The sequence below is a fragment of the Calonectris borealis genome, chromosome 6, assembly GCF_964195595.1.
Source record: "Calonectris borealis chromosome 6, bCalBor7.hap1.2, whole genome shotgun sequence".
Taxonomy (NCBI): Eukaryota; Metazoa; Chordata; class Aves; order Procellariiformes; family Procellariidae; genus Calonectris; species Calonectris borealis.
Genome location: NC_134317.1, coordinates 27,807,539 through 27,921,295, shown reverse-complemented (window position 1 = coordinate 27,921,295; position 113,757 = coordinate 27,807,539). Strand labels below are relative to the sequence as shown.

Sequence of the window (113,757 nt, the reverse complement as noted above, 5' to 3'; positions counted from 1 at the left end):
GTCCTTTGCTTATAGCCCTTTTGTGAAGAACTGTTGGAGAACTTTCCATTAGCTGAGCTTGGATAGATAATATCTTAACTAAATATGCTTTGCTAACAAATTACATAATGTATGAACTTCAAAGCTGATGAGTTTTATGCATTTGTAACATCCTGTAGAGATCATTATTACAAACTTGAAATAATATAAAATTATACATAAATAAGGTGGTCAAAATCAAAATGGTAGGTACAATCTGGGCCTTGAGCTGGAACACGGTTAAGCAGAATAGATGTTTCTTCACGTTTGTTTGGACTGTAGTTGTAAAGCTATCTCATCGTCACATGGGGCCTAATGCTGATGCACTTACAAGCAACACTGCTGAACCTGCAAGAAGGACTTTCATGACAGTAAGACTTTGGGACTTGTATCATAATACCACGAGCAAACATCAAATAACATGAAAGTACTTGCTATTTATTTGTATAAAGCCTGATATGATTATCTTCATCCAAATTCAATGAGCCAAAGGGTCAAATTTACCTATGATGCAATTCCATGAAAGCCAAGACAGCCGGTGTCGTTATACCGGGAATTAATTTGATAATTGGATAGTAATCGGTTGTCTCTTGCTTCCTCTGTATTCAGCTGGTTTACTGGCCATTTTTTGCAGTGGAGGGTACTCTGAGGGTCTAATGACTGTACAAAACACCACTCAACTTTAGGCCATCTTAAATTCTTGCATTGAAATTTTGCTTCTTTTTCATTGAGACCTCTCTCCTTTGAGAGAGAACTGTGTTTTTCTTTCCAGTCAGAAATGAACATTCGCCTTTATTGTTCGGGGTACTCCAGTAGTTCACAACTGGAATGAATGGCAGCATATTTGTGTCAAGCATTGTAATATGATGCACGATGCATCTTTATTTTAGCATTCCTGTCCATGAAAGACCCCTATTCTGTTAGTCTCAAGGTGGTTTGTGGTAGGGCAGAACTATGACTACAGCCAGAGTAGTTCTGAGGGACATATGTGTGTTCTCAAGTAAACAGTAGGTACAGGAGCAGGGCTACCGAGTTGATATTTCCAGTAAATTAGACAATAAAAATGGCATGAGCAATTTAAATATTATTTATAATTGACCTTCATGTCTGTTTTTAATATTCAATCTGCTGAGTGTTTAAAAAAGCAATTAAAAGTCCCATATAATGTTAAAACCCTTGATAAATGTAATAAACAAATGACATATTCGAAAGAGAGAATCTATGTCCCATTAGGAGAGAAAAAGAAAGATGAGAGCAACATATGGCAGTATAATTAGCATGATTAGGGAAGCACATCAACAGAATTTATGCTGCAGGGAAAATGTAATAAGAAACCAACACACTTTCCTCACTGCCTTGAAAACTGCAAATATCGCTCTGAAAAGGAGAAGATGCAGAAAGGCTCTCTGGCATTTAAAGCTGTAACTTGTGTTCTTCTGTCGTTATTAAAGATGCACACAGCCATCTGCAAACCATTTATTTTTTGCAGAGTTCACATTGTCCCATTGCTTTGATTAATAAGGAGCAATATTACACCTCAGCTGCTTTTCAGAAAGATGCTATTTTGGAAATCTAATTAATACTCGTTCCACAGTTAGCTTGAGGTGTTCGTTAGTGCCAGATACTGAGTTCTTATTTGTTTCTCATTATGTGGAGAGTACTGCTTCTCAATGCCAACGTTTTTGTTTTGCATTTTGGAATAACCTTTCGACACCCCCGCTTCCCACAGCCCTTCAGAAGAGCTAATAACACCTGTCATCATTATTTTAACATGCCTATTATGTCTGTTGAAGACAATGTGGGCTATTTACATAGATAGACTATCCTGATGCACAGCAAATATTCCTGCCATTTTCTGAACAGTTGGACCAGAGAGAAAGGCAAAATTTAGAAACTCGGCAATACAAGTCAAATCTCAGCTTACCACTAAGGGTCAGTATATACTAAGCAAATGAATCATTGCAAAATTGAAACAGAGTGTTTGGCCTAGCAATAGACCAAAATATTCTTTCTGCCCTAAAAAGCCCAGATTATTTAATAAACAAAACAAAACAAAACTGAAAAAAACTATAGCAGAAATACCCCTTCTATAGATATTTGACTTGTATAAACTCCATCAGCCAACTTTGCTGCAAATGGAGATTAGTAACGAGTTACCAAGTGAGGTTTAGTAGAGGGTGCACAAATACCTTGCTTGAGATTTGCCCAAAGTGCAAATCCTCGCTGGAGGGTAAGGGAGAGAATACAGCAAAGCATAGAAGACATTTAGCATCTACTTTCTTGCCAAGTGTAACGCTCTGCATGAAAAGGTCAAATGTAATTGCACATGTCAGGCACCAACAGAACAACAGAAACTCTTACTGCCACTCACCATTGCACTGAACTGCTAAAGGAAAAAAAAAAAGAAACAGAGAACAGCTGTGGGCCTGAGCACCAGCGTGGATGCCATAGGAGAGGAAGAAAGGAGAGCTTTAGGGACAGCATGTTTTAAATATGCCCTTACATTGTACCCCCAGGGCTAGGGGATAGATGACGCCTCATGTACTGCAGGAATAAGGTCCCTCATAAAACACCTTGTGTCTCAATCTGTAAGAGAGAGAAAATGGGGGGGACACCGTGCACTGAGCTAGGGACATTTCATTGTATGGTGCCAGCTGCTAGGCTCGTACAAAAGCAGCCCCGCAGCCTGCAGGAGCCCCGCTTAGGTCCCTCCCCAACCACCCACAGCGCTGCAGCCTGCCCAGACCAGCTCTGGAGAGAGCTTGGGCAGCCACCCAAGGGTTTGCCTTGTGGAATACAATAAATACACTTTTTAAAGAGCAAAAGCTGCCACTGACCTGGCCTTTGGTGTTGTAGTCTGTTAGAGGAAGTGCAGGTGGACGGGAAGTCCCTTCCTTACTGGCCTGGACCCTGGACACCGTGGGAGTCATAGAATCATAGAATCATAGAATCATACAGGTTGGAAAAGACCTCTAAGATCATCGTGTCCAACCGTCAACCCAACACACCATGCCCACTACACCATGTCCCTAAGCGCCTCATCTACACGTCTTTTAAATACCTCCAGGGATGGTGACTCAACCACTTCCCTGGGCAGCCTGTTCCAAGGCCTGACCACTCTTTCAGTAAAGAAATTTCTCCCAATGTCCAGTCTAAACCTCCTTTGGCGCAACTTGAGGCCATTTCCTCTCGTCCTATCACTAGTTACTTGGCAGAAGAGACCAACACCCACCTCGCTACAACCTCCTTCCAGGTAGTTGTAGAGCGCGATGAGGTCTCCCCTCAGCCTCCTCTTCTCCAGGCTAAACAGTCCCAGTTCCCTCAGCCGCTCCTCATAAGACTTGTGCTCCAGGCCCTTCACCAGCTTCGTTGCCCTTCTCTGGACACGCTCCAGCACCTCCATGTCCTTCTTGTAGTGAGGGGCCCAAAACTGAACACAGGATTCGAGGTGTGGCCTCACCAGTGCCGAGTACAGGGGCACGATCACCTCCCTGCTCCTGCTGGCCACACTATTTCTGATACAGGCCAGGATGCTGTTGGCCTTCTTGGCCACCTGGGCACACTGCCGGCTCATGTTCAGCCGGCTGTCGACCAACACCCCCAGGTCCTTTTCCTCTGGGCAGCTTCCCAGCCACTCTTCCCCAAGCCTGTAGCGTTGCCTGGGGTTGTTGTGGCCGAAGTGCAGGACCCGGCACTTGGCCTTGTTGAACCTCATACAGTTGGCCTCGGCTCATCGATCCAGCCTGTCCAGGTCCCTCTGCAGAGCCTTCCTACCCTCCAGCAGATCAACACTCCCGCCCAACTTGGTGTCATCTGCAAATTTACTGAGGGAGCACTCGATCCCCTCGTCCAGATCGTTGATAAAGATATTGAACAAGACCGGCCCCAAAACTGAGCCCTGGGGAACACCGCTCGTGACCGGCCGCCAACTGGATTTAACTCCGTTCACCACAACTCTCTGGGCTCGGCCGTCCAGCCAGTTTTTTACCCAGCAAAGAGTGCACCTGTCTAGGCCGTGAGCCACCAGCTTCTCTAGGAGTCCCTGGCCCAAGCGCGGGCAGCAGGACCTCTGCCTGCAGCCCTGCCATGGAGTCGGCCCAATAGTGTTGGAGGCGATAGTTTTGCTTCAAAGGTGCAAGAACCGATGGTGATTTTTCAGTTTACATTACTGGGGACAAATAATGACATTACGAGAAGCCAGTGGGGTAGTCTTTGAACACTTCAACAGCATTTATGGCAATCTTAAAAAAATGCAAGAAATTCAGTAATAAAATTGATGATAGCAGGATAAGAGGAGCTTTCCTGTACATTACACACCATGCTTCCCCAAAAGAAAGCATGCTGTTGGCCAAAACCTGCGGCCATTCTCAAGCGAAAATCCTCTGACTTCAGTTGGAAATTATGCTTTAGAAAAGACTTTTAAATCTTGGTTCTTTGTATCTATTTAAGTATTATCTGGTTTTGCACCTGGAGAATAGAAAACATACACCATCCCGTAAGTCAAGCCATGGAATTTTTCCAAATAACTTATTAGCGCAATGTCTCAATAAATCTCTCTGAAGGGAAGAACCTGTCACGGAATAACAAGTATAGCATAAGAAAAAGTAACAAGGCTGTAAAATGCAATAACAAAACGCCTTTAAACTGCTGTACCTTAATGAGTTAAGGGATACTGGGAGAAGACTGAGATCAGTCCGAGGAGACAGCTTCCTTTCAATTCTGCAAATAACATTTCCTGCAATACCTTGAAAGCCAGAACAACAGCAACTGTACCACAGCATGGAAAGGTGGTAGAACATGGAGGAGGGAAGGGGAAAAAGACACAAATCAGAGTTGCTTATTAGGGAAGAACTATGTTCATTACTTGCCTGGGTGGGTTTTCTCTGCTTCCTTTTTCCATCAGCCTGTTTGTGGAAAATGAACTAATACAATCCATCTCTGAAAATCCTGGTCCCACCAAACCTGTAAGTACTCCCCAGCAGGAGCAGCTATTGTGAGAGGAGACAGCTCAAACAGGGAACATGTCAGCTTTAAGGACAGCATGTCATCGCAAATTTCCTTTGAGGTATTTTCATATTGGCATTTTTTTGAGACACTTGGTATTCACTAACTTTTTATCTGCTTTCTCAATCCCCTACCGATTCATTTACACTAAAACAAAAGACAAAATTCCTGGATTTTTTTGTTTACTTTAATCCATGCTTTGGTGATATAAACATATTGGGCAACAATGACCGACCACTGACTCCTACAAAGAGATCTACATCGTTCAGGTGTACCTCTGTGGAGCGCAGCATGCTGTGAGACAACCAGAGCTTTCAATTGCACGCCAAAGCATATGAGCAGCTCTCTATCTAGGGCTGCTGTTTTCGAATGCCAGAGGTTGTGCAAACCCCAGAAAAGACCTAGTTTAGTAAGCAGACTGCTCCTCCTGACCTTCCTTTCCGATTTCCCCACACCCAGACATTTCTATCATGGGGTTCACCGACAATCCACTGCAGTGTTTCAGCTCTGCTTCACGTCCAGCACTTTCTTCCTGGGCTCTGTTGTGCTGATTCTTTCCTTATAGCTCCACGTGCTGTACGCCTCACAAGTGGAAGATCAGACAAACAGAGTTTGCATATCTTTTTAAGCTAAAAATGTCTGATGTATAACAAAAATGTGCATCCTGACTTGGTCCTTCAGATGAGTCCCACCAGCAAATGATGTCAGGGTGGATCTATAGTAAAATCTCTGCAACAAGTCCCATCCCTTTGCCAGAAAGGAGCAGTCTATTCCTATACTCAGACATGCTGCTTGCATAACCTTGGTTCAAGAAAGAGAGAAACAGGCTTTTAAAATTATAAAACACAGCTGGAGTATTTAGAGATGGGAGATGATAAGACCTGGATTTAGAGACACATCTAATTACTGGCGTAGCTATCTGAGGCTCTTATCGGACCTTGATGTTTCATCCAGATCACGGCTGTAAAACAGAATTGTTGTCCTCTCGTTACTGCAGTAACAATCCTGGAAATACTCAGATCCAGTTCAAACTAAATCTATTTTTTATTTTTTCTATTATTTATAAAGTATAATCATCCTTGAGTCCAACAGTCATCCTGAAACAGGGTGTTCAATGATGAATTCTCCAAGCTCTTATCAGGTGTTTTGCTGAGATTTGTTGAAACGTTGAGATTCCAAAGTGTTCGATACCTTGTCTTGGTATCAAGTATTATAATTCACGCACATTTTTTCATTTGCCCATAAGTCCTAGACAGTCCTCATCTGAAGCCTATGGGTACTAATAACCAGCAAAAAGCCATTAATATCAAAAGCACCTTATTAGCTAGCAACACAGAGTGATGGGGCGAGGTTAAACACCGATGGCTGTTTTACGAGTAGGAGTACTGTGGCAACGAGTGACTACGTGAAGAGCCTGGTGCTGTGCGAAAGCAAAGCCGTGGCAAAGCTGGGACCAGAGCCGAGCTCACCTTGCTACCGTTCCAGTCTTTGGTCCATTCAAGTGTTTTCTGAAGGGTCACTTCCTTCTCTTTGTTGGTTGTGGCATAAAAAGCCCTCAGTCCCTAAGTCCCGAAGCTGCTTCTGTACAGCTGAAGAGTCCTTCTTTTAGTCGATCTTGCACACCCATGCTGAGCTGGAGTCATGGATCCTGTTTGCAGTGTTTCTACAGAAAATGGCAACAAAGAGGACAGATACAGAGATACAGATGGAGGGCAAAAAGATGGCTCCCAAATATAAAGAGACACTTGTTGACAGATCCTGTTCTCAGCAGGTCTTCATGGAAGAGCTCGGAGTGAGAATGAAACCACCATGCAAGGCATAGACAAAAGGCTCTGTGTTTTCATCTCCTTTTTTTTAAATTTTGCTAGCTTGGCTCTTTAAAAGAAGCTTAAAGCAGTGGAAAGCTAAACCGAGGGTAAAACTTTCTGTCAAAGGCAAACAGTTAACACAAAACGACAGTGAATTTGTTTAAAAATTAGCCATTGATAAAAAAGGAAATGATCTGTCACACGTGACTTTGAAGAAACATGGTTTTCCTTCTCCACTTTATTTAATTTTATGCCATAGAGTTTGTGTGGTCTAACAAACAAAAATGTTGGTACGAACCATGCCAAACTTGAACCAAAAACCCTAGGGCTCAGACACATGCTAAATCACCGCAGCTTGATATACTGCCATTTACCGGCTGAAACTGTGACAAACGCAGAATAATCTGTCCCTTTTTCTCAGAGAAGGCTGTACCCTGTACTTGCTGCAGGCAACAAAGGTGAATACTGGCATTTCTCGTGGCTCAGCTGGTGCGTGGGACCCTGCCCACGGGTCTCCCACACTCCCGTGTTTCCTCTGATTCCCAAATCCAAACTTTTTCTAATGCCTCCAGACAACAATGATCTTGTGTAAAGAGAAATCATTTTGGCTGGTGCGACTAGGCAGCCTCAGACCAAAAGCAAGACAGGTACTTTACGCGTTGCATGTCCAGGGAACACAGGGAAGAATGTCTTTGCATCCTTCTTCTCTAGACTAAGAGTCATCTCTGCTTATTTTGTTTCTGTCTACATCACTGCAAGTAACTGTAACAACCCTGGTAAAAGCTGCCCTTAACTGTTAGGATCATTTTCTGTGAACTGCATGTTAGACAAACCCACTGTACAATATATAATCTTGTCTAAATGAACATATTATTTATTTTGTAGCTTTTAAATCAGTTTTATATACAACAGGTCTTAGAGTACAGCTCACACACAGTAGTTAAGCTCTGGCAGTATTGATGTCAGGTCACTAACGCATTTGCAAATTACATTTCTAGAATACGAAAGAAAACAATGACTTTAAAATAATTGTTTTATCTTCGGGTATAAGGATCACAGAACAAATTTGCAGGTGGCTGTAAAACCCAGCCGAGGGTGCTCCCCAGGGAGCCCCGGCGCCGCCAGCACGCCGAGCGCTGCGGTGCGGGGGCGCAAGCGGTGGCGAATGGTCTGACGCACGCACGGCTGCGCGGTTCAGTTACTCTCTGTGACGGGGCTCGAGGCAGCTCCGCGCTCTTTAATGGTCCCATTCCTCTTCCCTTTCACTAACTCCCTCTTCTTCCTCTGGAAACGCTGAATCACTCTGACTCTTCAGATGCTTAATCCCTGAAAATACAGGAGTCATGGTTAAAGTTGTGTTAGCTCGTGCCAGAAGCTAGAAAAAGCTTTCTAGCTCCTGAAGCTAGAAAAAGCACAAAAACCCAAGCTCATGAAATGGGTTTTTTAATACCCATACTGACTCCCGTTTTCACAAACCTCTTAGTTCAAACAATACTACGGCGTATTGCCAACAGAAATATTCTCTTCCTTGAATATAGGCTCTTAGGAAATTTATCACATTTTGTTGGAAATACTGCTGAAGTAGTGCCTTGTAGAACAGAACAGTATTTTACTTCTCTTTTTTCCTCGGTGATCTTTGATCAGGTTAGTATTGCCCATCTCAGATAGGTTAAAACTTTTCAAGGCTCAGACAGTAGATGTGGGAATTATTCTACCAGAATTTCAACTTGAGCCTCTTTCTGAGACTGATCTGCTGAAGGTCATTCAGCCACGTGCCCCACGGCCACAGCTTCCCATGTGCACCAGAGGTGTTCTCCAGTGCGTGTCCCCATCGTCTGAACACGACCTACAGAGCAAAGAGAGCATCGCACCCAACAGAGAGGGAGCTGCTGGAGCCAAAGCGGTGACAAAGCTGAATCATCTCTCACATGGAGAGTGTATTCTGTTCACCTTTAAATACCACGTAGAGCTGGATAAAAAGGGTAAATACCTATCACAGGATATTTGGAAGTTTAGGTTTGAAGAAACTTGTGAAGCCCCTGCTGCCGGCTGGTTTCAGCCAGCAAGTGAAGTAGGCTCTATGAAAATTAATCAAATTGCAAAGTTATTTTCCCTGTCCCATCTTCAGTACAAGCAAACAGGCCTCAATGAATGGGCTTAATCCCATCTTCTCAGCTCCACCTTGGTGTGATAGAAGAACTCAAACTAAAAAAGGAGGCAAAATCAAGCTAAAAAGATGACAGAGAAGAGAGACCAGAGAGCAAGTGTTGTTATTTTCAAAAAATCTAAATAGCTAATGCACAAGGTTAGTTTCTGAGTCCCCTAGTTTTTAACAAAAACAGTCATAGTGGGAACATAACTGTTAGTCAAAAATGTGTGATTTCAACAAAACGTAAGCCTAAATTAAGTTTTATGGTGTCATCACTGTCATAACATGAAAATATTTTTGGTTTCATTACAGATCACACATAGATCTACTCACTGTTTCTAACTGTCAGGAAAAAAGCTTCCCTTAGGCATCGGTTCCTCTGTTTATTGAGGAGAAATTGCACCTCAGTTGCTTTAGATAACCACAGCTGGATAATCACACACCCCACCGTCATAGCACTTGCAGAGGCACAATTTTCAAATCGAGGTGCACCCTCAAGGCACCCATACAGGGCCAGATCCAGATTACCTCAAATTGTGAGGAAGAGGAATTGCTGGTGTATGTCCAAGAGTCGTGGCCCCAGCACCACTTAACCTGGTTCCTACATTTCACTGTTTATGTCCACACCACTCCAAAATATGGGATAGTTCTTTTCCAAATACACTACTCAAAAAAAATTTCAACGTAAGTTATTCCAGTTCAACAAAGTTACAAATAGCTGAAAACAGGATCTTAGAATGGGTCTTACAACAGGAGCGCAGCCTGCTCCACTCCCAACAGGAGCCCATCACTGCTCTGTGCTGGGCTCTGGCCTCCTCCCTTTTCTTTTTCTCCACACAGGACTTGGTTCCCTGGGAAACGGTTTTCCAGACATAAAACAAGCAAATAAACTAACGCTCCCAAGCCACAGTACTTGTAAGCGTGCCCTGCAATAATCAAACCATTTCCAATTAAGTAACTGTGATACATGAAGAAACACTCAGGGTGCTCCGCTACCGCCAAGCTGGCCTCTTTCACAACGCTCTTTAGTAAGACAAACACGTTAAATAGGATTTCACCTAACTATAGGTTAATGGACATTCATTTCAAAATGATATTGTGTTTGTAGGGCAAATTTGTCTCCTGTTGTTTATCTCTGGACTTACAGAGCCATTTCTTTCACGTTCACAGTACCCGTCTAACAGCTACTATTCAGTACTTCAGACAGGAATTTCTAAGAGCCAGAATGTATCATTTTTTAGGGAGTTTTTCAAAGATGAAAGAGGGAAAGCTATGGACAGAAAAGAGGATGTGATATACAGTTAGTATGGCAAAGCTTCCTGGAATGGTATTTTTGGTAGGAGTGAAGACTTTTGGCTATGTGGTTTGATCTTATTTAATGATCTTTTCCACAACCTCCGTTCTACAGCCTGCCTTCACCTCTGCCAGTCATTTAATGCCACGGGGTCATTTGGAAGTAAAGACTCACAGGGCTTTCTGCACTGGCCAATAAGTGCACAACAGTTGCTGGCCTTACTCATAAGCCTCTAGATGTTCTGACAACATGAGGTTGTCAGAATTAACTGGCCCTATATGTGGCATTATGAAATAAGACGCTCAGCTACATACTCAAAGGGGGCTTACAAGAAGGATGGGGACAGACTTTTTAGCAGGGCCTGTTGTGACAGGACGAGGAGGAATGGTTTTAAACTAAAAGAGGGTAGATTTAGACTAGATATAAGGAAGAAATTTTTTACAATGAGGGTGGTGAAACACTGGAACAGTTGCCCAGAGAGGTGGTAGATGCCCCATCCCTGGAAACATTCAAGGTCAGGTTGGACGGGGCTCTGAGCAACCTGATCTAGTTGAAGATGTCCCTGCCCATGGCAGGGGGGTTGGAGTAGATGACCTTTAAAGGTCCCTTCCAATCTAAACTATTCTATCATTCTATGAATCTATGACAAAATAAGTTAGCATGGATCGACGTACAGGTAATGAAGTTCCTGTCAGTAACATATGAACATGCATGACAGAAAAGGCTGGTGGCTTTCCTGAAAAGATACATTTCATGCACAAAGCGTCAGACTTTTACAGTGCAAAAAATGTCTGGGGTAATAAAAATACTTAGTTAATTGATAGCAATCATACTCTTAGATTAAAAGCGTACCTAGCCACATAACAGTGCAGAAACCCGCAGTGGCTGCCAAGGGTGGTCAGCAGGCGCAGGAGCTGGGCATGCCCAGGAGCACACCGGCACATTCATCCACAGCTCCTGCTCAGCTAAAACGATTCAAGAGAAGAGGTCGTTACAGGGGCTCTCGAGTGTCACTCCAGCAAGCTGTGTGCCCTGCCCTCTGTCAATACGAAGCAAATGATAAGCAGGTAGCAAGGTGGAGCTCTATCCACAGAGATATTTTTTTCTAAGCGAGTTGGATCTATTCATACCCAGTATCTTTGTTTAGCAATATCTAAATTGTTTGCTGAAAGGTTATATTCTAGCTAAACTTATTACTCAGGTCACCCCAACCATTTTTACAACTGCTACTATGGTAACATTAATTTATTAGAAAGGATATTTCCTTCTCTTCTTTTCAATCTTCATACACCAGTAACACAGTTCATGCTCTCAGCTTTCCTCAATAGTAATCAAAAGGCACCAGAACAGCGTTGTTCGTTTGGGGTTTGTTTCTATTCATTGATAAAGCACTGTAGTAAAGATGAGCAAAAAGTATAAACTCTAAGATTTTACTCATAGAAAAAACCAAAACAAAACCAGGATATTTTGGGGGAATACATGGGGGATATTTTAGAAGATACTTTTGTACATACGGCAGATCCAAGTTCAAAACATCAAGTTACTGGTTCTGCATAAACTACACAAGCTTCATAATGTTAGTTGTAAATAGGGAGGACTCCAAATGCTGATCCACCCTGTCTCAGCAATGTCCCTTATTCCAGGCAGTGGGTAACGCCGAATCTGTGAGCACCTTCACCCTCCTGAAGCACTGTGCCTGCGCCATCCTGACACCATTTCATTTTCTCTCACTGCTCTGCCCCCAGCCCGGGTTGCCCTGCCCTGCTCTCCCCATGCGTGCGGAGGTGGCTCACGGGGTCCGAGCCGTCCCGCTGACCCCGCCGGTCCCCAGTCCCCTTGGCCCTTCTGCCTGGGGATGGGGCTCTCGTCCGACCCCACTGCTGCTCCCCAACGTCACGCCCTGGCTGGGGCTTTGCTCTTCGCCCGGGAGATCTGACAGCAAAAACTCCCTTCCAGCCCAAAAGCTGCCCCTTCTCCCCTTCTCCCTCCTCCCCTTCTCCCTTCGCCCCTTCTCCCCTTCTCTCCTCTCCCTTGTCCCCCTTCTCTCTCTCCCTGACAGTGATTTCACACCCACAGGTTGTTCAAACTCTGTTTTCTGCCTTAAAAAAACCCTGTCTGAATGCTGCCTCTTGGTTCCATTTTCCCCTTCCCCTCCCCCCTTCTTTTTATGCTTCTAAAGTCAGCAGGACAAGAATTGTTTTTCCTCAAAGGGTTCATATTTCACTGCAGGTAATTCAATCCAATTAATGCTGATGAAGAAACCCTTAACGCCAAGCCGTATTCAGCAGCCGTGCACTAATACACTTTGAACTGGTAATTCTTTTTAGATGAAGTCACTGCCTCAAAGCATATTTCTAGATTACTGATAAATTATGAGTGCAAATGGGACAACTTTCTGGCATTTTTGCAGTCACATAAGAACATCTATGCTGTTTATTCGACAGCTGTTTTTTTGCTTCTCTCCATCTGACCAAAGCACCAGATTAGAAGGCTAAGCAGTGTCACAAGATATGAAATAACCAAGTGTTCCTGAATTAAATATCTCCTGGAAAAAAAAAAAAAATTGATTTGAGTAATTAAGGCAGCTCCCCATCTCAAGTAATTAAGGCAGTTCCCCATCCTATTTAACACTTCTTCCTTCACGCCGCTTCACTGCCCAAGGAACGGTGTTGACATTTACCAATCTCGGGATTGAAGTCTGGTTGGCAATTTGAATTCCCTAAAGTTTGAAGGGTTATTTAGTTTTATGATTTGGAGCTGATCCTCTATCAAAAACATATTTCCAGATTTTCAGAAAGCAGCAAAAGGTGAAGCTGAGCCACAGACAAAGCAGCCTGATTTTCAGAGTTTCAGAACTCAAATCACTTTGAAATTATCAAGCAAACAAACTTGACCAAAGATGAGAATGGCCAATTAAAAATGCCTACTTTATGCCAATCCTAAATGAAATGTGTTCTGGTCCCCTCAGCAAAAATGAGACTATCAAAACAAAAATCATGTATCCACGCCACTAAACAGGAAAAAGAACTTTTCTTTTTTATGGAACATTTTGTTCTGAATTTATCAGTCAAATATGTTTTGATTTCTCTGAAACTCCTTCCTCGTCTTTTTTTTTCTTCCCCAACTGAAATGAATTTTTGATTAAAAAAACAACAACAACAAAAAAACCCAAAACTAATGGCATGAAAAACAGCATCCACCACAAGTCTTTGGCTAAGTTGGATCCAGTGGGAGGCAGCTGTGAAGGTGACAGAGCCCAGAAGAGCTGGCAGGTCTTCAGTGGCAGCCTCCTCCGAGCGCAGGAGTGGCCCGTGCTGATGCAGGAGAACAGGTAGCTCTATCAGAAGCCTGGCGAAGCAGGGACCCCATGACTGAGCTCCAATGCCAAAAAGATGATGTGTACAGCAGATGAAAGTGGAGCCAAGGTAAAAATGAGCTATAGAAAAAAATACAGGCCCACAATACAGGGATGGTGTTAGGAAGGCTCAAGCTCAGCTTGAGTTGAAACTAGCAAAGGGTGTCAGGGGCTATAGGAAGAATTTCTTCTCCTACCTTCACAGTAAAAGAAAAACAAGGAAAATGTAGGTCTGCAGCTGAGGTGAGCAATCTAGACATAGACAAGACTGAGGTGCTCAATACCTTCTTTGCCTTGGTCTGGACTGAGAAGGTCTACCAGGCTCTTGTGCCCACAGACAAGATCCAAGGAGGAGAGGAAAAGTTGAGTCAGGGATCCCTTGAGAAATCTTGACCTGCAGAAGTCCATGGGGCTGGTGGGCTGCATGCGAGGGTGCAGAAGGACCAGCTGGTGTCAGTGCGAAGCCATTCTCTGTCATCTTTGAAAGGTTGTGGAAACCAGGAGAGGTCCTTAATTACTCACCATACATTAGGCTGTGCCTGCAATACTATATTTGCCCCCCCGTACAAGAAGATGTTGATAGACTTGTTCAAATCCAGTGGAGATGGTCAGGGGATGTGAACCGTGAGGAGGGGCTGAGGGATGTGGGCTGCCCAGCCAGGAGAAGGGGCAACTTTCCTGCACCTAACAGCAGCCTGCCTGTACCGACGGGGAGGTTACCCAGAAGAAGGAGCAAGGCTCTTTAGGAAGATGTCTGGTCATGAATTGGAAGAGAGGATATTTTGACTGGCTGTAAGGAAGAAATTATTTCACTGAGTATATTTAAGCACCAGTGTGGTTTCCCAGAGAGTCTGTGAAGTCTCTCTCCTAGGAGGTTTTCAGTACTGGACTAGACAAATCCTTGAGCAACTTGGTAAAATTTGGTGCTGATTCTGCTTTGTGCATCAGGTTGGACTATATGCTTTCCCAAGGTTCCTTGCAAACCAAATGATTTTATGAAATCAAAACTCAGTAAAACGGTCTTATAGTTTATAACAGTATATTAACATTAACTGGGTGACTGAAGGCTACATTTTGACCCAGGTGAGAGCTTCAAATGCCTCCTTTCCCTGGAACCAGATGAAGCGTCTAATTGCACCAGTCAGACTGATCTCAGGAGCAAGGTTTCTTTTCACTCTAAAACAACGGGGCCTGACTAAATCAGCATTTCAGTACTGATTTTGGGAAACACACAAACTCATAATTAGGTTATGTGGCCCATTGTGATCTATATATACATATATGTGACCTGTATATACATATATGTGAGCTATATACACATATATGTGAGCTATATATGTTTGTATTTGTTCCCAAATGCAAGGGCTGAAAACAATGGGATTAAGGGGTTGCATAGGACCAAGTGCTACTGTATTTCCAAAATCAAGGAACATGGAGCATCTCTTGCGTGTGACAGAGAGATCTACAGACAAAACCTCACATAGAAATCACATCCCAGTGCATAGAGATGTCGAAGGAAAGAATTTCGTTTCCTGAGAGGGAGGCATGGGAGCGGGCGGTCCTGCAGCGCAAGTCCTAGCGCACCCACTGCCTGCTGCTGAAAGGGTGCATCTTTCTGCAGGGCCTTCAGGGGCGGATCATCTCTCTCAGTTACTCTCTGCTGCTGCATGGTGCCTGAGGACTGCTGGCTGTCACTGTAGTTAAAAGACTGTGCTCACTGCCTGCAGATGTAACAGATTTAAAAACCATATACTCTGGTAATATAAACAAAGCCTATGCACTCCTGTTACAAAAGGAATTGCTTTGTTGCTCAGCTAGACATCTGCACAATGGAAGTAACACAGACTCTCAACACTTCACAAGACGTTTTGCCAGACGTTTCCAGAAGCATCGGGTGCTCCATGTGAGGAAACGTGCTCCCTTCTGCTGGCCAGTGCCAGCGGGAGAGCAGCGAGGCTCTCCCTGCGGCAGGCACTGCGGTACAGCTCACCCGGGCACCCTGCCCAGCCCCAGGCACAGTCCCCTGCTCCAAGGGGCTCTCTGCTGCTAAGAGCACGAAAGGCTCCTGTTATTACCACCTCCAGCAGAAGTCAAGGACCGGCAGAGCCCGCGGGAGCAGCTGCCTGGCAGAAACTTCCTTCCACAGGAGCTGAGCAATTATTAAACACTTTTCCTCTCTGTGACTTTCATCAGTTCAACAGAATACAGCTTAACCAGCCTCTGTTCTCAGCATTTTCTGCTTCATAAAAATTTAGAAAAAGCAGGTTTAGTCATCCTCAAACATTCATTGTCAGGTGCACACCAACTACACTTCCATATTTATTTAAATATAAGAATACATGTCTTGTCTTCCTTCTGCCCCGTTTGGTGAAGGTATCAGACACACAGCTGTCACTATTGGTCATGGAAAACCTCAAAGCTTACCCCGTGCACACACACTGGAAACACACATCCTAGGCACTTTGGCCTTCTTGATTAAAAATTCAGTCGTTTGGCCAGAAAAAATTAATTCCTACTATATAATTTTTTTTGTTTTAAACAGCTGAAATACAGAAGGGCATATACTCTGTGCAAGAGCAGGACGGTAAGGAAAATGCTATGGTTTCCCAAACACCTATTTTGAGCTTTCTCTTGTTTCCTCTTTGCATAAATGACCTGCTATCTACCTTCCTCATCTGTACAATCAGTTCCTGAAACCTTTAATCCATTTTTACTTAATTGGTTCGTTTAGATAAGCTCTCCTTGCATACAAGTCAGAGTTCAGTGCATAAGCTTTTGTTAGTAACCCCTTAAAAAACATTAACCCCATCCTTAACCCTACTTGTCTCCCCAGCTCCTGCCCAACGCTTCCTTCTACCATCCAGCTCACTAAAAGTGATGCTCACTGTCTCCACCTTACCTTTTTTATTTTCTTTTTTTTTCCTCTCACTACATCCTCCACTTCCTTTGATCAAGTTGCCCTTGGACTCAGCCTGAAAGCTTTCTGGCAAAAGTGCCTAGTGATCTCTATCTTCGTCTTTTCCACCTTGTTGATGTCTTTGCCTCTGATACTTCTTTGCCCTGTTTTTTCTTCCACTGTTTGTAATGTTTTTTCCATTGCCACCCTCTGAAGGTCCTTTCCCCCTCACTCCAACCTCTGAGGATGGGTGGCAGAGGCTGCAAGTTTTCTTCTACAGTACTCCCCATCTTCAACAGTGTACTTCTCAAATACAGAAATAATAAGCACCTTTTATAAAGGCTCTGATGCAAAGGGTTTGTTCCTTCTGTCCAAATTAAAACTCTAGAGTGCATCTTTGGTGGAACCTTGTGGAAGTCTAAGCTATCATCTCAAAGTGGTCAAAATCAAGCTCTTGATCTCCACTCCTTTCCAAAATGATTTGTTCATTTACTGTGGATAACACCATCACTTCTTTCTGACATTCAGGCTTACACATTTCTGATCTCCACTTCTCTAGATCACCAAATCAAATTTTCATCCAAGTCTTGCACATTCTTCTTGCTTAATGTGTCCAACATGGTCTTTAGCATTACCCAGTGAAAACAGTCATGGAAACTCTCCTTATCCTGGGGTCTTTGCTACTACTCCATCTCCTTCTCTAGGCTTTATAAATGTACCTTTGCTCCTGCATTCAGCATTCTGCAGTTACAGTCACCTGAATCATTTCCCTGATCACTTCCTATGCCACCCCTGAGCAACTCACTTCCCCTCTTGAGTTCCCTCCACTGATTCCCTCCAAGATATTGCAGACTAATGGTGGCTATTTATGCTTTCAAGGAAAATTAAGTTTCTTCACATATTATGAGCATCACCCGCTCTCATCTCAAATCAGGAACTGGTACAGCTTCGGCGTTCCATTTGCTAGGCTTTTAAATGAGCATTTTCATCCTTTCTCCCACATTGTACTGAATGCTGGAGAGATACAACTATTAGTCTCCATGGCCGCTTCCAAATCCTCCGGAATTTGAGAAACAACCTGAGAACATTTCATTTGCCAGCATACTGAGACAAAGACCTTTGCATTCCTCCCTAACACTCTATATCTGTTCCGGGATTTGATTGCTACACCCCAGCTGGGAGTTCCCTGGTGCAACAACCGACTTCTGTTAAATGTTGAACAAGGTTTAATGCGGCATAGTCCTAATCCCTGGTGTGAGTTCCTGGGTGCTATGTTAACATCAATACAATATGACAAGAACTGTGGCATACAGTGATCAGTGGGGGATTACTGAGTATAGACCAAGAACTAGACCATGACTGGTATTTCTATGCAAAGAGAAAAAGTGTTTTACATACCTTTCCTTGTGTTTCTTCATCCCCACCTACAAGAATGGCTTCAGTCTGCCAACCTGGCAGCAATTATTTCATCTGCTGATGCTCATGTTCATAAATCACACCAGATCACCTGTGGCAGGAGGCTAGCCTTGCTTCCAAGCAGAACCAGCACAAGAGCAGCAACCCAGCCTCGCTGAGGGTGGCAGCAACCCAGCCTCGCTGAGGGTGGCAGCCGAGCTGTGTCCCAAGGCAGCCACTCTCTTGGGTGGTCCCTGAGCCACCAGTGGTCCAAAGAACATCAAAAAGTAATTTGTGAAGTTACAGAAATAAAACACACAGACCCAGACCTTGACAATTCCCATATGTGTGAGTGAGTAAACAGAAGAAATGTGAGGGAGAGAAGATAAAAGTAAATGGACGTGGAAAATTTGACTTCATAGATGTGGACAACTGTGAACAGTCTGCCTGATGCAGTGTTTGGAAGTTTCCTAAAAGTTAGGTTGTTCTTTTTTGAGAAAGACTGAAAGATGCTGCTCTGTGGAACTATCTCAAAGGACTAAACTGTACTTGTGCCTGTAAGCATTTGTTAACCAAGGTTTCATGGCAAAGTAATACTAACCACTTGAAGCTTGATAAATGACATGCAAAGATCTGCCCTTACTCCTGTGGTCAATGAGTCTGAACACAACCAGGTCATTTCTTATTACACAGGGCTTGGTCCCATTCCTCCAGAAGTTAATGAGACTTTCCCTTACTGTTTTCAAAGAAAGAAGGGTCAGCTTTTGTAACTGATAATTTTCATTTATAAAGAAGAAATAACTTCAAACAGCTACTGTTTATTTACAATGAATGTATGTGAAATACTATATGTGGCTTTAAAGTTTGAGGTATGAGATAAACAAAGTGACACAGAAAACTGGCACTCTAGGTATTCTCAAACTCCTGTTTAGATCATCCAAGGAAAAGTGAAATCAGGCTGTCACTCTGTCCTTTACAGCTGATGGAGTCTTCAAAGGCCAGCACACATGGTGGGCCTTCAATGTTTAGAATAAAAAGAATCTGAAGCACCAATGTGGCAGTTGAAACTATGTTAACATTTTAGCAAGCTATAAATCAGCAAAAAACCTTGCGTGCTGCATTATTTTATACCTAAGCTCAGGCTGAGGAGGAGAAAAAAATTTTCATGTGTCTGTTATGATTATGAGACCAAGATATTATTCAGTCATGCAATTTAATCTACTTTTTTTTTTTTTTTCCTCTAATGTGCATCTCTTTCACAAATGCTGAGGACTAGATCAAAACAAATGATCTGACGCATTGGCAAATATCATGGGTTTATGAAGGTCACATATATCTGATCTGGAGCAGATCAGATCATCAGCATATCCAGCAGGTCACCATGGCCTCATAAATGTTTGTGAATGATCGTTCGGATACCAAGCAACAAGGATTGACTAATGCCTGAATGCCTCCTGGTTGTTACTAACTCTTCTCTTAGCTCCAGCCATGCAATATTCAGTCCTCATGGTGAGCCTTTTAAATGACAAATTTTAGGGCTCGTGCTACTTTCCCCACAGTCAAAAGACTCAGTGTTAAACTATCACAATGAAGACTGTGTGAGAGCAGCAAAATTCATGTTGCAAATGTCTGGCTGCTTTCCATTTTGTTCTCTCACACAGCACTTTCCACTCCATTTTTCCCTCTCAGAAGTCACTTGGAGCAGCACTGGCTCCATAAGACCAGCGCGAAGGAGCTGCTTCGGCACAGGAAGGCTTTTGTCGGTCCTCCACAGGCCGGCCAGAACACGCACCGGAGACAGAGACCAGCTTCGCTGTGGCTGGAGGGACTGCATCTCCCACTTACAGCAGCCAAAAGAGTAAACAGAGCGGCCTTTGTCACCCCAGGCAACTTCTGTTGGTATGTAAACATCTCGTCTCGCTGGTTCCTTCCTTCCCTCGCTAGGCCTCAGACTGCAGAAGTCAGCCAGTCTTCAGAGTTCAGATGAACAGCAGAAGCCCCTGCAGTCAGCTAAGTGGGTGTTTCAGCCTGTAACAACCTCAGCCCAACGCTAATTCACCCTTTGGAAAGCCAGAAAACATTTCTCAGCTGATTCTGTGGAGGATGGCTCTTGGTCAAATACCTCAACAACAACTTGAGCAGAAAAACATGCAGAGATGACTTCCACATTGGTAACAAAGCCGGACAGGACTGCAAGGCTCTCCTCTGCACGGCTCGGATGTGCTGGTCTGGCTGGGCAGCTGGAGGCTGCAACCAGGAGAGGATTAAAGCTTTTCAGCTGACATTTTTTCATCCCAAATTTTCATAGTTCAGAGAGAGCCTTAGAGCTGTTGATAAGTGTGCTTGAATTCAACCAGCGCTGGCAGATCTTCAAAGGCGCTGTGCTCTGACGGGCCCTGGGAAGCTTGCGAGATGGTCAGAATCACCCCTCAGAAAGCAGCTGTCTGGATGCCAAGTTTTACTGGGCAATATGTTTGTTTGCTGGAATTGCTAAACCTTCGCTTTTAACAGCGGTACCGTTTGCAGCCAGGCGACTGTCTGTCTAACAGTAGATCAAAATCACAGGACTGGCAGAATCGTTCCCGTATGTCAAAGGATTACAGTAATTCCATCAAATATAGGACCACATTTTCAAACCTGAATCAGCTGCTCCATAATAACAGAAGCCAATAGCTCTGCTGCTGTCACAAAATACGTATTAGAACTCACTGGCCTTAGAAGTTTACAAGTAGAATTTTCTAAGCATGGCTTCTTTAAATTAAAACATCCTACATTTTCCCAGGCAACTTCTGTCAATCTTATAATTCACCACATGCTGCTCCAGGCTAGTTTGTCTTTCCAGTTTGAGACATTCTGTGGGCTGACTACCTTAAAATAAGCTGTGAGGGAAAAAGCAGGAAATAGGTTTTACAGCTAGAAAATCACATCAGTCAGGACTTGGGAAAGCTGATGCTCAAGACAATATGAAACTATGTTCAATATTTTGACTGCAGCATGTAAGTCTGTTTAGAGGTAGGGACAAGAAGAATATTAGTTAGATATTTTGCTATGTACAAAATGAAACAATGTTATCATCCTACCTGCCGTGAGGAAAGGAAGGGAAAGGTTAAGGACAATTAGATAAATCTTAACTTTCATAAGAAGTCTTAACTTCTGCATTCTAAAATATATGCCATCATTCAACATAAATTATGGATCAAACGCAGAATTAGATTGAAGGGTGTGCTTTATGCCAGAGATTCCATTATATAAAAATAATGGTCCTTTTCTAGCCTTAAGATCAATGAGCATTCACAGAAGTGATCCTCCGCTTGTCTCTAGGAACAAATGCTTTGTTCACAGGTACTATTCCTTTTGCTGAGGATAAAAAAAAGAGTTCTGCTCCCAATACGTTAATATGTTAAATGGTGATTTATATGTGAGAAGGGAAATTGAGTCTCATACCAATTTAAATTTCTCCAATCTGTTCCTGCCAATAGTGGCAACCATGAACATTTTCTCTTTTTTTATTTTTCCTTCACAAGTTCTTAATGGGAAATCTCTGACCTGCTCCCCTGGCCACTTCTCTTACTACAGCACAGTTATTCAAGCCTTTATCATTTCTAAAGAAAATGAGAAATGCATTCTTCTCCAAAACTGCTCTTGAGGCTGTACAAACCAGTCTTCAAAGCCAATGCATAAGCATTTCTAAGGGATTTTACTTCTGCAGGTCAGATGTAGACAGAATCTGGGATCAGATTTCACCAAGATTTAAATTATGGCCCTTTTTGCTAGAATATATAATTGGAAATGCTCATCCTTAGTTACACGAGGCCAGTGCCACCAGAGTCTCACTAGTTTTGGCCATGCTGCCTGGCAAACATTTTTGCTCAATGCAGAATAAATTGTTAAACATCGGGGAGGTTTGGTTTTGGTTTTAAATGAAAAAATACGTGATTCTCCTCCTTGTTGTAATAATGATAAACCCTGTAAAAAGGTAACATGGTCAAAGCCATCCTTGCTTTACCTCTGCTTCCTAGGTCTTTATTTCCCTTGTTTCCTGCTCACTGCTGTGGCAACATAAGGACTGCCCTGTGGGATGCCCAAGGGCAGCCTGGGTTTGTAGCTAAGCACAGATGCCTACCTACCTTTAGGTACTTTAATACTGAACGCATTTGCCTGTGATGCCTTATACGGTCAGTAGAGAGAGAGACTTCCAGAGCTTGATTCTTCACTTGGCAGCCTACAACAAGCCCAGGGTAACTCCATGCCTGACTTGGTTTAAGCAGGATGGATTCAGGCCAGAGCATTTGTAAAAAAGACAGTAGCAGACTTCAATAGCTGAATATTTGCACTTGCTTGGAGCCTTTCAATTTTTGTTTGCTTGTGATTAGAAAAAACCCTGAAATTTCACAATTTCCTTTATGAGGAAAAAGAGGAAAAAACATTTCACCAAAACATTTAGTATTAGCAGTACCGAAGCATTTAGTTTTGCCTAGTTTGTTAAACATAAAAATCTAGACATGCTGTTGGAAAATTAATTAATTTTTTTATACAAGTTCAAAACACAAAGGAAATTAAGTTTTTTGCATTCAAAACCTTACTGAAAATGCTTTATGAAACATTTTCATCTCCACAACTTCACGAGCCATTTCCGAGCAGCTGTATTTCAGTTTTCTTTAAGCATTCTTATCTGACTTCAACGTTAACAGACAGCATTATCCAGCTGCTCTCTTTTTCCTGGACAACTGCACTGTGGCTCTACTTTTTTATATTTTGGCTGACATGGGGATTTTTCTGAGGTCGTGAAACGTAAACAGATGAGAAAAAACTTACTGCCACGTCCTGACAGAGAAGGGGAGGGTGTAATACTGAGAAGCAGAAGCCTCAGTACATGATGGGGTGAAAGAAGTCCTGCGCGTAACGACTGAGCAGCTTTTGCTGTTTCACGGCTTCTTCTGTTTCACCCCCAGCCTGGCATGGTACCCTGTGCATTCTGTTCGGTTTATATTCTGGATCCGTATTTTCTATTTTTGTTATTCTTTTTGTGGCTATTATTTCTTACCGTGGTCGGCTGCACATACCGCGCAAGATTTGTTAGTGGCAGATTTAAATCTCTGAATAGTCTGCAGCCTGAGGTTTTTAGGGTGCAGATAAAAAGCTTTCCAGTGAGTTCTACTTTTTAAAATGAAGACAGGAGCAAAATCTTTGCTGGTCAGCCAAAAATCCAAGGTGGTGCTTCTCCGTCATACTTCCATGTGCTGTGTGGCTTTCACTTTTAATTAATCCAGTCTGTTTGGTTTCTGTCAGAAGCCTATAAGCTTCTCTGTTAATTTGCTGATGAATCCCCTACTGAGTTATAATTATAATCTTCATTGTGATCCTTCTTACGATGACAAAGCAGATAGGATTTTGGCATCAGCATAACCTGACATCAGTAATATTGTAAACATTAGAATGAGCTCTTCTTTTCTTTTAAGTATTTTATAAACACCTTCAAAATTACAAAAACATTGTGATCATTAAACAAGTGATTGATAGGTCAGTGTTTACATTAAATTATCCCCATTGCAGTTGCTTCATGGGTGGCATATGAATAGCAGGCAATTACCATTTTCTTTATTACAGGTACTGTAGCTGTAGTCCTTACATCCAAGCAGGAATTCGTCAGGAAGAATGAGCCTTTTCAGTTTTCACCACCTCAGTGAGCTGCTGAGATCACCTCAAGCAGCTGGGATCCATTTCAGAAGACTGAAGCTGAAGATGGCTTGAAACCTTCCCCTCTCCCTCTGCAGCAGGCATTTCATGCTAACCAAAGCAAAGCCTACAATATGAGTTATGAATCAAGTCAGCTTAACTGCCTAGGAGCACCGGAGTATTTCTGGAAGATCAGAGCCAGTGCCTCTTCTGGTTTTATTAACACCCCCTGGTGATGGAGAGGTTTTTCTCATGTTAAGAACTAACTTATTTGGGGCTTGCAGCCTGCCCTAATCCTAATTTTTGATTCTGAGATATTTTCACCTAAGACACAGTATCACCCAGACAAACTGACATTTAAAGATAAATCCCTACAGAAGTAGGGAATGTACTGCCACAAAATAAGATGTCATCCATCAGACTGAAAGGTGAAATTCTCGTATGGGCAGCTGCAGGATGAAGTTTTTACTGTGCTTGTCATTTACCATGATATGAAAGGTTTATGTTTCATAAATGGTAAGTAAAACAGCTAGTGAATCACAGAATTGCTGAGGCTGGAAAGTACCTCCAGGGACTGTCTAGTCCAAACCCCTGCTCAACGCAGGGTCATCTGGAGCAGGTTGTCGAGGACTGTATGCAGTGAGATTTTTAATATCTCTAAGGATGGAGACACTACAAGTTTTCTAGACAACCTGTTCCACTGACCACTCTCCCAGGGAAAAAAAAAAGTTTTTTCTTATATTTAAGTTGAATTTCCTGTATTTCAATTTGTGCCCATTGACTCTTGTCCTCTCATTACATACAAGCTCCTCATTTTGTAGCACAGAGAAGTGTAGCCAAGGAAACTGTGCCTATCATTACTGTTTCATAAGACATAACTGTATTTAAACATCAAATTGCATCTCTAGTCTGGAAAGTAACTGCTTAGAAGAGGCAGTGTGGATGGTGGATAGATTTCCCTAATTTTCAATACCATTCCCAGTGTTCGACATAGGCTTTTCCAAAGAATCCATGCTCCTAACTCCTAAATGCCTGCTGGCCCCTGAGAACCCAAGTCTTGTAGACTGCAGCTAAAAAACACACTAAAGAGTGCCAAGAGACAGCTCTGAGCACTGACTGCACTGGCTGCGCTGACCGACCATTAGCTAGGTCCCCAGTTTTGCCTATGCCAACTAGCTCTCGCCCAGAAAATTCCCTGTCTGGTTCAGGCACAGGCCAGGGGTCAGTTCCACTGGGTATTTTGGATGACCCCCCATGGCTTGGGAGCATAAAAAGGACTGCAGCATGGATGTGAGCTGTGTGGAGCCAGCTGGCCTCAGAAGAGAAACAAACCCTTGTGCAGATGTAGCTGTGGGACCTTACACTGCTGAGCATTTTGCAACTTGACTATCTACCTTGTTCTCCTAAAAAAAAACCTCCTAGGACAAGAAAAGCATGTCTAGTTCCTTTCTCTAATATAACATTTTTGTAGGTTTTAAATATGCTCAAAAGCATTGGTGTTGACCTTGTGCCCAGCTATGGCTCTTCAGACTGAGTAACACACACCCCACGTGATCTCTCATCATTTCTACCTACTTAACTTCACCATCATGTCTGAGACTATGCAAATATTTTCGTGTGCTGCAATCTCAGACACACCAGGCTGGATAGCACAGCTCCCGGTAGGTTGGCGCAGCCACTTGTGGAGGCTGAGATTTGATATCAAAGCTGGAGAATAAACACCATGAGATCCTGCAGCACACAGCAAACTCCAGACAGAGACCCCAGGCTTACGTGGGATCCTCACCAACCTGAAACTGAGGTGGGACACCAGCCTGGGCAGCGAGGTGTCTTGTCCACCAGCTAGGCAGGCAGCCTGGCAGGGTGCTGGAGGTGCAGGGGGCATGGGGAGCTTGGCCCCGTGGAGCTGGGCTGTCTCAGCAGCCAACCAGCAACGAACCAGCAGCAAACCAGCAGGTGCTGTTTGCCTGCTAGCTGGGGCTTCTGCTGGAAAGTCCACCCAGATGCAGGCTGATGCCTTGAACCCTTAGGAGATGGCTGGCGATCTGTTAGGTCCCGCTACTGCAACCAGCAGGAAGCGGAGGAAGCAGGTACCCCTGTTAGTCCTAACCAGGGGCTGAACTGGGCCCACACACGCTTGCTGGTCAGGGGGCAAGTGGGAAGGAGGACTCCTCCCCCCTGGCATCCAGGAAAACAATGTGATCCTTTCCCACACAACACCAAATCAGAAACATCTGGTGGAAAACAGTTCTCCAAAACTGCCCAACCACAGTGACTTCAACAGGAGATAGAGAAGAGCATCGCTTTGCGGCAAGGAACAATTTTCACAGAGTGAGGGTACAAATCCTTTGAATCAAGGGACACAAATAAAACATGGTGATTTATGGTGTTTTGCACAATAATCTGGGTGGGTTTCCCCACTCCTAAAAAAACCCCCACAAAGCAATTTTGTACATAATGCTTATGCACAACCAGGGTGCTTCTCTGTAACGCAAATTCAGCAAACCTGAAGTCCTAGCTTAGACGTCAGAAGGGATCTGGGACAGTGTCTCTGTACTGATCTTTTTGGAGAGGAGAAAAGAGAAGATGAAAACAGTGAAAGGTTTATTTTGACATCTTTAGTAATATTTTAAATTTGAAATGTTTTAATTTTAACTCATTAAGCTTACTGACAATTGGAAACCCACCAATTATAATATATATATAAAAAAAATATATATAAAATAATATATATATTATTATATTTAAGGTTTTTTGGATTGCTGGCAAATTAAAACCCAATATTAAGGAATCAGTTATTCAACATAAAATGCAGTAACCACAAAGTATTTGCATTACAGTTGATACAACCAGTCTCACTTCGCAGTTGCCATGGGCAGCAAAACATCAGGGGCAAAATCTTTAGTGGCTCTTTATTGTGTGAGTGACTTGAGCTTGTGAGAAACCTACCTCTTCTGGTTTGCCTAAGGCATCAAAATACCCCAGAGCCAGCATCCAGTACAACCAGAATGTAATTACACCATGGAAGCACACTATCTGGCACTCTTATTAACAGTCACAGCCTGAAAACAAGTATTGCTCTCAATTTTTCTGGAAAGCACAAACAGTAATCTTGGAGAAAGAGTATCAATTTAATCAATTAAATTGTGGAAAATATAGACAAAGTACAGAAAAGGTAGACTCTTCTCTAAAGGCTTAGACACATTCGTATTAGAGTCATAAATTCTGTAAAAGTGAGTTTTAACACTATTCTTGCTTTTGATCTTGCTAGGAGTGAGTTTGAAGAAAAGTCAGGCTCTAACCCCTCCAGGGATTTGGGGAAAACTGCTGGCATGCAGGTGAAATGTAGTAATAACCTAACAGATTTTAGTTGCAAATTATAAATTGCAGTCCGACTTTAATATAATTCCACTCCTTCTCTTATAACCTTACTTGCCTATTTCCAAAAATTTTCATTGTGCTTCTTTAGGAAAAAGCCTTCAGTAATTCACCAGAACTATGCGTCACCAGAGGGAGCTTGCATGCCAGAAATCCCATTGACTTTTTTTTAATAACTCAGCTTTCTTGGGGATTGCAGGGAGATGGAAAGCTGAATTTACATAATTTCTCCTCATTCCTGAAAGAAAAGGAAAAGCGTGCTGCCTACCTTTGCCTTTGGAGGGGAAGGCTAGCCTGTGGGTACGCTGTTATTGTGAGGTACAGGCAACCGCTTGCTCTGCCACCCTGGTCATTCAGCCCCTCTCTTCAGCGGTGTTTTCACTGCCTCCAGCTAGTCTCCATTCAACTGGCCTCATCTTTTTTGAGTGTAATGTCTCAAACTGGACACAGTCCCAGCTAAGCTAGGGTTTCCTATGCCTTACCAGCTGCTCTCCAGGTACAAGTGCAGGTCTGGTGTGTCCCGTGTCCCTGACAGCCAGAAAGATGCCATTGCAGCGAGTAGCCCACAAAGCTGCACCGTTTCCAGGGTTTACCAGACACGTGTTCACATGCACTTCTTGCTGTGTGTGCAACATATGCAATAAAGGTGCACCCTGAGCTGAGAGCAAACATTTTAAGTTTCTTTTTTGGCTTGAGTGGTCATTAGATCCCACACTTCCTTTAAATGTATTCTTAAAATTAGTTAATCGCTGTGGATTGCTTGGAGCCTGCTGACAATCTTCTCTGGCTATAAAAGACCCATGGAATAACATTGGTTCACAGGTTGGGTGAGCGCTGAAAAATCTTCCCACTGTTGCAAGAAAAATTAGCAGCTACACCAGATGAGAGAGCTTTTTAAACAACATCCTTCTGGCCCATGCAGCTCACAGGAAAATGAATCCCTTTTCAGATCCATACGCTTGCTGCAGTATTTCCTGTGTTTTTCTGATCATGTTCAAACACATAATTCATGCGAGTGTTCAGTCCTAGCTGCGGGCCTGAAAGGATGTGGTTGAAATCTTCAGGCTGCTCATGTTCTTGTCTCCATGCCAAAGCTCTGGTAGATGGTTTTGGGAACTCTGTGTTCCTGCTAAACTGGGCAGTGTCGCATCCCAAGGGGTGAAGGAAGGGAGAAATTATGGAGGGGAGGAGAACCACATGGCCTTCTTTAGAAAATTTTTGCTTTTCAATAAATTCAGACTAATAGGCATCCACTTCAAAAGGAAAAAAAATCAAATCATAAAAAAATCAGACAACATCCCTACCACAAGAAACCCAACACAGATGGTCCCTGAGAATCAGAAGCAAGTTTTCTCTTAGCCTTATTTTGGTCTAACCACAAAAATAAGGACCATGTTGTTCAGAGGCAGAGATACCACAAAGCTAACATACTACTTGGATATTTACTTCGGTCAGAGTGAAACCTGATGGTAGAAAGTGAAATAACTAACATCAAGCTACTGCCCCTGGAAGAGCAGCCTGTGGGAAGGAGCTGCTCTCGAGGAAATCGTTGCATTTTTCAAACCTCCCAGCCCTGATCCCAGGAGAAGTGAATGCGGGTGGTGGGAGCTCTGCTGACGGGCTGCGAGCCCGCGCCTGCTTACGCAGGGTCGCAAGGACCAGCACAGTTGATGGAGTCTTAGCTGGAAGGCCGTGGGATGATTTTGCTGTACCAGCCGCTGCTCAATGCACGGTGGTGCCATTCACGCTATACAAATTCACTATGAACCTTGGGCTTGCCTGTGGCTTGTCATGCTGACTTTTGACAGCTTTGCCTTTTGGGGGTGGAGATTTTTATAAATGAAATCTGACTTCGTGGAGAGGAGACATTAATAGACATAGAGGAACTGTAGAAATATGCAGTTAGATACAAATGCAGAGAAGGCTTTTCTTTTAAAGGTAAATTAAATGAGTCATGAGCCCACATACTATGGAGGCTTTTTGGAAAAATACTGCTTAGAGAGGTACGTTTGTACTTGTACCTGTGTACTTGTCATTAACTGTACCTATCTCCATCTCCAGAAGACCCCAATATAAACAGGGCGAGCTCCCCCACTGTCTCCCCACATGCCAGACCCCCCGGCAGTGCCGTAGGAGGAGCGTGCTCTCCCCAGCGGGGCTGATTCGTGGCACCGAGCCGAGGAAGGGTGAGGACCTAACAAATACACTTGCCCCCGCTGTACGCACGATCCTGCAGCTCCTGCCCAGGAGCCCAGGAGATGTCAAACGCTGAACAGGAGCAGCAGTGGGAGTAGGCAGAGCCTGCTCCCATGTAAACTAGGCCTTCATTTGGTCATCTTGCTTGAGATCAAATTCAGGATTTTAAATGCTTGAGAAGAAGCAAAGGGGCAATTATTATTTATTACAATAGGACTTGCTGGAGTCGCTGTCTGCCATGTGGCTTGGTTGTTAACCTCCAGCATAGAACATGCAGCTAAAGCCAGGAAATAAAGTTTAATGCCCTGCCAAATGACTAGCTTCGTAAGAACCTTACATCTTCTCCTACAAAAATATTATCTTTTCTTCAAAAGCTGTTTCAATTCAGAGCACAACGCTGCCAAAACCTTAGGAATTTCACTATAAATATGTCTTATGATATAAAGTAACCAGAACAACACGTTGCCCATCCTGGGCTTTCTGCTTTGTATTTTAAAATAAGTACTAAGTCTCCCACATTCTCTTTCTATAATATTTTATGGTGTTATCTCTTAAAAGGTTGACTTTTTAATGTCGTCTGTTACTGCTTAGAAGCAATTAATAATATGATGTTTACACTGCTCTATATTTAGTACAACAATGCTTAATAACACTATTTTCAAGTCATAAATGCTGTTTCAAAGACATTTGTAAGATTACCCTTCTATCATAAAAATAAAGTCATATCTTTAAAAAGAGGTCAGCTTAGTATTCATTGCATGAAGATTAAAAAGAACTATCAGACGTGGACTTCATGTTGAACCGAATGAAGTCAGTGGAAATACTTCCCTAGACTTCGGTCCGTGTTGGATCAGGCCCTTAGACCACACGTGGTAACGTAGGGACCAATATTAGTGTTCGACGCAATCTTTTCTTTTTCACACGCCAGGTAATAGTGGCAGATGACAAGTTATAACACAAATATCGCAGTTTTGCTGTAGAGCAGATGTCAAGACTAATCTCTGCTGAACACCTCGGTCTCTCTAACGGTACTGTGGTATTTATTGCAGCCAAGGCCAGAGCCATTTTGAAGCAGAAGCCGCCAGCTGTGTGAAATGAAACGTATTCAAAGCTGCCAACAGTAAGAAATTAAATACAGACTGCGGTGGCATCTGCCAACTCTTTGGGCAGTAGCAGAACGGTGGCAGCCAACTGAACTTGAGATGGCAGCAATCTAATGTATCCCATTCACCAACTCAGTGATTCACTAATTAATTTAGCTCAATTTTTTTTTTAAATTGTATCTACTGTCATCATACTACTGTACAAGTCTGAGGAAGGAGAGAGGAGGATAGAGAGAGTGAGAAAAAGAGACCAAGCACTGGAAGGTAGCATCTTGAAAAATAACAGTACCGTAGCCAGGAAATTTGTTCACGGCCATACTACATTAAGTGGCGTGGTTGCATCGAGGCACAGTCTGACTACGATGTGGGTAAGAATGGCATATAAATGAAGAGAAGAACTAGTTTTGAAACCAAAGCCGCACCTTTCTTTTGTGACGTGGCGAGGCAAAAGGAAAAAATGTAATAATACAAGACTGCAGCATGAATTTTCTTTTCTCAGTGCTTCAGGAGGTCCTGACAGTCGTGGGACTTCCACCCATGAAACTAAATGCACTGATGGCACTTTGTCACATCACAACACATGAACAAACAAGAGCAGCGCACACGAATAATGAGGCTGAGCTTTGCCTTCTGTTACCCAAGAAACAACATACTGAGATAGATCTTCTACCTAAAAAGAATGGATTGAAGAATGGGTGTCACCAGGCTAAAGAAAAGATGCTGCTCCAGGAACACCACAGCTCTGCTAAGGCATTAGAGGAGGACTCGGCCCCAACCGCGGGGACTGCTTCAGCTACTGGACGGTGCCTGCTTTGGTGGAGCCATCCTAGCCATCCGCCCAGTATTTATCACAGCCCTTTAGCCCCCTGGAAAAACAAGGGGGTCTGAAATACGCATTCAGGACTGAGAGGATAGCTGAAAACCATCTCTTTCTCTTGTTCTGGCCTTGTGGCTCATGTGCAGCAGAGTCACGTTAAAAACAAATGGTAGGTGCTTTGTCATCATTGGAAAGATTGGGAAAATGTAATACCCTGAGCCAAAGTGTCTTACCCACATAAGGAAATCCGACTGAGCACCAGCTCAGTCTGTGAATTTTGACAAACCTGGGCTTGATGTTCAGAAAACTGTGTAAGATGTGCTATATTGTGGCTAATATTAATTTCCTAAAAATTAAATTTAAGCCAGTGTATGAAGCAGAAATCACACAAAGACACAGTATTTTTCTTTGTAGTATAATACGATGTTTCCTGTTCTTACTTTGATGTGTTTAGTTAACACTAGAAGCTCTTCATAGAGTCTGCCATATAAGAGGGCAGCCTGTAAAATGATACAAGTTTCTGTAGTCACTGCTTAAGACTTACAAACTTCAGTCCTCTGCCACTTGCAGTAAATTCAGCCTGAGATTTTTGTTCTGTGATGATTCTCGTGGGCCCCGAGCTCAGTGCTTACCACACTAACTATAATCCTTTATGTCTCCAGACTCTATCCGTGTTCCTTGTTAACCTTCAGTCACAAAGTAATGAGATGCAACAGACATCATGAAGCTGGCCTAAGGGGTTACAAATTTGGATGACGGCCACATACTGTACTAATTGCTTCTAATAAATTACATATTTCAGGAGGGACATCATGATTTTAATCATTTATTCTGCATGTTGCTTCCTTTGGAGAGAAGAACAAGCAGGCACTAAACAAGTCGAGCATCAGAAATTCATGGCAGAAGCTAGAAAGAGCTCATTTAATATCAACCGTCATTGTAAATACTAGAATTATGCATGTATCAAATCCCTGGGTCTGAACACTTTGGGAACTGCCAGTGAGTCCTGGTTGTTTTAATGAGTCAAACCAAAATGATGTCTTTGAACGTTCCTTAGATCTATAACAACTCAGATTTAATCCCATTTCAAATGTTGTAGCTGGGGCCTAGCTCAAGAAAAAGTCTTTGTTTCTATGCTAAGAAAAATACATTAAGAGGGGAATTTAAAGGATGTATTTCCCAAAAGGCTGAGAGGGAAAACAGTCAAGTGTACCTTTCACTCCTGTTGGGAAAGACTTTAATTATGATTTGATGGCAGCTAATTGCAAAGATGGTCCAGTGAACACAGAAAACTGCAAGAACTTTCTCTAAAGCCCGCTGAAATTAGTAGGATCTTGATGCTGATCTAAACAGCCTCCTGCAGGGTGAACTAGGATGAGTGAAGGTTTCCTATTTCCCTGACCTCTAGCACACCCACACCAGTGGACTCAATGAAATCCTCAAGCCACTCGGGAACGCACTTCCTTCACGGGGGGAGACTTTGATGGTATCTAAATAGCTGCTAGTATTAATAGCAATGGCTGGTAGAAAATGCGGAGACTTGGGAGCTCTAGGGAGTGATGCAGGTTTGGGAACAGCTCAGGTTGTCTTCTGTTTGTCTTTGTAAACCTTGTTTCCTGTCACCACAGCCTGTGTTTCCTTTCAAGGATGAGCTGATATACCAAACAGAACATGACTATCTAGGTAAAAGGAAACCTGCCTCGGTACAAAGTGCCTTGGGATGGAAAGTTGCAGCTGTAGCTCTGAGACTCAAATGTGCTCTTTTGATTTTCTAGTGGTAATGAGAAGCCAAGGAACCACCATCCCTGAGATAAGTGCAATCTGCTTCTGCCTTGGCAGACTAAGCTGCCTTCCCCTTGGTCCCTCTCTACCTGGGAGGGTTATCATCCCATTTTAGTCTTCTCTCTTGAGTGTGAGGGAAAAAGGGTGACAATTCAGAAAGGCTTCCAGGGGCTCCTCTAACCCACTGACCAGAATAATGAAAATATCTCTAAGGATGCTATTTGTGGGTGGATGGATGGATGGATGGATATTTGTGCTGAAACAGTTGGACTTCTACTTTGTACAGAAGAAAAAAACCAAAGGATTTTTCTTGGTTTTGTCATACAGAACGAGAAGCAGATTAGTAAATAGGAGAAACAGGCCTTACGCAATGAGAATTGACTGCAAAAGATTGCCCTAGGCAAAACTGGTGACTCCTCAAATTGAGAAACCTTCCTCTCATTGTTTTTATAGTGCTTTTCATAGGGAAGTTCAAGCTAACCTCCGCACATGAAGAAGAAGAGCTTAAAGTGAAAGAAAGTGATGGAGATTCAAGATTAGCGTAGTAGAGCATTGGAAGTTATAGCAGGATGAGAGAATTTGAAGTTCAGAAAAAAGCCCAAGAGCAACAGAAGGAAAAAGTGACACAAACAGGGGAAATAGAGGTGATGAATCCTCAGTTAAGGGTGTTGCTAAACCTAGGAAACAATGTGACAAGGGGTAAATCACAACATATTGAAAATACGATGGATTCATTTGGTGCAATCTTCAAATACGGACTTTTGCCAACATTGCATGTTACGTAAGAGTGTGGAATCAACAAACACTAGTGTAGCAGGGTTAGGAAAAGAAATATTTTTGAAAGCAAAATGGAAAATCTCTTTGACATCCACTAGGTTCGGTAATATAATACTAACTAGAACACTGCACTGAGGTGTTAGCTGGTTTGCTGTCTGATTTGCCCTCCAGATTACCACTTAAATCAATAGCTCTCACATTGATTTTTCCAGCACACTGTATTCCAGTAAAAAGAACAATGCTCTGAGATGAGTCAGCTATTTGCTCCGTCTGTAGGGACTCTGGTGCATTTTCATTTAGGAAAATAAAAGCAGGAGCCAAAGTACACACAAGTATATAGTAATAAGAACCTGCCTGTTGCACCATAACATGACACTGGCCCTGTAAACACGTAGGTTTGCCACAGCCATTGTAAGGATGGAACCAAAATATTTGGGGGCAATGTTAGACAAATAATAACACCCTCTTTCAGTTTATGTGACTGGAATGGCAGAGGGGAAAAATATGCCCACATTTAACTAAGAAGGCAATCTCCATATATTTACCATCACATGTAGAACATCAGCAATAATGCATTTTCATTTATTTCAGATATTTGCATATTCCATGTAACACGTACTATAGTCCTGGTACTGTAACTGGTCATCACTGTTGTCTGATGTTGCTTCCACTCATTTTAACCACGTTAACAATTTCCAAATTTGTTTGTAATCACAACATGCAGCTTCATTTACTCTTGCCTTCTTTCTTGCTTAGCCATGAACTCATGAAACCAGCAACTCTTCTCTCACACATTTTGTAATTATTTCAAGGAACTTGCAAGAAGTGCAGCAAAAATGTTTTCAGTTCAAAGAAGAAATAATGATCTCAAGAGCTAATTGGAGATTTGGAGTCAGACTGAAGCATGACTCTCCCCACGGTTTCTCTTGACCAGCTCTCGGCTGCAGGCATAGAGCAAAGCTCATGCCATGGCCCCTCATCTCTCCCACAGCTCTGCGCACGTGGCTCCTGTCTTGGCTTCTGGGCTCTGCACCCTCCTGCGAGCTTGGCTTATTCCTGGGAACTTTGAATTAACAGCAGCTAAAAACTACTAAAATGCCAGAGAAATGTAACAAATGAAAATGTTAGTCCCTCTTTTCCACTGCAAGTTCTGTTTTGTGGAGATTTATTATCTCCATCTTTGCATGTAAGGTACCGGATTACAGTCTGTCCCATCTTCCATCAGTAACAGCCCTGGAGGATACGGAGCAGCCAAAGGGGATGTAAAGGAGGGAGGCTCAGCATGCAGAATCTCATTCTTGACTGTATATTGAAGGCCATATTGTGAATGTACTGAGGGAGAAACAGCCCACAGGAAATAAACATATGTAAAGCTGTGGTAATAGTGTGTAATTATGAAGCCTGTTATTCTGAAAATACTACTGCTGAACATTGCTATCTTCAACTGCTATAAAACTAGAATCATTACAAAACCTCTGTATTTCTCAGTAATGCTTTCACAGCATTGTGTATTTCACATTGCTACATGTTTGCCTCCTAATCTCTTAGTCTAAACAAAATAACATTCATGTTTTCATAACAATGAAGGAGGAATAATGAGTTTTCTACTTCAAGTCATTTTTTAAATAAAAAGGATAGCATTTATGGCAGTTACAGCACAATAAATCTGGAGCAATCCAGTCTGCTTACAGGAAGGGTTGCCAACTTCCAGGTGTCCACCTGTGTATCCGGGAAGACTGTGTATTTTAGGGAGTTAAGGTATCAAGGAGAGGCATTTTGTGCTTCGCTTTGTTCCATTTACAAGATATTTCAGGGTAGTTGTGATCCATCTTGAATCACTTACTTTCCTACTTTCCTACTGTTCCCTGGCAATTAAGTTGATGTAGAAGCAAACTATGCCAGGGTATTAAAAGTAACACTGAGTAGGCTGCAGTCCTTGAGAGGAGATATAAGGACCTGTTTCACAGAGCACTTCCTTTGCACAGCATTTAGTTTAGGCTTGTACAGCAGAATAATGCAGCAGTGAGATCAATAGGTATTATTGCTACCCATGCAAAACTACTTCTTTCCACAAATTATTATAATTGACTGTAATAATCTTATTTCTAATATCCAGTACACAAACTTTAGCCCATTTTGACAAACAGATAGCAAGCCTTGTGTGGCACCTTAGTGATGTTTTAACTGTTGCTAAGACAAGTACTAGAGAACTGAAGCTACAGAATGAGATAGGTAGAACTGGCTGATGTCGTAACCTACCTAACGACAGCGGCAGTATTTCACACGACAAATCAGATACCCTACCTTTTTTGCCAGGTAATAAATTGTGTTAAGCAGAAGGAATGGAAATTGAGACTATTTGTTATCTATCAAGAGACACCTGGCAGGATAGCCTTTGGTCTGCAGTTTGAAAATGATCCTGCACTGACAAGCGTCAGGCTGAAGCGCTGGTGAATCACTATAGCTCTTGCTTCACTGCAAGTATGGTCAAGTCAAACTCTGCTCAGAGTCATTTGAGAAACAAGGCCTAAATGTAGCTGTTCTGATCCCAGCTAATATTCCTGCTACTTTTACGTTCGTTCCTGAAAAGCATGTAAGCCCTTTAAGCATTTACTGAGATTTCTCATTTCCCCTTCTCTTCACAAGAAAGACTTCACACTTCCTATGATCAGACACACAGCCCACAACTTCGGCTATTCTCCTTTTCACAGCTGCCTGGAAAGGGAGGCAGAACATGTGGGAGTGGTTTAAATAAGAAACAGAGAGCTGTATGGAGCCATCACTGCTAAAACGCATGTATTCTAGGAGTTCTCTTCAATGGTTGGGATGGAGTTATCTGTTATCTCAAACTAATAAAAGTATCGAGGCTTTGCAAAAAAAGAAGCTTTTTAAAAAACAATAAATTTGCCACTGCTGCAAGGTGCTGTGGTGAGGATGAATAGATGGCCAGGATCAGGCAGCTGGTCAATGCCAGAGAGTCACTTGGAAGTGTGAAAAGAGCGCTGGCTGAGCATGACCCTTTCACAGCTGTGCTGCTCCCGGGCAGAGCCATTGCTCTCGCCCATGTTTCCTCTGCCAGAGAAGAGGGAAAGCCACGGTGCGAGGGGAGCGTGCCCTGCCAGGGCAGAGACAGTACCTGCACAGTACCTTTGAGGGCAGGCGGGGTGAAGACGCTCTGCTTCCTCTGCTTGGGAGACGCGCTCTGGGACTGGGAGGGACAAACACAGAGAGAGGTGGTAAGAGGCAGGCACGGGGAGAGTCTTCTCTTCATGACAGCTCCGGGCCTTGCCCCGCAGCTGCTTTCAGAGGGTGCACACACCAATCTGAGAAATTCCTAAGAAAATTATATTGCATAAATCTGATGCCAGCTCCCGGGCTCTCATGAACACAGGGAAAACTAAGATTAGATAGAAAAAATATGTGTTTAATGGGCAATTTTTATGGCTCCCAGGCAAAACAGACCCAATACTACTGAAAATTACCCTTCACTCTAAAAAAATATTATTAAGCATAAAATTAAGATAGCCTGTGTTTTTAACAGTCTATGTAACTGATTCTCATAGGGCAAATAAATGTTTACATATATTAAAATAGTTTCAAATTTTACATTAACCAATATTCCAGTTAAATACAGTGTAATGAATGATTATATGTATAGGTAAGGTAGTACTGAAATTATTAATATATAAATTTTTACATAAATAAATGGAAGATCACTCCCCCTGCACTTTTTCAATGTGTTCTATTACTCCTAAAATAATAATTTCAGCAAGCAATCACCCAGCCTTTAACTGGGCCTGATTTAAGTGATATATTTAGCACAGTTAAACTTTTTATGGCCCCAAAATCACATCTATGCACAAAAGATGAATTATTCCAGAGTAATGATAGTAAAATTACACATAGAGTAATAGTAGTATAATTATACCAATGTATAGTTAGCAAAAAATAACCGGAATACATTCCAGTGCTAAAGCAGAGCAACTTGTGCTAAATGAAAGCAGTTAAATTAGTGTCCATGTTATACCAACATGAAATATGTCCATATACAAAGGATAATAAAACTACATAAGGTCACACACATAGCTAGCTTTTGAAGACATATGCACCATATCACATTCCTAAGAAAAATGTTAAAAAAAAGCTGTGTGTAGGCAAGCTTTATTTTTTCTCATCTAATCAATTTTAGTTGTATTTGCTCATAAAGATGTTGCCTTTTCCCAAATATTTGCTAAAAATGCCTCTTTCCCTGAGTACTTTCACTGGTACATAATCTGTGAATTTTAATCAGATCTATTTCTTCAAGGACCATTTGAGACAGCTCTTAAGAAAACTACTTTCACACAAGTATGGCCAATCCTATTACCTTACCTCATCACAATGTATGGAATGATAACATTTATAAATAAAATATTGTCTTCTTTTGAAAGAGAAAGCTATTTATAAACACTATGTGATAGGTTGTTGATCCTCGCCACAGTAAATCTTTATAAGTCTGTATCTGAGTCCAAATTTGAACCAATCAATACTTCCTACTGCTATTTAAAGCGCTGCCTTCTTCTCTGAGCAACGGGTGAAGGAGAAAGAGATCAGGGAATTGCAGGAGGTATGCAAGGGGGGGCTAGAACACAAGATCGGAGGAGCCGACTTTTAATTCTTGTGCAAACAACATCAATGTGCTGCCTGCTGCGGGCTTGGCGAATGATGGGAAGAGGAGAGAGGAGCTTGCAATGCTTTTGTAGACCAGCAGTGATCTGCAGACCCAAAGCAATGCTGGATGGGTTGACCTGGCAGGTCACCTTGGGCCAGGTTTGCTATGATTTGCCAGGGCATGGCAGCAAGGCAGGGGGAAACTTGCCTTTCCCAGTTCCCTGCTACAGGGAGAAGGGAGAGCTGGCAGAGCTGAGATGCAACATAGCTTTACACAGCCCTGGTTTGAAAGTGATGGTTCTTAAAAGGCTGTGTTGCTGAAGATGGTGCAACAATGTAAATAAAAACATTAACAAGGATGAATCAGTGAGTTTCAAAGGGGTTTTAACAATAGACCTGTTTTAACAATAAATATGTTTAAAAAAAAAAAAGATTTCACTTACCTCTGCCTGTGAGATGTTTGTTCTCTTCTCATCTTTTTCTAGAGGAGGAAAAGATATAGAAAGAGAAAAGTCAGTACAAAAGCATTTCTCAGTGCTAACCTTTACAACTCTGCCCTAAACCCTACAGCACTATTGTAAATAAGAAATTACGCTTCTGATTTACAGCTTTTCTTTCTCTTTTGTGTGACTCAGAAAAGCAGAGGCCCTGATTAGCATTCAGACATAAGCACTAAGTCTAAAGCACTTAACTCCCATTTTTTGTCTGTGAATTAACAGCAAGCGATGGCGTGCCTTTAGCAGCAGGTCCTTTGGCCGAGCTCGCAGCAGGGCTCTGCGCTCACCGGTGCCCGTGGGGATACGTGGCTGCTCTGCCCAGGGACTGCGCTTTCTTCTACCGTCAGAAAAGGCTTGGTCGCCAAACGGTGTGCAGCAAACTCACGAAGGGCTCCACTGTACTCAAATAATAATAAGAACTTCACCTCAGTTAAGTTATTAATATACCAATACTGGTACTGAAGAGCACCTAACAGTAATACATAAAATTAGCAAACCAAAGCTGAACAAAGACTAATCTTTCATCTTAAAAGTTTCATGACATTACTGGACTGATTTTTTTCCTGGAACTGCTTATTTTTGTTGCTTTAATTTGCTTTGGACTATAGGCAAGCCAGAAATGGTCAATACTAGAGATTTCTAATGAAAATAAGCATCTCTGAGAACCTGTCTGAACAACTAAGTAAAACGGTATGAAGCAGAGGAGGGTCAAGGATCTTCCTAACCATTGCACTTAACCAGTTTTTGCATGACATTAAATTATTTTTCTACTGTTGTCTTGATGTGGTTAATGGCCAGAAAGTGTCCGTCTTCTGATCATGATTTCCCAAATATTTGATGAAGACCATGTAGGATCTTTGATGCACTGTAGTTTGGAGCTCTAAAATAAAATGCCATTAAAAACAGAGGCATCAATCTCTCACTCTACCAACGCCCCTTCTAAAATTTTCCATTTGCAGATATCACTGCCACTGAGGTGTGGCAGATCTGTAAATGTAGGTCTGAGGGAAGAATTAGGTCTAGGCAATATCACTTCATCTGACTTATTGTCTAGATATTGGCTTCTTGTGGTGTGCTGTGTGTGAGGGGACGAGCCAGTCCAGGCAGACGGATTGCATTTTCTATCATATTTTTTACCATTGTATCTCTGCATCTTGCAAACATTAATTGACTCACTGGATTTTTTCAATGTATATATTTCCCATTACCTTTATATGAAAGACATTCAAATGACTTATACACAAGGTTAGAAGATGTAGTTGAAAACAGTGCTGATTACTAAAGCATGGTCCCACAGGTACAGAATTAGACAGGACAATCAGGAGGCCAGTTCCTGCCATTGACATTTGTATGAACTTTGGCAAGGTGACTAATCTCTTCCTTGACTTCCCTACCTGTAAATAAGTATAGCAGTGCCTATTTAAGTATAGCAGTGTCTATTCACCTTTGTAAAGCATTTTGGGGTATGAAGTTAGACTGGCTAAATGGGTGATTATTTATGTGCCTGTGATCCTTCTTATTTGTTGTATACCAAACAGACAGGGACTTCAATGATTCAACATTGGATTTTTTTTTAGCTCAGGATCCTGGCTCTAGTTTGGAGGCTGAAATTTGAATAAATCAGGAACTTTCAGCAGAGAACAATGAAAAGTAAGTTATGTCCCATTCCTTCCTGAAACTCTAAACTTGCCCAGATTAAAAACATGTTTTGTAAACCCAGGCTGAGGCTTGCATAAGGAACAAAATCTGCAATCAGCAGCTTTGTCGGGTTTCAAGTCTTGTTCCTGAGGATGTGCACAACTCTAAACCTTTGGGCACTAGTTAGAGTGCACACTCTAATTAGCGTTCTTAGTGGGGTGACATTAAACCTATCAGAATTGGAAGGTTTCGAGCCTTTCCTTTCATGCAGCAGCCCTTATATGACAGGGAACTTTGGGAACAAGAACTGGTCCTGTATGGAGTTAGAGAAATCATTCATATCCAGAGGGCAAATAGTGCCAATGAATAGCATCAGACAATGTGGAAATTTAAGAACGACTGACAAAATCACACAAACAAACAGTTTTTCAAATCCAGTAAACAGAGATCAGAAATGAACCTAAAGGAACAAAAGAGACAAACTTGAGGCAACAGACATGAAGTGTTTCAAGTGAGTTGTGAGATGAAGGGAAAGGTACAGCTGGCTGGAGATGCAGTTTGGTCACTGGTACATTTTGACATGCATTTATTTTTGAGGACAGAAAGACCATTGCATGCTTATTTTTGACAGGCATTTTGATGGATAAGACTCAGTAGAGAGTATAGATTTTTCAGGAGAGGTGACAACGAATGGGAACGCGGGAAGCCAAGATCCCTGAGTGCCACAGACTGAGGCAGAGAGTAGAAAATAAACAAAACCTCTTTCTGTAGAGAAGGAAAAGATGAAAGGCAACGGGGACACAGAAGGAAGATAGAAGTGCTTGTGTGTAGCTGAGGTAGTAATGAGAGACAGGGACAGGGGGGTTGTGGCAGAAGTAAAAGGGGGAATTTAGTGGTGACAGAGAGCAGAGCTGGAGTGCAGTGTGGGCTGGAGCTCAGTTGAGCTCTCTGCCTGGGGAAATACTTAGAGCCATCTTGATCTAACTGAAGGATTATATTAATAATTGTGTGAACATTCTTCCTTGGACAAATAGCGTTTTTCCAGTGTAACTTACAATGCTTTGAAAGCAGTCTAAATAAATTAATGAAAGCACATTCTTATAACAGTCTTACTAAGAAAGTGTCCTAGTGAGAGTCAATGTGTGTAGAAATCGATGCTCTTGCTACAACAGGTCAGTTCTGGCATCAAGACGTTACACATAGAAAATCTCTGTCGTAATAGAATTTATGATGAGAATGGAAAGTACAAGGTAAGAACGAACATAATCAGCTAGCTACTGCAAATCAGACATACCCACCTACGGAAGTCAAACAAGCCACGCATTTCCCACTGTTAAATCTCTCTCAAATCCATTGACAATTATAAGCTGAATTTCTTTACTGAACTCTTTCAGCATAAATTCCTCTTGAGAGGGGTCAGGAAATAATTGGAAACTAAATCAGAAGTATCAGACTGTGATATCACTTGATTCACAGGAGAGAATGAAATCCCTGGTTTCTCAGCATCTTTTAGTTCCCATTGCCTACTGTGCAGTCCGGATTCTGCTCACAAAAAAATCATAGTTATATAGAATGAGAAATTTCCTTATCATGTTTATAACTAGGCACTTATATCACGGAGAATGTGAATTCAAGTTATCAGCTATTTCTTTCTTATATGAAACAAAAACCTCAGTAGATAACTTCTCCCTACAGGTTTGCTCTCTTTTTGGGGCCGGGAGGGAAGGAGACTTTTTAATGATGCTCCATTTTCCTCCCTCACAGACCATAACATTGCTCACAGAACACAATACAGCTGTATTACATTTCGAATCTCAACATATGGATTTTTTCCAGTTTAACTTATTCTTGGCTGCTCTAATTAGCTAACAGGAATCTAATTACTCAAGTTATTTCTTGACAGTTTTTGTGGTTTTGTTTTAAACTGGTATAATAGAAATCATATGAAGAGCTGAGAACAGATTTGCACATACCCAAGTTACTGGAAAGTTGAGGTACGTAAAAATAAGACTGGGGCTTTGTTTAGAGGTTTTTTACACCTCTGCTGAGGAAAAAGCAGTTGAGGACTTTCCCTCAACCTGTGCTGGGTGAATAATACCTGAGGCTAGTGTGACCCTTACCTCATGTAGACTGGAGTAGCACCTGGCAAAACACACAGGGTTTCAGGCTTTAGTCAGTGTCCTCAGGAAGAGAAATGGTCCATGTTCATCACTGAAAGGTTCAGTCTAAAGAATATTTCCATCACTCCAGGTATGTACGCAGACTTTCTGAAATGAAGCCTTATTTCTTTAAGGAGAGACACTTCTGAAAGTCCATCTACCTGCACAGAGCCCATTTCAGCATTAGAGCTCTAAGCTTTAGTCTTTACCCAGGGCAAAATCTCACCCACTCGCAGGGGAACCTGCAAGATTTGGCCCGGCTATATTGCTGAAATATGGAGGAAGAACACCAAGGGATTTGTCTCCCACACGCTCTTGTTAGCATAACTCTCTTGAATGTTTATTAGCACAGCCACCCAGCTGAGCTGACATAATAAGCCGAGCTACCCCAAAGGTGTCATCATGTGAGGTCAGAACTGAGTGGAAGGAGGCTGCTTATAGCCAGGATGACAACCGCTTGACGTTGCTGATCGCTCCTCCTGTGAATCTCCACTGTTGTGCAAATGGCATGACCATGCTGGGGGAAGCCTGATGGTCGCTTTAGAATAAGATCAAAATTCATGCGCCTCTCTTCTCCCACTGGATAATGTTAATGCACTTGGAGCAGCTATGCAGGGCAAGAGGTCACCTATTTTACAAGACTTGGCCTCTGATATCACCCATGGGCTCTGCAGTGGAGTCATCCGGCAAAGGCTTATCTCATCCAGCTAAGTACCCTGCTTTCTTTCCCCTTGGCAAAAGCAAATAAAAGCCTTTTCTGTAGAGTTTCAGTCAGGCACTGGAGGACAGAACAGGTCAGAGAGGCTGGTTTTTACACAAAAGAAACTCAGTAAGAGGCTGGTACAATTGTTGGAGAAAGCTCCATGTAGGGAGTTTGGAATTTTCCTTGGGAAAACAAAGCTGAGAAGTTTCAGATAAAAATCACAGGGGGCTGATAGGGCTTTGGATTTGGTTAGTTTTTGTCATAGTGTCTAAATTTTCACTTAAAAATAATAAACACAATACTCTCTAATTGCTCAGATAGTGGAAAGAGCCCATGAGCCACATGTCTGTAACAGGTTTTAGTTAAAGAATGATTTAAACAAAAATGGTTTGAATCTGAAAGAAATGAGCCTGAAGAGAGACTGTAAGGACACAATGTCACGGTTAGTCTGGAGCCTTCTTATAGTCCGGCTCCCACCCCTATATATACAGTGCCACTGGAGAGAGCAAAGTAGGTGAACAGAAGCACGGATCCAGGCTTTCACATGCAAACTTTAGTGCAGAACACCCCAAGCTAGAGACAGAAATCAGATTATGCTACTGCTATGAAATAGTTCAGCCTGTTTAATTACATTTCATTAGTTTTGATAAAGTGTCTCTACGGCCAAACAGTACTATGGCCATGAGCAAAACTTTCTCTCTCAAAAAATGTGAAAGAAATAAACTGATTGCTGACTTCTGATCAATACATTCAATGATGACATACAGTTGGAAAAGAAACATAGTTTTCCTGGCTCTGGCTCCACTTGGCCATCTCCTGTGATGAAGAGGAGGGTGACTTTCTCCTCCTGCTGCAGGATCAGGGAATGCTTGTGTGCTTGGGCAGAGGGTGGCAGAGCTCTGCTCCCAGTCTTGCTGTGTGCTAATTGTGCAAGAAGGCAGATCACCTGTTTCAAAACCTTACATTTAAATGTACAATTTTAGGAACTTAGAAAAAAAACGGATCATTTTCCAAATAATTCTTCATTCTCCTGCCACTTAGTGGCAGGCAAACCTGAAATTTTCTGAAAATTTGGTTTCAGTCATTTCACATTTTGATTTCTTCATCAGTAAAATAAGGATATTTTTAAATCTACCAGCTTGCCTCACTGGTGTTTCACCACTAGCGTTTGTATTCGTCATTGGTATTTATAAAACAAGCTAATTGAAATCTGATTCAAAAATTGGCATAATACTGTTTTGTTTTTTCTGCTATCAAAATTACTTTTTCTTTCCTCCAGAAGACAAACTAAGATCAAAAAATATTTCATGCTCAGCTTTTGCCAGAGTTCTAATTACACATTGCCAGATCAGCTAGCATCTCATGGCTTTTTGCTAAACCACTGAGGTAAGAAATGGAAAAAAGTCCAAAAAGGCAAACATGGAAAATGCTTATGTAGTTAATTGTTTGACTTTTGTTTACTGGTTTTTATTTGCCTGTATCTATCAATGAAAACTTGACTATGGGTATAGATGTAATTACATTTAATTACCAAAAAATATCCAGTAAGCCCTCCTGGTGTGAGTACATGTTTCTGAAAATCTTCACATTGCAAAAACACCTCATTAAACCCCAGTATCCCAGCTGCTGTGGTAAATGTAGCTGGAGGGTCTGCTCCCCTCCTCGGTCAAGTGCTGACAAGAGAGTGCATACATTGCGGTTCTGCTGCATCTCACACACTAATCGGCATCTAAATTACTGCCTGTCCCTTTAGGGAACCCTAATAACAAGATTTGTATAGGAAATATTAATAAAAACATAGGGGAGTGAGGAATTTGTTATACACACAAGCATTTGCATGCTTATTCTATCAGGCGTTTGCAGTTAAGGTATGTAGCATGGGAAAGGTCCTGCGTTACCCTGACAGCACCGTCATCAAGAGACCTCTCATCACTCTGGCTCAGAGGCGATCGTACGGTAGCTTTCCCAGCTAGCTCCTGACTGTAACCAGCCCTTTGTACTTCACTAAAAGGCCACAGGCCAGATAAATCAGCTGTTTGGACATTTAAAATTTTCTTTCCAGGTGAATTAGTCCATTTATATTTACATAGCTCTGTATTTCCCACCTTCAATATTCAAATAGCCATTACTAGTACTGAGAGTAGGGGCAGCAATCTCCTTTGTTAGACCAAATCCTTCCTAATGGTGCTCAAAGTCAACCTCTAAATGAAAAGAACAATCATCCTTTTCGTCCCAACACACACAACATCTGATCCAAGCATCATCTATATCTCCGAACATCATACGGACAGTATCCAAGGACCCACTTTCAACTGCACAGCCATAAGAATATGAAATAAAACCACCTTTCATAAATTACACAGATCAAAGTTTCTTTAAAACGTACATTCTGAGATCATAATCTGGTTTGGAAGAAACTGGAGACATAACAAACCTCAAATGTGAATCTAAATGTATTTGTTTACATCACACAAATCTCAGAGGGGAATCATAGTGCCTGATTCACCACCTTGTTATTCCAGTTTCATGCCAGACTCATGGAAATCAGTCTAGTTTCACTGGAATTAAACGAGAATATAACAGTGATGAATCAGGTCTGCAGCCTTACCACAGAGCAGTCATGAATTATTACAACAAGCACAAAAAATCATCCCTCTCTTAAGCATTTTGTTTTCAACTTTTCATTCTCCGTCCCTACAATACTTGCTAAATATAAATATAAAACAAATTCTAATTAAGTTCCATAAATCAACTATAGCTTCTCAAAATACGCATTGGAAGGGAATTCAAATTTAATTCTTTATTTTCTCCCTTCTTATTAATTAGGACTGAGTTGTTCTGTCTGCCGCCTTGGAGTTACACTTCTGCCTGACCCTGTGGTCTTCCAGCTGCTGCCAACTCTGTGAGGCTCTTTCTGGTACTGTCCTGGCTTTGAATGACAGAACACAAAACAGGCTTTGTGGAAAAACCTGTCATGAGAAAATCCTTCCATGCAGAAGTTTCTTTTCCTCATAGCACAAGAGTCCCTGTTCTGCAGCCCTGCTCCATGAGAGGGTCAGGTGAGCGAGGAGCGTGGAGCAGACCTTCCCAACATGAAGTCCCTCATCCATCATATGGGGACAATTACAGACTTGGGAAGTCTTCCCAGAGAAAGTAATCAACCCAGGGAGAAATATGCTTGAAATAAACATTCTGTTTGGATAACTAATGTAAAGATTGACTTTAAATCACAATATAAACAATGCTAAGCTTGAAGTTGCTTTCTTCTAGTTGCTTTCTAAGCAGCACAAACTCCTCTTTGCTGAAGGAAATGGAGATGGCTTTCAAAGAACAACTGACTAAATAAGAGGAACCAGAAGGAGGTAAGTAAAAGTCTTTTTTTTCCTTTTCATCTCTCAGAAGAGACATTTTCTGGACCCAATATAAATCTCTTACTAGATTACCAGGAACGACTCCGAGATAAACTTTTCATATAATTTGCAGCTGGACTCATGGCATCAGAGCCGGGAGAAACCTCCAGCAAGACCACAGGGTGTCACTGTACGCAGAAGCTCCAGGTCAGGGTCTGCCTCTACGTTGCTTCAGAGCTCCCTTAAATTAACTTGTTCCAAAAGAATACCATTTAGTTAACAGCTTTCCATTTCCAGCACAACAAAGTTGAGTTTGATCACAAATCTGCGCTGCCTGTTACACCCTGACCCTCTGCAAAGAGGAGTTCCGTCGGTGCCCGGCCCAGCGGGGCGTTACGGCGCTGAGCGGTGCTCTGGACAAGATGAGTCCAGCACAGGAGTTCAACACATGTGGAGGGCTGCTCAGTGCAAATACTGTGGCAAACCTACAGTCGGCATCAGCAAAACAAAGCAGGCAAAACAGAATTTTTGAGGGAAGTGAGAGAAAGAAAATCATTTTACCGCTGACTTTATTAGGCCTTAAGCAACAAGAAGTTTTGCCATTGACTTAAAAGTCAAGGTTTTATCCTAGATATATAGTGTGAGTTTGCTGAAAAAAAATGAAAAAAAGACAAAAAAGGAAAACTACTTTCTCATTTAATGAACTAGTTCTAGAGTTAGTGCAACTGGGAAAGAACCATACGTAAACTGGCTTCTTCATCAGAACTCTTGCTCATTATCTAAACTAAGTAATGACAGTCACATTAATATTCACTGCACCTTTGAAAATCCAGGTTAATTCATTCAACCAAGTAAAAATAAGTGAGACAAACTGAAGAAAACTGATCGGTGATGTGAAATTTAAAATCCTTGGCCTATTGGGAAGTTTGATGATGAACTCAAGTCTCAAAATGTGCAATGTAATATTTAAAAGATACCTGATGATATACATATGACTCTCTTTTATGCACATCTATTTAAGATGATTCAAATCTCTCTTTTAGATTGAAATATACATAAGAAACATTCCCTTATTCTTGAAGCAAATAAATGTAAACCAGGATGACACTAATTTTCTGGTGTGAGCCAGAAGGGGAGCCTGACAGCCAGCAGTTCTGGGGGCGCCAGGCGGTGCTGGAGGGCCAAACTGGACCACAAGATGACCTTGGAAAAATAGACTTTCACGGAGATATGGAACAAGGCAAAGGACAAGGACTGGAAAATAGACCTAAAGCACAATGTGGTGTCTCAAAGTTTGTCCAACTGTGTAGAAGGAGAACTCACCTCGTTGTAAGGTTACGTTGACACAGGGTCTATTCTGACACACAAGCAGACGTCAGTAAAGATTACATCTTTGCTGCGCGGAGTAAGGGCAGTTTCCACACTCACAGCATAACCTCACCTGGCCTGAAACCTGACGGTGAAAGAAAAGACTTGCACGAAGGAAACAGGAGGGCAGTGGAGATAAAGATGGCTTTTGAGAGGTTAGAGGAGTGCCAGAGCTGTTGAGTGACTGCCAGCAAATACTCAGAGAAACAAGTTCAAAGAGCAGAAATGTGCCTCTGAAACGAATGTGCCCAAGCAAAACATACTGCCAGACTACTAAATACTTGCAAATAATGGCTACTGTTTTACCAAATGTTACCAAAGCACTTACACAAAAACTTCCCAAATAGCTTGCAATTACTTTGTCCATTACTCAGTCATAACAATGTATTAGTTTGTGAAAACACTTAACATGTTCATTAAGTATTTTCAAATACTTAAGGAAGCTAAGTACCTTGAGAAGACAGTTACCCGGAGTTGTGAATTCGTCAGTAATACTGAATAGTGTTAGTAATGTGTTACTTTCCAGCTGCTTGCTTGCTTTATGTTCAGTCTATGTTCAAATGACATATTGCAGAGGTTGAAGATCTAAATACAACTGGGGCAAAGACCATGAAGAAAAATCTATGGTTACCAGAAATATGATACTAGCTGATCCCCTGATATACGTTTAAACCATTTCCTAATAGCTTCATATGCAGGAATCAATTGTGATGGAAAATGGCTCAGAATTGACCCATCGATCGCAATCTTTGTATCGGAGTTACAGCTGCAATAGCTATCACGGCGAGCAGTTCCTTTCTCGGCTGTGAGCTGTAGGAGTATTCTAAGCTCTAAAATAAAAACCAGCAGCAGCAGCCAAAACTAAAAAAGTCAAACATTTCTTAGCGTGCTATAGCTCATAAAGCCATTAAAAAAAAAAATTGTAGCTGAACAGTTGTGTATTGTACATGCTGGAAAATGACATTTGCCAGGGGAGAAGAAAACAAATACAAAATATAAAACTCTTCTTTAGCCAGTGATTATTACTGCTGCCTTTGCAGCTTCCTTCCTTTTGGAATAATACCTCAAGGATTTCAGTAAGAACGTGTTGTAAAGCTAGTCCTGGCCAACTGCTCACGGCTTGCTTGTGGTTAGAATGCACATGTATAAAGCTCCTCACATACATGTATCATCCTATGCACGAATCAAGTGAGCTACTAATAATAGTACTTCTTGGGGTTTACGACCCTTTTTACAAAAAGAAGATGCAAATACCAGTTTTGTAAATTCATTGTTTGGTTTTCTAAGCTTTCAAAGAGTCAGCAAAAACAAGGTTCCATAATCTCATTCTCACCATCAGCACGACTAGGTAGGGTGAAAAAGACAGGGCAATCATTGTTAACTCAGACTAAGTCAGCTGTAATTTCCAAAGGCATTTTTCAGAATTTCTACTAACCTCACTACATACCAGAGACAGAGGGGACCCTGGGTTTTGTTTTACACATCTCCATCTGTACTGTCACAATTGGAAACACCTCGCTGTGACTCCCATGGAATGAGCTGTTCCACTCCCTCCTGCGGGATATGCTGTACTCATTAAAGCCTAAGTCACACACTAGCATCAGCATTTTAGGAGGCTTGAAAGCACATTTCTAAATAATTACAGCCCTGCTGTCTACTTACTGTATTTCAGAAACAGACAGTAAAAAACTAATGTTGATCTGGATCAAAAAATCTTCTGGATCACAATTCTTTAAAGGGAAAATTCTTTTTTCTTCCCTACCCGCCAATCACTTTTTAGTTCATCAGTACAATTCCACTTCAAAGAGAAAAGGTTATAAAATTGCACTTAGTAATACAAACATATTGCATTCAGATCAGCTGGGCTTGTAGGTTAAATTGCTCCCTGATTCTGTAGCTGTCCTGCAGATCTTAATGTAACAGGGAGAAGGTGGAGCCAGTACTGCAGCCGCATGGTGGCTGCCCCAGAGATGCTATTATGTGGTGGTGGTCAAAGGAAGAGCAGAAAAGGTTCATCCAGAACTTCTTTGCTTTCTGCCACTGTCTGAGAACAGCTATGGCAGGGAAATTCAGAAAGGCTTGAAGGGAATACTATCACCACAGGCCTTTCTCTTTTCTCAGTGGTGGGGGTTCAGTGCTGAAACATTTAGGCTATGGGATGTCCAGGTACCAGGATAAGTGGTACTGTAGGATGCAATAGAGCTCACTGCTTTATTGAACTTTCCATCTGCCTTGCTCAAGCTCATGTTCTGCCCAGTGTGACTCTTCTCTGCTTGTCTCATCAGAATGAAGGACGTGGCCTCTGGTGAAAAACGCTGCCTTTAAAATGCACATTCACCTACCTAGCACTGCTAACTCTGTAAGTGCGGTTTGGTTCCACAAGATGAATAACCAAGACATTAATTCTCTGTGGTACGTCTGCATCCCAGGGAAAACATGAACAAAGAGAGAGCATGTAACTGTGCTTCATTCTGTTACTATGATATTCTCCCGATCCCCCAGTAAAGCCATTTGAGAAAAGTATTGGAAGTGACAATTTAAAATACAGACATATGAATAGGGTTTTGAGGGGGAGAAGGGGAAAACAGAGCTCCTTCCAATAGACATATAGTTTAATTCTACCCTAGAACTGCCTTGATTATTGTAAAAAGAGATTTGGCTGGTCCAGCTGATCTCGTGTCCACCATCCGGTGACACAGACAGCTCAGCCTCACAGGAAAGCAACGCGAAGCTCTGCACCTCCCTGCGCTCTCTCTGTATTTCCGCAGTCTGGCCTTGTACAGTTGGCAAAAACCTCCATGACGGATAGCTTCGTTTTGTTTAGAGTCTCTGCTAGCTTTCAGTCCAGATTCATTAAATTCCCACTTTCGGTGTATTTTGAAGGGAAGCTTTATCTTCAGTTACTCCATATAAAGAGTTAAATATTGTCTCTGAAAGCTCAATAAATGGGGCTTTCTTGATTGATGCTTTAAGTGCAACCCCTTCCCAATATTCTGAACATAATGAGGTTAATGCTAAAAGCTGGATTCTCTCTCATCTGTCTGCATTATCTATTTATTCCGCACACGTCACCATGGTAAATGAGTCCTGCATTAAGTACTAAATAGGAGAGGTCAGACAAACCCTGTGTTGTTTTTTTTTCCCCTCAGCAAAGCTGAAACATTTATTAATGGATTTTAGTTTATTACCTGATGTAAAAAAAAAAAACAGGTCAGCATTATCACATTATTGAAGTACAATTTAAACCGAATCTCAAAACAAACTAATTTTACATTCTTATTCAAAACATTGTGTCTTACGATGTTTAAATGGACTTCATTTCAAATTGTCTCTAAAATGTTTTACCATTTTAAAAAAACCACTCAAAATACAGAATGTTTGCTCTAGGCTAAACTGGACCTATTTTGATCCAAACTTTTTTTTTTTTTTGAAGGCCATCAACCCCCAAAATTGTATACTCTATGTAGCTGTATGAAACATAGCTTAAGTACTTTGATATAAGAGGTAGTTAATTACACCTAGACATTTTTTTGAATAGAAAAACTCACCATCTATTCAGAATTCTCACCAAAACAAACTGTATGAGGTGCGTAAGTATTTGGCACAGTGCAAATCTGTTAGAGTTCCTCTAGCAAAACACTAAGCCTTATGAAGGCAATAAAGTTAGAGGCTGTCCAACTAACTTCCTCACCAGGTTAGGCAGTTGGGCACACTGCTGTTCCCTACCCAAGGCACACCTCTTCGTCATGTTAATACGCACAAAGGCGATAACAGAGGTAAACAGTCTGAAAGCTTATCAGTGCTGACGCTGAATAATCAAGCAGCTGGAGATCTGTAACATGAAGCCATATATATTAAAAATGATTTGCAAATAATGTCCTGGGGTGGAAGAAGGCTGTTTCTATGGTGCTTTTTTATAAGGAATGAGGAAAACAGGTGAAGAGTACAAGGTTCAACTCTAAAAATACCTCCTTCACTTTCAGATAGTTCCACGGACATTGACCCCTCCAACACAAAACCAACAGGAGGCAGAGAGCAGGAGGAACAAGTAATGTCACAATACACATTAGGGGCTTAGCTGCAATGATAAATAAAAAAGTACGTCACTTCACCTGTTGGGAATTTAAGACTGGAATGAGAGAAATGGATAAATGCAATTCAACCCAAATTGGGAGCAGGTAAACTTTTTTTTGTTTGTTTCATGGCCTCTCAGCTGCACCACTTCTCCTATCTAGGCCAGAAATCTGAGTTCTGGTTGTGAATATCCAACTTCTATTTCCAGTCTGCAGGGCTGGGTCAGGCCTTTCCCCAGACCACAGCTTTCTCAGGCAGTCTTTGCATCCCACACTCCCCATTCTAGCAGAGGGAGGACAGGCTTCGGTGAACGAGAGAGACTGCTTGTCTCGTTTTGACTAAATTTACTCACTTCAGCCAACTAGACCATAGTCAGTAGAAGCAACCAAGCCCATACGGGCTATATGTCATATGAAATGTACCTATGAAATCATCATTAAACGCTGAAAATGAAGGAAGCATGGATAAAAATAAACATGAAAAATGAGGTAATATAAGTGAATTTTGACCAGAACATGCACAACACCTTTTTATTTTTACTTTCTCTGAGTAGTTTTCAGCCCCTTCTCCTTGTTAAAGCATTACTTACCGACTAAAGAGAGTCCAGACTCTACTTGGGCACCATATGAAATATGTTTCCTACTGTTTCAGACTATGTGTTTTACACAATGACTAAAATGTTCCCAGGGAATGTTTCTGTTTGTAAACTAGTATGTTCACGACCTCAAAGAATAGCAAAAAGGCATCTGGCTGCTTTGGTGATAACCTTCATTTTAGGCACAGCAGTGCGTGGTGCCTCCCAACCAACTCAAGCCTAGTCCTCCAGCTTGCTGTCTTTACCATACTGCAGGGAGCATGACAGCTCTTTTGGCAGGTGATGACAATGACATATAAAATCCTCACCCACTCATGAAAACAGAGCATTTTCATGAAAGACGCTAAGGAAAGCTTTTTTTTTTAAAATTCATTGCTTCTGTTTGGAACATGTGAGTGTCACTTCTGGACTGCATTAAAACAGCTCAAGCACAGTTTGCTGACTTTTTTCTTTTTTTTTTTTAAGTCCCTGAACTTTTATTTTTATTTTCATGGGTGAGATCATGGAGGCTTTATTCACACAGCATATGTGTGAGGAACTTATGCTGTGGCTTGTCCCAGGGGCTTCTGTGAGCCTGAAATGCAGAGTAAATTCAAAGTAACCCGAACGAAAGAACATCCGAGCATAGTGTACATAGGTAAGAAAAAGGGATGTAGTTTGCCACTGAATGTTTGCAGTCACACATCAGCCTGCAAACAGCAGAATATTTTCAGGCATAGACATTTTCATCTCTGTTTTGGAATCTCTATCACCTGTCATCACCAAACATTATGCAATGTTTGTTTCACATATATTTCATTGTTTCACTGTGTCCGATAGTCCTTTCCAGCACAGGCCTAAAGAACATGAAGGTCCTCGCTGCCCTGACCAACAGTGCCTGATCTCTGAGCATCCTGGTGCCACTGGTAATGTACACTGAGCTGTGCCGGTCTTGTGGTGGGAGAGGAACAAATCTTTTTCATTGCTTATTGTCATACCTCCACCAACTCCTAGACTGAAATAAAAACAGACAGCCCACTTAAATGGTATCCACATTTAGCATATAGAAAGGCCAACTAGATTGACCAAAAAAATTACAGTTAATGACAGTTTTTATTAATGTACTGCTTTTCTGAATGCTTTATTACCACATTAGAAGCCTAAATTTGCAATTGAAAACAGCTGCTATTTGGCTTACTCACTTTCTATTTCCTGAACCAAAGTAAGCAGTATGTCCTACCAGAATCTCAAGCTGTTGAAAAACATATCAGTTTTCATGAACTGTGAGACCAAAAGTTCTCTGCTGCTTCAAGTTTCAGTGAGACTTTTGCCTGAGAAAATACAGGAGGACTGCTTGACAATGCCCAGAAACAGCTGCCTCCTACCTAGTAGGTCTTTTTTGATCCCAGTTTATTTTGTCTTGGGAGAAAAAAAAAAGTGACCATTAGATGTAAAACAAACACATTCATTCCCCCATCCCTGGAAGTGTTCATGGCCAGGTTGGATGGGGCTTTGAGTAATCTGGACTAGTGGAAGGTGTCCCTGCCCATGGCAGGGGGGTTGGAACTAGGTGATCTTTAAGGTCCCTTCCAACCCAAACCATTCTATGATTCTATAATTCACCTAGAAGTATAATGTAACAAATATTAGTCACAAACATTAATGTTGGGTAAAGCATATCACATTTATCCCCTCAAGGATGTGGTACTGCTATAGTTTGCATCATCAGAAAAGCACATCTATATGTGGTAATGAGATTTATTGTGCAGGGAAAGTCTGGGAGTGTCTAGAACCAATTTAGCATGGAAAACCTAATCTACTTTGGGATTGCCACAGGTGTAAGGACAGTTTTTCCTCCCACACCCATCTGGCTGTGTTGTTTGCTACTGCACTAAATATTGAGGCAGCTCCTGAGGCATCTCACCAGACCTCTGGGGAGGTGGCAGTAAGCTGAAAGGCGTGAATCCCTCTCTGGACAACAGCAAATCAGCTGGGAACAAGCCAGAAAAACTGCTAATGCCCAAAGACAAGCTGCAAGCAAGTTCCTTGTCCGGAGACAGGTACAGCTTGCTTACCTTCAGGTTATGATTTCCAGCCTTCAGAAAACTCAGATGTACCGAGTTGTACTTGGCATATATGTTTTGTTTGCAGTGATAATATACTCTTTCTGCCTTGAAATGAGATTTGCAAAATACAAAAAGGCAGCTCTGGAGAAAAGTTATCAAAACATTGCTATGTTTTTCTCATTTTCAAACACTGACTAACATTTACATTACAAGCAAGGAAGCCAAAACAGGCAACTGAGCAGAAAGGAGAATTGGAAACAGCAAATACATAGAAAGTTCAGAAATGCAGAAGTTTATCCTAGTGTTTACTCATATTCTAATGCTTCAAGAAGACCGAACACTTTGACACAAGTTGAACAGCCTTTGCCAGCCAGACTGTTTGATGTTGCCTTGGCTCTGTGACAAAGCCGGGCCGTACAGGAATGTTGGCATTGTTTTCTGATCAAAGCGAGCCCTCATGGCATTAAACCTGAGTTGTGGTCTGACATGTTTTCCTCCCTCAACCGTCACTTCTCTACATTGCCACTAGCTTTTTCTTGAGCTGTTGCAGTATGATATTCTGCTAGTTTCAAGCATGGTCAGACTTTCATTTCAAATTATAAGAACCGATTTTCATGTATATTCTGCTATGCTTGGTAAGGAGACAGGAGGTTTTGAGTATATTACGGCAGTACAGAAAAGGTTGCTTTCAGGGGGTGGTGATTTTCAGTTTCTGGTGGCTCCAATGATATTGCAAGAGAAAGAGGAAGCAGGAGAGCTTTAGCAATTTTTGGATTAAACTCTTGTGAAGCTTAATAGTTAAATGTATCCTCAAAACTAAGCATATGCTTATGTTCCTTTTTTAAAGTACAGACATGAAGCAACTGTGGCTATAGCAGGATACGACAGGGTTACCCCAGTAACCCATACAGGCATCCTGCACAGGATGAGATGCTGCACATTTTTGTAGTTCTGTCCACTAATATTTGGTTTTGCTTTCACAAATAGTAAAAGGGTCTTATAATTTCAAAGAAAAGTAAAACCGACTACATATTATGAAATCAAACATCAGATGTTCACAAAATATAACTCCATCGATGGCAACTAAAGCATGATAGAGTTAAGTAAATTCATAACTCGAGTCTCAATTTTCTAGCGCTAGCTTCTCTGCTCAGATGTGACATAACCCATCATAGAGCACTTTACAGAGCACTTAGAGAAAGAGTTAAGGGTTTATTTATTGTTACGTTGCTTCACACACCCGTATTGTCTACTGCAATCATTGCTGCTGCAATTCAAATTTGTCTTCTGTTGACTTTGATTGCAATCATATATGCCAACCGGGGTGAACAGGAGAAAATGCACCAGTCAATGATACTGATGGCTGGATACTGGCTCCTGCAGTCACATCCTCCACCTGTCTTTAAAACATTTAGTGTGGTCTAGCCCTTACTGTCTCCTTGGAAGCAAGGAAGCCAAGCAGACTTTTCTTATAGTTTTTGAGTAGCTGTCATTGGTTTAAAATGACTTAGCCTTAGTAGATATTCCATGTTCACTCTATAGCACAATGGGCCTGACGTAAATCAGTGAAGACAGATTGCTGTCAAAGCTGTAGTAGACATCAGGGATGGATGAGAAGACTTAGAAGAAAACAACTATTTTAGATCTTTGTACAGCACAACTCAAACTGAATTTATTATAAAGTTCTGAAATGTCCAAACACATTTTACTGCCTTCTGGTTTCCAGATGGGTCTGCATCCAGAACACCAGAATACCACAAAAATGCTGCTTTTTTCCTGCTGCAATCAGAAGCAGCTGCAACAGAAGGCTATAGAAGAATCTGATTCTTAGAAAATGCCTGTCTCTGTTTTTCAAAATAAAAGAAGTTTAGATAATTTGAGTAAACTTTGCAGGGGCATCCAAACATTTAGGATGGCATTAGGACACATATTTCAAACCCTTGGAAGCACATCCTTCAGTAGCTGTTTGCTCCTAAGGAGGAAATTGGAGTACTCCAATGGGTAAAATTCGTGAGACAGGATTCTGGTCTAGCCCGCTCTAATTTAATAGGTGGCTTTGACAGTATCACTTAAATTCTCTGCTGTTCAGTTTCCCCGCTGACCTCGGGAATCATGCTTCTAAAGTAATTTGCTGGAGTTTCAAGATTGCATCCTTGCAATCCTAATATTATTTTATTCACTGTAAATATGTACAGTGGTGAATTTAACATTTTTGGAGACAAATCATTATTCAGCATCCCAGTATTTGGGGTTTAATCAGCAAGGTGTCAAGAGCCCCTAGGACTCACTGAATCCTCTGAAAGTTGAAGGTATACAATAATTTCAGAAACTGCACAGCACCTTGCAAGATCAAGCCCATAAGAAATTTTGTTACTACTTATACTTCCATTGTAAAGCTATTGTCTGCCTTTCCAATTTGGCTTTGCAGTCTGTGTATTCAGCAGGTTTACACAGCTACATGTGCACACCCCGTTCAAAACGCTTGCCCATATCAAGCATACCATATGGAAATACGCACGCACATGCTCATACATAAACCACATGGTGAGGTGCAGGAAAATGAAGGTGCTTTTAAAGTTTTTATTTTTATCTGACTTTATGGAAAATTAAAAAACAAGACAAGACTATTATCTAACCAAGAATACCTTCATTGATATTAGTTCCCAGTATCTAGCAACGGGAGATAGTATGTAAATGAATAAATATAAATAAGTGAAGAAGGTGAATATACAAGCTCTTGGGCTTATATGGAAGTTGACTGGTACTTGCAGCAACCCTGACTCATAATAAAAATGATTTATTTAAAGATTTATTATGAACATTGCAGGAAAGGAGATAACAGACATGCACCACTTTGTTTACAGTAAAATTTCCTGTAAATTAAAAAGAGTTCTTATTCTCTGTTTGGTTTTGATTTGGTACGGTACCAAGTATCTGTTTATAAAAGGAAATATGACAGTACAAAGTGTACAAAGTGAATTGCAAAAGAGGTTAACAGTCAAGGTGAATTTGCTTTAAATTAAGTCCTAGCAACAGAGACACTGTAGATCCCATTAAGGTAAGGAAAATCGGTCTAAGGCAGATCTTTCATGCACCATTACTGAGAGCTGAACTGCCTGAAATTCAGGCCAGAAAGGTACTCTCCAAACTGGGATTGGTATTAGCCCCACAGCAAACTCATGGGTCACTCTCAGTGTCAAAAGAATATAACCTTAGCCATATGTCATGCTTGAACCTCCCTAATATGTGTGCTGTGCTGCAATGATCTCAACCCCAAGAGCAGGGCTCTCTAAATGCTTCTCTCTGCACTTTCTGAGGAACTTCATCTACTGGTGATGTTAATCAGCAGTGGAGACCCTCAGCACAGTTCAGTAAGTGGAGTTCCTAACAGAGCTGAGATATTGAGGTGCCAGTGCACACAGTAATGACCTAAGAGACACATCAGTGAGAAAAAGCCTGAACTGCTTTTAAAAAAAGATTCAGGTGATGAAGAGATAAGGCAGGAAAAAAATGTTGCAGAGCACTATATAAAAGAAAAGTTTGATATAAAGTAGGTAGTATGTTTCAAAGGGATTATGTCTTGAGGACTTTTTCCTGCAATCCATTTTTGCTGAGCTTTTTCACTTATAATACTCCCTAATCAGTTTATTAAAGAGTCTTTCTGAAGTCACATTTATGTGACAAAGTATGTTGCAGCCTCAAATTGTCCCATCCCACAGAAAATCTTCTGGGAGGAGTCTTGGATGAAGATAATGTATTCACAGTTGAAAAGGAATAATGAAAACAGACATCACATGTTTCATTAGAAAACTAGAAAACAACCTGTTTTGCAGAAGCAATTCACTTTGTTAAATTAGCCCTGGAGCTACCCTGGTATCTCTAGAGATCAGAAAACCAAGACTAGGACTTCATGGATCTCCAAAGTATCCACCCAGGGAAAGAAAGAGTTTGTGGATGGAAGTGCTGGATCAGGGTCTTATGCTCCCTGTACATACAAAAAAAGATTTCCATGGAGGATAAGATCCTGCAATTATTGACATTATCTGGAGGCCAAGAGTTACATGTATTCATCGGGTTTACTCCAAACTGTTCTAAGATCCATTATTTGATATGTAGTGCTATGAAATTAATGCCGGATTTTTAAAACCATGTAGTTAATAAAACCAATTTGCAGACAATCCTGTGTATACAAGTTCAATGGTTTAGAAGGTATGTTGGCACTTACCTGGGGGCACGTGTTCATTCATGATGACGAGCGATGCTGGCGTAGGCCTTCTTTTCCTGATCTGTAACATGCATAAACCAAGGACAGTCATTAGGGTCCACTAACTGTCGCACACCCAAAGTAAAGCAAAAAATCCGTCTGATGCACTCCTGAGTATAGACCAGGCAAAGTTAAAAAAGAAAATATTTACAGAACAGCAGCATGTCACTGTCTCACTGGTCTGACAGTGATCAGGGTCATGCTGCTGCTTGTACATGAAAAGCAAAGGCACAGGGGAGAGCTTTCCAAATACCTTTAGGATTTGCAATCATCTTGAATAAGTTTTTGGACGTGTATTGCTGACACGCATTAGTCACGTCTTAAAATATTGACATTTTGCTTTGCTTCAGGAAGAAGATTGCAGCAGTTTGTGAGCTTATGTGTGCAAATACGTAGTACTGTCATAGCTTTCACAAGTAATTATTAATAATTTATAAGTGTACTTGAGAGTCGATATTTCCATGTATGCCTTCCAATGAATTTATTATATTTCTAAACTGTGGCCAGAGGTGTTACTACTGTCGTTAACTACAGAAAAACAATATTTAAGACTTTCAAAAAAATATTTTCAAAGAGCACTATACAACAGATCTTTACATATCTATATATAATGCTGAATTGTACGCAATTCTTCTTATTCAGAGTTTAATTGGTTAAGTACTTTTGTTCCATTAACACTGGTTGAACTACATGATATTGGACTACCCTTGTATAATGCACATATTTGCATTGAAAGCTTTGTATTGCTTCACTAAAGCCTCCAGGCTATTGATATTCTACTGAATTTAAGAGAGGGACCAAGAGTATTTAAGCTAGAAACCATTCCTACACAAAACCTCAGTGCCAGTGCATTTGTTCTTTTTTAGTTGCTGAGCCAACATCTGTATTTAGCTGGGTTCAAATTTTGCTTTCAGAGGTGTAAACAGAAAATACATCATCAGGGTTAATGGGTTTATTCCAGATTAACGTAACTGTAGCTGACACCAGAATTTACTACGTTAATTTCATCACACACCCACAGTGAAACTGTATAGCACTTGGAATTAAACTCACAACATAAAAAAAGGACTGCCCATAAATACTGGGCAGAATTTGGGCCAAAGCGTTTTAAAAGCCATGGGAATTCCGGGAAATCCTAATCCTATGGTTCTCCCAGATTTCAGAAAAATATCAGAACAAACCCTGCTTGAATTCATTGCAGGACTGTTCCATAAGGTATGGACATCTCGCAGCTCAGAAGTACCTATGGACAAATGAAGACCCGCAGAAATTCTCCCCTGCACCCTTCTAGTATTTCTTCATTCAGTGGTCACTCACAACTCATCATTTTCTGGCAAAGGCGGCTGCCTTTAGGCATGACATCAGAATATTCAGGAAACTAGATACCTGTCCTAAAAGTGCAAATAATTTTGTAGCTAATGGCACAGAACGGTCAAGGTTATAATATTCCCCTGGTATCATCTAAAACTAGACTTACCAAAATAGAAGCAAATGTCAAGAAGGATTTGCACTGAGAGAAATATACTGGGTCACCTAATTACGATTTATCCAGCTTTTCTCGTAAGATTTCCTGTGCCCTTCTTTATGCGCATTTACACATATCTGTACACAGTAATAGATATCTTTTCCTCCTCAGACATCTGTATTGCTATATATATTATATGTATGTGTATGTTTTGGGAGTGAGTCAAAACCTAAAATAGCACACACATAATTCCAACGTGGACATAAGTCAGGCATATTTCTACACTTATATATTTTTCAAAGATGTAAAACACTGTAACAATGACATAAAGAAGACTGTATAAAAATCATGAGAAATACAGGAGGTAACTTTTGTGCAAAACAGAACTTATATTTTCTCATGTAAAAATGAATGGTAAATAAGCTGTCTTCTGCGCAATATTTCCATTAGGTACCTATTATCAGCTTCATGTTTTGCTTTATGTACAAATAATATACTGTAGCTGATTTGTTGAGAATGTGTATTCATGTGAAGTGTATGTATTAGGGCACAAGTCCAGTTATAGAAAAGGCACCACAAATATATGCTGAATAAACCTACCCAAGGTAAAGAAGCCTTATTCTGGCTAGAGGACATATCCTCCTCCCTCTTTGGGTGTATCCAAACATCGCTATAACCTTCAGAGCATTTAGTCTATGGTTACACTAATATAAGTTAGAAAAGCATTTAGGCCACAAGTATTACCTGTTCTCACCCCACATCTCGACCCCATTGCTAGCCCGTTCCCTCAAAACACCAAAAGAAACTGGTCTTCCTTACCTGCTCAGCTGCCTCGGGATCTATTTGACTCTGAAAGAGCGGCACAGAAAACTGTATTTTTTTAGGGCTGTTGGGCTCCATTGTGATGCTGAGGTGAGTCAGACGAGAGACGAGCCTGGAGCTTGAGACCGGCTCTGCGCCTCTCCCCGGGCGCCCGCCCCACAGCCGGCTGAGTGCTCCTCACCGACAGCTGCAGCTCCCGACTTAGCACGGGAATCTGCGCGAGCCGAGCAACTCCCTTATTCCACATCCACGGAGATGCTGCTGGCTTGGCTATTTTCTTTTTTTTCCCCTCTCCCCTCTCTTGTGCAGTCCTTCAGATCCTCTCAGCACAAAGCTGAAAGGAACAATAAGCTAATTGTGTACCCGTTCACTTCTACATATGCCAAGCATTCACTCAGAAGCTAATTGAAAATGCGATACTGGCATTGCATGGCCTGGAGCCCTGGGATTTGAAAAAGAGGATCTCTCCACCGTACATTACTAACTGGCTGCTCAGAAGTGCAATGCAAGCTCCCTCTGAGTATTGCTGATGGGCTCTTAATTATTGATGAACACAAATCAGGAAGTTTTCAGATTTTGGGGGTGGAGGTAGCAGGAGGGGTGGATGCAATAATTCCGTCTCTGTTACAGTGTGCCAGAACCTCTCTCCTCTTCTCATGTATCAAACAATTGCCTTTGCTCTTTCAAATCCTTTTCTAAACCTCTTCCAGGAAGATTTTTGATGATGCTGCTAAACAGATGCCTACACTTCCATGAAGCTTATCTGGTGTGCTAAGTGGGTTTGCACCTTAGGCTGGGTTTGCAGATTTAGACTGCGATCTCTTCTGGTGGGGTCCATCTCACATGATTTCAGATACTGAGAACATCCACCTTTAAGCCAGCTATCTGGGCTCCCTCATGCTAGACACATCAAAGGGCATTTCACCCTGTCCTACCTGAGTGGAATACAGTGTTTACTGGAGATGACATTTTCTCTCCAACAACCCTAGAAAAAGTAAAGGTGACTCAGACTAGTTACCTCACTTTCAGATGGCTAAAATTCAGAGGGTCAAATCCTACTTTGGGGTACAAAATCTGTGCCTTTTTCCAAGACCAGGAAAAGAATTTGGTCAATCATACCAATAGTATCCTTTGGTGAATATAATTGGTTTTCACTTTTCATTTCACCTTAATTCAAAAGAAGTGTATGAAACGATACACAGCGACCACTGACTTAACCTACCTCTTTGCTTAGAGCACCCGACCACTGCCAAGCAGGACAGCAGAGCTCCTGCCACAAAGGTGTGCTGGATGCCACGACTGGATCCCCGGACAGAAAATGCCCTAGAGCCAGGTCTAAGGGCTATGCTGAAAGCTTAGCTCTAAGCTGAAGAGTGTCGGGCCTATCTCCTGTTACACACTGCCGAGAATTGGGAAGAAAGAGAAAACGAGGTACAGCAGGGAAACCCAGACTGGCCCAGCCCACCACAGAACCAGCTGTGCCTGGGATGAGGCTGCCTGCAGAGAGAAAGGGCATTTTGGTCAGGTTTTTGGAGGGCCTGTGAACTCTCTCAACAGGGAAGGAAAACACAACCAGCCAGAACGAAGAGCAAACCGACGAAATTCACGGAGAGGAGTAACAACTGGAGTCTGCCTCTGACAAGACTGTAGTAAGGAAACAGAGAAGCTCAGAGCTGAGGCTGGACATCGCCAAAACTCAGGGGAATTTGAAAACGTGTTTCTTATTCAGGCCACTGAGAGCACCAAGGATTTTCACAGATGATCACAGGCTTATTCAGCGTCCCTGAGTGTTTTCCCACCTGTGCCAGGGGAGGAGGCGGGGAAGGAGCGGGGATCACGGCTGAGAGCAATGCACAGGCCGCGCACAGCAGAATAAAGCAGCAAGTCAGGGAGGGAATATTTGTTTGGCTTTGATTCATACAAATGAACACCGTTAACACATTATCGGAACAGCAGGGTATTTCTGAACAGAGGCAAGGAGACTAGCTAGCTGGTTTACGACTAACCTGATAAAGCTCAGGAGGTGAGGGCACACTGAAAGTTAAAGACCCAGTTGACTCAATGCGCAAAAATAACTCTCAGTGAGGGCTGAAATTTCCCTCCTCATCCAAATCAAAACTACCGTGTGCCACAGTGGTTTCCAGCCGACGGCTAGTAGCTGGCGATTTTCCTGTTAGATTTATTGTGACAGTCCAGGTGGCGTTAACTGAGAATCGTAGAACCACAGAAGAGTCCCGCTCGGAGGGGACTCCTGGAGGCACCCGTCCCAGCCGCCGCTGGAGGCGGGCCGAGGTCGGCTGACCCTGGGCCCTCTCAGGCGAGGCCTGGACATTTTCAGTGCTCAGGTGAAACGCTCAGTTTCATTTACCACCACAAAGGGAAGAGATGCACAGAATAGTGATGTTCAGTGTTTCATGTGATCATTTTTAAGCCTTCGCTATTCCTACAAAGGCAAATCATAGTTTGCTTTATAGACTTCCACGGACAATTAGCGCCAGAACGCAAATGCAGCAGTTCTGCTGGTACGACTAAGAGTCTAAGACACTAAAGTAAGAGAGGCACACTCTGCTTTCACTAAGGACAATTAGAGAGTTGTTTTCAGGACAGTCTAATTATCCAATTTCACAAGTCCTTCTTGAACAGACATGCCATTAACTTCAATGACAGCTTCAGACATAGAGGATATACACAGGGATACACGCGGGGAGGACATACACAGGGATTGAAGCTGTGGCTTTTCTCTGATAAATTTTCATACTTGAAAGAAAATAATTTTTCTTTTCTCAGTCCCAGATAACGTGAGAAAAATGTTTTCCACCTGCTTTGCTATTATATATATTACTAAATAGTATATTTTAAATATCAGGTTTCTCTATGAAAAAACTGTTTGCCATAAAATATCCGTTATAGCTGTCTATGAAACTTCATGTATTAAATTATGCTACGATTACAGTGTATGTTACTCTATTACAGGAGCTATAATTCTCATTACAAAGGCTTAAAATTTCTTATGTTAATGATAAAGTCAGTTGAAAAAACACATTCAGATAGTGAAAAAATATTAAAACATTAAACGCTCAAAGGATTATGGAGGTGTGTTTCAGCTCTAGATTGCTGGACATTGCTGTCTAAAGGAATCATGTCTCAAAGTTGTTGCTAGTATCTGAGAAAAAAAGCTCAACAGTCATATGAAGAAACAAACGAACAAAAGCACCTCTTGGCAGGTTCAGAAGGGAGCCAGAAGACAGGGACAGGACAAGACACAGGGACAGATCCTTAATGGGGCCGCTACACCGGGGAGGGAGGCCCACCGACGATGCGATGGGGAGATACTTGCCTCTGCAGCTCTCCTCTCTCTGCTGATTTGGAGCTGGTGCCCAGCAATCTTCACATGCGCTATAACAATAGAAGTATTTTTAAAATAGTATAAGAGGCATATTTCAGAAAGCACTCGGGTATAGCATTTCAGGATTACTACATCAGCTCACTCTTACACCTAATTTGCAGCACTAGATGTCTCCGGGCAAAGTGTGCTTGCATTTTCTATAGACTGCATCATAGTCTGGGGAAGAGCTGAAATGCATTTAAGTACTGCCAAATCCTTTTAGCTCATCTTCTGTTTTTAGTGCACTCCCCACAATGTTTCAAATTCCTTCATGATTCAGCTAAAACTATCATGGAAGAAAAAATAACAATAACTGTCTAAGATCTTTCCTTCCTATGTCATTCACTAGGTTCTGGTATGAAGCGCTGGCTTTTAGTGTATCCTACTGTAGTGACGAGCTATCAGAGTACTCACGGCACAGTTCCTCTTTGAGATATTTTTCCTGTTGTGTTAGGGGAGGTTTATTTTTTTTTTCCCAGCCAAAGACAGAGACTGCTGGGAATGGAATTCAAGGGTCTTTGTCCTGCACTCTCCTTACACAATTTCTGTTGTGGCTGTGATCTGCCTCAGCTTCTCTGCTGTGGTCAGGGACTTCTGCAGCATCAGCCTGACAAGGAGAGGAGAGAGAGCTGGAGCTGCTTGTGAAGCCAACCTACTTAAGGTTTTGGCTCCTAATTGCACCAGTGCAGATGCAGGGAAGCATTCCGTTACAGTTCTCTGATCCACCAGGCTGCCTTCACAGAGCAAAGACTCAGCTTGGAAGTGGCACTCCTTCCAGCATGTCTCTTTGGATACAACTTTAATCCCCATTGTAGCCCCTGATATGCAAGAACCTTTGCAAAGATGTGTTGGTCGGTGCTTTCCTCAGGCTCTCCGGCTGGGACCTCTCCTGACGCCAGCATCTCCTCAGCGCACTAGAGAAGTGGCAGCGACCCCCGAGGAGGTGCCTGCAGCATCCTCGTGGGAGCAACCGAGCCGGCCGGACCTGTGCAGCTGGCACACCTGGAGGGTGGTGTCAGAGGTTTGGTGGCCTGGAGAAGGTGGCTGGGGCACATTTCTTTGCTATTTCTTATACCAGTGTCGGGAGCAGCAGGAATGGGGCTTCTCCATGAGTAGGGACAAGCCAGGAGCCGAGGGCTACCCCAGTTCAGGTTGTGCCCTCTCTGCAGCCCCACAGGGCCTGAAGGCAGCAGCTGAGCTGGAAGGCATCATGCAAAATTATTCAGGGATTGGTTCAAACAAAAAACCTTCTTCATGCAGGCTGTGCTTAAATTGCGGAACTCATCACCACTGGATGTTGTGGACACCAAAACTTTACACAAGCTAGAAAAGCAATTAGATACATTCATGGAAAAGAAATCCATCAAGGATATCACTGCTGGCCAGGAAATCCCAGAGCCACCGCCTGCCGAGAGCAGGAGGGCAGAGATACTCCCCACGCTTCCTTCAGGCTATGCTCTTCCCAAAGAATAGCGTTTGCTGTTGGCCACTGTGGGGGTGAAGATATCAAAGGGGCTGGACCTTTGGTTTCAGCTGCTGTGGCTGCTTTTATGTTACTAACTGCAACAAAACTCCAAGCTTTTCATGAGCCTGCACCGCTACGCTCCTTGTACTTAAGAATAATCAATCCCTTTGCTAAGCTTTTTTCCCATTGCTTATGCCAGTGTGAAACTATGCCTAGATGTAAATTTTCCTGCACCCCCCCCAATAATAACCATACCTATTTATTAAGTACATATTTAAAACCTGTATTGTTCAATCTTTAAGTACAGGACATTGCCCTTCAAAATCACTTCCCCTGCCTTTATGATACTTTTAAAACAAAATCTAAAACCAAAGCCGAACACACAAAACTAAACAGGAATATTTTTGTAGATGTTTTCTTAAAAAATTGACTCAAAAACTCCCTAATATGTTGTAGCAAATAACCAATGGAAAACACGACTACTTTAGAGAATAAAAAAATGAGAAACTCTACTTTATTGTACAAAGACTCACAAATTTAGAAATACCTGTGAAAGCAGGTATCTGTACCAAAGATTTCACGGTAAGCAGAACAGCTACTCACTCACTGAGGTAATTCTTGCTTTTCATCGTGCTGCCTTCTCATTGCTACCATTTAATTACTTAACCGTTGTCCAGGCTTTCCCCTTTTACCCTGCAAAAAAAAGAGAAAGATGTTTCTATATATAATATTCAGCATCACTCAGCAAGCATCTATGCAGAACTGCCTGATATACAAGCTATTTGGAATTATCAAGTGATTTTGTTTCTTTAAAAAAAAAAAGTCTTGTCTTTTATTGTTACAACTTTTATTATAAAAATATTGTGCATTTTTATTCTATGGCATGAATATGAAGGATTCCCATCACATCTAAAATCACACATGAAATATCAAAGTAAATTTGCATTATGCCAAATTAATAGTACTAGTTTCTTGTTTTTCCTGAAAATCAAATCATGTATTATTTTGACATTATCATGTTAATTCAGAAGAAAGTGTTGCATTGCACTGAAGCCATCTAACCAGCAGTTATTCTATTTTATGACACCATCAAAGTTTCAGAGTTTTGGGTTTGTTCCCTGTTGAAAAAAATCCTCCAAAAGGGAAATTTTGCAGTAGTTCAGGCATGATTTTGTTTTACACTGCTAGTCATGGCTTGAATTACTCAATTTCCAAATTGAGCTCTTCTTCCCTCTCCCTAATTGTTATCTTCCTGTGGCCGGTTTCATTGAAACAGATTCATCTGTGGTATAACTGAATTAAAATGTTCTGACCTATGCTATATTTCAAGAGCCATTTGCTCAGCAGTCCGCAAAATCCGAAGGCAGTACAAACGCTGCCCCTCCAGACTCAGCAGAGGAATACTGGTGAGCATCAGTGGTCGGACTGTATCGGCAAGGCTTTAAATCCTCACCTTAAGCGAGACAGAAATCAGAGCAAACCGGTCCTTAGGAAACGCACAGCTTGGAGCATCTTGGGCATCACTTGCCTTCTAAAAGCAGGCTGCCAAGGGCTTGCACACCACACAGTTTGAGAGAAAGCAGAAGATGCAGGGCAGCCTTCCCATATGAAGGCCGTGGTCAGCAAAAGCGCCTGAAAGATCTTCAAGAGCCTATCAGTTCTTTCAGCAGGGGCAGGGCCACTTTGAGTCCTCTCTCCGAACAGTGTTGCAGAAGCTACCAGCAGCAGGAGCCTCTCCTCCTGCGTACTCACCCCGGCCACGTAGCTGGGTCCGTGGCCATCCTTTGCCTTTCTTCTTCGGGGCTCACAGGCGGTGCCGTGGGCGAGCGGCAGCAGCACCTCGCGGGCACCAGAGCACTAACCCACGCGGTGCGGGGGGCTGCTCCCGCCTTGCCAGCTGTTGCCTCCAGCTGCCGAATGCTGAGATGACTCCACATCATTTCAGCAGAGCTCATTTCTGTAGCTTTGGGGGGCTAGAAACATGCTTTTACTCACCTCAAAAAAAAAAAAAAAATCTCCAGGTACTAGGCCCCCAAGCCTCTGCCTGATTTCAGCTGTGCCATAGGCACGTATTGCTCTGCAGCAGGCTGAAGACAAGTCTATATTGCTACCAACAGGGATGTGGCTGTCCTGTACCCACAGAAACAGCTAGCTCTTAGCGTTTCCAAAACACAGCCCTTCGCTTTATACTCCTGCAGCCAGCTGGCAGCCACAAAGACAACTATCACAGTGAAGTTTAGAAAAGCATCCAAAATCTCTCTGGCATTACTGCTGGCCTTATTCACAGCAAATTTGATTGACCAATATTTATCAGCCACTAATAAAGCTGTTTTAATCTGCATAGAATTCATATCAAATTGCAGGCTGGCAGAAAAAAAGACAACACTAATTTGTAAGGAAAGTAGCAGTTTCAATCATTAAACAAAAGAAAAACCGTCGATGCTCAGAAAATCATTACAGCTGAACTGACATTACTAAAGGGCAAACCACCCAGGTTAGGCGTGTGTCCAATAATAATGACAGCTGTTCCTAAGGCACAAGCAGAATTGTCAATAGAGGTCGATACCAGTTCAGCTTAACTTATATGACAGCAGTGCACTACATTTTTTTTTTTAAACAGGAGTTTATAGACATTCCTATATCTAGATAAATGTCACTCAGAAAATATTAGCTGGAAGCATCTTTAAGAATGGCAAAAATCTTTACCAGGATTACGGAAAAATAGGTGCTTGTATATTCATTAGTTTCAGTAGTTTTCAGAAATGTCATTTTGAAAAGTCTTTATTTTAAATTCTGCCAGAACCTCACAAATCTGCCTTCCATCAGCTGGATGAAAAATTGGCACTATTTTTTATTTCTCAGGATATATTAAACATTAGACTCTGTGTTGCTGAGATCAAAGGTTCTTACAAGCTACGAGCTGAAGTGCCCCAGACGCTCCGGGATGTTACCTACGAGTGACTTCTCTCGCCGGAGCAGCGAGGAGCCAGGCTGCCGTACCTGCGGAGGATGCTGCTGGCAGCCGCTGCTCGACGGCCGCCAGCTCCTGAACTGCTTTCCTCCATCGCTCCGTGACAGCCACACTTGCCACCTTTCTTGGAATGCCACTTTGAGTAGTACATGGGCACAGGACCTACGTTAACGGTTGAGTGTGCTAATTAATCTGGCTGGGGGACAAGGGGAACATCTGCTGCTGCAAATATTTGAGTAGGTTTTGGGTTTGCGCATTTGCGAAGGAAGGTTGCAGGCACCCGGGTCTGGCTAGTTACTCTCCGGTGGCATTCTGGAACGGAACTGCGTACTCGTGCAAGCTGCAAAGGAAAGCAGAAACCTACTGCAGCTTACCACCTCATACGGATTGCCATGCCTAAGTGCTATTGGAGTTTATATTTCAACTTTTGAACATGTAGGATGATGTTTTCAAGAAAGCTCTGGCTCTACTCACAGTGACAAACTCTGAGGAGAGGTCAAGGCCAACCAAATTCTTGGAGCCACAACAGGAGCTAACAACTTTAAGAGTTTGGTTTTAAGTGCCAACATTTCTCTCAAATGTAAATCTCACATTTCCTAAGCATATAGGGTCCCCTGAACATCTGAAAGCTTTTGGAAACCCAAGTCCTGAGCTTTCTTGCTGTTCTCCATTCTGTGTACTATTTGATCAAATCTATGTTACTTATTTTGCTTAAGAGTAAACCATGCACAATGAAAAACAATTACACAGATTATAGGCAAAATAAATATTTTATTGGTTTAATATACACTTTTTTTTTTAAGAAATCAGCCCTTGTGTGTCTTCCTAACACAATTTGAAATCTTATAAACTTTTTCATATAATATTGTTATATTTGAAACTATTTTTGATTAAAGACCTTGACATAGTGTAAAGAGTTTTAGTTGATGGAAATGGCAAAGGAGTCAAGAGATTCCAAGCACAGCAAAATGGGATATTACATATCCACTAAATGTCTATTTGACCACATAAAACCTCCAATGACTTCCAATTTGCTCCATTGGAACAAACGCACATTCACCAGGCTTACTGAAAATACACTCAGTAAGGGATGGGGAAAGAAAAGAGATTTTTTTCCATTTTCCCCATAGTACAAGCAAGGTCGTTCATCCACTCCAAACTGCACATCCTAATTGCTTTCAGAAGATCAGTACTTTTATTGCATTTTGGTTAATATGAAGCACAAGAGAACTTCTCTTGGTATGACTGAGAGCAGTCAACACAAAGACAAAAAACAGTGCTTAAAATAAGGCACTTTTCTATAGAGGGATGGGCAAACAGTAAGGAAGCAAATAAAATTAGTTAAAAGTTGTCTTCTACACAAAGATAAGGCTTTCAGTGTCAGAACTTTAAGTAGTTTTAAGTAACCTCATGTCATTCTACCACGCTGCTAATAGTAACCGCCCCAAGAATTAACAGCAATTTTTACATCAGGATTTCTTCCTTCTTTTGAAGTGGCACTAGGTAACAGCAGTGGAAACCATTATTGGTTGTTTCAAGCTCTTAAAGTGGATCAGTTATTGCACAATAAATACCTCATAGAGGTCAGTGTTTTGGGGGGGTTTTTTGTTGTGTTTTTTTTTTTTTTTTTAAAAAAAAGCTAGGCTGAACGCATGTGTGTTATTTATAAATTGGTTACGTCTGGAAATCTTCAAGTTTCATGATGCATCGTTAAACAAAGAAATTAGCTACATAAAAATTTACAACAGGGACATACAAATAAATACAAAACCTTTCAGAGAGCCACAGTTTTGTTGATGCTTTAAGGAAAGTAATGAACTAGTTAAAGTGTCTAAGTTTTTATATATGAACTCAAGGAAAGGTACACATCATAGAACCAAGCGTCGAATACAGTAGCCTATCTCAGCAGCTTTAACATCTCCTGAAGCAAAAATAACTTGACACTTTCACCAGTGTACGCCGCTCAAAGCAGAATCCCACAGCGTTTCGGACTACATCCAACCTTACAGAAAACAAAAAGCAAGATGAATATCTAAATTAGATTTTCAGAAGTCTGCTTGTTATGCTTAAGTATGTATTTTGATAATATTCATATCTAAGGCAGGCAAACTACAGAAATCCTCTCGCGTGATGCATTCACAGGCGAAGTCATCACGGAGCACACCAAAACCAGAAATCAAGGACAACTGCATGAAAGCTGACAATAGAACGGGCCATACTATAAACCAGCTGATTTTCCAAAGCTATCCAGGATTATCAGTATCCTCTGTATTTAATGAATTTCCATTTTGATCCCTTATGTTTCAAGGGGAAAGTGCAAACAAAGCAAGGTTTGAGTTAACAATGATATTTCACATGACAAAAAACCCAAAATCTGGTTGTGGCAGTTTGCCAAAGATTACCTGTAGTACCCGTTTCATGGCTGTGTATCTTGTTTTGCAGTTGCAGATCTGCTTTGGGGTGATACAGCTGCTAACAATCCACTTACTATTTCTCGTCTTATTTCACCAACAATAGATTCCTTGATCTGAAAGGGATTAGTCACAGTTTCAAGGTCAGTAAGTTATATAAGCAACGGATAAAACTAAATGATATTGCAGATATGTTTGACATTATTGACATATGAAAACGTACAATACCAAAAAGTCAACTTCCAAAAAAATGCAAATGGAAAAATATAAGAGGGTTTCTCTTGGAAAAATAACTGTAAGTAATTTTGAAGTTCTCGCAAATCGTATAAATGCAAACCAAAGTAGTTTTATTTTTCCAGATGGTAAATATATCTGTGTTTTACACTTAGGATTACTGGATTTATGTTAAGAAAAAATACATTTCAACTATTCTAAAGTTCTGAAAATGGCATTTCAGGATACACGCATCAAAAGTGCTCCAAATGCACCACTTTTTGACGTTAGTCGTTATCTCTTGAAAAGGAAGGCAGGACCGATCTGCCTCACAAATGGATTACGCAGTAGGAAAGGTCCAAGTCTATGAACATGAGCTGCTGTTTTCATACAAATCAAAAGGAGATGAATCCTAATTACATACTTTCAGCAGCAAAGACAAATGGAGAACTTCAACTGTTGCTCACATCATCACTTGGCCCCTGGGGTATGACCTAAGCCAGCAAAGACTATTTTTCACAGGATTGTGACAAAGCATTTACCTATTAAGTTTTACTTAAAACCCAGGAGTTACTACTAGCAGGCACCTCAGTCTGGCTGAGGCTAGAACAAAGAAAGAAGAGAGCATTGACGGCTACAGTAAAGGAAAAGGAGAAACGGACGATGGGGAGAGAGCAGCGAGGTCAGAGCCAGGGCCCGGCCGTCGCGGGCACTCACCAGCCCAGTTAAGCAATACAGTTTTCTTTTTCTTATGAAAAGGGCAAATAATTTCCTGGCACAAATAACTGATCTTAGACTAAAGAAAATACTGTTCATAGTGTCATTTCAAAGTAGCTTTCAAGTGCCTGAGTAGCGGTAATGAATGTGAGACTTGATGCCAGAAAAAAAGCCCAAATTTCTAATCCCGGTTTTGCCAGTAACAAATCCCTTCATGTCCTGATGCCCCACTAATACCACAGGAATAATATTTACTCAAACCCAGCCTTCCCAACGGCCTTGCCATGTTTGCGTAGCCCTCTCATCATCTCGATGATCATCTTGCAATTATTCTTGTAAGTCTCCCCTTTTCCGGGTGCGTCAAAAGGATTAAGCAACAACGTCAAAAGGATGGCAGCAGCACTAGCAACAGGTTATTTATCCCTTGTTCTCACTGGCAAGCAATTCAATCCCTGAACCATTAGTGGCAAAGTTCCTTCTTTCATTGCTACTTTGCATCAAGCAGAAATTCAGAGACTATAATGTTATTGGGAAACAGGTTTCCAGTTGTTTGCTGATTAACTGACAAAAGAGAAGCCGGTGTGTAACAGGACCTGGCTTACTGACGGCCGCCAAGTCCTGAGGATATCTATGCGGATGCACACACAGACGTACAAAGTTTTAGGACCGCTGTCAATGCAGTAAGGCCTTTGGGATTTAGAAACGCTGGCACAGGCAAACAGCACCCTGGCTGCCTGGCAGACCACCCTCCTAAGAGACCCCCAGGCTGCTCTCTCCGCTTTCCTTCTCCAGTATCACACGGGGTGGGTCTGCCAGTACGCTACAAAACAGTCATTCTGTGCCCTTCCCTCGCCGGATAGACGAAAATAAACCTCACTTTCCAAAGAAAACTGATAAAAGCTTCCCAAATTAGCAAGTAAATGGTCTAGTATGCCAGACAGTCTTGTGGCGAGGCGGAGACTGGAAGCGAAGCGGCTCCTGTTCTATTCTCAGCTCTTCCAACAACTTCTGGCTTGACCTTGGTGGATAACTTGAGCCCTCTGCCTCTCACCTTCCCGCCCGGATGACAACAAGGCCACCCTCCGCTGCTTCTTTTCACTGCCACTGCTTCCTCCCTCCTTCCCAGACTCATCAAGGTCATTCCTGCGTGGCGAGCGCAGCATCGATTCCCGCGGTGACTCAGTCCCATGCGTGTATCATGACAATTGCTAATGTTTGCCTTTTCCTTACAAACGATTTAGAGCAAGGTGCGCCTCCCATTTACTCAGCCCGCTGCCAAGGCTTCCTCCGTACAAAAGACAGATGCGGTCAATGAATGCTCCACCGGTATTTTTAGCAGCTGAATGAAAAATGGATCATTTGAAAGAGGAGAGAACCCACTCATTTATGGTACATACACTACGTTGATACAACACTAATATTTTAGAGTGAAATGTGCCACAGTAGCAATTCTGGAGATAGGTGTTCTTCACCTACTGACGGAAAATGGGCATGAGACTTTCACAGTCCTCATACTCCTGATCTGAGGTACGTTTTCTATAATTAAAAGAATTATTTTCTACTCTATTTTCTTCATGTGCCACTTCTTCAGGGCAGCAGCTGGTGAGTTTTTATGCTCAAGATGGTAAGATGAGGAACCCAACGCCTGCACAAGGGAAGCATGAACAACCAACAGACATTTTTGATCGATGCTGAGCTAACATGGATTTGAATGGAAAATGGAAAAGGGAAGATTCTCTATCCAACCATCTCTCTGTCCCACAAAGACTCACTACAGCCTCTTAAAATGGATGTTGACAGGAAAATCATATATTTCTTTAAAGCGTAACTTCATTAAATGTCATTTACAATGGAGAACTGTTAGCAAAAACAAAACCTGCATCGCTCTTAAGCGGAAAGTTTTTTAAACTATCACATCTTTTAAACTGCAGAAGAGCAGAGTGAGAGGGCCTGGTGGCACTCCTAGCAACACTATGACCTACAAGTCAAGCAATAAGTGTTTCATGGGATACTCCAGTGGAGGTCAGGCTTTATTTTCATCAAAACAAGAGGAGCACTGTTTGGCGTTTTAACATTTCACATTGTTGAATGCTTTTCCGTGGGAGTTAGTCCATTAACACTAAAAGTTAACACCACAGGTTTTTTTAATGCCAGCAAATAGTTACAGGTCAAAGCTCACATGCATTACAACCCACCCAGGCATATTCTGAAACACTGCCTGACTTTTCTTTCCCCAACACGAGGTCACGCAGCTACAGAGAATGGGAGGAATAAGCAAGGGTTTAACATTTGTGAGTGCATACTTCAAGAATGCATCCTACCAGATTTCTTTCTTTTGACAACAAAATCAGAATTCCTTTGCTAACAACAGGGTTACTTAAGGAAGACACATTTCAATTATTGCTCTGTTTTAGCTCTTATGAAATACAAAAGATTTTCCTGACCAGTATTTAGTACCATATTCTGGCTCTGCAAAAACTACCAGGTGCTTCAAGCCAATGCATATTCATTCTGACCTGCAAAACTTCTCATGCTGAGAATCAGAGCCAATCCAAAACAGGCTGCCAATGAAGTTAAACTGAGGGACAATCTCTCTGTGTGCTCAAACATTTACGAAATGAGTCAAGCTCAGTTATTTGCTGACTACTCATCTTTGAATAGTAGCCTCTCAGTTCAGTGTGGATTCTTTCAGCATTACAATGTCCTCAGTGCCACACAACCCAAAGAACAATCTCTGTGCAAAGAGTACACATCTTTATTTGCTATCAATTAATGAAGTTAAAGAGGTACTTTCACACAGGCTAACCTCAGAGAAAATATTGACTGAAATAATGCTGTACTTTGACTCCAGCTCCCTTTATTGTCTCTGCTGCTTTTACAGTACGTTTGAATTACAGCTCTCTCCTTCCTCTCTCAGTTTCTCCTTTAGCAACCCCCCACCATGACACCACTCCTCTGACATGCAGGTTGTTACAGAAGGGCTGGATACAAATGCAACGTCCTGGTTTCACTTCAGAATTGGCAGCAAAGTGCAAAGCGTGATAAATATCTCATGTGCAAGTCTTCTCTGAGCATTAGGCAAGGAACCCCTTTAAAAAGGCATGAAAGGAAGAAAATAGACCAGGAGAGAGAATTTGGGAAGTCTGGGAGTACTTTATGACATCTCCAAAACAAGGCCTTTCCCAAGACTCCTTCCAACTTTACGCTAGCTACTTTAGAGAAGATGGCAGCAGGAGGGTGACAGAGAGGGGAAAGACATTCAAAAATTGAATGCTTGCACCCCTGCCTCATTCATTCCTTTGCTTTCAAAGTAGAGGTGTAAAGTTGTAGCATCACAAGCTCCACTGTTAAGATCAGTGAGGGCCAGAAGGTGTTCAGCTCCTAATCCTGAGCGCAGTAATGATGAGGTCGTTGGTCTGGTGGTACCTCACCATGAGCTGACTGCGGTACCCTTCCTTCCACAGGATAATGCCACTTTACCTAACTCATCCCGCTGACTCTAATGGGGCTACTGATGGGGCGAAACACTGTTCAGCATCCTGAGGTTACTTATGAAAGCCGGTCTCCATTCCACCCCACTGCCAAACTTCATCCTCTTTTAACACCAGCAGTTCACTGACGGTTAATTCTTGTGGCTATGCATCATTCTTTGCACTCTCAGCTCTGGTTATTTATGGAGTTACCCAAAGGTAAACAAAGTAAATACCTTCATATGCTTCCAGCCATCATCTTCTATAAGAACACTCCTTAGTAATGCTCTACTGCTTCACAAATCTCACTGGGCAAGTGTAAAGTGCCTACGCACAGCAAAGCCCACAGTGAGTCAGCCAAGAAAACACCCCCACTTTGCAGGGACAGACACAGCAGAGTCTTGCGGTCAGATGATGAGTAAAAGGATAGCTTATGGTCCAGTACACTCTGCCTCTTTCTGCACTGAGAGAAGAGGGGTGAAGGTGTGGCAAAAGATTCCTCTGGGATCACAGCTCCTGTTTTATCATGAGATGAGTGGCCTGCCTCTCATCTGTTTTAAAGACAAAGCTAAGGCAAAGCTGGTTCCAGTTATTCACAGCCTCAAGGCAAGCAGACCTGGACGGTACCGCAGTGTTACTGCTGGCCTGTTGTACATTCCTGAGCATGACTCCTCTCCTGGCCTTGCGAGTGGTTTATGGCAGAGCCATACAAAAGCTTCAAAGGACGAGATAAAGGCTAAGCATCCGACGACCCTCAGCTAAAGGCTAAGTGGTCCCTCTCCAGTGAAGGAGAGGGAATAAAACCCACAGGTTCTCAATCCCCATTTCTGTATTCACAGCAGAGAGCTCACTGCACTTTCTCACAGGCACTGCTTTTGAGAACAAGAAGTTTCTTTTGCTTCCTTTTCCCACTATACTACTTGCCATAAGGCTTTCTGTCATGCCACTGACAAACAAAACATGCAGTTTTAGTCCTGTTTTTCAACCTGGCCCACAGGAAAAATAACCAAGCACCTTTCACTTTCATTGACTGCCAATAAAACTAGTCCAACAGCATTGGTCCAACATCAGTCTTAAAGTCTGAAATAACTTCTCATCTGACTTCAGCTTCTTCACTTACACTCCTACAGTCCTTAGTGGTTTGGGGTAGAGGGACCGGGAAAGTATTTTTAAATTTTACTATGGAGTTGTTTCAGAAACAGTATTCCATCAATCAAATTAACTCCAACCTGGCATTTTAGCAAGAAAACATGACAGAGAAATTTTCACTTGGGAATCTGAAATACTGCTGCTTAACCAAATAGTAGAGATGGCAAATTCTTTCTCACCCAGACTTACAGTAGCTACTAATTTACCTGCTAACCACTATCACTGAAAAAAAGTCTACTGCTTTGCACAAGAATACAACAGTGGCTTGAACATCTAGTGACGAGCTCTGAACCTTCACAAACAGTACAGTAACAGTATGGCGCCTTGGCTTGAGAGGGAAGAGAAAACCCCAGTGGCCAAGAGTTACAGATAGCCTGTCTTTAAGTTTCAGTAAACACTGTTCAAACATCCTAGATCTCAGCCCCTCCCTCCTCACCTCCCGTATGACTTGCTGCAGCTCCTCCTGCTCCACGCTTTTGTGGATTTCATCAACCGAAGGCGCAAGAGGGACTTTTTCAAGTTTGTGGTCCACCTCTGCCTTGGAGTCTGCAAACTCCTCGGAGCTTTCTACCTGCTGTGCAGCGCCTGCTCTCACCGGCGGAGTTGGTGTTAAGGCAACAGAGGCTCGGTATAACTTCTTGCTTTGACTCTTAGACTTTCCTGTTAGTTCAGAGGATCCAACACCAGCTTTTCTACCTGCATGACCGGAGCATACTGAAGAGGAATCAGAGTTTCCATGGGAGAATATGGACTCTGTACCCTCTGCTGGGAGAGTTTCCAGTCCAAGATCTCCCAGTCCTAAACCCAGTTCAGACTTCAGAAATGACTGCTCTCGAATAAGTTCGGAGACCTAAGGATTCAGAAAAGAAACAGCCCTGAATAAGCATATAAAAAAGTCACATATAGACACAACTATGCTTTCTTGTTATTTATTCAATCACTTACTCATTCCCTCCATGTAACAAATACAGCTATAAAATAAATATATGCTTTGCCTTTATGACTGCAACAAAGAGGATCATAAAAAGGAATGGGCTTTTTTGAAAGCCAACATAAATACAAATTGTGGCAGTTCCCCAAGCCACTGACTTTTGCAATACGGATGCATCCTGCCAGAGCCATTGACAGAGACACACGTAAAGGCTTGATTTTGTTTTTCTTTGCTAAAACAATTCAAGTTTGTTCTTTCCTTTCTGCAGTCTTTGAACTACTTGTTTTCAGTAGCATAAAATGCACAGAAAAATAAGAAATAATTTTCGCTAGAAAACTCACCATGTAGTCATTAGTCATTAGTCAAATGCAAACAACATCTCACTTCTACATACTCCTCTTAAAACCAAACAAGACTTCACAGCTTCTTACACCTATGGTTAACTTTGCTTATGGGAAAATGCAGCTGTTCCCAACAGAACTACTCAAGTGAGTAAAGTATTTCCAAGATTATGTGTAAAATGAATCTCCTGCAACCTTTTTTAAGAAATCCCTTCCTGGTTCTTTTTCTTAGCAAAACATATAGCACACAACAATTACTTACTGGTTCAATGACATTCAGTGGAGAAGGGCATGATAGATTATCAGCACTTCTGCTTCCATATATACCCTGAAAAATTAAGTCAAGTTAATGCATTGAGGATTTTTTTGGAGCTGTCAGAAGCTAATATATAAACATGCTGTGTCTCAGACAACTTTCTGTAAAAGGAGAAACTTGAAAACAGGAAGCAAAGCTGGTTGGAGAAAGTTTATTTCAGTCATTTTTAAAGCTGGCCCTCTTCTATAAAAGGATTTACAAATAAAAAGATATTTATATGGTTCAAAGAATGCAAGTTTGGCTTGGGATCACAGTAATACCATATTTTCCTGTTCTTGGGTTTCAATTTTTTTCCCATGACAAAATACTGAAGAGGAAGATGTGGCCTGTGCCTGTACTGCTTCTACAGAAAAGAATTGGCTAAGGAAGAGGAATGAAACCCAGGAAGAACATATGATACTTTTCATCTGTGCCTCTCTTGTTTGGCTGATGACAGAATTGCAGCAGAAGAAAGAGGAACAGTCTTCCGCTGAGTGAAAACGAAGAGAAAGTATATCGCCATGCACCAATGAACATATGCAAGTGTCTTTTTTATCCCCCCTCTTGTGCTTCTGGGGAGTGTCTGTGGGAACAGAGCTTCTCCCACTGTTTGGCCGGGAGCCACATGTTCATCTGAAGGAGCTACAAAAGGCAATGGAGTTAAAAACTGAAGATCACAACTGGATTTTCCTCGGTTTTTTGTTCCATGGATTGGCAGAGCTAGAGGGGAAGCACACCTCATTTCTTGGGAGGGAAACACTGTGCATTTCTCATCTCTCCGCCCTCATTTCACAAGTAAGAAAATCAGTGTAGGGAAACTCCAGAAAGACCATCACCATCCCCCAAGGATTTTAGACATGAGCACTACCTACCAAAACTGTGAGAATTCAGGGTCGTGACAAGGAAAAAGGAGAAAGCACTGACGGAAGAGGTCTGAAATCTCAGATCTAAAACCCCAGAAGATATGTATTGATACGTATTAATACCAAGAAAGTCCCTCTATTCACACACTTTTTCCCCAAGATGAAACCCTGACCGAAAATAATAAAATATGACCCCTGATAATATACTCAGCATCATTAGATTCCCCAGATATCATCCCACTGTAAGAGTTGTAACAGCTATGAGTTATTAACATTACACTGAGAAAACATATAATGTTGTTGCAAAAGTAATACTTACTACGTGTGTCTGAGGTCTGTAAGGTGAAGACATGTGCAGACTTCTCAGCTGGTCTTCCAAAGCAAGCAGACGTTCTTCTAACTGCATCTCTAACTCCTGTAGCTCCATGCGGACGGACTTTCTCAAGCTCTGTAGCTGATCAGCTTCGTATCTATACCAAGTCCATCACAAAAAGAACAAGGGCATTCACTGCACTCAGCTGCACACCACAAAGGGGGAACTGAGCAGGACAGTCCCATCGGTAAAGAACTTCATACAAGGGAATTCAAAGTGGAACACAGAAAATTCCTCTTTCATGGAAAAATTAGCTGAATGCCTAGATGGAACAAAAGACTTTCTCCATTCATAGAAAATATATATCACTTCATGGAGAAAACTAAACAACATAGAGTGTTACAGAACATTCTCCAAAAATTTTAACTTTAAATCCTTAAATATATGCAAGCAGAAGAAAAATATATCTAATTAAATCCAATTTAAAACCAGTAACAACAAAAATCACAGAGCAATGTAGTAATCGCATATTACTTCTCCTGCATGGTCCTAGACTCCCCAGCAGTCACAGCTACATTTTGGCCAGAACACCATTGTCTAAGAAGGCCAACTGATTTCAAACATGTTTTAAAGTGATTAGTCAAGAGCTGACTCAGGTAAAGTAAATATATAAGCAGTTTTGAAAATTGTTCCAGATCAGCTGCTGCTGCAACTCATGGTGAGCACAAACACAGAGAGCCAGAATATGAATGCCACCTGTGGCCTGCCGAGTGGCCACTGTAAGTTGGAAAAGCATCTGAATACTTCAGTGTTCATTCTTTATTCACATCCTCAAAGACTGGGGAGGGAGGAATCTAAGCAGAAAATCTTTAAGACTTCCCCCCCGCCAATATCCTATGTTCACGTATCCTATGATAAAAGTCCTTAAAATCCATAGCTGTAAAATCACTTTGGAGAAAGGATGAAGAAAAAAAATCATCAATTAATGAGAAATAGGGATTAGAAGAAACAAAAAGGAAAAAATTCTAGAATGAAGACGTGTAAAGAAGAGAGTAAACAAGTTTTTAGCAAAAACTCGGCTCCAACCCTGTTCAAATTGAAACTAATAGATTTTTTGCTCTGATTTCAGGGGCAGCGACAGATTTCCTGAAGTGCCAGATTATTTTCACTCTTTTTTCAAAAGATCATTTTACCTTTCCTCTTCTGTCATGTGCTGATAAACTGTTGTCTGTTGACGTAACATAGTCAATTCCAAATCCATCATTTGGGTTCTGAATAAGTTTAGATTCCGCCTTACCACTTGTAGCTCCTGGAAAGTATTCTGGGAAAAAAAAAAAAAAAGAAAATAATAATGTGTTACATGGAAAAATTGAATTAAAATAAGTCTGGATCCTCTAACCACATTTGCCCAGATGTGCACTTTGAGTCAAGCAGAACCTCAGCAACTTCAGTATACTACAGAGGCTGCATATTGTCAACTCACACTAATTCAAGAAAACAACATTTTTAGATGTATCATACAAGCAAACATGAAAGGATTTCCATGTATTTAGATTAATTCCTTTTAACATTATTTGCAGGATGGAGTCATCTGTTATCTCTTGAGAGCAAAGATAGGGAACTGCCCAAAGTTAGCACAATCTGTGGCACATTTAGGATGTTTCTCTGTGTTTTAATTTGACTAAGTACCACTGTGTGAACCGGGTCACTTACTTCGTAGAGAGGTAGAATGGATGATCGCTGAGTAGTGTAACCGGTGGCCGCTGAAAGATCCTGACCCCTCATCACCGGGTACTAGGGAAGAAACAAGCAATTTGAAATGGGAATGTCAGCAATCCCCTTTATGAACTCATCTTCCCAAACGCACAGATACTCCGACAGCAGCCACTGTTAAAACACAACCTTGCTAGCATTGCAATTTCTGCTATCTATGTAAATATTGTATCAGGAAAAGGAAACCTTACGAAATGGCAGCGCCAGCTCTTAACTGAAGCATGTGCACCAAAGCTCTATAATGCAAACGGGCTGCAGGTGAAAAACCAAATTAATCCTGCCTGACATAGTAAGTAGGAATAAAAGCTAAGTTTTTCTGCAGCAGGCATGTTATGCCTGAAAACTCAGTAGTCTGAATTGTCTTAGCTAATGATAAAAAGAACAACTTGGAAAACAGAACTGAGCAAATTAAAGTGTGCCACTTTCAAATCATGATTATAGTCACATTTGTTCTGGTTTTGCTCAGTTCTTAGTTTGGGTTTTTTCTTGATTTTGGTTTTTAATCTCACTACATTGCCTACATCCAAAGACCCCTGCGTGCTAATGATCTCTCAAGAAAACAAGGGTGTTGAAGAATTTCTATTTGCATGTTGCATCAACACATGGAGCAACCAGATAAAATTCAGGGGCTGTTACATGTAGAGACATGGCACAACAACGAACAGTGGAAACAGCAAAAACATTCACCGTTTCAACCGTGAAAAAGACAGCTTGTCCAATGTAATTTTGAAAGAATTCAAAGGACTATTGACACGCCATGGAAAATTTGAAGCATGTCCATTCATCCAGAGGAGTTTTGCTCAAACATGATCACACCAAGGGGATGGTTTTTTTTTCCTCTCCCAGTTTTCTTTGTTCCCTGTTCTATCAGGAATTTATCCACTCCTCTTTATTCCTTCCTAAAATCAGAATCATATATTTGAAACATCTCAACTTTTTCTTTAGCAGCCGAGTATGCTGCGTGCCAAACTTTATCTTGGCTGTAGGAAAAAGCAGCACCAGGGAACTGTGTATTGTAAGCAAGATGTTTTCATACAAACCTCTGTAATGAGAGGCACCAAGCTCCCAAAATGGAACTAGTCTAGACCAATTACGCTGGAAGTAGAACAAGTGGGCTAGGAGATATTATTATCCCCTCCAATACTAATTTTTTTTTTTTAATTGAACCAGCTTGAGCATGAGTTCTGGACGTAATACAGACACTTCTTCTTCAGCAGGTTCAGTTAGCATGGTATAAGTGACAAAAGTGCTGTAGCACACTGTAACCTTACCCGCATCAAGGCTGCAATTGGTTCCCAAGAGGAAATTTTACAAAGAATGTTAAATTCTGCAAACGCTTACTCCCAGGTACACCATCCACTATGTTGAGCAATGGCTGACTTAAAACACCATTGCTCGCAGCTTTCCACTGCAGAGCTGTGTCCCAATACCCAAGCTTGCTCCAAGAAGCAAGGCCAGCTGATATAACCAAAGTCAGGATGGAGAAGCCTCTAACTTTTGACGTGGCAAAATAAAACAAAACAACAGGGGTCTAAAAAAGCCCACTACAGCCTACCATCTGGAATATGGTGCAGGCAGGAGCATGTTTGGTTTTGGGTAAAACCCACAGGAATTGTTTAAGTTCTAGAACTGAATAGTGTAAAGCAAGTGTGGCAGAAACTGGTAAAAAAAATGCGCTTGCATTTTAAAGCATTTCTTCTCTGAGTGATGAGATGGACAAAATTTCACACACTGTGACAAAACTAGTTCTTAATAAAAGATGGATGACTTCAGGATCATGTTGACTAGCTCCAGGTCAGCACGAAACAGCACAGAAATGTATATGGAACAGACATCACCACTGACATCATTAGTGAAGCCATGGGACTTGCAATGAAAAAAATAAATTTCTAGTTGGATGGGAAGTATGTCAAAGACAAGAGAGAGGTTAAAGGACTGTCAATATGTATTTTCAAATCTAAAGCTAATGACTATCACCTTAAAGTAATAGCTGATAAAGAGTATACTGTTCCTCCCTCTCACCCAAGAATATCCATAAAACTAAAGAAAGGAAAAAAAAAAAAAAAAATCAATCTGGGTCAACTGCAACAAGAAAAAACCAAACGCAAAAATAGTGGAGCACTGGAGAGATGATCATTTGCCACTTTAAACAGAATCTCCTAAGACAGTCACAACTCAAACTTGCACAAAATGTTGTTTTTTCCTGATCTGCTGCACTATGCAAAGGAATATTCAGATTCAGAAGCCTCTTTGCCCAAGGTAAAAATTTGGCTTCCTCTTACCTGTGAGAGGTTCTGCAGAGAGTTTCTGATGTCGTGTAGGACCCTGCGCAGCTGCATCTCCACGGTGGAGGGAGGGTTGATGGCATGAGGTCGATGAGGAAATCCAGCATGCCTTGGAGAGAAGGGACAGCTGAAGGGAGAAAGCAAGGCGCCGAAGGAAGAGCCGGAGATGCTTGGGACGCTGTGGGTGCTCAGCGTCCTCACGTGCTCGCAGAGCGGTCTGTCCTGCCACTCGGCGGGGAGGGAGTGGAGGGAGCACGTTGACTGGGACATGTGTGCCGGCGTGTGCAGCGGGCAGCTCTGTACCCTGGTGGGACTGGGCTCCTCGGACAGTCTGTTGGGCCCAGCCTGGGGCACTTCTTTTTTGGAGGACGAAGGCGCAATGAACAGCGTGGATTTGCACACCGGCTGGCTGGCAGCTGCCTCACCCTCACTTTTGTCATTCTCAGACGTTGGTTTCTCGTCTTCCTCCACACGTGTGTACTTGTAGGTGAAAGAAGGAGGACTGCAAAGAGTCTCTTTTCCTGGAGTTAATTGGACATTCACAGAGGACACCACTTTCACTGGATTCAGCAATGCAGTTGGGAGAGACTGAGACCGCCTTAGAGGATAGCCTGATTCAGCAAACCAGAGTCTCTGCTTCCTCAGGAGATCTTTTGACTTAAGCAGAGTGCGTCCGGCCCTGGAATCAGATCTGCTGACAATCCTCATCTCGGCTCTTTGCAAGGCGACGTGAACCCTGTCCACGGATGCCAGCGAGGAGCCACCACCTTCCAGAGACTCCACCGACTTGAGGATATGGTGCGTGTGGTACTGAGGAAACTCAAACACACTATCTTCCTCCAGCAGGTCCAATTTTTTTTGCTCACTGGAAATGTCTTCCTCTTTAGAGCTGACCTCTCCTTGGACTGTGTCTGATATATGAGATGACTTGCTTTCTCCTCCTTGATTTTGTTCAGTTTCATAGTCAATAGTTTTTCTGTCTTCACTCCTTCTGTTCTCAGAAGGTGCTCCTACCTTTCGTCTCTCTACTTGAGAGATAATATCCTCTTCATCATCATCATCGTCGTCATCATCATCATCATCATCTTCCTCCTCTTCAAACTTATTGAAACAGGGCAGTTCCTTGGCTATTGGTGTCTTCTGTTCCTCACTATGCGACGTCACGGTTGTCTCACTGTCACAGCTGTCAGCACTGCTTCCCATGCCCTGCAAAGACTCCTGAACCTAGGAAAGATACGAGCCAGCAAAGGGGTGAACATACTGGAGACTCAACTACTGCCTTCTCAGAGGTCAGGCTAAGACTCCAAGTCCATATTCATTAGGCATTGTGGTAGGGAGCAGAACGAACAATACAAAATGCAGTTAGCGTGCAAGAAAACAGTGAAGGAGAACAAAGAAACCATAGTATCAGCGAGATCAGAAGCACATTGAAGTATGGCACCAAAAGCAGACGGTTTAAAAAAATAAGAGCAAACTATTCATACATTTCTTTGATTTGACAATAAACTTTTTATTGCCAGAAGAATAGAAGTGGCAGCAGACTAAAAGAGTAAAAAGAATAAAATGCTAGTATTTTAGTAGCGATGACAAAGGGATAGCGGGGTGGAAGTACATGGCATCTTCCATATATAAAAGTTCACAGTCAGCACTGAAACGAATGGTTGTATTAGGGAATGCATACAGAGAGAAGTGAGGAGAACTGCAGGCTGTAGTAAAACTAGTGTCACAGGACAACACCAAGAATGGGAAAACCAGCCTGCCTATACACTCAGCCTGTTTTAAGTCACTGAATTGTCTGAGACTGGGAATCTCACATAAGGTTGCTAATCTCTACTGAAGACTGCATCCAGTACTATTACCCCCATCCTCCCTTTCTTTCTCCTAATACTTCTTCCCCTTTTCATTCTAAATCACAGCTTAAAACAAAGCACGTGTATGAGCAAGATGCTAATTTAATAGTGTTGTGGTTTAACCCTAGCCAGCAACTAAACACCACACAGCCGCTTGCTCATGCCCCCCTCTCCAGTGGGATGGGGGAGAGAATCGGGAGGGTAAAAGTGAGAAAACTCGTGAGCTGAGATGAAGACAGTTTAATAACTGAAAGAAAATAAAGTAAAATAGTAGTAATAATAACAATAATAATAATAGAATATACAAAGCAAGTGATGCACAATGCAATCACTCACCACCCACTGATGCCCAGCCAGTCCCTGAGCAGCGATCGCTGCCCCCTGGCCAACTCCCCCCAGTTCATATACTGAGCATGATGTCATATGGTATGGAATACCCCTTTGGCCAGTTTGGGTCAGCTCTCCTGGCTGTGCTCCCTCCCAGCTTCTTGTGCACCTGGCAGAGCATGGGAAGCTGAAAAGTCCTTGACTTAGTGTAAGCACTACTTAGCAACAACTAAAACATCAGTGTGTTATCAACATTATTCTCATACTACATCCAAAACACAGCACTATACCAGCTACTAGGAAGAAAATTAACTCCATCCCAGTCGATACCAGCACAAATAGGTAACAAATGGCAGGAAAAGCATCTATGAGAATGGTAAAAAAAGAGATCTGTGGACTACAAAGCATATTCCTTAGGCTGGCCTGATTGACTAGTATATTTAAAAGTGGACAAGACATTTTTATAAGAATATGTGGTATAAAGTACAGTCTTGGAAGTTCACCATAGTTGACGCATGAACTAGAAATTTAGAGAAGCTTTTCCCATCTCTAACTTCTGCAGTTCTCACTGCCATTAGGATACTATGAGTTTCTTCTAGAGAGATTACTTATGGTGTACGTCAGGCAACAGTTCCTTCTCCAACTGTCTAGAAGAAAATTTCAGACATGAAGGTCAACTTTATAAGTATGTGCTTAACATTGCAGTCACTGGCACAATCACAAATTAGTATGAAAGACTGTACAGGTTCAGATACTGTTCAAGTCAAAGGTATTAAAAGAACAAAAGATTGTAATGTCTAGGTGAAATTAGGTGTGCTACATGAGTGCGTATCTGTGTCGCTAATCCTCCATCACATCGTTCACTTCCAAGTCAGGCAAGCAAAACTTCAAGAACTTGGACGGAGAATTCTTCTCGCTTCTTTGGTAACATGAAACTCCCCTGCAGAATGTCCCATCTTAATGCCAAAATCTCCCTCAGAAATCTTTATTTGGGATGTCAGGGATGAAAGGCAATACGGTTCCAGTTTTTGAGTTTTCTCCTGAGTTGCAGAGGAATGCTATGGCTGCTAGAGTCAATTATTTAACAGTAGATGGCACTAACTTACCATACCTTTAAGAAACAATATACACCCCTCTGTATCCCCTTCATCTTCCTTTCACAGGTTCTCTTCACTAGCTGCCAAGTTCTGACCTCCCCTAGTCTCATCATTCACCCATGTTTTCTGAATTCAGCTCAGCACTTGGTCTGAATAAAGCAGTGAAGGTGGCAGAAGAGAGTCTAGTGACTCCATGGCACAAATCTCGTGCAGTCTCAATACATCTTTTCAAAACAGCATAATAGAAAGCAGAAAAATCTCATCCCTTTACAGCCAACAAAAATAAACTCCACCAGTCTTCCAGTGAAGGGGCACTTAGTTGCTACGTGCTTTTAATGGACTCTTAATCAGGTTGCAACCAATACAAAGATCAGCAACTCTAACCTGAGACTCCTTCTAACATGCCTGTCAACTTCAGTGTAGTCCCAGTTTAGTAAAGAGCAGAACCAGTATCTCGGACTATTGTGCTCATTACAGACACTCAGGCTCATGATTTCCTTTATTCACTCTCTTGCTCTTGGAAAGTGTAAGCTGATGTTTAAGGGAGACACAAAGACTAGCACTGTCTTGGCTTTCATTTTGGTACTCAGTTGAAAAACTACTAAACTGGAAAGCACAGAATACCGGTACCAAAATGGAAAAGCAGCGTTGATGGATGGGGAGGGTAGGAATCTCTTCCTAGTAAGTGCCAAGCAGCTTGAAAAATGTTTGGTGTGCCACAAGGGAAAGAACATACTGTAGCATTAAAAAAAGTTCAGCAGCTGCAAACCACAGAAATGAAATTACTGATGATACCCAGACTCCCATCTTTTTATTCCTCTGGACTGTGGTTTAGGTCCCAGACAGCTAACCGATGGCCTTGAGGCCAGGATCCAACTCAAGACTTTTCTCTGGCTGATTGACAGGCCAATCAAATCATTGCTATTACTGTGCGAATATTTTAGGAGAGGCAAGAGAACACCTCTCCTAAATATCAGGTACAATGCTGAGCAAATGTGTGTAACGAGCAGACACCTAAGCACCATGCTGGAACAAAAGCCTCCCCTAAGACATGCTGTCTCTGGTCAGTGTCACGGCAAGTTCTGGGACTGAGATCAAAGGAACTGGAACAAGAAAGAGCGTGGGAGCTTGAGATCGACTAGACATCGGTATACCTTCACAGTAAAGTTAGCATGAAATTGTTTTCACTTTCTGTCAGCTGCTAACTAAAAAAAAAATAGAAAAATATGCAAAAGAAAATGAGTGGGAAGGCAAAAATGATATAGGAAATGAATTGATCAGCAGAAAAGCTATATTCTTTCATTACCTTAATCTCTACCCACTGCAGTCATGAGAGGAATGGACTGCGATTCTGGAGCCTCAGTTGGTGAGAAAAGATACACCAGAAATGGCAAACAGGACATACTGAACTTAGAGTTTATTCCAGGCCCAAGTATACCCACATTATCCTACCAGAAAGGCTTTAAAATTTTAACACAGTTCTGTAAGGGATTCATCAGGTCCAGCTCTGAAAATGAGAAGTTTTATAGGATCTAGACTGATGGTCACAAAAGCAGTCAAACATCAACATCCCTCCCAGGGTTCCTACTGTCCCACAATAATCAGTAATATTTCAACCACAGCATGGGAACCTTACCTGAAGCTGATTAAATGGAGAACAATCTGTGGAGGAGTCCTCAGCAAAGCCACTGCTGTCAGAGTGCTGACTCGCGGTCCGTAACAACTGATCTGTTTAAAACAAGCAAAACCCAACCGTAATTACTTTACAAATCACAACCTTTCATGCCCAATCACATTCAATACATGCTTTCCTTTTACATCAAAGTAACACTAAGCGGATAACACAATTCCTTTTCAAATTCCACGTCGAACAATACAGAGAAACGGCTTGTTTGTTTCAAGCAAAACCTCTTCTCATGCAAAGCCCTACTTGTGAAACTTCAAGCAGTGGTGGAAGAGGAACCATCTTTCACATTTTTCTTTCCTGTACTGTGGAAAAAACCCTACTCTGCAGATGTTGCCACTGCTGGAGTTTTCCTTCCACAAAACTGAATCACTGGTTAATTCATATGCAGGCAGGGGAACAGCTGCTTTTGTATTGACACGTACAGATTCGCCACCCCTCCTGATCATGGAGATAAAGGAGATCACTCGTCTCCTGCCAGACTACACCACCCCATACACCCAGAAGAACAGCATCACATGAGCAGAGAGGACGACGCACAGGACTCGGAGAACTGCTAGAGATGGTCCTCCGATGGTTTAGCGGACAAATACAAAAGATCTCTGACACATCAATGGGCAATCTGCCAAAGCACATTCCCAGCGCTCATTTTATACACGAAAGATAAGATCCCTCTGCTTCTTCCTTTCTACTTAGATTAGGTAAGTGTTAAAATAGCCTAAAGAGACTCTAAAATCCTCAATGCTACCCAGGAGTCCTTTCCTCTGGTGCAAGCACTATAGCCACAAAGCTGCTTTTCAAGGAGATCTCAGCAAGCTCTGCAGTACAGTATTGCATGTATATTGTTCCCTACTAGACACAGGAGGCACTCACCAGATAATGGGGTTTACCTTACGGCACCATAAACATTTTGCTTAGCCAGACGGCAGCCTGGGCAACAACCGTATCTCACCTTTAGTTCTCCGCGGAAGTGTAAAAGCTTGGAGATGGGATGAGATCACAGCAGCCTCTTAGGCCCCAGACCCCTGCTGCCTCCTCCTCCTCACCCTGGGGCAAAAGCTCGCTGCTGTGTTCTCAGAGGCTCAACGCAGAATTTTGCCCCACATTCCTTCAACCGCTTAACTGTCATCATATAATTAATCCCAGTTCACAGCTCAATGCATTGGAATGCATTATGAAAACTGTTTTGAAACTGCTGGATATTCAGAACTAATTTTTTTTCGGTATTAATTTTGATGAACATTTCACTAACACAGAAATAAAAGCCTGCACAGGCCCAGAAGCTTGTGAACATCAGGAGAGGCAAACTGCCCATTAAACTTCTGTATCAGCGATTTCACACAGCTTTTAGGGAGTGCCTTTCAAATTGTGCTGCTGTTCTGTTATCATGGTAGCCACAATATCCTGCAATGAAAAACAACTTTTCTACCTCAGGACAGACATCTCCACCCAGCTCCCAGTAAAGACAATGGAAATTGTCTGGACTAGCTCTTATTAACTGCCCGATACAATTAATAATGGCTGAAAGAGCATGCCATGAACAGGTTGCCACTACAGCTGAGGCTGGTGGGAAGCTGCCACCTCCTCCAAAGTGAATAGTCACCTACTTTGGCCTCCTCTCTGTCTCTTTTCCTATTTGGTGAATTTTAATTTAAGAGGAAAAGGCACTACTGCTGAAAGCCTTAGCCACAGGGAGAGATTCCAACTAGATAAAGCAATTCACCATGTGCTGGCATCTGGTTTCATGAGCATGAAGTTTCTTACTGCTCAAGAAAAATATTGACCTGCCCTTCTATTTCCTTCTCAGTCAATATTTCCTTTTCAGCTATATTAGAAAAAAATTACATATATGTATATATGTCTCCTCAAATCAATTCTTGGCCTCCTTGGAGACACAGTACTGAAGTAAAAATCAGTGGGTTAGATAATTTTCTATAGCATTTTTATTTACGCACATGCTTTTACATCCTTACAGATATCGCCAGTCAACTGGTCAGTCTAGAGCAAAGGCACTCATACCTGCCTCATCGTCTTTATCCATGGCAAAAGACCAGCACAGTATGAACAGATTCAAACTGCCTTGTTTCCACCTGAGGAGACATCCCCTTAATACAGCCATCCCTTGCTTTCTGTGTTGCAGAGCTGCTAGAATTTTTTTGGAACGTTTTAAAGCAAATCAGAGAAGACATTTTTTTGTAAGTATGAGTAGTCGTCTTCTCCCACACCTTACCCTTGTCTCTTGCAAGTTCTCAGAGTTCTCCACTATACCACTATCATGTAAATGCAGTGAAAACTTTCAAAGAACAGGAATCTCTGCTACTTCAGTAGTGAAAAGACAAGGTTTGGCTCTGTAAAGACTAGTACATTGGGATATACTGATACATAATGGTATCCACCCTCCTTGTAAACTACTGATCCGGATGTACAACCTGCTCTACGGCATCTGGATGTCTCTCAGATTCAAGCAGACAAAGGGAAAGCATGAAAACATTTTTAAAAAAAGCTAGAGAGTTACATTCAGATCTTGATTAAAACATCCCCTGACAACGGAGAGTCTTAAGAGAAGGAGGCTGTGATGAGATATGGCTCCCTTCTCTTCACCTTGAATGCAGAAAACTCAGCACCAAAGGCTGGGTTGTATGGGCCCACCTGGGATCATCCCTTGCCCTGCGTACCCCCACTAAGGCAATTGTACCGTCTGCAAAAAGGTCACCGCACAATGCTGACCCTGCGGTCCAAAGGTATTATCAACGCTGTGTAGAGGAAATCTTCTGCGCTAGCAGGAGAAGGCCAGAGGCAGCATAATAAGGAAAGTGTGGGAAAAGGAACCAGCCAAGATGAACAAAACCAGAAGAAACAATCAAACTCATGTCCCAGTTAAACAGAGCACAAATGAAAATGCCCCTTGGATTATTGTTTTAAGCTGTATAAAAAAATCAAAATATTTTTAGGCACTGAATACACGCCAGAGAACTGTGAGTATTGAGAAATATATCAAATAAGCTGACAAAGTTCTAAACAAGAACAGATGATGAAGAAACAAGTCTGTAGTTTACAAAACATGAGAGCACAGATTTATCAGAGAATCACTATCAAATAATGGAATAATTCATCTACGGTAAAATAATATTCAGCTTCCAATAGACTGTCAGTCTCACCAATCCAAACAGTCCCATCAGGTACTTGTCTTACACTTTCTGCGTCACTCGACTGCGCACACAGAAGAGGAGGAGAAATACATGGAAACTGCCCGAGAAGCTTTAGTAACACCTATATTTCTTGTACCTGCAGTATTGGCAAAGCTCTAATCCACTTTGTATTTCATGAGATTATTAAGAAATTGACATTCCCAACTTAGCTATAAGGTATTCCATTACGGGATTAAATATCTGCTGCCCCTTTTTCCCATGTTGATCGCACTCTGCACCCCAGCACTGCCAAAACCAGCCCAGTAGGGAGCCCTCCTGCAGAAACTCTTCAGAGTCCCTGGGGATTTCCCAGCTTCTGGACAGATAAGCACAGACTTCCACAAATACTAAATCAGTTCCAAATGTTTTCTTCTCACTCCCCCATCTCCAATCTCCTGTGGAGCTGCACCCACAGAGAGCTATAAATACAGTAATATATTAAGGACAGGAAGTGCTGATGATGTGCTTTCTTCACTTTCAAGAACTAAACTTTCAAAATTAATCACTGCTTTTGACTATCAATGTCAGATGCCTTAAAAGAAACAGGTTTGCGGCTATTCAAAATTTTACAGAGCCACTGGTGTCAGCAACCAGACACTCACAAATTACAATGACTCCAGAATACTTTGTCCTCTATGCGTTGTACCTATATTCGTCTTGTTTGTGGGCATTTTTGGAATGGAAGGTGCTGCTGTACAAATATGTCAGGAAGAATTTTGTTTTCCAACTAACAAACCTTCCTTCCAGATAATTTCGTAATAAGTTTTTTTATAGTGGACATTTAGCAGCACTGTATGTTTACAGTGCAAAGCAACTGAAGCTTTTCATTCTTCTCTACCGCGCTCCTAAAAAAAACCCCATGCACAAAAATACATCTACATTTGAGGTTTGCGAAAACAAAGAACAGAATGCTGGTTTTGGGTACAATGGATAAACTAGTTCAGTTCAGTACCATTTGCAAAACATAACCTAAAAAGTACATCAAGTAGTCAATATGATACAGAATTCTTCCTATCCCCAAAAAGTGTTTAACAAAGACAGTACTATAGAAAAGCAATCATTTGCAAGCCACTTTGAAAATCTAAGCTTACCACTTACAAACAAAGCTAATCTGAAATGAGAAACATGCTTTAATGGAGAGTGTAAGCAGCAGCAGACTCAGTGTTGTTCAAGCACATTTTAAGTCTCCAGACTATTTCAGTAGGAAAGAGAATCTCTTTTTTTTTTTTTATTCAAGTACTCCACATCTTATTGTAGGCCCTCTTAAAATGGGCCCCTTACAAACTGTTGTAAATGTCAGCGAAAAACATCCACAGCCCTCTGTGTAGATGTGTAGATGTAAAATGACACTGCAAGGTTTGTAACAGTCTGTACCGAACAGCACTAACCCTGCTAATTGACACAGAAGTACCCCTACATGCGAAAAAAAAAGTACAGATGTATTCCTTCAGGGGAAGCATTCATTTGGACAAATCTTTTGTTTATGGATGCTTCTGTACAGTAGAGCCAACACCACTGAAAGAGGTGGGTCTGTATGAGGATCATCAACTGAAATCACATTGCAACAGAAGCCTGGTGCTTGAATTTCATGCTGATCCCACCTCAACAGATTGCTAGTGAGAGTGGCATTTCACATTCAGACACAATGGGCAGCATTTTTAATAAGTGACCATTAACTTCGGATGCCTTCAAACTTGGTGAGCACCTGCTCCCTGAGAGAACAGGCCTCTACGTTGTGTCACGTTGGACAACTTGCAAAAAAAATTGATTACTGTTTTTTAACGTTTTGGGTAAGTTCTCCACCAAATGCTCTCCCTCTTGGCAATCTTACTGAAACCCATAGAGAACAAAGTCCTAACCTTTCCACATCTTCCAGGTGAAATAAAATGTTGGTCTCCGACTAACTTTTAGCAAACGTGCAGGTTTACCATCAGCTTTGACACCCTTGTTAGGTAAGTCATAGAAAACTCTAGGCAATACTTGCATGATAACAAAGTATCATCGCTGATCTATGCCAAGTGTATTCAGGAATGGGTGGGATGTACTAGCTGGGAAACATGAGCCAGCATGCTTCTGCCATACTGAAGACCCATTGCTAGAACTGCTGGTACCTTTCAGCAGGTACGCACAGGACCACCTGACTTTTTTTTTCCTTGCTTGGAGGAAGAAGAGGGTAAGATAGCTACTGGGAACAGAAAACACAAAATCGGCATTTCAGAAGATGAAAAAACATATTTTTCTCCTCCCTGACTGCAACTCCTGGTTCCTTAAGTTGCGTTTCTCTGAAAAACTCTTTCTGAAATTGCCAAGGCCAGGTAAACAAGAGACCTGACCTGTAAAGTGTGTATCTCTTCACATGTAATCACATAAAGCATGTAATCATGAACTTTAAAATACAGTCACGGGAGCAATGCTGGGAACAGTTAGAGATGCAGCTTCTGGCAGTCCTTCTTGGTGGCCTACATTTGTAACAGAGGACTACTAGTGATGCAATGCTGTGTTGTGCAAAACACCGCTGAACTAGTAGCACAAGCTATCCCTAATAACCAGGCATTAACCTGGTTATTAGTCCAGAGCATTAGTCCTGCACTTAGTCCAGAGCATTCTCAACCATATTAATGTAATTCAGCCGATAGTTCACAAGACTGTCCGTGCATTTGTAAAAAGGCAAATAATATGATCTCTGTTTCTTATTCTGCCTCTCTTTAGGATCTAGAGATGCCAGTCGTGTTTCAGTAAGAAATTGCATCGCAACTAAGCATCTCACTAAATGCAAAAAGCTCTATTTCTTCTTTAATTACAGGTAACAACTAGAGAATGGACTTCACTTGCCAATGTTGGGCAAAGTAACAATCACAAAATGAACTTAAAGATCAGCTTTGTCCTTCTCCCAAGCCATAAAATACATAAATAAGAATTGGAGATGAAAGCACAAACTAAGTGAGCCACAAGAGCCAGTGCACAGAGTTTGCCATGTGAAGGACTACAATTTCCATGTGGGTGCAGAGACACTACTCTTCCGTGCAGCCAGCTTGCAGTCGGAGCAGTAGCGCATATGAAAAAGCTGGATGTATCATGCAATTTAGGTTTAAAACAATGTAATTTTAGTTTAAATGGGTATCTTAAATTACAGGATCTGCTGAGGGAAAAAAAATCCCATACAATCTGAATTAACATTTCAGTTCAATCATCAATTGTACAAAAGTGAAAACAGCCAGTGAGGTTATAGGGCTGTTGTCTTGCCTGTAATTTGGTTGGCACTTTGCAGTAATGTTCTGTGATTTAGCTGAAAAAGAAACCCAGATCTTTTTTATTTCTAAAGAGAAAAGAAACTTTAGAAGTTTTAAATATCTGAATCAGCATTTCAGAGAGGGAAGGACACTCAGCAGACTGCTGTGTCCCAGGAGTTGAAGTCTACTCACCTTTCCTTGACTTGGTCACTGCCAGCTGGTGAGAAGTTGGAACATGCGGTAGATCCCCCTCTGTACTCTGGATCTATCAGGAAGAAAAGATGAATATTTTGTCAGGACAACTGGAATATGTTCCTGTGCTTAAGAATGCCCAAGCTATACACACTGCACATGCCGGAGGGGGTGCGTGTGGGGGGAGTTTTTTCCTCCAGTCCAACAGCCTATAATGATTGAGAGAGTAAACCGTATCTCCTTGAACCAAAGTATTATTTCATCAGGTTCTCAGCAATGCCCCTGCAGGACAACAGCGATCCTTAGGACAGCACCTCTCACTCACAGCGCAGGGCTCCCGTCCGGTTACATTCATCGTGCAAAGAGACCAGGAAATTGCACCCTGTGATAGTACTGAGAGTTCTCAGTTCCTCTTCGATGAAAGACAAATAATTGTGTGAAAATACCTTTGACCACCTTTACACTACTACTGTCTTTTCCATTCAGCACTCTTGGCTCCTCATTTGAATATAAAGAACAGGCAAAATACATTTAGAAAAATATATCAAGAGGTCAGCACATAAGGATTGTCATCTGCTGCCCTACCAAGTATTTCCCACAAGCCACCGATCCTCCAGAAGGACCCAGACCCTGCTAGAACCTACTCCCAGACTTCACCATGCCACTACTTGTGGAAATACTTCTTGTGTCTTCCAGTACAAAAAAGGAAGATAATGTATTCAGAGCCATGCAGATTTCAACGGGGAAACTTAAAACTACATGAAAATTAATCCTATTACTTAATCACTTTGTGAAACAGAGCCTTATTAAGAAAGCAGTTCTCAGACAACCGTTCAAACAATGAAAAGAATATGCCTAAAATCTCAACAGGGAGGCCTTTGTTTAGTTCAAAAGCTAGAATATGTTTTCTCTTTTGTGTGCTACAGAAAAAATCCTAATGGTTCACATGCAAGCCTACACGCACAAAAACCCTAATCCAACTACCCCCCCCCCAACCCTTCCCTCTACCGGGCTGCCTGCCTAATTTCAAAATTACAAAGCAATGAAATTTTCATCTCCATTTTTGATCAACTTAAAAATGCAAAACCGGGATACTGATGGTTTTAAGCCCAAATTAGTATTTGGCTAAAGAAGCAGCTATATTTGCATCGATATCGTGTGTACAGCAGCCACAAAGGTGCATTTTCTTAATTACAAGAGTTTTGAGAAGTACTTGGCCTAAACTTTTCACCATTAGTAAGTGAACAGTATTACACTTGCACAATAAATCAAGAGGCTTCTGTTCCTTTAGGAGATGAAGGCTGTACCAAAGGGCTAAACGCTTATTTTGTTGAAATGCAGGGGAGCATAGAAGGGGCTCATCATTTAAATTTAGGAAAAATACCTTTTAAAACAATTATTTTAAAAAAAAAAAAAAAAAAAAGGAACAGCAAGTAATCTTACAGGCCCTTTGATCAGACTGGCCTTCCAGGAAAGGTGTCTTGATTCTCTCAAACCTCCCAGTTTCCGATGGCTAAATTTGCAGCCTCCCAACAGCTAAGCCTCTTCTCATCTAAATACCCTCCACCTCCTGTCCTTGGCTGGGAGACAGCATCCTGGCTGCGGCCGCAGCACGGCGCAGCTCGACGAGCACGCAGACGCACTCCCCTCTCCTTCCCCGTCCCTTCAGCCAATATTGATGCTGGAAAACGACCTTCGGGACTGTAATTGGCCACCTCAGGAGAGGGCGTTTGGGGGAAATCCTGCCCTGACTCACTCCCGCACTAGCTATCTTCACCGCCACAGACTTCCGAAGGGCACTCAAACCTCCAAGGCATACATAAGCATGGAAAGAGCTTCCTTGATAGATCTGTCATCTTTCTTAGGCGTATGAATGCACTCCAAACCAAGCTGGGAAAATGGGGGAGGAGTTATTGCCACTGTTTCTAATACAGTTTATTGTTCACTATACCCTGCTTAGAGACGCATGAAAATAAAATCACGCTGCCAGGTATTGTTCTAAAGTTTCTTCAACAAACCGAATCCCTCCCTCCCAGGGATCTGAAGGCAGTTGATATGTATATATCACACTGCGTAAACAAAAATTCACCAAAACCCCATTCCCACATCACATGTCGTCTTGCCAAAACAGCTGTGTTTATGCACTGGCATCATTGCAAAGTGTCAACCAAAACTTCGCAAACACATTGCATTTGGCTTGTGCAGAATTCCACAAGTCTTCTTCATGTCATAACCCTTTACAGTCCAACTTACTCTGAAGGAAAATTCCATTCCTTTTTTTTTTTTTTTTAATTACTTGTTTCAACTTTGCCCAAGAGTACCAAAAAACGGATTTCTCCTCTGGGATATGTGAAACCAGTCCAGCTATCAAGAATATTGCAAAATGCATTGCCGCTCAGACCCCTCCCCTTGTGCCAACACAAACATCTGTGCAGCTACACAACAAACTGGATCAAGAAAATCATCCACCTGAAAACTAAGCCAGGAAAAATAAGTAAATCAAAATATACTGGCTTTCTTTTTCCCCTCTCAACTGGACCAGTCCTTTGTTCTGATTCAGAAGATGGCCACACAACATGTGGGTGATGACACACAGGCACAAACAAGCGGCAGGAACTACGAGAGGCTGGATTACCTCTTTCTACTTAATGAGTGCCTCCAGCTACAACATCAGTTGATCTAGAGGAGCCTCAAAAGCCTGTAGTGCCAATACAACACTATGCAGAATATCTACTAAATCATCATTTCCTCATTCGCTGTAAAACCCTGGGGTTTTCTATTCACTTGCTTTCCTCATTCATTTCACCAATCAAATCACAATCCTTCATTTTACATATCCATTTCACATAGATAAAAAAGTTAACTGCTGAATTGTTAACAACGACCACTTCGAAATGTGTCCACAAACACACCTGCTGATTTAAGTTAAGGCAGATCTTACAATTCAAGGTGTGAGTCTATGCAAAAAATTGCGTTCTTGAATTTGTGGGCTGTGGTTTACTAGCCTAATAAACAAGTTGCTTACAGGAGCCTGGGAATTAAAATCCTTTTATGACAATTATCAATCAAAAAATGGATACATGCATTTATGAAGATATTAAAAGGCAACTAGTACAGCATGTGTAACTAAGCCACCACCAAAGGCACATGAAACTTTGTGTGCTAATTTCCAGAGAACAAACAAATCGACATACAGTGAATTGCCATCACAACCAAAAGTTGTACAAGATGAGCACCTTACCCTACTTGACAGCCCCTTTCCCTTTCATGCAACAACACTCTTCCTCCATCCACAAATTTATCCTTAATCAATCGATAAACTGAATTTACTTTTAGGCAACAAAAATAAAGATTTCCAGTTAGCAATTTAAGCAAAGTAAAAATCTAAAACCAAAGGCTTTTATATATATAAAGGCGAACCTACATCTATTTCCACAGGAAAAGTTCCTAGTAGTTTTGCCAGTGACGGCAATTACCTGAGCTCGATGAAAAAAAGAATGAGAACTTTCCTGCTGACTCTCAGGAACAACAACAGCAGCAGCACCAAGTTATTTCATTAAAAGGGTCAATTAGAGCAGCCTACCGAGAGCGAGTGACAACTGTCCTATCACTCGGAGAATTTAAAGTATTCCTGGAGAAAACACTGTCAACTACAGAGGAGAGAACATTCCTCTAGTGGCAGCCAGCAAGTTATGTAAACTGTATGCAAAAACAAAGTCATCTATCTCCACCTACCTCTTCCATCTCAAAGGAGTCCTTCTGCTGCAGCATTAGATTCATTATGGACGGGTTTGCGAGGAGAGCGCAGGGGTCTCTACCTGGCGATGCCGCGGGCAGCCTTTGCGTCGAGGCGCTGCTGTTGGATGTACTGGAACTGCTGCTGAGGCTTGGTGAGTCCAAAAGACCAGATCCTTCACACGGTCTATCCTGGGCGCTTGCCAACGTGCTGCTCTGCACATCTGCTGGAGGCGCAGTACCCTCTTGCTTTTCATCAGTCCCAGCAGGAAGGTTTGCAGGTTTACGTGTGTCCACAGCATTTGTCTGACTGCTGGCTATCTCCTCCTTTACAGTAGCCAAAAAAGAGGGAGAGTCTTTCTTTTTAGAGTATTTTGGTAATTTAGATTCATTTTTAACATCATTTTCCTCGCTTCCTGGTTCAGCTGGACTTTTCCCTTTTTCAACAGGTGAAGGAGTTGAGCAGCCGCTACCATCGGCTTGCTGTGTGCCACACAGATTGAGCTTAGACAAGGTCTTCATTAACCGACTGGCTGTATTGCTGCGATTTAAAGGGGGAGGGCTGGATGCCTCTTTGCTGGAAGACACTGAATTCATACTACCAATTTTCTGCAAAGGAGTCCCAGAGACTTGAGAATACAAAGAAGAAAAAGCATTGGCCACAGTAGTAAGCACTTCAATCTGACGAAAACGACCTGCACAAGAATAAAACATAAGGCAGAGTTTATGAGGACGTTTGCTGTCATCACATCCCAGACCTGTTGATCCATCTCTACACGATGGTTTGAATTCTCAGAGACAGCTCTTTCTTCATATCTGAAGAGGTAATTTTCATCATAACCTCTGCCCACCCCCACCCCCAAATCTCCTCCTACTTATATCAAGGGTCCCAAAGGTTGACTGAACACTGCCCAGTCCTGTAACATGAGTGATAACACACAGTATGAAAAAATGGAAAAAACCTTTGCAAGACCGTTTGGTAAATGCGCAAGGAGAACAGCACGGAAAGCTGTAAAAAGTAAAAGTAAAAGAGGGACACAAGTACATGAGCGCAAGTTAATTTACAAAGTGCTAGGAAGAAAAGGGTTACTCGCATTGCTCTCTCCATCTACAACTACAAGAGGACATTTCAGCTATGCCCTCATTTCAACAACGCTCATTACTGACCTAACAAAACTCCTGTCCAAGTCAATAGAAATACTGGCCCAGATTTCAACAACTACAGAAGTAGGTCGCTGCTGACAGATTTCAAAAATCCCACCCGGACACTGAAGAACACAAGAAAAAGATGGATATTGCTATTTGTTTCAAAGCTTAAGAGCAAGAAGCAGGTATGATACAAATCAGAAGGCAATGTATCTTACAGGATGCCTTTCATTTCCCTCCCCTACTATAAATCCTTCCCCCTCACCCCAAGGGGTACAACACCGATAGTCACTTCTTGCCATATTTAAGACTAAGCAAGTGTTTTATTATGGATTCTGGACGGAATTTGGCCTTTAGACTGTAAAGGGGGTTTGCCAGAACACTAGATATACACCTTCTTTTGAGGTTGTTTACATAGTTCAAAAACTTAAAAATAACTTTGCTTCAAAAACATACTTACTTGTTAAAGCAAAATTTGGATTTTCCACTTCCATGCGCTGTATTTGGGCATTCAAAAATACTTTGATATCTATCCCTCTGGCAAATGATGATGAATTAAAAAATCTTGCTGGAATTTTTGAAGCAATATCTGGTTCATCTCTTCCAAATCCGAGGTTATAGAGCACTTCTTCAGGATCTTCCTCATAAAGCTCCAGTAATTCAGAAACACTAGACAAATGAAAAGATGTTTACTATCTACTTGTCTCTTTTTAAGACCCAGTCCCTTCTGTCCTGCTAATTCAGCCCAGTAGCCAGCTTGGTCTATTGAACTTTTGACTCTCACAGCTCAGTCTACTTTAGGAAATAATTGCGGAGATCTCTGCATCTGAAGTTTTGGTTCACATCACCAGAGACATCGGCCCAGACACATCTCAGATTCAATCCTGTAATTTATAAAGTCAGCCCTTATTCTGCAGAGCTTCAATTTTAAAATGTCATTAAAATTTCAGACGTTTCTAACGTTTGGGCCCATTTGTTAGTATTTACTGCAAACCACAACTAAAAACAAATAGCAGTTTTTCAAGCAACCAAATCAAAATCCCCTTCTTGGCTACTAAACGCAACAATGCACATAAATCAAGCCAAGTCCATTTAACTGAGGAACAGAAGTAGTAAGTTTTGCCAGCAAAATGCAGCCAAATTCCACTGAACTGTGCCATGACCTTCAAAGCATCGTACTCTTTTACCTTGAAACAGTCGCACTGCTTTTTCCAGACCCGGTGGAGTTCATACTTCTCCCCTTCTGGTGGAACTGCAGCCTCTTCTCCTTCGCCAGCACACCATTGCTGTCAACACAAATGGAGAAGGCCCTTGTGATAAACCCCTTTCATTTGGGGACTCGATTCTCCATCTCGGAGGAGAGCTAAGCCTCCAGCGCTGCTGAATTTCTCTTTTCCCCTTCAGTGTTATCTGGTTTATATTAGCCATGTCATTTATTGAAATACAATAACAAAAGCGAACCCTGGGACGCCTCAGTAAAAATGTACGTAGACGGTAAGAATTTGAAGGCAAATGCAAGCTGAATAAACAAATCCCTCATCTCCCCTTGCTGCCCCACCCTCTCCGATCCCACCCTCCTCCAGCAAGGAACCCCGGCCTCGGGTGAGCTGCCCTGTCCTGCCTTTCCCTGCCCTTCCCCGCGCCGCTGCCTTCTCCGGCAGGGCCACCTCTCCGCGGCAGGGCCACCTCTCCGCAGCAGGGGTACCCGGCTCCCCCTCACCCTTGGCTGCCACCCGCGCAAGGCTGTGAGCCGCCCCGGCAGCAGCCGGGGAAGCTGAAGAGGCTCCAGGCTGGAGGAAGCGGAGCAAGACGAGCTCCAACCAAGACTGCCGGCCAGTTTCTTTCCCAATCCCAAAATATTTCCTCCCTCCATCTGGAGAAGCTGCCTCAGCATTAGGTGGTACCTTGGCCTCCAACGTACCATTACTGACAATCTCTCTGGGGGACAAACCTTCCCAGGGTGAATTTTACTGTACAAACCCTAACACCCCCCCCCCGCCCCAGAACAACCACCGAGAAACCAGAGATGACAGAGGATTCACCTAAAAGCGCATTCACGGGCCCGGCTCAGGAGGAGTAGCAAGGATGCCGCCCACACGGGCTGTGCTGGTATTTGCTGAAGGCTCAACAGGGGTTTTAATCACAGCACATTTTATTTAGAAGCTCTCCCTAAAAAGCAGGCTCTCTCAGTGTCTTTTCTCCCCCACTTCCAAAGGATATCTGCTCTGAAAGGTAAAACTAATTTTCCCTTGAAATTTCTGAAATGGCAAGAGATCAGTGAGGCAAAGAAGGTAAATCATAATAAGTTACTTAGAAGATTTGGCATTTCTCTGTTTTCCTCCTGCTACCCCAAAATCTACGTCAGGCCTGCTGGAAGAATAAAAATCTGCTTTTTTTTCTGCATTTCATAATGACTGTTTCTGTGCTATCTGGATCTTCTCTTTCCCTCTCACAGAAGCTGACATGACCAGAAGAGCTTTAGCTCTGAGGCAGCCTCCACGACTTCCACTGCCCCCTCTCCCTCCTGCCCTCCAGTATAAATATTTCTCTGAAGTAAACAACAACAAAAAAAGAGATGTTTACCATGTTTCCATTTGGGTATCACTCCGTAGATGATTAGCTATAGAGAAACAACAAGAAGTTACACACAGACCTGTTCAGAATTACAATTCCCACAACCGAAGAAGCAGGCAGCGAGCACATTTACCAATACTCCCACATAAGCCAAGTTTTTCTCTTCCCATACAAATGTGATTGTCAAGTGTTTCTTGTATATGGCTGATATAAAGATGATCTGGTTTATTCAGGCTCTGTTTAAAATAAAATATCCCATGGACACACGTTTACATACTGTCATTAGTCATATTAACTTGAAATTTTACATGTGGTAAGCTAGTAATTGTTACATAAACCATTTATTGCTTTGCAACTGAAGACGCGATTACCAGCTGCGGGGCTGTTCCCGGGGGGGAAGAGGAGGAGGAGAAGCGGGCACGCGGGGATTGCTCCGGAAGAGAAAGTACAGAACGGAAGAACGGCGGCTGGCCCCACGGCCAGGTACTGAGGCTATATTTGTTACTCATCACAGCAGCACGGTCTGCTCTCGAAGTGGGGCAGGGCCCCCCTGGCTGCCCGAGCTGTGCAACCCACGGACAACAGCTAGGTGAAGCCTGCGGCGCCGATGGGACCAGTAGCCACACTCGGAGTCGAGAGGGGTCTGGAGGGAGGCCGGCCGCCAGGTACCAACACCTGGTCACCAGCCTCCGACAGGGAAGTCGGCACTTTCTGCAGCCGGAGCAGCCCAGCCCCACCCAGGAACATCCCAGGCAGCATTATTCTTTCAGAAAATCAACACCCTGTCAAGCCAGAGCATTGAGCACCAGCCTTAAATTATGGGTTCCCCAAAGAGGCAACTCAACGTTAACAAACTTGCCCCAGGAGACAGACAAGGAGTGTGCACAGGCTACAGCAGCCCTCGGAATCAGCTACGAAAAGAGCAAAGTGATGTCAAACACGCTGCCAGTAAAACCCTGCATCTTGACTCGCTGTGCCAGCGGGGTACAGTCAGCAACAGAGAGCAAGCACGGAAACCTCACCACCTCTCTCTTCTTTCCAGAGGCATCATAAAGAAACTTAAATGTATACAAAACACAGACACCACATCTCTTTTTTTAATACACTTGCCTATAATAAGAAGGTAAGCCTCTCTATATGGATTAGCCGGTGACTAGTGTGAACAGCTAAACCATGGGTTTTAACAGCTCAGGAGGGGGCTGGGGTTACAGGACCCTGCCCGATGCCTGCTGTACCATTCACACAGGGCTCTGGCTTTATCTGGATTCAGGCAGCCACGGATGCACACGGGCAGGCCATTCACACCAGCCCCAAAGGGCTGTCTGTCTGGCAGGCTCGCAGCGCTGCTCCAAGCAGCTCTGTGTCCCCTTGTTCTCGGACGGGAAAAAAAGCCCTGCAGAAACACCCGCGTCCTTACCCAAGAAAATCAACCAGCAATTCTAGTATTGGGACCTTTGTCATCTGAAAAGGAGGGAAACAACCTTCTGCCTAAATCATGCAAAAGGCTCACAAAAACAAAAATCCTTGGGAATGAGAAGGGGAAAAAATTGAAAAGAAAAAAGTGACATGATGTTTTAGAATGTACTGACTCTTGTATTATTGGCCACATGCTCCGAGCTTGGATTATCGTTACAAAGAAACTTTTCCTATGAAATCTTTGTACTGCAGGCAATCTAACAAGCGGAAAAGACTGTCAGAAAGAAAATTTAATTTATTTAATCTATTGCAGTAAGGGACTCATTTACTGCTTCTCCATCATTATCACATCAAGGACATTATCAGATGTTTTCCTTAGAAGTCTTGAATCTTTAAAAATTAAAGGTATTTCCTTCCTCCAGGCCCTGTCCCACTACTTTGACACCACTGGCAAGACCGCTGTGGAAAAAAGGGCTTTCTACTATACAAGTTCTGACTTTGCAAAAGCTGTAGTTCAAAAAACATTAAAAGCTAAAGGGGGGGAGTGTTTTTTTTTTTCCCCACACTGAAAACAGATATTGTCTTATATCCCCTATCCTGCAGATAATCCCTGGTTATCTCACCCCGGTTTGTGAGATTGTTTTTTGCTATTTTATTTCAGGATGCTGCTGTAGAACAGGATCCACAGTGCTTTTGTTTGTTTGTTTGTTTATGGACACCTCTAACCCATGATCAACAGAGAGGCTAAAAGTCTTTTTCTAACAAAGTCCACCATGAACAGCCACATCTCCTTCCCCTTAAAAAAGGGAAGAGAAAGAAAAGGCAAGTAGCTAGCGACAGCTAAGTGTATATCGTGGCCGATCCAAAATACTTACTCAGCTTTGGTGCTTTTCATTTTTATAAGCACTTAGCCCTTAATGGGTTTGCCTTTTGGCTGACAGAATTTCATTCCTCCTTTCAAAAGCCCGCACATGCCACTCCCAAGGGATTCAGTGGAAGTGAAGCATTCACGGCTGCCAAGAGTAACCCATGGACAAAAGAGCAAGTAGGAGAAACCACTTTCTCACAGCCTCAGCGAGTGCTTCAGGCTGTGCTGCCACTGTGGGCATTAAAATGAGAAGGCAGAAGTGAATTCAGGGCTGCCTCTGACCTTCGGGTTAGACCAGAATGTTTAACACCAGCGATAGTCTAATAAACTCAAAAAGCAAATCTTCCTGCATTTTTCTGTGTGCTTCATGCTGGTTTTCTAGTCAGCTTTATCAACTGCCTTTGACCAGCAGGGAAATGCTGTCTTTCAAAATAAAAATCAGATGACCGAACATAATTTTTTTTTTTTTTTTTGCTAGAAAAAAGAGTCATAATCCTGCCACACCCACCTTCGGCTCCCAGGGATAAGTCATCTTCAAAACTTCCTCCATTTCTCACCAGCATGCCTGAAAATGTAGAGTTAGCAGTTCAACAACTAGAATGCTGCAGTGTTTTCTTTCCAACATCTTAACTAAAGATATTAGCAAGACACTGCATTTGATACAACAAGATATAACCAGACTATATTTACAATCCCTGCATTACTCATACACTAAAAACGCACTAAGAAGTGAGAAGTTACTTTTGAGAACACAGAAAAATTATTTTGAAAGAGGACAACTACAACACTGCTTTACTTTTGTGCTCAGAAACATCCCCGAGTCAACCTGCAAGCAAATTAATTGCAAGTGGGAACCTGGAGGTACCACCCAACGCATCTGTGCCTTCTGCTGCTGCATTATCTATCCCCCAGACATCTTACCAACGGGATCCAGAGCCTGAGTCCAGCTTAGGCATTCCCCTCTCTCTCCCTGTACCAGATTAAGAGTTGAAGCGAAGACTCCAGGCACAGCAAGTAATTCCTCTGCACCCTGTCACTACCTGCACATTCTCGCTGTACTTTGAACTTTAGTATTCGGACCTGCTCAGATAGTAAAATTTTCAGGTGTGGCAACCAGAGTTATTAGAGGCAGAGACTGCCTAATGCTCGCCAGCTCGGAGAGGAAATTACAACCTCCCCGTTCTGCACATTTTGGGGTTTTTTTTGGGGGCTTACTAAACTCTCCAGAAAAACTTATTCAGGATCTTTTCCCCCTTCTCCGGTTTCTCAGGCACAACTGCTTCACAGTGAGAATAACTCAGCAATGCTGACGAGGCTGTGGTTTGTGCCGCTGCTAAAGAGCTGAGGTCTCAGGTGAACGTCCACGAAAGCACCGTTCCCAGCAAGAGATTTCAGTAGGTAAAGCCGTTCCTTACCCTTCAACAGAGGATTGCTTTGCTCATCCAGGGAGGCTCCCAGAGGCGTTCTGAAACCACAGAAGAGATTAATACCACTTTAAAAACTTGCTGCTTCATGTCCTTCCTTACCGTGTGCAACAAGCTTGTGATAGCAGCAGTTGTCCCTCCCTCCGCCCCCAGAAAGCACAAACATCTGAGGACTGGCAATAACTTCCTAAACAATCCCCAGCCCTCTGAACAAATATGCCGTGTAGGGAAAAACAACAAAACAGGTTAATAATAACTGCAACGCTCAGACACCAGTCAGTGGCAAAGCTTTGGGGTCAGCAGCCCTCTCGCGAGGAAAATCATGGGCTTCTCAGCAAAACACGCAAAAAAAATTATCATGGGTTTTTGAATGGACTAATTCAATCTCATTTGTATGACAAAAACTGTTGCCATTTTTCTACACATTTAAAACTTCTTGCAGAGAGGGGTGAAAAGCTGTATTTCATGATCAGGAACAAGATAAAAATCTTGACAGCCACGTTAGCTGTCACTTGCCAGTTCTGATACTTTATAGACTCTCCACGTTGGCTCTTATTTGGATGATCCCTCCTAGTGCTGCTCCCTGAAGGGCAGGGGATTTGTTGAACCCAAAAGTGCCCAAAAGGAGCAGCAGCAACCGCACAAGTGACAGGTCCAGTCCCTCTCTGGGTTCACGCTACAGTTGCTGACACTAGCTGGATGTTTCCACATCTTGTCTCTGAGACATTTAACCAAAGGCCTGTCACTATTAAGTAGCGCAGCATTAACTCTCAAAGCCCAAAACAATTTCAGAAGTATAATACTAATAAAGAAGGGGAAAGCAGATGATTTGTGTGCCTATATTATGTAGGTTTCATTTGGGTTTTTAATTAGACAAACACATAAACCCGCCCAAAGACCTGAAAGTAAACAGTGCTCTGATGCATTATTTGTTTTGGTGCCATGGCCAAATTAAGCAAGGAAAATTTGCAGCTGCTTTCTAACAGGCTTTGCACTTCACCACCTTATTTTTTTTGCCCCCTCTGAAGAATTCACTCTTTCCACGCGTGGCCTGCTGATAGGGAGCAAGCTCACTTTGACGTGTCTTTTGCGAAGCAAAGCAAAGCCCCGTCGCAGTGAGACGCCAAGGCAAACAGCCAGAGCATCCAGGTGCACGAGCGTGTTTCAGGTGAGAGGACAGACTGCCGAGGCTCAGATCTCCCGGGTTTCTGCGTGCCTGTCCTGTCAGGGTTTGAAAAAACTTAGGCCATATTGTCTAAACCTGTCACGCTATAAGAAGCCTTATGTTCTGAGGTAATAACTATGCCAGTTGTTTACTCTCTGGCTTTGATGGGTGCGCTCCCATCTTCTCCCTCTCCTTCCCCAGTAGCTACCTCCACCTCTACCTTTTCGATGCAGAAACTTGCTGGCAGTGATTTTGACAGCCAAGGTCAGTGCTGCACGCACCAGCTGGCAGAAAATGGTAAAAGCAACCACCGAAGCCGGCATTTTCTTTCAGAAATTAAGTCCGTCACCTCTACAGCGTGTTAACAGCTACCAGAAAAGCAGCCCTGTCACAGCAGCCCTGTCAACCACCCGTCTGCTGCCCTGCTTGCGCTGCTGCACACAGGCACAGCTGCCTCATACCCCCTGCCTTCGTAAAACTTGCGTTTAAGAACTAGCTACAACACGAGTTTAAACAAGGGACAAGTATCCACACAAAAATCCTCTTGGACAACAGCACAGACAGCTCTGCCTTTCTGCGCCAGGCTGTTTTTCACCAGCAAGGCCCACGAGCCAGCTCGGCCGGCTCTGTCTCAGAGCAGCTCCGCACGCTCGGGAAGGTTAGGGCTGGGGGACCTTTCCACTTGCTGGGCCCTCAGGACGAGGTGCACCACGGCAGGTCCCCAGCACGTCCCAGCAGCCTTCGCACAGCGGCCGGAGCGGAGCGGTGCGGGGAGGCCAACAGCAACCCGAGGGCAGCCAGACCAAAGAGCAAGTAAGCAGGCATGTGCCTGGCTCAAGGGATCCTACGGTCTTCCATTTGCGTTCACTCAATTATTATTGTATTTCAACGTATATGGCAATAACTTATCTCAGTATCGGTCTACAAAAGAACTAAATGAGCTGCTGATGGCCATGGGACATGGGTACTCAGCAGGTAAGGGGACCATATGCAGCCCCAAGGCTTCCTCTCATTCCAGAGGTTGGTTTGCTCACCTACCAGTTGTGGTAGGGTGGTCTTCAGGAATGGGACAAGGGTTTTGCACTGTGCTGTAAAAGTGTTTAAACCTCAGCTTTTAAAGCCTTAATTGGGTAGGAGCCATGTTTATTTTAAACTTGAAGCAAAAAATCTCTTCTTTCTGAGGCATTTCAAGAACTCACTTCCTGCATATCTGCAGGAGATAGCTCCTAAATACCTCCCGCATCCCCTGTATTACTGGCAGAGTTTATTTATCAATCAAAATAATACCGGTCACCATAGAGTTGACAAAAATTTCTTCTTTTCTATCAGTATAATACAAACGCTTGTGTTTCACGTCTTAGCTTTACAAGGGTTAAAACTAAAACCTTTGTAAGCTTTCTTATTTCTTCAAAATGCCTTTTCAAAGTACCAGGGAGAGAGCAAAGGATGCATTTCTCAAAGGCATCCAATTCCCAAAACATGAATGAATCAGCAACTTTGGGTAACATCTGACATTTCTTAAGCCTCCGTAATTCTTATCACAGTGTGAAACATACTTGCTTTTTTTTTTGGTTTTGCTGTTGGTGGGTTTTTTTTAAAAAACAGAAAAATGTGTCTACCAAGTTAAATAGCATGGGATATTAGGAACCCTCCTCTCTCCTCCAAAGCAGATGTGAAACAGAGATGCCAAGTAATAAGAGCCCCAAACCACTAACATGAATATCAAGGGACAGCTAGTAATTCTTTTTATCCATATTATAACACTGTTGATGCTTTTGGAAACAAACAAAGGAATAAATCTTATAAGCAGATCTATTTATGCAGTGGGCTGATATTAAGGTTTTTTGTGCTGCTGCCAACTCAAACCAGAAAATGAGATTTAAAAAGTGCCAATTTTCTTCTGATGTACATTTCAGAAAAGCTTATAGAAACTCAGACAAAATGGGAAGGACTGCTTTTAGAAAATATGTAACAGAGAAAATACTTTATTTTAGTAACTGAATGTTCACTTGTAGTGATGGCTATATTTTTGCAACAGAGCTAACTTGTAAGAATAAGGTTGCATGATGGACCAGAAACAGAAGCTCAGACTGCGTATGTTGCCCACACTTTGTACAATCAAAGCTCCACAGCAAAAACACTGTTATTAAACAAATAAGAATTTTCAGGGACAACAACAGTTGTAAATTTCACAACAACTGTTGTGTTTAAGTATTCTTTTTTAAACAACACACTATAGTATCCGTAGGGCTATTCTGTCATCTGTTACGCTGTCCTCTTTTCCTATATACATTGTTATTAAGAGACAATCAGTTCAGGGTTTCTATACATACAGTCACTTTATAACAGTGCAAGTTGAATAATCATTTTACTGCACATACTAGCTACTGCTCGCATGTATATTAGATACAAAAAAAATGAAACCATTCTGCAGTTTTAAAGCACAAGGGACTGTGACTACTCCAGGCAGCTGGGATCGCACCTCCCAGATATGAACCGTGTATGCATGCACTCTGCGTGTTACAGAGCCAGAGGCTGAATAGTTTGGTTTAAGAGATCTTTAAAAAAATGCAGATTTTATCTTTCTGAGGAGAACACAAGATTTTTCTAAAAAGATTTACAACAGTAAATAGCTATACTTTAAAAGACTTCTTTTGGCCCTTTGGAAGGGCCACAATGCGTTTCACAAACATGCATTAACTATATTTGCATCCCGTATTAGCGAAAGTGTAAACTCGTGATTTATTTCCTTATGTGTGAAATATGGAAATAGAGTGTAAAATAAGATTCCCATATTTTGAGAATCAACTGCCAGAGATGCAAACACATTCCACAGAAGCATTTGGTGCCAGTTTTAACAACAGATAGTTACCAGAGCACAGGAATAAAACCGCAAGCTTTGTGTTATTACCCGAGATCTGTGACCATCTATTAGATGTTCACGTTGTCAGTTTGCAGTTTTGTGCTATTCCTTAAATTCTGTATGGAAATGGTAGGGATCACAGGGCCAGAGAAGGTTCTAGACAGAAATCTTGCAGTTACGGAGAGAAGTGGCACTGCAGCATTAGGAAGAATTTCTCCCTCAGGGGCCTCTTCCCCCTCCACTCCTCCATTTTTTGCCCTCGCCACTCAAAAAATACTTCTGATAAATTCATAACACTTCTTTTTAAGGATATACTTTGCTAGCCCAACAGGATACCAGATTTCAGGTAAAGTCAGAAAAATCTTCTCCTATTCTGGCATTCTGGAAGAACGGCCTGCCAGGTCAGAACATCATATTTTAGGGATACAGTATAATTTCAAGCCTCTAGCTGCCAACACCCCCGCCAAGGCACAGCCTGTAGATATCCAAAGAAAACTATACCGAGGACCCTGTAGCTATAAAGCAACCCACAGTTACGGGTGTAAGCTCAGCTCAGCCACTTACTGGATTCAAAAGATCACAAAAGCACAGCTAATCTCAGAGGCAAATTTTCATCTTAATGTAGCTGCTCTCAAAAGGAGAAGGAAACCAGAAATATCAAGTAGGGGAGGTCTTGAAATGTCATTGTTAACTAGTGGAAAGCTAATTGTTAGCTTCTCCCCATCAACTCTGGCTCCAAGGGCTGCTAGGATTGAATGAAGAAAAAGATGGGACAAAAGCAGCTGCTACTGGATGTTACATTTACACTTTTACGTGACTAAGGATGAAGAAAAGGTAATGCTGTCAGCCTGTTCCAAACACCAAGGGAGTATTTTGTAATACTAACAGAAACATGGAATATATATACACACCACATTGCAAGTTAAGGGTGTCAGTCCATGTGGCACAGATGGAGAGAGACTTGGATAAATCAAGTTAGTCTAAATTGTGCCACTGCTCTTTAAGACCCCAAAGCACAGAGGCCATTACCGTGTAAGCTCTGTTTCTTTAAATCTGCAGCAAAAACCAGGCAAGGCAACAGGAGGCTTTAAACTGGAGCCCCTCAGTGAGAAACAGAGAAGCTTCCAAAGTAACACTGCCTTCCTTACCCTAAACTGAGTTCCTCCCCAGCAGCTGAAAATCTTCAGCCTGATTACATGAGACACCAAGGAGAGAAAAGGTGCCAAAAGCCAACTCTTCTCTAGCCATATGTACATATGCTACTGCTCCCCTTGACACCCCAACTAAAGGTAACCATATAAGACCGAAGGGTACTTATACTCCAGGAAGGCTCACGGCAGCGCCTATGACAAACACCACTCCAGAGCGCAGAGATGCCCACGCTAACCCACGGGAGAAGAAGCTGCCGAGATTTCCTCCCCTCTGCTACGCGGGAAATGCCCACCACCGCATGGTGGGCTCCAGCCCCGCATCCCCAGAGACTCGCCAGCGGCAGCCTGAGCAGGGCGGCTGGGGCTGGGGCTGGGGCTGGGGCAGGGGCAGGGGCAGGGGCAGGCTCGGCAGCAGCACCCACCTGCAGTCCTTCAGCCATATCGCGATCTTCTCGTTGGGAACGCTGTGGCCTTAAGGGCAGAGCAGGAGAGAGCGCCGTCAGTTACAGCCCGTCCGTCCGAGGCCGCCCCCGCTGCCGGCCCGCGCGGGTCCCGGGGGTCCCAGGTCCCCCGCTGCGGCCCCGGCCCCGCCGCCCCCCCCGGCACTGACCTGCTTCTGCGGCCAGCGGCAGCTCTCCGCCGGCGAGATCCTCCTCCTCCTCCTCCTCCTCTTCTTCCTCCTCCTCCTCCTCGCCGCGGGCCAGCGCCGCCGCCGCTGCCGAGAAATCCTCCGCTTCCGACGCCTGCCAGGAGTCCCGGCTCTTGGCCCAGGCCTTCCTCTTCTGGGTCGCCCCTTGCCACTCCTCCGCCGCCGGGGGCTCCTCCATCGGGACGGCGGCGCCGGCGGGGGCTTCACGCCGGGTGGCGAGTGCCGGAGGGAGCCAGCCTGCCGGGGAAGGGAAGGGGAGCCGTGCCGTCCGTCCGGGGGCCGCGACCGGGGACGGGCGGCCGGGGGGGCGCGGGGCCGCCGTCCGCGCAGCCCCGCGGGAGCGCCGCCGCCCCGCGCTCACACCCGCCTCCCCACACCCACCCGCGATCACACCCGGCCCGCCCCCAGACCCACTCACCGCCGCCCCCCGGCTTCTCCCGGACGGCCGCTCCCGGCCCCGCAGGTGCCAGCCCCGGCCCCGCCGCCGGCAGCCCGCGGGGTCCTGCCCGGCTCCCGCCGCCGCCGCCTCCCGGGACGCAGCGGGTGGGCAGGGGGCTGGGCTGGGGTCGGCGCGGCCCGGTGCCGCCGCCCGCGGGTACTCACATATCGCGCCGCGGGGAGGCGGCGGCAGAGGCTGCGCCCGCCCGGGCTGCGGACGGCGGCGGCGACTCTGACTTCCTCATACCGCTGCGGGGAGAAAACTCGGCGGCCACGTGATGGCAGCGGGGCCAGCGGCAGCTCGCCTCCTGCCGGGGCCGCGGCCGCGCCCGCACCCGCACCGGCCCGCGGCCGCGGCCAAGCCGCCCCGCGGCAGGGACGCGGGGGGTCGGCGTTTCGGGCTGGCCGGTGCCGGGGCAGCGCGGCCGGGGAAGGGGCGAGAGGGCTGCGGTCCCCGGGGAGGGCACCCCGCGCCCCCGCGCTGGGGGTGCGGGCTGGGCCTGGCTGGGCTCACGGCGCTCCTTGGCCCGGGCCCGGCCGGCCGGCCGTGGGCGTGCGACGGGTGTTTCCAGACCAAAGCACATGCAGAGCAGGCAGAAGAGCATTTGCGACATTTTTCCTCGGGGAACTGGCGCGCTGGGAAGAGGGAAGGCGCAAGAAGACAAGGAGCTTGGCTGGGCACACACAACTTTCCGTCTCGTGTTCAGGGGTGTGAAACCAGATAAGCCTCCGCAGGAGCACCGGCAGTACCAGGCCTCTTAACGTCCTAGATGCACTTGAAGCCTTTGTCATCTGCTCAAGAATCAGCTGAAAACCCAGCAAAAGACGAGTCCCGGTGTCTGGGAAGGAGGTGTCACGCAAAAGGCCGCTTCCCCTGTCAGGGACAGAGAGCTGTGTCTC

General features: G+C 42.6%; 2 protein-coding genes across 4 annotated transcripts; both read right to left on the bottom strand.

Annotated features, from left to right (window-relative positions):
- Positions 1–7,041: 7,041 nt before the first annotated feature.
- PPP1R1C (protein phosphatase 1 regulatory inhibitor subunit 1C) lies at positions 7,042–61,525 on the bottom strand. The gene is given in 6 exon segments (XM_075153963.1): positions 7,042–8,156; positions 36,796–36,856; positions 38,742–38,779; positions 58,953–59,013; positions 61,276–61,443; positions 61,445–61,525. Coding segments are annotated over 6 exon segments (498 nt in total). The 3' UTR covers positions 7,042–8,067.
- Positions 61,526–70,710: 9,185 nt separating this feature from the next.
- On the bottom strand, positions 70,711–113,137 carry ITPRID2 (ITPR interacting domain containing 2). Of its 3 annotated transcripts, none has more exons than XM_075153369.1 (19): positions 113,023–113,137; positions 112,381–112,656; positions 112,193–112,241; positions 106,583–106,632; positions 105,676–105,732; positions 102,893–102,929; positions 101,497–101,595; positions 100,770–100,978; positions 99,164–99,858; positions 95,429–95,501; positions 88,771–88,862; positions 83,858–85,084; positions 81,516–81,596; positions 80,996–81,123; positions 79,809–79,959; positions 78,594–78,659; positions 77,496–77,909; positions 71,502–71,626; positions 70,711–71,101 (listed from the first exon to the last, which is right to left on the bottom strand). In XM_075153369.1, the coding sequence occupies exons 2-18, from the start codon at positions 112,595–112,597 to the stop codon at positions 71,516–71,518; spliced, it is 3,756 nt and encodes a 1,251-aa protein (XP_075009470.1). In that variant the 5' UTR covers positions 112,598–112,656; positions 113,023–113,137; the 3' UTR covers positions 70,711–71,101; positions 71,502–71,515. The 3 variants fall into 3 exon arrangements, with proteins under 3 accessions (XP_075009470.1, XP_075009471.1, XP_075009473.1); XM_075153370.1 differs by lacking the exon at positions 113,023–113,137 and adding an exon at positions 112,838–112,913; XM_075153372.1 differs by lacking the exons at positions 112,193–112,241; positions 112,381–112,656; positions 113,023–113,137 and adding an exon at positions 110,668–110,758.
- Between the last annotated feature and the right edge of the window lie 620 nt (positions 113,138–113,757).

Coding starts and splice junctions, on each gene's coding strand:
- ITPRID2 (XM_075153369.1), bottom strand. CDS start 112,597: ATGGAGGAGCCCCCGGCGGCGGAGGAGTGGCAAGGGGCGACCCAGAAG. Junction 102,930..105,675: donor CTTATCCCTGGGAGCCGAAG/GTGGGTGTGGCA, acceptor GTTTCTCTATAG/CTAATCATCTACGGAGTGAT. Junction 77,910..78,593: donor CACTGAATGTCATTGAACCA/GTAAGTAATTGT, acceptor CTGAATCCTTAG/GTCTCCGAACTTATTCGAGA.